At 40.8% G+C, this 144,179-nt stretch overlaps 1 protein-coding gene across 2 annotated transcripts; it reads right to left on the bottom strand.

Moving 5' to 3' along the window:
• Window positions 1-39,076: 39,076 nt before the first annotated feature.
• On the bottom strand, window positions 39,077-120,456 carry LOC122554209 (polypyrimidine tract-binding protein 2). Of its 2 annotated transcripts, none has more exons than XM_043698864.2 (15): window positions 120,375-120,456; window positions 119,502-119,532; window positions 104,226-104,298; window positions 98,023-98,195; window positions 84,924-85,067; window positions 82,875-83,039; window positions 82,679-82,789; window positions 68,816-69,011; window positions 52,561-52,641; window positions 51,081-51,187; window positions 46,566-46,599; window positions 46,060-46,152; window positions 45,759-45,975; window positions 45,584-45,661; window positions 39,077-40,395 (listed from the first exon to the last, which is right to left on the bottom strand). In XM_043698864.2, exons 1-15 carry the CDS (start codon window positions 120,380-120,382, stop codon window positions 40,263-40,265), a joined length of 1,644 nt encoding a protein of 547 aa, XP_043554799.1. In that variant the 5' UTR covers window positions 120,383-120,456; the 3' UTR covers window positions 39,077-40,262. The 2 variants fall into 2 exon arrangements, with proteins under 2 accessions (XP_043554799.1, XP_043554800.1); XM_043698865.2 differs by having other exon boundaries at window positions 39,077-40,392.
• Window positions 120,457-144,179: the final 23,723 nt, after the last annotated feature.

Below are 144,179 nucleotides of genomic sequence, written 5' to 3'. Positions count from 1 at the left end.
CTTTGGGGAATTATTCCAGCCCCATAAGATCATGTAATAGCAAAATACTGTGGATGCTGGAAGCCTCTTAATTCTGTTTCTGTCTCCTCAGTTGATGTCAGAACTGCCAAATTCCTCCAGCATATTCGGCTAATAAGAACGTACAAATGGAGAGATGACATTGGCCTGATCGCCTGTATTGGGGCAATGAAAGAGATGGTTACTACTACCATCCGTTGACATCTAGGCAGAAGTCAAAGCATCAAGACCTCTAATTATATTAAGGTTGCAACCTTCCCAAAAGTAAAGTTGAAGCAGGCAATGGGAGCATGACTGTCAGGTTTTTGGGTCCAGTGGCAATAAAGGGAAAAACCTTGTAAGGGAGGGTAAAACACTGAACAGGAAGAAGTGCACATCTCAAAAATTCATGTGGGAGAAATGGGGCACTGGCACTAGAGGAAGAGACATCTGTTCCATCAAGACAGGCTTCATTTGAATCATATTGGGACCGAACTATGGAGAATTATATAATTAGGTTTGTAACCTAGCTGAAGGGAAGGTTGAATTGCAAGCAAGTTTAAAACAAAATAAAGAAACAAGAGCAGACAAGCAAAACAATAGTGTAACAGAAAGGGGCAAAAAATAGGAGCAGAAATTAGAAACAATAATAATGGTTAAAAAAAAAAATCAAAGCTTAGGTCTCCATTTCTGAATGCCTTACAGCATTTGTAATAAGGTTGATGATTTAACAGCACAAACAGAAATAAATTAAATTTGACTTGATAGTTATTACACAGATATGGTTACAGGGTGACCAGGACTGGGAACTCAATATTCAAGCATATTTGACATTCCAGAAAAATAAGCAGGAAGGAAAAGGAGGTGGAGTAGCCTTATTAATAAAGGATAGTGTCAATGTGTGGGGAGTAGTGACATAGGTACAATAGATCATGATGTGGGATCAGTTTAGACAGAAATAAGGAATAGGAAGGGAAAGAGGTCATGGGCGGTCTATATACCTCTGAAATATTCCCTGTAGTATAAAGTATGAACCAGGAAATAATGGAAGCATGTAAGAAGAGCACAACAATTGTCATGGATGATTTTAATTTGCATAGTGAATGCAAAGGTCACATGGGCATAGATAACAAGTTAGATAAATCTGTACAGGGATTCTCACAGTGCAATAAATTGCAGAACCTATCTGGAAATATTTATTTCAGATCTGACAATCTGTAATGAAATAGGATTAAGAGGAAATCTTGTATTAAAGGATCCACAAGGTCTAATGATCACAATGTAGTAGTGTTATGGACCAGGCCAAAATATTTCAAGAAATTAGCCTGGACCTTATCTTTGCTAGTTGTTTTAAGCAGGTGTAAAGAGGATACTGCCTTTGTTCAAGAAGGACAGTAGAGATGACCCAGGTAATTATAGACCAGTGAGCTTTACATCTGTTGTAGGAAAAGTTTTGGAAAGGATTATAAAGGATAGGATTTATAATCATCTAGCAAGCAACAATTTCATTGTAGATAATCAACATAGTTTCCTCAAGGACAGGTCATGTCTCACAAACCTCAGTTTTTTGAGAAGGTGACCAAGCAGGTGGGTGAGGGTAGGGCGGTTGGCATGGTGTACATGGACTTCAGTATAGCCTTTGATAAGGTTCCACATGGTAGGCTGTTAGAGAAAATGCAGAGGCATGGGATTGAAGGTGATTTAGCAGTTTGGATTAGAAACTGGCTTTTTGTAAGAAGGCTGCGAGTGGTGGTTAATGGAAAATATTCAGCCTGGAGTCTGGTTACTAGTGGTGTGCCACGAGGATCTGTTTTGGGACCGCTACTGTTTGTCATTTTTATAAATGACTTGGATGCAGGCATAAGTAGATGGGTTAGTAAATTTGCAGATTACACTAATGTAGTGGACAGTGGAAGAATGTTGCAGGGGGACTTGGATAAATTGCAGAATTGAGCTGAGAAGTAGCAAATGGAGTTCAATGCAGATAAATGTGAGGTGATTCACTTTAGGAAGAATCACAGGAAGGCAGACTACTGGGGTCAATATAAAGATTCATGGTAGTGTTGATGTGCAGAGGGATCTTGGAGTCCATGTACATAGGTCCTTGAAAGTTGCCACCCAGGTTGATCGTGCTGTTAAAAAAGGCATACGGTGTGTTAGGTTTTATTGGTCGAGGGATTGATTTCCAGAGCCATAATGTCATGCTGCAATTGTACAAATCGCTAGTGCAACCGCACTTTGAATATTTTGTACGGTTCTAGTCACCCCATTATAGGAAGGATGTGGAAGCATTGGAAAAGGTGCAGACAAGATTTACCAGGATGGTGCCTGGTCTGGAGGGAAGGTCTTATGAGGAAAGGCTGAGAGACATGGGTCTGTTCTCATTGGAAAGATGAAGGCTAAGAGGGGATTTGATAGAGACAGGAGAGATGATCAGACGATTAGATAGGATGGACAGTGAAAGTCTTTTTCCTAGGATGATGTCAGCTTGTACATGGGGGCATAGATACAGATTGAGGGGGATAGATTTAAGATGTCAGAGGCAGGTTCTTTACTCAGCGGAGTGGTAAGGGCATGGAATGCCCTGCCTGCCAATGTAGGTAACTCAGCCACATTAGGGAGATTTAAACAATCCTTGGATAAGCACGTGGATGATAGGATAGTGTAGGGGGATGGGTTTAGATTAGTTCACAGGTCGGCGCAACATCGAGGGCTGAAGGGCCTGTTCTGCGCTGTATTGTTTTATGTTCTATATTCCAGGGGTGATGCAGCTGACCCAGCTACTTAGTTCTAAACAAAACAGAATTTATTTGCATGATTATGAAATGAACCACAAACAAAACAGAACAGAATATAGAATAACTTAACCAAAAACCAACTTAATGATGCTGTTCCAAATTCCTGCAAAAATCCTCAAACATCCCTTGGCACAAAAAAGGTAAAAATCAAACACAGAACCTTACAGGAGGGAGGGAGAGATTTAGCCTGGAGCACCTTCTCCCATGGAGCTGTTTCTTGGATCAGCAACCTCAAACCTGACTGACAAGCAGCTCTGAACCCAAACCAAGCCATAGAAACGCTGAGCTGGGCAAACTGGTCACTCCCCATTCATTGATTAGTCTCTGAAATGTGGCTGGTGCATTTTTCATTCCAAATGAAATGACATTAAACTGATACAGTCTATTTCATTTTTCTACTGTAACTCAGTTAATTTATCTGAACTAAAGATATCTGCTTTGTCATCTATCTGCTCCTGTTTTGTATCAACCATTTGATCAAATAGGGTCTCTGCTAATCCCACTTCAACATTTTTATTTATATTCTTTGATCTCTCCTGTTTCAACTGGTGACTTTGTGACCTTGTTACCACAGTCGTGAAAAATTCCAGAATGTGTGTCCTGTAATAGTTCAATTGCCTGAGTTTCCACTGGTTTTTCAATCACAATAAGCAGCACTCCTACCTGTGAACCAGCTATATGGTTAGCAAGGACAAACGGTATTCCTGGAGCTGAGAGTTTGTCCAGTATTCCTACCACGACTTCTCCACTCTTAACTGGACATTCTAACCTCACTTTGTCTCACTGTGAATTCCTGTTACTAGCACTTTTTTTGGCAATAGTCCTTCAGAGGTACATATCTATCAACAAAGATAGGGAGAATCCTGTATCTCAATATTGTAATCTCCTTACCTGCTGTTCCCGGCCTATGCAAATCAACTATAACTTTGAAGGTATGTGGTTTAAGATGATCTGGCACTTCCTTCTTAACTAACCTCTGACCAGGTTTACATTCTGGTGCAGCTTTCTAGCCTCCATTGTGCTTTTCATTACCTCTCCAACAAAATTCACTGGCTTCCCAGTGCTTTCCCTAACCAATTAACACAGATTTCGTCTGACCTACTTTATTGCAGTGAAAACACCGGAGCATTTTAACCCCTCTGTCCCCTTCAAGGGTGTTCTTTTTAACCCTGTGGTAAATTATCCTTATGGTCTTCACAAAGATCTATCTTTCCCTTTTCACTAGAAGATTTATGGACCAACTCATAATAATTAGCCATTTCAGCTGCTAATTTAGCAATTTTAACTCTCTGCTCTTCCACGAGTTGTCATTATTTCAGGAAGTGAATTTTTGAGCTCCTCCAAAATAATCGTCAAGTGTGTCATAGGATTGCTCTATTTTTAATGCCCTTATCCACCTATCAAAATTACTTTGTTTGATCCTTTCAAACTCAATATAGGTTTGACCAGGGTCCCTTCTTAGATTCCAGAAACATTGTCTGTTGTTTTCTGGCACAAGCTCCCTTAAGATAGCTTTCTTCACCTCCTTATAAGCACCAGATTACCTCCTCTGGTAATAGTGATGTGAATACCTCACTACCTCAACGTACAAGTTTCGTTTGGATCAACAAACCCCACGTGGTCACTGGTCCCTGCATTTGTTTAGCCACCTTCTCAATGAGACAAAATTCATCCACATCTTTATCATCAAATTTAGGCAATGCTTGAACATAAACAGCTTCTCACCATGTGTTTGCACATCCTCACTCTTTTTCACTAAGCTTACCTTCAGCTCCATCCTTTTAAGCTGACTTTCAGTGTAAATGCCAATTTCTGAAGTTCAAACTTCCTCTTTCGTCCTTTTCTCTCTTCTTTTTGTTCTGCTAATGTGATTTGTTGATTTTCTTTCCTCTGCTTTTAAACGGAATTCAAACTGTTTCATTTCTTTTACCTTTTCATTGTTTTTTGCCTCTCACTCAAGCTGCTTCATTTTCAATTGAATTGTAGCCATCTCTAAAGATTCTGATAGCATTTCCAGCAAACTTAAACACTGAGCTAGTGCTGCAATTCTCTCCCCTTTTCTTATAGAAGGAAGCATTCAAACCCCAGAAAACTGACTATACCAAGCATTGTTTAAACCAACCGAAGTCAACACCAAGAACAAAAGACATTGCTACATGTCACTCTCAGCCTTTTTGAGTCCAACAACCCTAATCCCAATTTGGAACTATAGAACAAATCCCATATGAGCCCCCGATCTGTTATGGATGAGGTTAGACCCTCAAAACATTTCAGGAAAGTAGCCGAGACCCTAACTTTGTTTTAAGCAGGTGTAGAGTGGATATTCCAGGAACGATGCAGCTGGCCCAACTACAGAGTCATAGAGATGGACAGCACAAAATGAGCCTTCAGTCCAACCCGTCCATGCTGACCGGATATCCCAATCCAATCCAGTCCCATCTACCAGCATCTGGCCCATGCCCATCCAAACCTTCTTATTCATATACTCATCCAGATGCCTTTTAAATTTTGCAATTGTACCAGCCTCCACCACCTTCTCTGGCAGCTCATTCCATACACGTACCACCCTCTGCATGAAAAGTTTGACCCTTAGGTCTCTTATATCTTGCCCCTCTCACCCTAAACCGATGGAATGGAATTTCTTAAATATGTACAAGACAATTTTCTGATTCAGTATGTGGATGTACCTAGATTAGATTACTTAGTGTGGAAACAGGCCCTTCGGCGCAATAAGTCCACACTGACCCTCCGAAGAGCAACCCAGCCAGACCATTTCCCTTCACCTAACACTACGGGCAATTTAGCATGGCCAATTTACCTAACCTGCACATCTTTGGACTGTGGGAGGAAACCGGATCAGCTGGAGGAAACCCACACAGACACGGGGAGAATGTACAAACTCCACACAGACTGTTGCCTGAGGCAGGAACAGAACCCAGGTCTCTGGCACTGAGGCAGCAGTGCTAACCACTGTGCCACCGTACCTACTACAGAAGGTGCAAAACTTGACCTACTCTTGGGAAATAAGGCAGGGCAGGTGACTGAGGTGTCAGTGGGGGAGCACTTTGTGGCCAGCGACCATAATTCTATTAGATTTAAAATAGTGATGGAAAAGGATAGACCAGATCTAAAAGTTGAAGTTCTAAATTGGAGAAAGGCCAATTTTGACGGTATTAGGCAAGAACTTTCAAAAGCTGATTGGAGGCAGATGTTCACAGGTAAAGGGACAGCTGGAAAATGGGAAGCCTTCAGAAATGAGATAATGAGAATCCAGAGAAAGTATATTCCTGTCAGGGTGAAAGGGAAGGCTGGTAGGTATAGGGAAGGCTGGATGACTAAAGAAATTGAGGGTTTGGTTAAGAAAAAGAAGGAAGCATATGTCAGGTAAAGACAGGATAGATCGAGTGAATCCTTAGAAGAGTATAAAGGAAGTAGGAGTATACTGAAGAGGGAAATCAGGAGGGCAAAACGGGGACATGAGATAGCTTTGGCAAATAGAATTAAGGAGAATCCAAAAGGTTTTTACAAATATATTAAGGACAAAAAAGGGTAACTAGGGAGAAAATAGAGCCCCTCAAAGATCAGCAAGGCGGCCTTTGTGTGGAGCCACAGAAAATGGGGGAGATACTAAATGAATATTTTGCATCAGTATTTACTGTGGAAAAGGATATGGAAGATATAGACTGTAGGGAATTAGATGGTGACATCTTGCAAAATGTCCAGATTACAGAGGAGGAAGTGCTGGGTGTCTTGAAATGGTTAAAAATGGATAATTCCCCAGGACCTGATCGGGTGTACCTGAGAGCTCTGTGGGAAGCTAGAGAAGTGATTGCTGGGCCTCTTGCTGAGATATTTGTATCACTGATAGTCACAGGTGAGGTGCCAGAAGACTGGAGGTTGGCAAACGTGGTGCCACTGTTTAACAAGAGCGGTAAAGACAAGCCAGGGAACTATAGACCGGTGAGCCTGACCTCGGTGGTGGGCAAGTTGTTGGAGGGAATCCTGAGGGACAGGATGTACATGTATTTGGAAAGGCAAGGACTGACTAGGTATAGTCAACATGGCTTGTGCGTGGGAAGTCATGTCTAACAAACTTGATTGAGTTTTTTTGAAGAAGCAAAGAAGATTGAGGAGGGCAGAGCAGTAGATGTGATTGATATGGACTTCAGTAAGGCGTTTGACAAGGTTCCCCATGGGAGACTGATTAGCAAGGTTTCAGTGAGTAACACTCTCTGCTCATTCCTGAAGAAGGGCCTGTGCCCGAAACGTCGAATCTCCTGTTCCCTGGATGCTGCCTGACCTGCTGTGCTGTTCCAGCAATAAAGTTTCAACTTTGATCTCCAGCATCTGCAGACCTCACTTTCTTCTCGAAGATTTCAACCTACTGCGAATCCTCTTACAAGGATGCCTTCCTTGAAGAAGCTCTCTGCCTCTCTCTACAAAGATTTCAGTGAGTAACACTCTCTGCTCATTCCTGAAGAAGGGCCTGTGCCCGAAACGTCGAATCTCCTGTTCCCTGGATGCTGCCTGACCTGCTGTGCTGTTCCAGCAATAAAGTTTCAACTTAGATCTCATGGAATACAGGGAGAACTAGCCATTTGGACACAGAACTGGCTCAAAGATAGAAGTCAGAGGGTGGTGGTGGAGGGTTATTTTTCAGACTGGAGGCCTGTGACCAGTGGAGTGCCACAAGGATCGGTGCTGGGTCCTCTACATTTTGTCATTTACATAAATGATTTGGATGTGAGCATAAGAGGTACAGTGAGTAAGTTTGCAGATGACACCAAAATTGGAGGTGTAGTGGACAGCGAAGAGGGTTACCTCAGATTACAACAGGATCTGGACCACATGGGCCAATGGGTTGAGAAGTGACAGATTGAGTTTAATTCAGAAAAATGGGAGGTGCTGCATTTTGGGAAAGCAAATCTTAGCAGGACTTCTACACTTAATGGTAAGGTCCGAGGGAGTGTTGCTGAACAAAGACCTTGGAGTGCAGGTTCATAGCTCCTTGAAAGTGGAGTCGCAGAAGGCGTTTGGTATCTTTCCTTTATTGGTCAGAGTATTGAGTACAGGAGTTGGAATGTCATGTTGCAGTTGTACAGGACGTTGGTTAGGCCACTGTTGGAATATTGCATGCAATTCTGGTCTCCTTCCCATCGGAAAGATGTTGTGAAACTTGAAAGGGTTCAGAAAAGATTTACAAGGACGTTGCCAGGGTTGGAGGATCTGAGCTACAGGGAGAGGCTGAACAGGCTGGGGCTGTTTTCCCGGAGCATCGGAGCCTGAGGGGTGACCTTGTAGAGGTTTACAAAATTATGAGGGGTATGGATAAGATAAATAGACAAAGTCTTTTCCCTGGGGTCGGGGAGTCCAGAACTAGAAGGCATAGGTTTAGGGTGAGAGGGGAAAAGATATAAAAGAGACCTAAGGGGCAACTTTTTCACGCAGACGGTGGTACGTGTATGGAATGAGCAGCCAGAGGAAGTGATGGAGGCTGGTACAACTGCAACATTTAAGAGGCATTTGGATGGGTATGTGAATAGGAAGGGTTTGGAGGGATATGGGCCAGGTGCTGGCAGGTGGGACTAGATTGGGTTGGGATATCTGGTTGCATGGACGGGTTGGACCGAAGGGTCTGTTTCCATGCTGTACATCTCTAGGACTCTATGCCTTCTAGTTCGGGAGTCCCCCACCGCAGTGAAAAGACCTTGCCTATTTACCCTATCCATTTCCCTCAAATTTTGTAAACTTCTATAAAAGGTCACCCCTCAGCTTTTGACACTCCAGGGAAAATAGCCCCAGCCTATTTAGCCTCTCCTTATAGCTCAAATCCTCCAACCCTGGCAACATCCTTTTAAATCTGTTTTGAACCCTCTTCTGATGGAAGGCGACCAAACTGCACACAATATCCCAACAGTGTCCGAACCAATATCCTGAACAGCCGCAACATGGCCTCCCAACCCCTGTACTGAATACTCTGACCAATAAAGGAAAGCATTCTTTCTTCACTATCCTACCTACCTGCAACTCTACTTTTAAAAACACTTTGTTTCAAACAAAACAGGACTTGTTTGCAAGATTACCGCATGAACTGGTGGCCGGGGGGAGGTGGCAGGAGGGCAGAAAAATTCAGCATGGAACACCTTCTCCTATAGAGCTATTTCTTGGACCAGCTGACTCAAAACTGATTGACTAGCAGCTCTGAACCCAAACCAAACAGAAGAGCTGAGCTGGGAGAACTGGCCACTCCCCTTTCATTGGACAATTTTAAGATCTTCCTCAATTAGATCAACCTAGATATTTTGTAGTCTGTGTCTTTACGATCTCCTAGCAAAAAAAAAAAGACTCTAAGGAGACTCTAACCTTGTTAAAGGTGCAGCATCACAATAGAACTTCAAATTCAGTCAGATGGAGACCAACTTGCGTCTCAAACCAGTATCCTCAACTTAAATAATGGCAATTACGTTGATATGATACAAGAGTTGGTAGAACGTGAGAACTGCAGTTGCTGGAGATCAGTCAAAAAAGTGTAGTGATGGAAAAGCACAGATCAGGCAGCATCTGAAGAGCAGGAGAATTGACATTTCAGGCATGAGCACTTCATCCCAAAAAATGCAATTCTCCTGCTCCTCGGATGATATAAGTGTTGTCTAAAACAGGCTGGGAAACAAACTAAGGGAAACATCAGGCACATGAAAGCAGTGAAAACTAGTGGGAGGCCAGATGATTGGGAAATTTAGGATTTCGCAGATGACTAAAAAGCCAATAGAAAGGGAGAAAATTGGTTATGAAAGTAAATTGGCAAATGTGAAAACAAGCAAGTGCTTCTAGCATAGATCTCAGCATTTGGACTTTTGCACTTGACAATCACAGCAATGGTAGAGCATGGAAACAGGCCAGTGTCTCTGCGCACACCAGCCAAGAGGCCCTTCACCAACTGTTGGACTCACCTATCCTATATTTAATACCAGCCAGAGGCCTTGCAAATTGCACCCAAGAGAGTTCTCATGATGACACCTCCTGAGGCAGCTTGAGGTGCATGGTAGGAAGGGAATATGAAATAGCTACACTGACACTTACATGGAATTTACATCATGGAATACACCAACGAATGAAGCACAATTGACCAGAGGCTTTGCCCTTATCATGGCAGGGCCAATAACCTCCATCACCTCATATCGCTTTTCCTAAAACAAGAAACTGCAGACATGTGGCTTAGCGTGTCAATAACTGCACAGTGCATTCACAGATATAGTAAAAGAAATTCCAGTGAACCACTCAATGTCTGACACATCCTGGTGACCTTATCCCTCCAAATTTGGGGAAGGAGACCTCCTTCATGCCTTCCATCAATAGACCTAGGTCGACTGATGAAGCAAAAGCCTGTCTTGCCTTGTTTCTTCCTGGCGCTCTGGAAGACTTTAATACAATAAGCAGATCTTTCCTCTCTGGGACCAGCAACCTCGGTCATGACTGCCCTGGGAAGTCTAAATCAGCCTTGACATAGTCTGAAGTACCACAATTCCACCTTGCTGGCTCTAAATGAACAGGGACCCTATCTCCTAAGCAATTAAAGGTTTATGCGCATGTAAATGGTACAGTGGAAGTTTCCCATCTTCATGGTGAAATTCAACCTTGCAGCACTGAACACAAAGTCAAGGGTTCAATAATGATTTTATGTAAAATACTGGTTGGAGCATTGTTGAAGAATTACGTACATATTTACACACCACATTCTAACAACTTGGAGTCATGGAGGAAATGCTATATAGATTCACAAAGATGGTATCATAGTTAAGTGTTTAAAGAATAAGCAATATTGTAGTCACTGCAGCAGTACACACAAATTTTGAAGTGTCCAAAAAGATATGCCAACTGATAAAATTTGGTTTTAAGGCTGTTGAAGAACAGCAAAACAATATGTAATCAAGCAAAAAACTCATTCGGCTTTCTGTATTTATGGACAAATTATCAGCGTTGAGAACCAAGGTGTTTCACATCCTTAATATTGACCTCAACAGTTGTTAGTTGAATGAGTGCGTTCAGCAAGAAAATCATTCTGGCGCATTTCCTCAATGTAATAATCCCTGTGAATTATTAGTTGATTCAATAAATTTCAACCTTCAATTGCACCATGTTAACTAATTGAGCTGGGTCGATAATAGAATTCCCAGCCATACACTCTTCAGCCTATTCCTATAATCTATACTATGAACCTTTTATTTCTTTATTTTTTTCCACCCTAAGAATTTGTACTTAACCTAAAATGGCACCATAAATGGCGACTCGCTGTACTTGAGTATGTGTGACAATAAAGTTAATTCTAAGATCTGAAATAATTCTATTGGCACCTGTATAAAAATGCAGAGGAGTTTTCAACTTGAGAACAGAAACGTTATAGCTTTCAATCTCATTCTTTCCTTGATCTGATCCACCAGGCAACAGTAAGATTACATATACGTAGACAGTTTGTAAACTGAATTCCTTATGTGGCCTTTACTTCTGATCTGAAATTAGCATAGATACATCTGTGCAATGATCATAAGCAGAGTTTATTTTTAATATTGTTGACAGATCTCAACAAAATTTAGGCTAATACTGAGCTATTTTCCATGTTTGGCAAATGCCATGGCATTACAACACAGTAGCCAATTTAATCGCCTACACTTCCTTGCCTTACAAAATAATGGGAGTTTTAATTAAATAGAGTCATAGAGATGTACAGCACAGAAACAGGCCCTTCTGTCCAACTCATCAATGCTGACCAGATATCCTAAATTAATCTAGTCCCATTTGCCAATATTTGGCCCTCTATACCCTTCCTGTTCATACACCCATCCAGATGCCTTTTAAATGTTGTAATTGTACCAGCTCCACCACTTCCTCTGGCAGCTCATTCCACACACGCACCACACTCTGCATGAAAAAGTTGCCCCTTAGGTCTCTTTTATATCTTTTCCCCTCTCACCCTAAGCCTACACCCTCTAGGTCTGGACTCCACCACCCCAGGGAAAAGACTGTACCTATTTATCCTATCCATGCCCCTCATGATTTTATAAACCTCTATATGGTCACCCCTCAGCCTCTGACGCACCAGGGAAAACAGCCCCAGCCTGTTCAGCCTCTCCCTATAGCTCAAATCCCCCAACCCTGGAAACATCCTCGTAACCATTTTCTGAACCCTTTCAAGTTTCACAACATCCGCCTGATAGGAAGGAGACCAGAATCGCACGTGACAATTCTTGGGACGTGAGCATTACTGGCCAGACCAACATTTACTGCTCTTCACTAATTGCCCTGGAGGTGGTGGTAGTAGTGAGCTGCTTTCTTCAACTATTGCAGTCCTTGAGATGGAAAGAAATCCACAGTGCAGTTAGCAAGAAAGTTCCAGAATCTTGATGTAACAACATTCAAGGTGTAGTGATATGGTTTCAACTCAGGATGGTGCACGACTTGGGGGGGGGGGGGAATTTGCAGTTGGTGGTGTTCCATTCATTCTTATTGATGGCGAAGGTCACAGGTTGGAAGGTGCTGTTGAAGGAGCTTTGGTGACTAACTGCAGTGCATCCTTTAGTTAGTATACATTGCTATCAGTAGTGAAGGGAGCAAAAGGTTGGATGTGATGCCAGTCAAATGGGTTACTTTGCTTTGGATAGTGTCAACCTTCTAGAATGTTGTCAGAGCCACACTTATCCTTACACTTCTGACATGCAATTCATAATGGACAGGTTTTGGAGACAGGAGGAATGTTACTCACTACAGAATTCCTAGCCTGTGGCATACTCTTCTTGCCACTGTATTTATGACTGGTCCAGCTTGGTTACTGGTCAACAGTAATCCTCAGGCTGTTAATATTATGGGATTCAGGAATAGTAATACCATTGAACATTAAGTGACAATGGTTAGATTTACTCCTGTTGTAAACAATTATTGCCTGGCAGCCTAAGCCTGAATATTGTCCCGTTCTGTTCAGTTATGGATAGGGACTGCTTCAGCACATGCAGAGTCATAAATGGGGTAAACATCGCAGAATCATACATCCCCATTTTAGTACCTTACTTTTAAGGGCATTCACCTTTAAAGAAATCAATAGCACCTCCAGCAAAGTCACCGTGAGACCAAGGCATACCAGCAAGTTACCTATATGCTATTGAGACTCGTAGGCTCATTTGTTATTGTGAAGAGTTAAACTTTTATTTTGAAGAGAGATATGCTGTTCGTGCACCTTCCCTTTCAGATATCTCATTTTTAAAGGACTCCACATGTGTATTCATAGTGCTGAAACTCAGCCTGACAGATGGTATGCTCTGCAATTGTAAGCCACAGACAAATCTGTCAGTTTGCTGGAATGTCTGCTTCATAACTTTATAATGTATCAAACAGCCCACGGAGTTAATCAATCTCTGATGATTGATGGTTAGTGCAGTAGGTGGATAGGTCTTATAGAGGTCGGAGAAACATAGGCTAAGGTGAGATGTGCAGCAGAATCAGGCACCAAGTCCAGTAAGGCCCATCTCAACAGACCTTCACACTTGGAAATTTTTTCTTAAAACAAGGAGCATGGTGGGATTCTCATGAGGCAGCATCAAGATGCCAACTGACTAGAATTAACACTGGTTAATGTGACAACTCACTTCACTAATACTCAGCCTTCCATCTTTTCACCAAACTCCCCAAACAAGCTCAATGTCAGGAAAACTCGATGAGGAAACCAGAGCAGGTACCACATGGATTCAGTTCACCCCTTGCTCCAAACAACCTCCATGTTGGCAACATTTCAGGCCATGCTCCATGGGCACCAGCCACACATCTCACATCAATTGACTTTGGCAGATGACATGCACCTGTCTTTAAAAACACTCATGGTAGTTCAATCCACTTACACTTATGCAGTTCATATTGCACCGACAACTATCATTGCAATGCTGCACCAAGGGCAGTGCATGCTGAGAGACATGTACCAAGCTCATTGATCATCTCTGGGATCTTCACTTCCTGTCATATCACTCACTTATTCTGTGCGCACTTGGATGCTTGCAGCATCGTTGCCTTTCTGCACTTTGCCTCAACAAAAACAGGTTTATATTACTGCTGTCTTGCCTTGCCTTGCTGTTTAATGCAGACACAAAGCCAGCATTGGCATCAGCTGACCTAGGCCTTTGTACAGAGGTTCCTGGCACAGTAAGTCAAGAGCAGCTTCCGATAAAATTCAGGGTCTGACCGACGCAGTCAGAATCAGGACACATCTATCAGAAAGGAGCTGAACAACAAACAGCGCAGCTCCCTACCTTCAGCCCTTCTGTAAAGAGAAATGTTGGGGGGCCATTAATCGGAGAGGTGGAAGTGGTTGGCACAGCCGGTACTTTCCCGGTTGGTGGAGAGGTCTCCTGAGTAGGAAGCACAGAGGATATGCAGGATTAATGGTACTGGAGTGTTGCAGTAGGCAAGAGTGAGTGAAGGAAGATGTTGCAGAGAAGTGAGTGGTCAAGCATGAGCCTTGGTGGAAGGCAGGTACAGTAGCAGAGATTAAGTGAGAGATATGGGGATCCAAGATGGCGGCAACCCAGCAAGTCTGAGTCTACAGTGCTCCTCCCAAGACTTGGGCAAAGTGGGTCACCCACCCTCACCACATCATTTAAAATAGCTGTTTAATTTAATTAGTTGCTTAGTATTAAATTTAAACAATCTAATCTTCAGTAAAAATGACTAAAGGGAAGGGAGCCCGCAGCTCTCAGCAAGCAGGAACCCCTCCCCCACCCTCTCCAGCTGCAGCAGAGGCGTCTGCAGCCACCCCGGGGGACTTACCTATGGTGGTGAGCCTCGTGGAAAGCATCTCTAAACTGGATGCGAAGATCGACGCTTTTATTGAAGAATCCCGAAGTCGATGGGACTCACTCTTGGCCGTGCTGCAAAAGTATGACTGAGACATTAAGGAAACCGAGCGCCGAGGCGGATGGGAGGAGCTAAAGGCTGCGACCTCCAAAACTACAGCACAATCGGCCGTGGATCGGGTCCGGACTTTCGAACAGCGAGTCCGGACCGGAGAGAATCATATTAATGACCTCGATAATCGAGGTCGAAAAAATATTAGTTTGCTGGGCCTTCCCAAACAGGAAGAGGCAGGCTAGCTCACAGCGTTTCTCGAACAGTGGCTGCCACAGCTGTTAAATCTGGAGGCTGGATCAGGCCAGGTAAGGGTGGAACGGGCCTACCGGGTCGCAATATGTGGGCCCGGCTCGAACCAGCGTCTCCGCCGGGTCCTGTTCTGGCTGCAGAGCTAGAAGGAGAGGCAGATACTCCTAGAAGCCTCTAGAAATCTTGGAAAAGATTCCCAAGCCATGATCTATAAAGGATCCAAGATCATGCTACTCCAGGACTTTTCCCCAGCTCTGGTCTGAAAGAGGAAGGCATTCGATGAGGCGAAGAAGTGTTTAAGGGACTTAAATATTCAGTACTCCTTACGCTACCCAGCGACGCTACACTTTAACCATGAAGGATCCGTGTATAACTTCAGATCGCCGGAAAAGGCTAAGGAATTTTTGGACTCTCTTAGATAAATTGTAAAAGATAATGGATGTTGGTTTGCCTTGCCCCCACTCCGGTTTATAGCCCCCCCTTTTTTTTTTAACCTTACTGTTTAATATTATCTTGGGGGTGGGGAGAGGGATTTATTTATTTGTTCTCTGTTTAACGATTTTCTTCCCTCACCACCCCCTTGGGTTTTTTTTATTCTATATATAAGCCGAGGGGGGGGGGGGAATTAATTTTGGTGGGGGAGGTGGTTACCTTATTCTACTTTACCTCTGTCTCTAGGAGCGGGGTTGCTTTCCCTTATTTTGTATTATTATATTTAATTATTATTTGTTGAGGCTGTAATTTTATAGTTATATATGTTTATACATGGCATTGACATTACCAAATATATCCAGGTGTTGGTGTGGGGGGGTGGGGGAAGTGCTCACTGTTAACTCTAGCTCTGTAGTATATTTGAATTCTCCTCATCCTATTGAACAGCGCCTGGGTCAAGGGTGTGGCACCGGTTGGGAGAGGATACGATGGACCTTTGGAAAGGAAGTGACACCCCCCGGGAACAAGGGGGAAAATCTCCATTTAAATACTTTTTTTGTTATTTATAAATAGTTTTTTATTATACTGTTGTGAGTGTATTAGAGAGCCTTTATTTTTGTGAATTTTATATGCTCTATGCTCGGTATGTTCTGGATAGGGTTTCCCCTCCCGAGGGGGTCTTGGATTTGCCCGGACGATTATGGTTGATCAGTCGGTTAAATGGTGCACCTGGAATGTCAAGGGGAGTAATTCGCCAGTCCAAAAGGAAGAAAATATTATCAAATCTCAAGAAAGAAAGAGTTGATATAGATCTCCTACAGGAGACACACCTGTTGGATAAAGAACACAAAATTACGACAGGGTGGATTTGATCAGGCCTTTTTTTCTTCTTTTAGCTCAAAAAGTAGGGGAGTTGTTATTCTTATTCGGAAGAATTTCCCTTTCAAAATCCTAAATCAGATAAAAGACGAATCTGGACGATATATTCTGATTAAAGCCCTTATAACTGGAGAGGAATATGGGATTTTAAATTTGTACTGCCCCCGGCACACCCCTTTAAAAATATTGATGGCTCTTGGTGCCCGTCATACAATTATAGGGGGAGACTTTAATTGTATTATGGATCCGGAAATAGATAGGATTCCCAAGAGTACTGCAGGAGTATCTCCCAGATCGAGACAACTGGTGGATCTGAACAAAGAATTAGGATTAGTAGATGTACGGAGATGTCTTCATCCACAGGGCAGAGATTTTTCTTTTTACTCCAATCCACATAAATTTCATACCAGAATTGATATGTTTTTTGCCCCCTCGATTTTTAAAAATTCCATATCACCCTGTAAAATAGGTAGCATAGCAATTTCCGAAAGCGCTGCTGTATATATGGAAATCAAGGCGAGGAACAACGGGACATCCCCTCTGCATTGGCGTATGGACCTCTTCTTGATGAAAGATAGTAAATTTGTAAAGTACTTCTCTCAAGAATTTAAAACTTTTTTAGAAATTAATTTAGGTACGGCTAGCAACCCATCAATGATGTGGGAGACCATCAAAGCTTACACGCGAGGTTTGATCATCTCCTACTCAGCGATCCAGAAAAAATTAAAAGGAGAACAACAGCGTCTGCTCGAAGCTCGCTTAAAAGCAGCTGAAGCAGCATACGCTGATAGACCTTCTATTATCAAATTGCAAAGGATTACGGCCCTTAGGACAGCTCTAAACACCACGCTTACCCAAACGGCTAAGAGGGAAATATTTGCAAAACAAAGGTTATATGAATTTGGCGACAAACCGGGTAGATACTTCGCATTTCTTGCAAAGAAAAAAGGCTCCTCAAACTATCACGTCTATCAAGGAAAGTGCAGGTACTCTGACTCATGATCATAAAAGGATTAATGCAATCTTTAGAAAATTGTATTCTGATTTATATAAATCGCAGGATTGTGAAGACAGGCCTAGGAGGATGCAATCATTTTTTAAAAATTTGACCTTTCTGGACCTAACTCCAGAACAGGTATCCGTCTTAAATGCTCCCCTAACAGTCCAAGAAATACTTGACGCAATCAGGCAACTTCAGAGCGGTAAGGCACTTGGCCCAGATGGTTTTCAAGCTGAATTCTATAAAGAATTTACAGGAATATTGGCTGGTCCACTTATGGACATGTATAACTACGCATACAGTTAGGGCTGTCTCCCGCCTTCACTGAAAGAGGCAAATATCTCTTATCCTTAAAGGAAAAGATCCAGAAGATTGTGCGTCATACAGACCAATATCCTTGCTAAATGTAGATTTTAAAATCCTTTCTAAAATGTTAGCATTGAGACTAGAAAGGGTATTGCCACATATCATAAAGGAGGATCAGACACGGTTTATTAAAGGGCCGTAGATCATCCAATGTTAGAAGGGCTTTGAATATGATTCAAGCCTGCGAGGAGGGAAAGATACCAGGAGTAGTAGTCTTATTAGACGCGGAAAAGGCATTCGATAGGGTTGAATGGTCATATTTGTTTTACACATTGGAAAGGTTTGGCGTTGGAAAGGTGTTTATCAAATGGGTCTCAACATTGTATAGTGATCTCAAAGCAGTTGTGGTTACCAATGGATTAGGTTTGGATAGCTTCAGTGTGGGTAGGGGCTGCCGTCAGGGATGTCCGCTCTCGCCATTGTTATTTACGTGAATAATTGAACCACTAGCAGAAGCTATACGGGGGCTGATCCTAATATAACGGCCCCGAGGATTGGTAAACATAAAATTACCCTCTATGCAGATGATGTTCTTCTATTCCTCAGTAATCCTCTGATGTCCATACCTCGCTTAATCCAAGTTATTAATACATTTAGTGCATTCTCAGGCTATAAAATTAATTTCTCAAAATCGGAGGCAATGCCAGTGGGTGTCCTTGCTATGATACCCCACTTAGTGGACGGATCCCACTTTCCCTTTCGGTGGTGCCTGGAGGGTTTCTTATATTTAGGCATTTTTATTACCCCAGTATTTGGTCAGTTATACAAGGCTAACTTTGTGCATTTACTGGAAAGGATAAGGCAGGACCTCCAGCGATGGGGAGACCTTCCAATTTCCTGGCTGGGTAGAATAGCACTAATTAAAATGAATGTCCTGCCCAGTCTCCTATACCCTATGAGAATGCTTCCAGTGACGCTGCCAAGGTTGGCACTACGTAAATTATATGGCTGGTTGGGTTCCTTTATCTGGAATCATAGACGGCCCCTCATTAAGCTGAAGAAGCTACAGCTTCCACAGGCAAGGGGAGGATTGGACTTAACTGATATTTCCTAAAATCTGGGAAGTTCCCTATTAAGTTACATAGCTGATTGATTGCGGATCAGACAAGACCCAATCTGGCTGGACATTGAGGCTTCTCAAGTAAAATGCCCACTTATTAACCTTTTATTTTCAGACGAGAGGAAAATCATTACAGATCACTTTAAAAACCCTATAATACTAAACACAATTAAAGCTTGGAATATAATGTGGCAAAATGAGGGCAACTCACATAAAACATCCCCCTATGCGCCGATAGTGGGAGCATGGGGATTCCAACCGGGGTTTACAGATGCCACTTTTAAACTCTGGTGATCCAGGGGTATCTCATGACTAGGGGACCTATTTAAAGATGGGGTCCTGATGTCTTTTGAACAGCTGCGTTAGAAATTCAGATCTTTCGATACTTCCAAATTCGATATTATATACAGAAGGCGACTACGTTATTAGATAGTCTTTATAAATCAGATAGAGAATGTCGAGTACTATAACCAATGGGGGTATCTTCGTCAGTACTATTTATCATTTACAACATGATGAAGTATCGGGAGATATGGACAATCTGCTTAAAACATGGGATCAGGATTTGGGACTAGAAATCTCTATAGAAACGTGGAATGACATTTGGGAAAAACACCAGAAGAATCACCATCTGTAACAGAACTCAGGCTATCCAGCTGAAGATATTTCATAGGGCCCATATAGCACCGGATCGATTGGGAAAATTTAAGGCAGGAGCATCTCCAATGTGTCCCAAATGTAAAATACAGGTGGGCACTCTTGTACATTGCCTATGAACCTGTCATGAACCTGTCATAAGATCCTTTCTTGAAGAGGATTACAACAGCGATTTTTCAATTACCTGGGACTTTCCCTAACTCGTGATTTTTGAGAGATCACAACCAACGCCACAGCTATTTCCTCAGTCACCTTCCTCAGAACTCTAGGACGTAGTCCATCGGGGCCGGGAGATTTATCTTTTTTTTTAAAACACACCTTTTAGCTTTTCTAGTACTCTCGCTTTAGTAATGGTTACCATACTCAACTCTGCCCCCTGATGCTCCTTAATTGTTGGGATATTACTCCTGTCTTCCACATAACTCCCATCCTAACCTTGAACTTTTGCTGTCTTTTCATAGTTTTTCCAACTCTTCCTGTACCATTTCAGGCTTTCCTCTTGCTTGAAATCTGAGATCTACCACCTGCTCCCTCAGTGCTAATGTTTAAATTAAATGATCTGTTATTATCTGTGCAATATTTATCCTCAGTCTGCACTTCAATATGGACTCCCATATGACTCATCAAGCCATTCTCCACAAGTCACGGAATCCCTGCAGTGTGGATGCGGGGCATTTGGCCCATCAAATACACAATGACCTTCCAAAACAGCAGACCACCCAGATCTCTTCTTCCCTCCCACCCCCATCATCCCTGTAACACTATTTCCCATGGCTATTCCACCTAACCTGCACACCACTGGACACTGGTTAATACAGCATGGCCAATCTACCTAACCTGCACTTCTCTGGACTGAAAAGAAACCAGAGCGCCCTCAGGAGGAAACTTTTACAAACAAGAGGACAATATGAAAACTCCACAGTTGCCTAGGGTGGAATTGAACCTTGTGGTGTAAGGCAGCAGTGCTAATCACTTAACCACCCATAAGTGCTCTAGCAGCATTCAAGTTCAAACCACTCAGGATAAATCAACCTACTTGACTGTCACCAAATCCCCTACCTCTAACCTTTATGCCCACCAGCACCAATGCACAGTGGCAAGTGTGCACACCATCTACGAGATACACTGCAGTAACTCATCAACATTCCTTCAGCATCATCTTCCAAACTCACTCTACTACTGTATGTAGAAGGACAAGGGGAACAGGTGCATTGGAATACCACAAACTGCAAGCTCACCACCAAACCACACACCACCTAGGACTTAGAACTGTGTAACCATTCCCTCACTGTCACTGGGTCAAAACCTTGCAACACCCATCCTAACACCACATATAACGGCAGTTCATCATCACCTGCTCAAGGGCGATTAAGTATGGATTACAAATGCTGGCCTTGCCAGTAATGTACAAAGTCCTGTGAAAGAATGCGAGAAAGATCTTTAAACAGACGTGTGAAATTGCCCAGTATCTATGACCCATTCCATGACATGATTCCTATCTTATTTGGCTACAGTCAACACATCTCAGCAGGTATAGCAATAACTGCTCTAGCTCCGCTCTCTAACTGCTCAGCAACTCCCTCTGGCTCAACATAAAAAATAAAGCCAACATTTTCAACGTGTGACCCACTTGTCACGGACAAGTCATTTTCACTATGTTGCTATCCTGTTCAACTTTGACCCTCATATTCTATTCATTACTAACAACGTTTTTCACTCTGACGATATTGCCTGCCTTCAATTCCAGCTGACTGCCTTCTCTACTAAATCCTGCATGCATGCCTTCACCACATCTGCTGCATAATTGTTTTGAAACAGCTGATCTGAGCCCAACCTATTCCTTTATGTGTTAGAGAATATCGGGGCAGTATTAAGCAGAGTCTTGGCGAGCTCTGAAGCTGGAGATAGGATGTTCTTCTACTTCTCACAATTTCATCGGCATAATATAAAGTTACTAAAACATAATAAATCTTAAGTTGTTAACCAAAATAAGAACCTCTCCTGCTAAGACATATTTACGGTTCATTCTTCACCACAAACTACTAGAAAGTTCCTGGATTAGCGTTAGAAAAATGATTGCTCGTAGTATTCTACTAATATACATAAGCCTAAATCATCACTATATAACTTCATCTTCTGCAAAACCCCAACACATTGTTCACATCGTTTTCAAGACCTACTTATATTAACCACAAGTGAAGCACAGCAAAAACAATCCTTATCAGTTAAAGAATTCAAAAGACAGTAGGCATACTCTTCACTGCTTCTTGACTGTACTATCCAAAGATTATATCACCCAAATTTCACCATGTGGAAACATAGCCTTTTGATCATTTAAAACTCTTTCTACACAAAACCAATTCAATGGCAACAACTCAAATATAATCAATAATAAAGCAAAAATAGAATTGAACAGCAAATAGTGCACTAAGTTTATATTAAGAATATTTAACAATAATTTGATGAAAGACCTACTTAGCTTTTGAAACTTAATAGCATATTAATTAGGCCAATTTGATTTAAAGATCGTCAGCATGAAAATCTATGGAAAACAATAGATATTGCTGTTTGGACATATGCATATGTTGCCCACAGCTTTTTGGAATGAGAAGTATTGCAATTATATTGAAAAATACTGAGTGTACTCAGATGATCTAATATACGGAACCACAAACAAAACTTCAGGTCAATCACATTTCATCATCTTGAAACACTAAGTTAATTTTTTCTCCAATGTCTGTAGAACATAGAACAATACAGCACACAACAGGCCCTTCGGCCCACGATGTTGTGCCAAACATTTGTCCTAGCTTAAGCACCCATCCATATACCTATCCAATTGCCGCTTAAAAGGTCACCAAAGATTCTGACTCTACCACTCCCACAGGCAGCGCATTCCATGCCCCCACCACTCTCTGGGTAAAGAACCCACCCCTGACATCTCCCCTATACCTTCCACCCTTCACCTTAAATTTATGTCCCCTTGTAACACTGTTGTACCCGGGGAAAAAGTTTCTGACTGTCTACTCTATCTATTCCTCTGATCATTTTATAAACCTCTATCAAGTCACCCCTCATCCTTCACCGTTCCAATGAGAAAAGGCCTAGCACTCTCAACCTATCCTCGTACGACCTATTCTCCATTCCAGGCAACATCCTGGTAAAATCTTCTCTGCACCCTCTCCAAAGCTTCCACATCTTTCCTAAAGTGAGGCGACCAGAACTGCACTCAGTACTCCAAATGTGGCCTAACCAAAGTCCTGTACAGTTGCAACATCTCTTCACGACCCTTGAATTCAATCCCTCTGCTAATGAACGCTAATACACGATAGGCCTTCTTACAAGCTCTATCCACCTGAGTGGCAACTTTCAAAGACCTATGAACATAGACCCCAAGATCCCTCTGTTCCTCCACCTCACTAAGAACCCTACCGTTAACCCTGTATTCCGCATTCTTATTTGTCTTTCCAAAATGGACAACCTCACACTTGGAAGGGTTGAACTCCATCTGCCACTCCTCAGCCCAGCTCTGCATCATATCCAAGTCCCTTTGCAGCCGACAAGAGCCCTCCTCACTATCCACAACTCCACCAATCTTAGTTTCATCTGCAAATTTACTGACCCACCCTTCGACTCCCTCATCCAAGTCATTAATAAAAATTACGAACATTAGAGGACCCAGAACTGATCCCTGCGGAACTCCACTTGTAACTGGGCTCCAGGCTGAATATTTACCATCTACCACCACTCTCTGACTTCGACCGGTTAGCCAGTTTTCTATCCAATTGGCCAAATTTCCCTCTATCCCATGCCTCCTGACTTTCCGCATAAGCCTACCATGGGGAACCTTATCAAATGCCTTACTAAAATCCATGTATACTACATCCACTGCTCTACCCTCATCCACATGCTTGGTCACCTCCTCAAAGAATTCAATAAGACTTGTAAGACAAGACCTACCCTTCACAAATCCGTGCTGGCTGTCCCTAATCAAGCAGTGCCTTTCCAGATACTCATAAATCCGATCACTCAGTACCCTTTCCATTACTTTACCTACCACTGAAGTAAGACTAACTGCCCTGTAATTCCCGGGGTTATCCCTATTCCCTTTTTTGAACAGGGGCACAACATTCGCCACTCTCCAGCCCCGTGGTACCACCCCCATTGACAGTGAAGATGAAAAGATCATTGCCAACGGTACTGCAATTTCCTCTCTTGCTTCCCACATAATCCTAGGATATATTCCATCAGGCCCGGGGGACTTGTCTATCCTCAAGTTGTTCAAAATGTCCAACACATCTTCCTTCCTAACATGTATCTCCTCTAGCTTACCAGTCCGTTTCACACTCTCCTCTTCAACAATATGGTTCCTCTCATTCGTAAATACTGAAGAAAAGTACTCATTCAAGACCTCTCCTATCTCTTCCGACTCAATACACAGTCTCCCACTACTATCCTTGATTGGACCTACCCGCTTTCTCGTCATTCTCATGTTTCTCACATACGCATAAAATGCCTTTGGGTTATCCTTGATCCTATCCGCCAGAGATTTTCCATGCCCTCTCTTGGCTCTCCTAATCCCTTTCTTCAGGTCCCTTCTGGCTATCCTGTATCCCTCCACTGCTCTGTCTGAACCTTGTTTCCTCAACCTTATGTAAGCCTCCTTCTTCCTCTTTACAAGACATTCAACCTCCCTCATCAACCAAGGTTCCCTCACACGACCATTTCTTTCCTGCCTGACCGATACATACATATCAAGGACACGTCGTATCTGTTCCTTGAAAACGTTCCACATTTCCACGACATCCTTCGACAGCCTATGCTCCCAACTTATGCTCCTCAGATCCTGTCTTACAGCATCGTAATTACTCTTCCCCCAATTGTAAAACCTACCCTGTTGCACGCACCTATCTCTCTCCATAACCAAGGTGAAAGGTCACAGAATTGTGGTTACCATCACCAAAATGTTCACCCACTAACAAGCCCATCACTTGTCCCGGTTCATTACCGAGTACCAAATCCAAAATGGCCTCCCCTCTGGTCGAACAATCTACATACTGAGTTAGAAAAGCTTCCTGGACACACTGCACAAACACCGCCCCATCCAATCTACTTGATCTAAAGAGCTTCCAATCAATATTTGGGAAGTTGAAATCACCCATGACTACTACCCTGTGGCTTCTGCACCTTTCCAAAATCTGTTTCCCAATCTGTTTCTCCACATCTCTGCTGCTATTGGGGGGCCTATAGTAAACACCCAACAAGGTGACTGCACCTTTCCTATTTCTGACTTCAGCCCATACTACCTCTAAAGTCAGATCCCCCTCGAACTGCCTTTCTGCAGCCGTTATACCATTTCTAATCAGCAACGCCACCCCACCCCCCTCCTTTTTTACCACCCTCCCTAATCCTACTGAAACATCTGTAACCAGGAACCTCCAACAACCATTCCTGGCCCCCTTCTATCCACGTTTCCGTGATGGCCACAACATCGTAGCCCCAGGTACCGATCCACGCCTTAAGTTCACCCACCTTAGAATATTTCTAAAATTCAGTTTTTATTTCAAATTTCCAACACACAGTAATTCAGCTTTTCAATAAAGTTGCATAATTCAGAAACAAGGGAAGTTATTCACTATTAGTAATCGGCATTGTATGTTGACCCAAGCACTAACATTCCAGGAATGCCACAAGTGAGAGAAACTCTATTCAAATTGGTAATGATATATATGTTGCATTTAAGTCCTACATTCATTCTGAATGTGTGTCAACAATACAGTTAAGTCTACAGACATCAAGCAGTAAATCAAAGTTAAGTGCAAGAAACAGTGGATGAAATAAATTCTGAAAAAAAGAGTTAATGGAAGAGCTTGAAATATTTTTCACTTTTAACAAACCTTCAAGAATAATTACATTAACTACACTTTTCACTTTCTCATAATTTCTCTGACATTGCCTTAGATAATGCTGGCAATCTTAACATAGGGAGTACCAAGTGCAGCTTTACTGAATTTTTTTAAATATAAGATCCGTTGACAATGTCAGAAGCAGAAGAAGGAAATATTTTTGGTGGTTATGTAATAAATATAGAAGTTTCTAGAACAGTAATCGGAGGTGTTGGAAAGGTTTCTCTCAAAGTGTGACAAACTCCAAATAATAATTGTGCAAGCCACTGCTTGTATTTATAGCCTTAATAATAGACAAAATCTTTGTCTTAGAACTGTCCACACAGCTAAAAACAAGTACTTAAATTGAGAAACCTTGAAGAAATAACCTCTTAACAATTAACTTCTTGACATTATGCCAGATTTTATTTGAGAAGAAATTAATGTTTAAAGGCTAGGTGGTATAACTTTGACATGTACTGTACAGAGGAAGAATTTATACAATGTTATTTCCACCTAATTTAGCAAAACGTGAAATTGCTTTTAAAAGATGTGCCAGGTGATCACTTTTAAACGAATAGCTGAGTTTTATCGGATAAAATTAGTCTTCAAATGAAGGAGGCAAGAGTATAAAAACTGATCTTATTTTGATTATAGGAACCAGAATCACATTTAATGCAAAAAAAGGATGTCTGAATATGAAAATCAGCCATGATCACACTGAATGATAAAACAAGTTTAAAGGAACTAAACAACCAGAACCTGTATCTTTGTTTTGTCATTTTAATCCAAAAAAATCTTTCTTTCTTCCCCCCCCACCCACACACACAAACTACAGCCACCCCTCATGTCTCTGTAAAATGACACTTTATCATCACTTTTCCAGATTTTTTAAGCCATCTAACAAGCTTCAGTTTTGATACCTAACCTTTACACTGCTCCGGCTGTCCTGTGAAGCAACATATACAAAAGAATCCAATTTTAGAGTGGATACAGGAATAATTATGTCCGGACACAATTATGTCTCTCTCACACACATTGCAAAGCTATAACAATAGGTTCAGAAGGCAGTTGAAAAATGAAAGATTGCTGGCTTTGTATCAAACCACACTGCAAAAAAGGTGAAAAATTTATGATATATCTTTAGGTCAGCATTCTCTTCTCCAAGACAAAACAGCCCCCTTGATTGACACTGATCCACCACATTACCCATCCACTCCCTCCACCATTAATGCATATTGCCAGCAGTGTATACCATCCACAAAATGCACTTTATCACCAAGGCTTCATCAATACCTTCTTCAAAACACACAACCTCTACCCATCTAGAAGGGCAAGGGCAGAGGAACAGGAAGCCATCATCTGCAAGCTCTCCCCCAAGCCATATATTAATCTGACTCAAAACTATATTGCTGTTTCTTCAAAGCTGCAAGAGCACAATCCTACAACTTTTCCAAACAGCACTTTTGATGCATCAATTCCTCAAGGTCTATGGAGATTCAAGGTAACTAAAGACAAATGTTGGCCAAGCCAGCAGCATCCATATGATGTCAAAGAATTTAAAAAAAAAAAAATCATTGGTGTGTCAATCTGAGCACCACAACGATGAGGCTTCAGACAAGGTACAGAAGAGATTGGCTACAATGGTGATAGGGGTGTAGAAAGATGAGGAGTTTGGATTGATCTCCTTGAAACAAAAGATTGTTAAAGGGTGATTTAATCGGTGCTCTAAGTGATGATTTGCACAGACATGATGATTAATAACAAGAGATTGCATAGAATTGCACACCACAGTAGGAAATCATTTGGTCGAGAGTCAAAAGGCCTAAATTTAAGCCTGGAAGAATAAATTGGTAGTTTTGGTTAACTATGGTATAAAAAGAAATCTTAGCTACCATTTCGGGTTGGGAGCTGTTGATGCAGAAAGAGCTTTCTAACTTCAAAACTTATTACTTGCCTTCCGCAGTTGCACTCTCTCACCCTCCTTACATGTTTAAATGCCCCTAAAGTATGCATGAAATACATTAGTTTACAGCATAATTTCAAGCGCACACTCAGAAACGACTCTACAATGCATGCTCACATTCAATCTCTGTAGGATATCCACACCAAACATTTTCACAGGTTAATGGGTCACATTGCCAGCAACTAACAACAAGCAGAATTACCCTGAGAGTCCATACATTTTCCAGTTTCAAAGGTTGTAGTACATTTTAATGGTTTTTGCTGATCAAAGGAAGTTGCACAAAACCTAGGGAAACTAGACTGAAGTAACTGTGCTAATTATATATCCATTTTTCTTCATTTTATAATATAGATAATTACTTGGTTACGAAAGTTACAAAAACCACACATTGACCTACTAATATCAACCCCAACCCCACAGAAGACACGAGAAGTGAAAGCAGCTGGGTATTAATTTTTCATTTTGTCTTGTTGGATTAGCCTGAACTCTTCTGCCTGACCTAAGATTTTTTTTAAAAGATCGTATCCTCTGAGGAGCAGAGTCAGATGACTAAACTTTAACCATCCTAAGGAGTAAACCTTCTCTTTGGAATTTGTAATCTTTTAGAGAGATAGTTCATCACACTAGTTTTGATTGGGAACTAAGATACTGACCAAGTGGCAATGATCGTAAGTTCATTTCAAGATGGCAGGTAAACTGGCAGTGATACCGACATGCAGATATATTCCATTCCACTCCCAAATTAAGTCATGCAGAAGGTAGAGAGGCTGTGAGGCATAAAAAAAAGTGACATATCACTTAATGTTAAGTTCTTCCCTGCTCATGTAGACATATTGAAAGAACCAATCTAGTTATGCTTTGCGCAGCAGTGACTCAGTGAAGTTGATTTATAAAACATAGTACCATTGAACATGATCGATGGTGGAACACTCGTTGCAGATAAATAAGCGGATACTTATATGGCATGAAAAACACATACTTGCCAGTCCAAACCTGCTTACTAACCAGATTCTGCTGGAGCTAGAACGGATTTCCTAAATATCTGAGATTGACACTTGAATTGAACACTACAAAACAAATTTGGAACAGTTCAAGCTTGATCTTACAATGGAAGAGTCATTGATGAAGCAACCGATGATGTTTAGGCCAGATGGAATGTTAGTATTGGAGGATGAGAGGACAGTAGATGCTGGAGATCAGGGTTGAGATTGTGGTGCTGGAAAAGCACAGCAGCTCAGGTAGCATCCGAGCAGGAGAATCGGCGTATTGGGCAAGAGACCTGCATCAGGAATCAGGTTTCCTGAAGAAGTATTCTTGCTCGAAACATTGATTCTCCTGCTCCTAGGAATGTCAGGGATGCTCTAGGCTGCAATGACGGGCAACTAACAACCATAACCTCTCGTCAGCATGACTACAGCCACAAACTAAATTCTGACTTCCACTGACCTATATTCTACTGCAGTTTTTAGCACAACAGTGTAATGTTGTGAGCATGCTCCACTCATCTCTTTTTGTAGTATTCAACTCTTACATTGATGACTTCAGCAAAGTTGCCATGTCTAAAGTCAAGTTTGTTATATGTCATAATAATTCATCCTTTCAAAATGCCCCATCACGTCCATAGCCCTTTCAGTGAACCTGTCTTTGGTCCTGACGTAACTTTAAAATGCTATATTTTGTTATCGGTAACTTACAGTTACACGGTGTCCTTAATGTGGCAAAATATCACAAAACAGAGGAAATAGAAAGGACAGAAGGCTAAAAGCTGATTCAAAGTGGAGATACAAATTACTTGAAGCTTGAAGGAATTTACTATTAATTTTATATTTCTGTCAAAGAAAAAAGTAAAAAGCATTATTATGGAGGGCAAATAAGCAGTTGCATTCTCTAGCAAAGGTCACAGGAAGTATGCAGATGTCTAGAACTCTGGAGGTAACTTGCAATACCTACACTGAAAAATACAACCCAAAAGATTCTGATCCTTTGAGAGATATCTATAGATCCTTCAAGATTTTTCAAAGAGTTAAATCTTCTAAAGTAAGGTTTAGTGTCTAGTTGCCAACATCGCAGGTCTGCAGCAATTCTGCAGACATTCTCTTAAAATAATCTCCATGACAATTAATACTGGATGGTCAAATACTTTACAAAAATCTGTCATTTTACTAATTACAACACAAAATGAATCCAACCACCATTTTATGGAGGAAGGTACTTATTGTTCTTTGGAAAATCTTGAAGAATCAGTCTTCTAAAATGGAGTTTAAATTCTAATCGCCAAAATCAAAGATGAAAAGTTTTACTGTGAAACTGAAAGGAAGCACATGATATTTGCACTTCATATTTTAAACCCATAATGTGAGGAATTTACTGTGATGTAGATCTGGAGCCACATAGACATTTCTTGTCATTTATCTAATTTATAAACAGCTTTGTATCAGACAACCATTATTTCTTAACTAGATTACATGGTTCCTGTTTTCTGAGACTCAAAATGCTGATCGTATCTCCAATCACGGTTCAGTTGCTTACGAACTTGCATTAAAGACCTTGCATATATATTACTCATTACCATGCTCCCAATGCACTTCACAACCAAGGAAACACAGTCATTTATAGTGCAGTGAAGTTTTACTAGTTTAGAAAGGTCATGGTAACAACAGATCAATTTAAATAGCACACAAAAGGCATGCTTAATAATTAAGACTACTGATTTTAAGGTTGTTAAATCTGATAATTACCTTCACAATTAATTCCACTCAAGCAGTCCCTCTTCCTGTCTGAATGCAGTTAATTTTCTCAGGCAGCATCAACATAGAAATTTTTAGTGTAGGATCTAGTCTGCTAAATTCCATGGAGAACCAGGATTAGAATTCAATTGCACCTCTCCCATACAGTAAAAGTTTATTTGTGTCCTTACAAAGTTTAAGGTGCTCACTTTGTCAAATCCAAATCTTTATACTAAATTCTGTTCAGATTCCAGAACACTACTTTCCAAAAACATTCTGAAATCTGATATCACCCAATTATTTTTTATTTACATTTCTGTAAAAACAAATAAAACTATTGTGCTTAATTTTTAAGAGGCCCTCCTTTGCAGAACAGGTGAAAACATTCTGTGCATCACACCGGCTGCACAGATAACGTGTGTCACAATTGCCAAGTGGTCCCAGTCGTTGTGGTTTGATACATCAACGACATCAACTCAAAATGTGCACACTGATGGTGCCACAAGTTGATGCCGCTTCTAGAAAAGGTGCTCTAAACTGTCTCACTTTCTCCTGGCTGGAGGAAATCACAACCAGTGGGATCACATTGCACCACTTAAGGTTTCCTTCCTTTGACAGCAATGTGGTATGTTACAAGTCATAGACACTCTCTTTTTGAAAATCAAATGTAAGTTGAAGACTTTGGATTGACTGTTGCCTCTGAGGCTTGCCCTGCGAAGAAACAAGCAATGGAATACATCTACTGAAAAGAGAAAAGTTAACCATTGGCCCAGTTATCCAAAACATTGCTCTGGAGGACACCTGAAATGATTAAAGACTCATAACACTTCCCCAACAGTTCATGGCATCAATATGCCACAATCAATGCTTCTGCCCCACCCATTGACTCCAGTGAAGGTGTTAAAAGTTCTGCCCAGGCTTCATTAACATCAGAAGTGATGAAGGAAGAAAGAATCATTGAATTGAATTTATTGTCATGTGTACCGAGGTACAGTGAAAAGCTTTGTTACCATTAATACCAGGATTGACGGTGACTCCAAAGTCAGGAATGGATGCATTCGAGAAAATCGGTAGGAAAGTGTGGGGGTGGAAATGGTATCCTCCTGCTGAGGAAGTGTACTTGTCACTGCCCCTTTGCAAACAACTTTTCTGTAAGACGACAGTTACTGGGACTTTGAGAAAAACAACCAGAAAGTGTTGAAATGTTTGGACACTTGCTGGACTATAAAAGGATTTATTGTTAATTGCGAGGACAGCTGTCCTGGAGAAAAACTGCAGTGCTTCTGTACTGCTGGTTACGTAGCAACTTTGGCTGAGTTTACTATCTGAGCAGTCCAAGTTAAAAAGCAAAACATTAAGGCTTCAAAATCTGTGGTTGAAATTTGATAACCTGATAAAGTCAACATGACAGTATTTTGGCTACTTTGCTGAATTCTGGGAAAATAGAGCCCTCGCGGTTTGCAGTGTTAATTTTGAGTAGTTTCATGGAGGGACTCTCTCTCAATGAAGTCCAGTGAGACAGCTCATACAATTAATTCTCTGCTGCTCATCTCATTACATTTGCACCACACCCCTATGGTACCACTCTCTTGCAATCATCACTGGCAATGGTGCTCTGTGCTAGGACTTTCCAGATACCTAACCACAGACTCCAAATTTAAAGACCACACTTGCATCCAATTCAACCACGGCCAGCCAGAATATCTTCTCAGCACAAATTGTGGATGAGAAGCAAAAACACAGTCCTTAGAACACACAGGCAGTACACGTGACACTTCATTGTAAACAAAATTTCACATTTGTAAACGATTGGGTTTGTTGCTCAGCACTGCTGCCTCACAGCACCAGGGATTGGGTTTCCATTCCAACCTTGGGCACCTGTGCAAACTCCATATATTCTCCCCATTTCTGCATGGGTTTCAACCCACAGTGCAAAGATGCACAGGTTAGGTGGATTGGTCATACTAAATTTTGCGTAGTGTCCAAGGATGTGCAGGCTCAACATGGGAAATGCAGAGTTAGAAGGATTTGAAAGGTCAGGTTCTGGCTAAGATGCTCCTAAAAGGGTCAGTGTGGGCTTGATGGGCCAAATGGCCTGCTTCCACACTGTAGGAATTCCACAAAAAAAAAAGCCATGTTAACTCATGGCAATAGTTTCAGTTGGCATGATGCTACACAGACTACTCCTCCTTAATGCCAATCTAATGCCCACTGTAGCATAAAAGCTTTACATGTTTAACAAGGATAAGATGTTGTCAAATGATTAATGATTATCAAACAGAAAAAGAGAACAAAAAGCTGCATTTGCTTCTGTGACTAATCCAGGGCTGCTCACCTTTTCAGTAACAACATATTTACAGTCAAATGTAAAGATTGCCTTGAATCGTGTGATTTGAAGATATTTAGAACCCAGTCAGGTCCCCAGTGGATTCTTGGAAGACGACGAAGATTTAGCACTGCTGTCACCATGAGTGTCATTGGGCTAAGGAGGCCACACCTCACTTCAGTTCGCAAGCCTTGCTCCAACAATAACATTTCTGTGGCAGCTGGGAACATCTTCATTCAGTCGCAGCACTACATCTCACATCTGGAGGAAGTGACATCATGGACAACAGATTCTGGTGTTCATGAACCACCTTGTTGGGAGGGGACCTTCTGTTGCAACGTCATTATTTGGAGACTGTTAAGCAGTCACTAGAGGTTGCTGATGACACTACTTTTACTGATGCATTGTTGCTGTGGCCACTGCATAATAAAATCCCAAAAATTCAGGCAAAACCAATGACCCCTACTGTAGCTGAATCAATTGGTCATACTTCCAATGATCTTGTGGTGAGGAATCTCAGAGACAGGTCATTATTAATGTGAATGCTGATTCATCATATTATTCACAAAAGACAGATTAGTGCTGGCCTCCATACAGTGGGAGGACTCCGACAAGGAGGGGCATGGAATGCTTCAACATGTATCTTTGGACATAACTTTAGGCAATGCTTCAAGATCCACTATGCCACACAAATACAGTAGAAGATTGTAAGTGTAGGATCACAAACATTGATCTGCCATCGACCACCCTGAATCTGCTTCTCTACTCTTACCACCCGGAGGAAATTAAATGAGCATATTGGCAAATATGGGCCAACCCCAAGTTGCAAACTGGTTCTATTCTGGAGTCTGTTAGCATATCAGATTATCCGCAAGTTAGAACACAATGCACTACAATGTAAAGCCATCACTCATAAGTTCAGGAAATATTCATGTCAGGTCTTTAAAATTACAAAAACGATCCCATATAGAGTGTAAGTTGTTTCAAATCAGGGACTCCCTGTACTAACATTTGATGGCATTACAAATCAGTGAATCCCCCACTAACAACAACCTGGGTTAACATTGACCAGAGACAGAACTTACCACAAATTCTGTGGCTACGAGAGCAGAGGCTAGGGATCCTGCAAAAACTCACTTCCTGACTCCCTTAGGTCTGACCACTTAAAGCACAAGTATAATGGAATACTCCTCACTTTCCTGGGCGAGTGCCACGCTAACAAAACTCAAAGCTTGACCCCATAGAAGACAAAGCAGCTTGGAGATTGTCACTGGTGAAAGGAGCGGTCATGGCTCTCAGTAGCAGCAGCAGCATGTACTATCTATGTGCATTGGAGAAATCACACAGCATCCTTAGCACTTGCCAAACCCATACCCAATTCCGTCTTGAAGCACAAGGATGGCAGAAACAGGAGAACACCATCACCTACAAGTTCCCTTCCAAGTCACTCACCATCTTGACATGGAAATATATCGTCATGGCTTTACTGCTACTAGGTCAGAATCCTGGAATTCCCTTCCTAACAGCAGTGTGGGTCTAACTTCAAGAATTATGGACTGCAGTAGCTCACCACCACCTTCAAGGGCAACTAGGGATGGATATTACATGGAGGCCAGCCAAATCCAATGAGTGAATACAAAAAAAATCAAAATGCCAACGCTTTGGTATTACGTCTACAGCATAGCAAATATTAATTTTACTCAACACAACTCAATGCTGAGCCAGTAAATTGGATGGCATTTGGCTGAATATAGTAACTTTTCATTTTCCACATTTAATTACATTGTTCATCTGAGGGTGGTGTATTATTTTCATATAACCGCATTGTTAAAATTTTGGGAGCAATAGCAGTGGCACTGCTTTTAGCACGGTCTCACAGCACCTGGGTCCCTGGGTTGATTCTAACAGTGTGCAAACTCCACATACAGTTGCCCAATCTCCCCATGTCATATGGGTGCTCCAGGGCCCCCACCATATCCTTCCACAGCCCAAAGAATTAGGTTGCTTGCTTTCAAAATTGTCCTATTGTGTCCAGGAATATGCAAACCAGGTGGATTAGCCATGGTAAATGTGGGGTTATGGGGATTGGTGGGGAGGAGGAAAATGAGTTTGGGTTGGAAGCTCTTTCGAGCATCAGTGCAGACGCAATAGACCAAATGTCTTACTAATGTTTTGATGAAAAGGTGAAGCTTTTCCTAAACAAATTTTGAAAATTAAACATTTTCAGCAAAATCTGTCAGCATACTTCAGGGGTAAATAATGTTTAAGAACTACATTAGAGTACAATGGGACTTTCAGAGAAAAAGAGAGGGCGGCACTGTGGCTGTGATTAGCAGTGCTGCCTCACAGCACCAGGGTCCCAGGTTTGTTTCCAACCTCGGGCAACTGTGTGTGTGGAGTTTGCACATTTGCCCCATGTCTGCATGGGTTTCCTCCAGGTGCTCCGGTTTCCTCCACAGTCCAAAGATGTGCAGGTGAGGTAAACTGACCATGCTAAATTGCCCATAGTGTTAGGTGCATTAGTCAGAGGGAAATGGGTCTGGGTGGGTTACTCTTTGGAGAATCAGCGTGGACGTGTTGGGTCGAAGGGCCTGTTTTCACACTAAGGAATCTAACCTAATCTACTCTACTTTCATCAACTGATCTTTCCTAATGCAGATAAAGCTTTCCGCTTAAAGAAAAAAAAAATCAGCATCTTGGTATGCAAATGTTCAAAAAGGTTTTGCTGCAAATAAAAAAAAAAAAAAAATTTTACTCAAAACCATTTTGGATCGAATATAAATAGAAATTTGCCCATTACAAATATTCAAAATGCCTGAATTGCCATGCAGCATTCAGCGCTCACCTTCTCTGTCCGCTTTTACGGATATTTCACCCCCTTCACAGCGTTTTTTTCTTAGCTTAATCTTGTGTGGTGACAGTATCTCCCCTACGCTGCATAAACTAAGAGAACGTGAGGACCGCAGATGCTGGAGAGTCAGTCAAAAGGTGTGGCACTGGAAAAGCACACCAGGTCAGGCAGCATCCAAGGAACAGCAGCATCGATGTTTTGGGCATAAGCCCTTCATCAAGAACTCCTGAAGGGCTCATGTCCGAAGCACATTCTCTCCTGTTCCTTGGGTGCTGCCTGACCTGCTGTGCGATTCCAGCACCACACTGATGCAGAAGAAATACAGTCCCCCTCATCAATGGCAGTCATTTCAGATGGCAATGAAGGCAAGAGCAGGTAACCCAGGGCAGCCAGCAGCAAGGGGTCTAATTAATAAGCTAGTGGATGATACAAAGATTCGTGGAGTTGTGGACAGTGAGGAAGATTCTCAGAAGATATAGCAGAATATAGGTCAGTTGAAGGCATGGGCAGAAAAATGGCAGATAAAAAGAGTTTAATCTGGACAAACATGAAGTGATACATTTTGGACAAGTGGGTGGCTTTAAACAGATGTGTAAAGCAAGCCTTTCAAACAAGAAACAGAACATAACAGCGAAGTACAGGCCTTTTGAACCTCAAATGTTGCGCCGACCCGTGGAACCAATCTGAAGAGCAAAAGGGCAATGATTGCCTGGAACGTGCTGCCAGAGGTGGTGGTGGAAGCAGACAATAGCAACACTCAAGAAATACTTGGACGAATATATGAACAGGAAGGGATACAAATCCTATAAGTGATGAACGTTTTAGTATGGAATGGCAAAATGTATCAGCACAGGCTTATGGGGCCAAAAAGGGCCTGTTCCCGCGATGTATTGTTTTTAGCACAGGGTGGCCGGTGGCAGGGGTGAGGGGAGGTAGCCGGTACTGCCAGCAGCAAGAATAGGAGCAGGAACAGACTGCGAAACACTGAGAACAGGCAGTCCAGGGCAGCAAGAGGTGAAGTCGAGCCCATATGGCTAGGATGTCATGAACTGTGGTGTTGAACTGTTAACTGTGTTTCTTTGCTTTGTTTTTTTAAAAAAATAAAATGAGAACTGTAATGTTTAACTTTTTAAACTCATTTTACTGCCTTATACAGAGACTCTGAACCCAGTTACCTTTATACCTAAAATGGCACAAGATATGGTGACTTGTATAACTTTTCACTGTACTTGTGAATACATGTGACAATAAGCCTAATTCAATTCAAATATCTACTCCTACCTCCAACAGTTTAAGCATATAGGGTTTTAGAACTAAGATATGGACAAACGTCTTCAGCTAGTAAGTGATGAGACTTTGGAATTCTTTGCCACAGAAAGCAGTTGAGGTCCAAAACATTGAACACATTCAAGGAGATAGCTCTTAGGGCAAAAGGAATCAAAGGGTATGGGTCCAAAGTAGGAACAGGGTAGAGTAGGATGATCAGCCATGATCATATTGAATGGCAGAGCAGGCCAAAAGGGCAGTGGCCTACTCCTGTTCCTATTTTTTAATGCCTCAAAGCTTGCCATTGGTCACTATTCATCTACCAAGCTAGGTTCCTTAAATATTAAACTGACATGCAGTATAAATCAGAATAAAAAAAAAGGTGCCCATCAAAAACAACAACATTTTTGTGCGTTGTATTTGCCTACTTTAAGTGTTTCTAACTTACCATGAATGCTTTTTCTTTGGTAACTTCAGCACAATAGAATAGAACCTTGCTCACAATTGCATGTGCCAAGATGTAACACAATAAGGGAATTAGTAAGTAGCAAAATGCAGAATTGGAAATTAAAAATAGGTAGATCCTGAAGGCTGCATTTACATGAAATGGAAACAGCGAGAGTAAATGAGATTAGATGATTACTTACAAATGAGCCATTAAATATGATAAACTGAATTTCACAATGATTTGTACCATGTCAATTTAAAGTTCTATTTCCGAAAACAAGATTGACATGTTAACTTATGTTTGAGTTCAGCTTTTAAAAGCTGACAGAACAAACCTTTTAGAACTTCAAGCTATCAGGAGATTAATTTCATCTTGTAGAAGTTTGTTTGCATTGCATGCAAAATAACAAATTTATTAATATGGATTATTTGGTGTATATAGTAAATATAGCTGAATGGTCACTCAGTGCTATAAGTTTTGAATTTTCAGCTGATGTGATAGTCTGTGGAGAATTAGGGAAAGCACAGCATTAGTTTCTAATGGACATTAACTCACATCCAGTTCCTTTTAATTGGTCATTGTCACAAAACATCGCTTGGTAATTTACTATAACTGACACTTTCAAGGGAAAGCATTTAAAATGGTACAGTATGTTTTTGGGGACAAAGTTCATTCTTTCTTAACTGTAGCACAGCATGTTTAAAAAGTCCAAAATAAAAAAAGTGCCCCATTTCACAAGCTCTAATAAACCTCACTGTTACCTGCATAAACTATGAAAGGACAGATGAAAACATTTTAATAGATCTTTAGGCATCAGCATATAAAATTATCACTGCAAGTGGAAGTTACATTTAAACAATAAAGAAGAAAACCTAGATTATCTTCAGGCCAAATATATATTGCTCTTTCTGAAATTCTGTTGCCTAAATTCGATATGTCCCTGTAACGTACTTTGCTGAAACCATGACAGAATTTGATCATAGTATAAAATGTGTGGTGCATTTAAATATTACACAAATGTATCTACTGAAGCAGATTTAATGCAATTATACATTTCTGATTAATCTATATTTATGAATTCTCAAATTTACTTTGAGGTATCAAATTTGCAGAGATAACTGATTGAATTACATACAAAAATCAGGTATTTTTCCATAAACATACTTGGATTTAATTTCCAATATACAAAAAGAAAACTACCACCACTGTCAGCAGTAAATCCAGTTAACACGATAATACATTTTTGGCACAGGAACCTTGAGAATGGCTGACAGCAAAATGTTCTTCAAAAATAAATGCTGTGCAAAAATTTAAATTTAAAAGCAACTTTTCATGGGTAGCGAATAAAAATCAAGTTTCTTTCTCCATCGTAGATTTCCACATTTGACTTAAAGCATGCTATTTCTGTCACTACTGACAAAACCATTTCTAAATTGATTATTTGGAGCAAATATACAGTTCCAGAATCCAAAAAGGCTTTCTGGAATGTAAAATTTGTGCAAGGAAGCTCTGGGCATCACTTTTTAAAGATTAAACTATTAATTGTTAGAATGTTGAAATGGAAAAACTTTTTAAAAAATGACTTACCTGCAAATATTTTATTTCCTATTTCCAACTTTGAGAATTACAGAACTTAGCACAGATCACTAAAGTTATCAGAATGCATCTGGTTAATGCAAAATGTCAGATTTAAAATGTTCCAGATTTCCAAGTTTGTTTCTTTAAGAAACTGTTCATGGCTCTTTAAAAAGAAATAGAATCAACACCTAAATCAAAATCAGGCTTTGACCCCAAAGAAAATATTTTAAATCTTAATTTAGAGCTTGGTGTTATTTCCAAGTTAATTTAGTACATACATTATAAACATTCTATGTTGTATCATAAATCTATTTGGTCTATTTTCAAAACTATTAAAAGAAAAATTATGCATTAATCACTAAAATGAACTATTATATTAAGATTGTGACAAATTATTTACCTAGTTTCCAAAAAGGCCCATTAGATAGCATTTCCTCTTAAAAAGAAAAAAGTTCTGATAGATTCGCATTAGGTTCCTTATCAAAGTTGCAAGCTCCAAGATTTAAATGCCTCATACACAAATTGGATGCAAAGTAAATTGCTTCACTTGCAGCTCAAGTTGAGCAAAAGACAAGTCAGAGGAATAAAGATGTACATCAATTTTTATCACCCTGAAGAGTTTTAACCATGAAGTCAGAAGCTTAAATGAGGTGAAGACAAACAAGGGAAGTGAGGAAAAGCAGTACAGAAAGACAGAAGAGGTGGATAGAGCTACAGAAGTATTTATTAGGCATGCTACAGCAAGCGAACAGAGTACACAGAAAAGAAAATCAAAGCCAACACAACCATCAAACATCCCAATTTTGTTAGAAAATTAATTTTAATTGTGCCTCTTTCAAACTATACTGAGATTTACATTGCTAGAGATCAAGATGTAAAAACGTAACTAATATAGAAAATATATATGACCTTTTTTGCTACATAGTTCAGATACGCTATGTATGTGATTTATGCTAATACATAGATCTGAAAAGTTCTTGGCCAAACTACTTAAATTTAACACTTATAATTGTTGGACTTTCTTCAAGTGATGAACTTTACTCATACAATTCCTCTTATTTGAAGATACAGAACTGTTTATATTAAAGTCTGCTTCTGTTCAAATACAAAATGTTTTGAAGAGGTTTATTAAAACTGAATATTACAATGCAAGGTAAATTAAGACTAAAGGCACATAAACTTTGGTCCCACCTGGTTGTCCATTCTAGAAAACTGCCACAAAACTATTCTTTATGCTCCTTATTTTGAAGCATTCCTCTTTTGCCTTTCTATGACACATGCACCAATTTCATTAACTAACTAGACTGGACTGCACATGCTCAAAAAATCCACAGCCATTTCAGTCCTTAATTACAAACTAAAGATGGTAATAGAAATGCACATAAGCAATTTGCAATGTCAACTCCAAACATCTACAAAATGTATATTCAGCAACAAGCAAGACTGTAACTTAGTGCTAACACTTACACAATACTCCCAACTATTACTTAAATTCTCCAACCATGTGCCCAAAAGAAGGCCCCAGCTTCACTTTCATAGTATATTCACTTGTATTAATAGTTTATCAACTTTTAAGGCACATTTCTCTTCATTTTTCTACTAAATAAAAAGACATTATTCAAATTTTCAAAAACTAAAAATGAATGAATTATCTGAAAAAAACTTCAACGTAAGAATGTTTTGAATTTTTATCCCAAGCAGTTGCTGAATGAATTTCCTCTGCCTGTTCTAGTGATTGCTCATCCTCCAAACTTCAGTGTAACAAATGTATATGTGAAGGAATGACAATAGCTGGAATTGCTAAACTGTGGTCCCACCTTCCTGAAACAAGTCTACAACAAACCACAAAATCAAAATCAAATAATTGAACTGTAAGCTTTCTCTGGGTATTTTCAGATAGTCGATTTGGAGAAGGAGACTCTCAGGTGATGGTTCTCTCCAAGATCATAGTTGTGAAGGTCAATGAGTGCCTGAATGGCTTCCTCCACAGAACACATTTGCAGTAACGCCATTTTGTGATCTCTTCTGAAACAAAAGTAAGAATTAGTGAAGTGTACAAAACTTTTTCAATATAAAACTGTAGCTATGTTCCCTTGATTTGCCAACAATATTTAGTGCTTTCAATTCAGGAAACCACAACCTTAAACACTCAATAATCGGATTGAATTTTACACACAATTAAATGAGATTTTGAAATCTGATGGTTAATACTAATTTTAATGTACATTCTCAATTGAATGAATTTTTCCCAACTAAGAACAGCAGAGCATTTAATTACATAGACCACAGAACAGTACCACACAGGGCCAGGGTCTTCAGCATTCTGGGTTGACACCATCCACAATGCCAAAAATAATCTAACCTGCCTGCACATGGCCCGTAAGATACTGATGCAGAATTGGGCCATTCGATTCAATCTACTCCACCATTTGATCATGGCTGACTTATTTCTCAGCCTCATTCGCCTGCCTTATCCCCATAACCCTTAATCCCCCTTACCAATCAAGAATGTCTTAAAACACCCTCCAATGTGGTCTCCACAACCTTCAGTGGAAGGGAGTTCCAAAATGATTAACCAGTGGCTGAGAAAATACCACGCTATTTCAGCTTTATAGGGTTGTCCTTTCACTCTGGAGGCTTCCTTCTCCACGTCAACTCTATCCAAGCCTCTCTGCATTCTCCAAGTTTCAATCAGGTACCTCATCTATCTGAACTCCATAGAATATACCCAGTGTCTTCAACAGTTCCTCTTATGACAAGCTCTTCAGTCCCAGGATTCTTCTAAACCTCTTCAGGACCCACACCAAGACTGGCACATACTTCCTCAGATACCGGGCCCAAAACTGCTCAATATTCTAAACGTGTTTTTTGACCAGAGCTTTGTACAGCCTCAATAGTACACTTTTTTTTCCTAGCCTTTTTGAAATGAATGATAACATTGCCTAACTGCCTACTGAACTTGCATGTCAACCTCAAGAGAATCTGAACTAGGACTCCCAAGTCCCTGTGTACTTGAGATTTCTGCAACCAGTCAGCCAACCCTCTTTCCATGCCAGTATCTTGCCCCGAACACTTACCTTATTTAATAGCCTCTTGAGCGGTACCTTGTCAAAGGCCTTGTGGAAATCCAAAAAGATCAGTGCACTGGCTCTCCTCTAACTTGCTTGTTACATTAAAAGAACCATAACAGATTTGTGATGCATGATCTTCCCTTGATGAAGCAGTGCTCACTCAGCCCTGTTTTATTATGCACTTCCATCAAGTACTCTGCAATCTCAGCCTTAATAACAAATTCTAAAAAGTCTTACCAATGAAAGAGGTCAGACTAACGTTTCCATTGTTACCAGTATTCTGCCTTCCTCCCTTCTTAACCAGAGTCGTTACATTAGTTGTTTTCCAGTCCTCCAGCACCCTCCCTGACAATTGGTCCAGATGATTTATCCTCCTTTGAATCTTTCAACCATGCCCCCCCACATCCTGCCACCCCACCGAGACCAGACAGACCCTTCAAAGAGCATCTCACTCAGACCCAGTGCATGCCACGCTTTCACTAACCATGCATTTCCCATGTCTAATCCCCCTAGCCTACACATCCCTGAATATTATGGGTAATTTAGTATGACAAACACACCTGATCTGCACATTAGACTACGCGAGCACCTGGAAGAAACCCATGCAGTCATGGAGAGAACATGTAAACTCCACACAGTTGGCAGAGTTTGAAATTAAACCTGGGTGCCTGACACAGACAGCAGTGCTAACCACTGAGCTACACTACCACCTCATAGCTCCAGATCAAGAGGAAAAAGTACCTAAGGAGATAGTGTACTCTGTTGCTACTTAATGTCAGTGGGGTAGGGAATGGATGAGTGCCAGTCAAACAAGCTGCTTTGCCCTGGATAGTCAAGTTTCTCAAAAAAGTTGTTGGAACTTATCCAGGCAAGAAGGAAGTATTCCAACAGACTCAATTTGTGCATTGGTGGATGGGCTTTGAGAAGTTAGGTGGCGAGTTACTTGCTGTAGGGCTCTTTGGTTTAGTTCAGTTTCTGGTTAATGGTAATCTGGAAGATATTGATAGTGGGGGACAAAAAAAAAAACAAAAAAACAGGCGATTATGACAAGTGAATGTCAGTACAGGCATTCCCCGACGATAATGGCGAGGTTACTGATTGAAAAGGAGCAATTGTAACATTCTCTTTTGATGGAGATTGTCATTGCTTTAGAACAAGGATGTATATACATATATTTTAAAGTGACAACTAGTCAACTTTTTAGCACTTAAAGAAACATGACAAAATCATTGCTATTTGTCACAGGAAGTGGACGTTGCTGGCTAGGCCAGCATTTACTGCACATCCTTAATTGTTGAGATGGATTGCTGTGATCTGGAGGCCACATGTAGGCCAGACAAGAATAACTGACTTCCTTCCCTAGTGGTTACAAGGTCCTGGCTTTTTATTCCAGACAATACTGAATACAGGTTTCACCAGTTATTACTGTGGGATTTGAACCCAGGTCCCAGAACATTAACCTGAGGTTCTGGATTACTCATCCAATGACATCACACCTGTGGCACCACTTCTTATTCAATACACATCATGAAGTTTTAAATACAAGTAGGACAAAAGGGTAACTAGGAAGAGAATAGGGCCCCTCAAAGATCAGTAAGGCGCCCTTTGTGGAGCCACAAGAGATGGGGGTAGATACTAAACAAATACTGTGCATTGGTGGTTACTGTGGAAGAGGACATGAAAGATATAGAAGGCAGGGAAATAGATGGTGACATCTTGAAAAATGTCCATACTACAAAAGGAGGAAGTGCTGGATGTCTTGAAACGCAGAATAATGGATAAATTCCCAGGACCTGATCAGGTGTACCCTAGAACTGTAAGAAGCTAGAGAAGTGATTGCTGGGCCTCTTGCTGACATATTTGCATCATCCATGGTCACAAGTGAGGTGCCGGAAGATTGGAGGTTGGCTAACGTGGTGCCACTATTTAAGAAAGGTGGTAAGGACAAGTCAGGGACGCGCAAGCCTGACGTCTGTGGTGGGCAAGTTGTTGGAGGGAATCCGGAGGGACAGGATATACATGTATTTGGAAAGGCAAAGACTGATTAGGGATAGTCAACATGGCTTTAAGCGTGGGAAATCATGTCTCACAAACTTGATTGAGTTTTTTGAAGTAGTAACAAAGAAGATTGATGAGGGTAGAGGGGTAGATGTGATGGATATGGACTTCAGTAAGGCGTTTGACAAGGTTCCCCACGGGAGACTGGTCAGCAAGGTTAGATCTCACGGAATACAGGGAGAACTAGCCATTTGGATACAGAACTGGCTCAAAAGGCAGAACACAGAGGGTGGTGGTGGGAGAGTTGTTTTTCAGACTGGAGGCCTGTGATCAGTGGAGTGCCACAAGGATCGGTGCTGGGTCCACTACTTATCATTTATATAAAATGGTTTGGATTTAAGCATAAGAGGTATAGTTAGTAAGTTTGTAGATGACACCAAAATTGGAGGTGTAGTAGACAGTGAAGGTGGTTACCTCTGATTACAACAGGATCTTGGTCAGATGGGTCAATGGCAGATGGAGTTTAATTCAGATAAATGTGAGGTGCTGCATTTTGGGAAAGCAAATCTTAGAATTTATACACAATGTTAACGTCCTAGGGGAGTGTTGCTGAACAAAGACTGGAGTGCAGGTTCATAGCTTCTTTAGTAATCAGAGTACTGAGTACAGGAGTTTGGAGGTCAAGTTGCAGCTGTACAGGACATTAGTTAGGCTACTGTTGAAACATAGGAAGGAGACCAGAATTGCACACTATCGGAAAGATGTTGTGAAACTTGAAAGGGTTCAGAAAAGATTTACAAAGTTGTTGCCAGAATTGGAGGATTTGAGCTATAGGGAGAGGTTGAATAGGCTAGAGTTGTTTTCCCTGGAGTGAGAGGCGCGGAGGGGTGACCTTAAAGGTTTATAAAATCATGAGGGCATGAATAGGGTACATAGACAAGGTCTCTTCCCTGGGGTGGGGGGAGTCCAGAACTAGAGGGCATAGGTTAAGGGTGAGAAGGGAAAGATATTACAATAAAAAAAAGACCTAAGGGGCCACGTTCATGTAGAGGGTGGTGTGTTTGTGGAATGGGCTGCCAGAGGAAGTGATGGAGGCTGGTACAATTGCAACATTTAAGAGGCATTTGGATGGGTATATGAATAGGAAGAGTTTAGAGGGACATGGGCCGGGACTAGATTGCTGGCAGGTGGGACTAGATTGGGTTGGGATATTGGTCGACATGGACGAGTTGGACTGAAGGGCCCGGTTTCCATGCTGTACATCTTCATGCCTCTAAATAAATGGAAATGGGGTTTTACCATAAAGTACCCAAAATTCTCAGTTATCATTCGTGATTTTGAAAACAAACCTCGCTCCTGAGATTTGTGCACAGACATGCTGCCTAGACTAGGTAGCAACTTCACTATGTTGGTTGCAAGAAATGTTAATTTGTTTCCTGGTACAACAACAAAAGATGTTTGAAAAATTTGTACAATTTCAAATTCTGAATCTATTCCCACAATCATTAAATGCAAATTGAGAATCTGAAAAACAGAAAGCAATGGCCATAATCAGCACCTGCAGAGAGGGAGAGTTGGAGTTTCAGGTTAATGACCTTGCATCAGAGCTGGAAAATGTTGGGATGTAAAAGATATTATGTAGGGGATGTGTGGGACAAGGATAAAGGTAAGTCTGTGATTGGTTGCAAGATAGGAGGAATGGCAGCAGATTTACTAATACTACAGAGCTAAAGGTGTTGGACGATAGGGCAGGAAAAGAAACAAATACGAAAATGCACCTACACATATGCTAATGGCTGAAAACGGGTTTTGAAAAAGCAAAAGGATACGAAACAGGCGGGTGGGGGGGCAATTGGAGGAAGTGAAATGAATGAAAGGAGAAACTGTCCAATGAGGGAGCAAGTTCAGCCACCCAGAGAAGGGTGGTGGTTGATGGAAACAATCCAGCTTCCAGAAAAATGTCGTGTCTCTTCAGACCATCCTATTTTTTTTGGGGGGGGGGGGGGGGTGGGTGTTTAGAGCACCTGGACAAGATCGGTGAAGAGGAGACAGTTAATATGCTGCTCAGCACAGATGTAAGTAAAGCCAATGAGACATTCGGAAAGTATGCTAGTTTCAAATGACATTCACAGAAAGAGACTTACTGGAAAAATTTAAAGCCCTTGACTTTGCCACCAGTATTTGTAAAAAGTATCTTGAGATTATCTTCAGTAATTGAAGGTCTGTGAAAACATTAATCAGAGGATGAAAAATTTTGTTCCACAATCACCATCAAGTTAATTTCTTGATAAGACAGACGATTACACTTTGATTACTTACGGAATATTTGAAAGATGAAGTGTAGCAGAGGGAGGGAATATATTCTGAAAATTCTTTGATCCAGGTTTTTTGAAACGATGAAGTGGAGAATTGGTAAAATCTTTTGTCAATCCCTGATCATCCAGACCTTCTCGAGGTAGCTGCACTGTCTGGTGTTTGGACAGTGTGACACGGATAATCTTTCCATACATTTTCTGCCCATTTAAATGGCTCATGGCTAAAAGGAAAGACTTAATTTTATAAAGTGCATTTTCTAAACAAAGGCAAGGAAAATAGTGTTCAAATGCATACAGAATCTTACCCAATTGTGCCTGGTTCACATCAGTCATTTGTACAAGAGCGCTATCTTTTTTATTGTATAAAATCTTCACACGCTGCACATCACCATAAACACCTTTTGCAAAGTGAAAGAGTTAAGAAAAATAAAAAGTTATGCACATAACCAAATTGACAACTCAAAACAAATTGACAGAGCAATGGAACATTCAGATCAGACATCAATGTGAACAAAGTTTTGACATCCAAAATGAGTACATCAAATCAAAATTTAGCATAGTGATTATCTGAAGAGAAAAGTCCTGGTAAAATCCCTCAAAGCTAATGTGAAGTGATTCTAAAGAACATGCAAAATAATTTTTAAACATGCATTACCATAAATAAAATAGCATCTATGGAGAGAATTACAGCAAAAGAAAGAGTAGCAGAAGATTATCTACTTATCTATAAGCCGAACTGCTAGCTATAAGAATTAAAAAGGTGAAAATTTTTAAATCAATAATAAAAAGTATAGTGCTAACGATAACATACCGAAGAGGGTAAACAGACTTTGGGGCGTAACCATCTTTAGAAGGAGAGAAGAGCAAGCAGCGTAAGACAGGAAGAGAGAAGAATCGAGGAAGAGCGGAGATGAACAGATCATCCATAACGAAGGGTGGTTCCCGCAGAATGGTGAGGTGGTCATGGATCATGGTTCAAGGCAGTTAATTGGGGCAAGTTGGTCCGAGGAACATTTTGTTCAAGCACATAAGCATGAACACAAGGAAAAAAGGTAGGGATAGGGCAGAAAAGAGGATTGGTATTGGGAGGGTTGGGAAATGTGAAATAAACACACAAGGTCAGAAAGAGGGATGGGATGGGTTGGGGTGGAGCAATGCAGAAGAAAACAAGGAGAGGGAAACAAAACAAAAATAAATATATAGGTCAGTACACAGGAAATGCAAGGAATTTGGTCAGAAAATGGCTGGTTCATGTACTTTACAAGAAAATAGAGTTGAATGCAGTCACCCAAGACAAAAAAAACATGGGCAAAATACATTTATAATCAAAGAATTACAATACTTCATATTACATGAAAACAAAAAAAAAATCAAATCATGCACAAAAAAAGCCTTGAACTTGGAAGTTAACTGCAGTGTCATGGCGAGGTATGAAATGCAGGCAAATAAATATCATAGAGGTTGTTTAGTTCAAACATTACACTTAGCATGCAGAAGTACAGCATGAAGGAAGTTATTAAAATGTTACCAAAAAGCTTTCTACCGTTTAAAACTGAACAGAAGTTAATTTGAATTTTATAAAGTGTGAACAGAACCTTGGGCAACTTCTCCTGTGAAGTGTTCAGAAAAAAAGCCACATTTCATACCAGCTTTTGCTAAAGCCAAAATGAAAATAGAGGTACAAAGAGATCATTTGAGGACAAAAGCCCAAGAACCAGCGTATTACACAATACAGAGATTTGCACAGTGAAAGAACATGTTTCGATAATAACAAAATGAAGGTTATCAAGGAAGACAAAAAGAGGGGGGGGGGGGGGGGGGGAAATGTCTCAAATTCTTTGGAAAGGACCTTTAAGAAAGGCAACAAAGCAAAGTTTATAGAAAGCAAGATTTCACAGCAAACAACATATGCAAGCATGACAACTAAGCAGTAAGACTACACAATTGCACAGACTTTTGCAGTGAAGAATGAGGTTATTTGGCAAAACTTACATACACAACACAAACCTCCTCTCAAACTTCCATCTTACACCAACAACACATTCTATTCCATTCACCATCTTCTACTCACACACATTTAAATAGGTTTTACAAATAGCAATACTTCAAATGGTAGGGAGTTCCACATTTTCTCCAAGTAAAGAAATTCCTTGATTTTCTTCATAGGATGGTTTAGGAATTTTATATACCCCTCATGATACATGTTTAGGCATTTCTTCATTGCAACCATCATGAACCAATTTATAAAAGACCAATAAAGTCACCTCTCCCATAACAAAGAGGTCCCGATTGTTCAGTCCTGTTTGCTCGTGGCGTCCTCTTAAATCAAATACCGTCCTTGCAAACTTGAGTGCTCTTAAGTACTGATATATTTGCAATATGGGCAGAGCTATATTCCAAATACAGCAATATTTACAGTATATTACCACTCAAACCTCAGTGGTTGATCAACCAACATCTTCAAACCTGCATCTGCCCCCACCATTGAGATACCAAATGCTCTCTTCAGTAACCAGAAGACTTTACAATGCTAACAGGCACCCAAGCGCTGTCGGATAACATCAAAGACATTCTGATAAAAAAGCAGATAGCCAAGTGCTGTTGGGTAACCTGAAAACATGATTTAGTGGAAGTGAGAGAGGGAGTGTCACTGTTTGTCCTTCATGGTCCATCTGTTTTGATAGGACCTACCCTCTCAGGGGGTGGTAATTGGGATCCAAGTCAAACGTGTTTGTTGATAGAGTTTGTTGAAAAAGAAGAAATGACATCACCATAAGAAGTGATGCCACCACAGGAAATAACATCACCAAACCAAGGAAATCAAAGCATATAAATAGAAAGCACGCTACAGCACCAGTGCTTTGTTCAGAGGCTCACTGAAGATGTTACCTAGTATGGTGACGAAACCTTCCAAATCAGTGATCAAACCTACATCCAGAACCTCAAGCTGATCTACAAATCTTCTCAAAAACTCGCTAGCATATATTTATGCAATTTAAGTCTCTTCACCACTTAGCATTTTCAGTTTACTGACAACCTAGCTCTGGTGCATATCAGATAACTGAGTGGTCCAATGTCTCTTCTATTGACTTTTGCTCGCCTAAACCAATCCAAGCAGTTTGCTTGCAGTTCTTCTGGCTTTTTTCAACAAAATTACAAACCTATACCCCCAGGAAGCCTTTGTACCACTTAGATTCTCGATTTTCCTAGCCGGAGGTACCTCCTTATTAAAACTAAAATTCACATCTTATGTTTAAATGAAATGTCACCTTTGCTTTTGGGTTGTGCACAACACTGGCTAGACCAGCATTAATTAACTTCCCTTGAGCAGGTGAAGCCATCTTTTTCAACCTCTGCAGTCCACCTGATGTAGGTGCAATAAATGCTGCTTGAACCCAGAGCAATGCAATTAAGAAAGCACACAGTTCCAAGTTGAAATGGGAGGATAACTGACATCTGCATGGCAGTATTCCCATGCATCTACTGCCCTCATACTTGAAAAAAAAGGTGGGGAATGCAGATTTGATAAAGGAAGCTTGGCAAATTGCTATTAGGCATTTTGTAAATGGAATACATTTCTACATTGCATGGAGTGAATATTTAAGTCAATAGGATGTAAATCAAGTGGGCCGCTTTGTCTTTGACAGTTATGTGTCGGACCGAGTGTCGAGGTGCATTCATCCAGGCAAGGCGAAGCGAGTTATCACTTTCCTGACTGGTGGCTTGTTGGAGGAAGGCAATCCTTGGGAAGTCAGATAACTTGCATGCTACAGAACTTTTACTTCAGTATTTATATGGCAGATCCATATCAGTTCCTGGTCAATGGTAACTTGGGGATTCAACGGTGGGGACTCAGCAATGGTCATACTGTTGAATGTCAAAGGTCAGATGACTAGACTTTTTTTTTCGCTTGTTCATAGTCATTGCCTAGGATGAGTATTGCATGAAAGTCACATGTCAGTTTTGAGCCTACACTTCAATTGTGTCCAGGTTTTAATGCATACAAGCACAAATTATATCAGTATTTGAGGATTTAGAAGTGGTACTGAACACTGCAAATGCAAACATCTCCACTCCTGAATTTAAGTTGGAGGGAAACTCACTGACTGAGCAGCTGATGATGGTTGAGCCTAAGACACCTTCCTGAGAAACATTTTAGAGATAATCCTCAGGTTGAGATGATTGGCCTCCATCAACTACAGCCATCTTCCTGTACTAGGTTAGATTCCAACCTGTGGAGAATTTTACTTTCCACTGACTTCAATTCAGCTTTTGTTCCATTTCATCTCACTTGGTCAATAAGCTGGCTTGATTTCAATGAGATTCCTGATGAAGGGCTTATGCTCTTAAAGCTGATTCTCCTGCTCCTCAGATACTGCCTGACCTGCTCTGCTTTGCCAGCACCACATGCTCAACTTCATGGTCAGTCGCCTCATCCCTGGAATTTAGCTTTGTCTACATTTGGATCAAGGCCATAAATTAGATGGCAGCCAAGCTAGAACCTGGTGTGTGTCAGTGTGCAGACTACTGTTAAGTACATTTGACATTACAGACAGTCAAAGATAACTGTCACTTTGGTGATGGAGAAGAGTGATGGGATGGCAGCTGAGCAAATTAGATTGATCCTTCTTTTTGCAGACAAGACATAATTGGGCAATTTTCCAGAGTCCTGATAGATGCTTTTATCGTAGCTGTTGTTTCAGGCCAGCTTGAAATATAGCTGGTTCTTGGATATGCTTGCAGTATAAAGCTGGGATTTTTTTAAGCCCGTGACTTTTCTTATAGTCAATGCCCTCAGCTTTTTCAAGATCATTAACATTGAAACTAGCACTAAAAAGACAAATGAATCAGAAAACAATTCACTCTCCACTTAATGACAGTGAGCTACTTAATAACTCATCAATTGCATGAATTTTGAAAAGTACTCTACCAATCATCTAGGCACAAAATTATAGGTTAAGAAAGAAAAGTCAGGTATGAAAATTGAGACATTTGAGGCATTTCTTTCATAATTGCTAAGATTATTTCCAAAATAGCAATCTGAACTGATAGACTTTATTAATATCATGTAGACAACCGGACCTAAAGCCCTCACCTTATTGCCATTATTTTCCACCTGCACTTGTTATTGTTAACAACATTCATGAATGCCAGTAATTTATTTGATCATAAATTTTCTTAGCCGGTAGAACATGAAATATACACATATACAGTATAACAAGACACTGGATAAGGAAGACAACAAATGTTAGAACAATTTAATGAAATCAACATACTCTGAATATAAGTATGAAGCAAAAGATTGTTGAAAGAAATAAATTATTACCTCGTCATTCAGATTGCTAACCAGAAGAACACTGTGGTTGGCAGAAGCAACTCCAGACATTGCTACACGCCCAGGCATAGCCAATGGGCTCAGGGATCCTGGAACAGCTACAAGAGAAGATCAAATACATCATCAAAATAAAATTAATACTAGTTACCTGGAAGTAAACGTCCCATACAACATAGGGGTTCTGTCTTGACTAGAGACTGAAGACGAGTTTACTGAGCTAACAGCAGAATTGTAGGGCAATTTTCTGATTCACATGAAATGGCTACTGGATTGCTGGAGTTGGCATCAGTGGCTCCAAAGGTAGGTTACTGAAACTTGGTAGAATTTCTACTGCAAGCAGCAATTTGTATAATGAAGAGTGTGGACTGGGCTGGGTGAGGCTGGTCACTAAAGTTCTCAGAAGCAAATAAGACCATCCATGTTTACTCATTCATGATTTTCAGTACTTAAGACCACACAGAAGAGATTAAGTGGTAATTGTGAAACTTCAGTTCATAAATGAGCTTCTGCTCCCAGTCATGGTGGGTTAAGAGAAACTGATGGCAACAAAAGTGAACAATTAACAAAAAAGTTAAATTGAGTGGTGACAATAGGACTACTCACAAATTTCCTCAAAATCACAAAATAATCCCTGCAAAGACAGTATGATCATCCAGCATCCTCTCTCCACTACTCAACACCTCATACAAGTTTAGTTCCTAACAATTAATGAGATTAAAATGTCAGTAATACAAATTTCCTTCAATAAGTGACCTGTATAAACAACTGGAATTTAAAAATATGTATGCAGAATTTTAGCAGTGCTGTGCTTAGAAAGTTATCAATAGATTTCAGCAACTTGAAAATTGTTGTTTCAGCATGATTAACCCATTCAGGAAGCTGGATGCCATCTTATCCACAGATTTATACTATGATGTTTTGCAATCCTAAATACTGTTCAGTACAAACATCTGAAATTCCAATCCCACGAATCCAAAATTACATGATGAAATACCCAAGTAAACTGGAAAAGGGTTAATTTTCTATGGACTAAACAGTGTTACATCAACCTTACCTATAGGCTATACTGCAAAAACAAATTTTTAAATTTTGTTTTATTCATTCATGGAAGGAGAGGGTGTCACTGATTGGGCCAGCATTTATTACCCACCATACTTGCCGTTGAGGTGGTGGTACTGAGCTGCTTTCTTGAACTACTACAGTCAATGCGCTGAAGGAAGAACCATAGGTGTTAGGGAGTGTGCGTCAGGATCTTCACCCAGCAATACTGAAGGAACAGAATTATATTTCCAAGTCAGGATGGTGAGTGGCTTGGAGAGAATTTGCAGGTAGTACTGCTCCCATTTATCTGCTACCTACATCTAGTAGTATTTTGGATGGATTTCAAAGGTGCTGTCCAAGAATTTGGTTTAATACCTTGGGTGAAATGCAGGTCCAATTTACTTAGCAAAATTATTAACGCAATTCTAACCTGCAGACTGTGCAAAGCTTAATGAGGTTGGGAACCCAGAGCCTCCACTGTATGGACTGGACATCATTCCTGCTGGAGTACCTGAAAAACGGAAGGCAAAAAAAGTCACCTCAATTTGCTTATACAGTCCAGATGCTTGCAATCTTTACTCAATTAAAGTAATTTAAAAATTAGCACATTCATGTCATTATAGTAGTAACTGTAGGTCAATACAACATGTAACGCACAGATCCGTTTCAAACGGAAACGGAGTTACAGATGACCAAAACAGAAACAGACCCTTCGTTCAATTCATCGATACTGATCAGGTATCCTAAACTAATCTAGTCCCAATTGCCAGCATTTGGCCACTATCCCCCTAAATTTTTCCTATTCATATACATTTAACACTTAAAAGGCATCTGGATGTGTATCAGCCTCCTGCACCTCTTCTGGCAGCTTGTTCCATACATGCACCACCCTCTGCGTGAAAAAGTTGTCCCTCAGCTTAAACCTATAACTTCTAGGTTGTGGATTACTCTACCCTGGGGGAAAGAGAGACCTGGCTATTCACCCTATTCAGACCCTTCATGATTTTATAAACCTTCCAAAACGTCACCCCTCAAACTCTGACGCACTAGGGAAAATAGCCCAGCGTATTCAGCCTCTGCCTATAGCAGAAACCCTCCAATCCTGCCAACACCCTCGTAAATCTTTTCTGAACACTTTCAAGATTCACAACATCGCCCTTATAGTAGGGACACCAAAATTGCACAGTACTCCAAAAGTGGCCGAACTGATGTCCTGTACAGCTACATGACCTCCCAACTCCTATACTCAATACACTGACCAGTGAAGGCAAGCATTCCATATGGCCTCTTTACAATCCTGTCTGCCGCCACTTTCAAGGAAGTATGAACCTGCACCCCAAGGTTTCTTTGTTCAACACCACTCCCCAGGATCTTACCATTAAGTGTACAAGTCCTGCCCTGAATTGCCCTACCAAAATGTAACACCTCATAATTATCTCAATTAAACTGCATCTGCCAATCCTTGGCCTATTTGATCAAGGTCCCATTGTACTCAGGGGTAACCTTGTTTGTCGTTGACCCTTAAGTTTTATTCTTGAATATATATACTTTTCACTATCAGCCTCAATTTGACTTTCCCTTAGAAATGCATCTGGTTCTCTCTTGTACTCAACTGTATTGCTGGCCTCAAATGATTTTCTTGAGAAAATGTTATACAACCTAATGCCCTTGTCCAAGATTTTTTTAAAAAAAACAAGTCAAACTTCAAAGACATAGCTCATGTGGTTGATTACTCAATCTCACTATCCAAAAGTTTATCACAAATATGAAATCTCTAAATCTATATACAATTAACGGAATAAGTAAATTATAATGGGAATCATCACGACCCTTCAGAAAATCAATGCAAATCCAAAGCTGATGCTTAAAATCGGGAATAAAGATAATTCTAGAAACTAATATGTAGTTGATTGAATTTTTAAAATGAGATTGAGAGCTTTTTATTAGATAAGGGTGTATTTTATCCCCTTTATTAGATTAAGGAATATGGATCAAAGTTAGGTAAATGGAGTAGAGGTATAGATCACGATCTAATGGAGGGGGAGAAATCTCAGCTGTGCAGTCTATTTTCGTTCATATGCAGTTGCTTAAAACTGATCAATTCTTGAAGAGTAATTTTATGCGAAGTTCTCTTCTACTAAATAAAATAACATGGGGTCATTTAATTAATATTCTCTTAAAATTGAGATCTTAAAATATATTCAAAACTGGCATCCATGAAGCACTGAATCAGAATTTTATTCAATTACCATCTATTACTTCATTTTCACTTGTCAACTCTCGAGTGAATTCACTAAACAAAACATAACATAACTGAATCCTTCAGTCACCACCCGCTTCTGGATTCTCTACTCAAAACAATACTTCTCTACATATTTGTTAGGTAACAAAAATCCACAAATTGAATGAAACCAGTCATGCCATATGTCACTCATCATTCCAATACAATGAAAATCATGTCTCTCAAACTTGATTTGAGTTATTTGAAGTAACAAAGAGGATTGATGATGGCAGAACAGTAGACATGATCTATATGAACTTCAGTAAGGTGTTCCCCATGGGAGACTGATTAGCAAGGTTAGATTACATGGAATACAGGGAGAACGAGCCATTTAGAAAAAGAACTGGCTCAAAAAGGTAGAAGACAGTGGTGGAGGGTTATTTTTCAGACTGGAGGCCTGTGACCAGTGGAACGCCACAAGGATTTCATCATTTATATAAATAATTGGATGTAAGCATAAAAGAGGTATAGTTACTAAGTTTGCAGATGACACCAAAATTGGAGGTATACTGAAGGTTACCTCTGATTACAGCAGGATCTTGGTTAAATGGGCCAATGGGCTGAGTGGCAGACGGAGTTTAATTTAGATAAATGGGAGGTGTTACATTTTGGGAAATCTTAGCAGGACCTATATATTCAATGGTAAGATCCTGAGGAGCGTTGCTGAACAAAGAGACCTTGGAGTGCAGGTTCACAACTCCTTGAAAGTGGAGTCACAGGTAGATAAGATAGTGAAGGTGGCATTTGGTATGTTTTCCTTTATTGGTCAGAGTATTGAGTATAGGAGTTGGAAGGTCATGTTGCGGCTGTACAGGACATTGGTTAGGCCACTGTTGGAATTTTGCGTGCAATTCTGGTCTCCTTCCTATTGGAAGGATGTTGTGAAACTTGAAAGGGTTCAGAAAAGATTTACAAAGACGTTGCCAGGGTTGGAGGATTTGAGCTATAGGGAGGGTTTGAATAGGCCAGGGCTCTTTTCCCTGGAGTGTCAGAGGCTGAGGGGTGACCTTATAGGAGGTTTACAAAATCATGAGTGGCATGGTTAGGATAAATAGACAAGGGGTGGGGGAGTCCAGAACTAGAGGGCATAGGTTTAACGTGAGAGGGGAAAGAAATAAAAGAGATCTAAGGAGCAACATTTTAGCACAGGAGGGTAGTGAGTGTGTGGAATGGGCTGGCAGAGGAAGTGGTGGAGGCTCATACAATTGCAACATTTAAAAGGCATCTGGATTTGTACATGAATAGGAAGGGATTGGAGGGATATGGACCAGGTGCTAGCAAGAAAGACTAGATTGGGTTGGGCTATCTGGTCGGCATGGACAAGTTGAACCGAAGAGTTGGTTTCTGTGCTGTATATTTCTACGACGCTGACTATTGCAGCACTACCTATCATCCTGCTCAGTAGTCCATGTGGAGCAACCTTCCTGAGCAACATTTGCTAGCACACAACCTCTAAACTTAAAATGGTTTTAAAAAAATGAATTAAGTTGCATTATTCCCTTCAGAGACTGGAGCTAACAACTCCTTGATAACTCTCCGCTATGCCATTTCATCACTAGCTTCCAGGTAGTCTGTGGCACCATTATTTCTACCACATTTACTTTTAGTGGTTAATTTATCAATTACACACCCAGCAAGCAAATTATAGGGTCATAGAGTCAGATGTACAGCACAGAATCAGACCCTTTGGTCCAACTCATCTATGCTGACCAGATATCCCAAACCTATCTCGTCCCACTTTCCAGAACCCAGCCCATATGCCTCCAATCCCTTCCGATTCATATACCCATTCAGGTGTCTTTTAAAATGTAGCAATTGTACCAGCCTCCACCATGTCCTCTGGCAACCCATTCCACACACGCACCACCCTCCGCATAAAAAGGCTGCCCCCCCCTTCGGTCTCTTCTATCTTTCCCCTCACCCTAAACCTATGCCCCTAATTCTGGACTACTCCACCCCCAGGGGATAAAACCCTGTCTATTTACCCTATCCATGCCCCTCATGATTTTATAAACCTCTGTAAAGGTCACCCCTCATCCTCTGATGCTCCGGGAAAACAGCCCAGCTCATTCAAACTCCTCCTATAGCTCAAATCCTCCAAGCCTGGCAACATCCTCGTAAAATCTTTTCTGAACCCTTTCAAGTTTCACAACATCCTTCCAATAGGAAGGACACCAGAATTGCATGCAATATCCCAAAAGTGGCCTAACCAATGTCCTGTACAGTCACAACATGACCTCCTAACTCCTGTACTCAATACTGACCGATGAAGCAAACCTTCACTGTCCTATCTACCTGCGACTCTACTTTCAAAGGAGCTATGAACCTGCACTCCAACACTCCGTAGGACCTTACCACTAAGTGTACAGGTCCTGCTAAGATTTGCTTTACCAAAATACATCACCTCGCATTTATCTAAATTAAACTCCATCTACTACTCCCCAGTCCAACGGCTCATCTGATCAAGATCCCGTTGTAATTAGAGATAACTTTCCTTGCGTAATGTCTTTCTATATTTTATTGTAGAAATCTTTTTTCATCAAAACAATTTGATGTTGTCCAAATTTTGAAATTATGCCCAATCCCAAGCCAGATCATTTAAACAATGAATACTGATCCCAACATGATTCTGGGCAGACCATCACTCCGTTTCTGTCAGCTGTAACTAACTTTAAACCACCATTTTCCTGGTGAGCTCATAATCCACTTTTTCGTGCCCTATTTCAATATGCTCATTCTTTAGTCAGGATCCCTTTTAAACGATTTTTAAAAATAAAACTTGTCCAAATGTCTTAACATAAATCTTGAGATGGGACTTGAACCACAGCTTCCAGACTCACTGCGCTACAAAGGTTTTAGAAATTTACTTGATGCTAATTTAAAAGGGCTGTACCTGATATCAGTTAGAAACTAACAGACTATAATTGCACTCTTCCCTCATTCATTGTTGTTCCTTTAGTTTGAGGAATTAATTCAGAGAAAGCACCTTTGTAAATGAAGAGCTCTCCGGTCAAGCCAGTGTTGTGCAACTTTAAGCAATTTCCTCACATCCCCTAAAAACGTCCTGCTTTCTGGTTACTGATCCCACCATCAAGGGGAAAATTTAATCAACCTGGTCTACACCGCTGAATTGTATATTTGCATTCAATGTCAACCATGCCTAATTCAGCAACCATACTGTCAGCATATACAAGTCAATATGCCTTGATGTACTATCAATCTCTTTTTAAAAAAAAGAGTCAAAGGATGGAACAGAACAGAATAGAAAGGATGCAAAAATTCAACAAGTGTTAATCCAAGAATCTCAATAATTCAGTCTATCGTCGAGTATTACTTTACACTCAAGTGCAACAGAAAATAATACACGTTACAGATATGATGGAAGGTTGGGTGGGATGTTCTTCAGAGGGTCAAATGGCTTCCTCCCAAACTGCTGTGGTTTGATGATTCTATGAACCTTTCCAGTCAGAAAAACACTTTATTAAATGATGATTTCTAAAATATATTCACCCAAATCTTTAAATAAATGAAGCAGGTTAGCCAGACATGGTAGACTGCAGTAAAAAAATAAAATGCATCTACATTTTTTTCTTGAATATATTCAGTGATTTGGTCTCCATTATGTTAAAATTTCCACTGGGTCACCAGTAAAGAAACCTCTCCCTTCAGTCCAAAATTCTGTAATTAGAGAATGTTATTCTAGCCACAACCCTGCACCCAGTCTGTCCAGTAGTATCAGAATTATACACTTTTCAAACCAAACCCTTCATTCTTCCAAATTCTCAAATACAGATCTGAATGACCCAATCTCTCCGTATACAACATACTTGCTTTCACAGAGATCAGGCTGGCGAAACTTCATTGAACTTCTGTATGGCAAGTGCATTTTGTTTTGAAAGATAAAACAACTAAAACTCTGCAAAATACTTCAAGAGTATTAAGATTCTGTTTCAAAACATTCTTGCTCCTCTACTCAAATCCCCTTTCAATGAAGGCCAAGATACAATTTGCCTTAACTGCTTGCTGCAGCTACCTACTTTCAGTGATCGGTGCACATGGACACCCAAGTCTGTTGGTGCATCAATATTTTCCAACCTACCATTTAAATAATGCTCTGCCTTCCTATTGTTTATAAAACCAAAAAAGGAGGACTTCACACAACCACATCGTACTGCACTTTTCATATCTGTCAACTCATGCAACCTGCCTAAATCACCTTGAAGGTCCTTTTCTCTCTTCATCACTCAATTCTGCCTAGCCTGCCCTCATCCAAGTTGTTCACTTTAGCAGGAAGATTAAAAAAAAGCGAGTGCTAAAGCAGAGAACCAAAGCAGAATTGTGAACTGTAGCTGTAGAAGAATTTAAAGTTTCAAGTGAGTGAGTCACAAAATTAGTTTGGCTAACAGGTTGCTATCCCTTATTATGGGATAACTCAACAAAGATTTAGATTATATTAGATTAGCAACAGTGTGGAAAGAACAAGTCCACACCGACCTTCCGAAGAGTAACCCACTCAGCCCCATTTCCCTCTGACTAATGCACTAACACAATGGGCAATTTAACATGGTCAATTCACCTCACCTGCATATCTTTAGATTGTGGAAAGGAAACCTACAGACACAGCGGTAATGTGCAAACTCCACAGTCACCCGAGGCAGGAATCGAACACAGGTCCCCGAAGCTGTGAGGCAGCAGTGCTAGCCGCAGTGCTAGCCACCGTGCTGCCCCAATGGGTATTATATTTCATTTAGAGTATAGGTGAGATCACATCCCCAATGTGTGCAGTTTTGGTCTAAAGAATGGATGCAAATGGATTGGAGGTCTTTCAGAGGTTTACCAGACTGATAACTGGAATGAATGGAGTGTGTTACGAGGATAGGCTGTGCAGCCCAGGCTTGTTTCCACCGAAGTTTAAGAGCAAGGGGGAATTTCATTATGCAAGATCCTCAACGGTCTTGACAAGGTAGATGCACAAGGGATAGTTCTTCTTGTTGGCAAGTCCATTACTTGGGGACTGTAGATATCAGGATTAAATAGGAATTTGGAATTTGAAACAGATCAGCCATGATCTTATCAAATAGCAGAGGAGATGAGAAGAATTATATAACAGGGGAGGCCAAAAGGGACTGAACAACATGTTCTGCACTTGTTTTGCATGTTCATTCAATTATTAAGAATTGTATAGCAGGACAAGAAAGAAGTGTCAATACAGTCAAATGGCTGTATGAAAGGAAAATTGTGCTTTGACCGATTGAGTCATCCAGCATGAAAACACATCTTTTGGCCCAACTTGTCCATGCCAACCAGGCTTCCTAAACAAAACTAGTGTCATTTGCATGTGTTCACCCTATATCCCTCTTAAACCTTTCCTATTGACATATCTGTCCAAGTGTCTCAGACGTTGTAAGTGTACTTGCCTCTACTAATTCTTCTGGCAGATTGTTCCATGTACGCACCACCCAGAGAGAAAAAGTTGCCCGTCACGTCCATTTTAAAAATCTTTCCCCGCTCACCTTAAACCTATGCCCTCTAATTTTGGAATCCCCTACACGGAGGATGAGACCTTGGCCATTCATCTTATCTATGTTGCTTGTGATTCTATAAAGGTCACCCCTCAACCACCTACACTCCAGAGAAAAAACAAATACCTACGCAGCTTCTCCTTACACTCTCCAGCCTTGGTAATATCCCTGTAAATCTTTTGACACCCTTTTCAGTTTAATAACATCCCTTCTATAGCAAAGCATCTAAAACTGTATGCTGCACTCAAATGTGGCCTTACTAATGTGCTGTACAAGCTATAACATAACATCCAAACTTCTGTACTCTATGCTCTGACCAATGAAGGCAAGCATGACAAACACCACCTTCACCACCCTCTGTACCTGTGACACTACTTTCAAGGAACTATGTACCTGCACCCCCAAGTCTCATTGTTCCATACTGCCCAGGGCTCTACCATTAACTGTGCAAGCACTGCTCTGGTTTGTCTTAGCAAAATGTAACACTTTGCATTTACCTCAATGAAACTCCATTTGCCATTCCTCAGCCCAGTTGATTAAGATTGTATTCAGAGGTAACCTTCTTCACTGTCCACTATTCCACCAATATTGTTGCCATCCACAAACTTACTGATCATGCCTCATTCTCATCCAAATAGTTTTATATAAATGGTGAACAGTGGATCCAGAACACCGCTGATCACAGGCCTCCAGGCTGAACAACCTAAGCTATCCTGTCTCATACCTTCAAGCCAATTTTGTATCCAATTGGCTCGCTCTTCCTGAATTTCATGTGATCAAATGTTACTAACCAGTCTAACATGCAGAATCTTGTTAAAGGGCTTAATAAGGTTAGTGGACAGTAAGGAGGTAGTAACTAAGGTAAAAACAATGACTGCAGATGCTGGAAACCAGATTCTGGATCAGTGGTGCTGGAAGAGCACAGCAATTCAGGCAGCATCCGACAAGCAGCAAAATCGACATTTCGGGCAAAAGCCCTTCATCAGGAATAAAGGCAGAAAGCCTGAAGCGTGGAGAGATAAACTAGAGGAGGGTGGGGGTGGGGAGAAAGTAGCATAGAGTACAATAGGTGTGTGGGGGAGGGGATGAAGGTGATAGGTCAGGGAGGAGAGGGTGGAGTGGATAGGTGGAAAAGGAGATAGGCAGGTCGGACAAGTCCGGACAGGTCAAGGGGACAGTGCGGGCTGGAAGTTTGAAACTAGGATGAGGTGGGGGAAGGGGAAATGAGGAAGCTGTTGAAGTCCACATTGATGCCCTGGGGTTGAAGTGTTCCGAGGCGGAAGATGAGGCGTTCTTCCTCCAGGCGTCTGGTGGTGAGGGAGGGGTGGTGAAGGAGGCCCAGGACCTCCATGTCCTCGGCAGAGTGGGAGAGGAAGTTGAAATGTTGGGCCACGGGGCGGTGTGGTTGATTGGTGTGGGTGTCTCGGAGGTGTTCCCTAAAGCGCTCTGCTAGGAGGCGCCCAGTCTCCCCAATGTAGAGGAGACCGCATCGGGAGCAACGGATACAATAAATGATATTAGTGGATGTGCAAGTAAAACTTTGATGGATGTGGAAGGCTCCTTTAGGGCCTTGGATAGAGGTGAGGGAGGTGGTGTGGTAGTAACTAAAGCCTGTAAGGAACTAAAGCTTCCCCATAGTCACGCTAGGGGTCTGAGTAGGCAGGGAGCAGACGAAGAGCACAAACGGACTGGTAGTCTGAGGTGCAATTGTTTAAACACAAGTAGTATAGTAGGTAAGGCAGATGAACTTGGGGCTTGGATTAGTACCTGGCAGTATGACGCTATTACTGAGACTTGGTTGAGGGAAGGGAGTGATTGGCAAATAAATATCCCAGGATATCAATATTTTAGGTGGGATAGAGGGAGGTGGTGGTTTGGGGGGGGTGGGGGGTTGCGTTACTGGTCAGAGGATATCACAGCTGTGCTAAAGGAGGGCACTATGGAGGACTCTAGCTGTGAGGCAATATGGGCGCAGTAACAACATTGGGGCTGTACTTCAGGCTTAGCAACAGCGAGCGTGAGGTAGAAGTACAAACATGTAAACAGATTATAGAAAGATGTAGGACCAACAGGGTGGTGGTGATAGGAGATTTTAATTTTCAACATTGACCATGATTCATTTAGTGTTTGAGGTCAAGATGGAGCAGAATTTGTAGGAGCATCCAGGAGTGTTTTATAGAGCAATACGTAAATAATCCAAATCGGGAAGGGGCCAGCCAGGTGGTTGAAATTTCAGTAGGGAATGGTTTTGGGAACAATGATCACAATTCTGTAAGTCTTAGAATACTCATGGACAAAGATGAGACTGGTCCTAAAGGAAAAGTGCTAAATTTGGCGGGGGGGGGGGGGGGGGGGGAGAGAAAGAAGAGAAGAAAAGCAGCCAACTTTGCCAAAATTTGGCAAGAGCTGGGAAACGTGGATTGGGAGCAGCTATCTGAAGGTAAATCCACATTTCATGTTCGGAAGGCTTTTAAAGAGAGGTTGATTACAATGCTGGACAGATGTGTCCCTGTGAAAACGATGGATAGGTATGGCAAGATTAGGGAACCATGAATGACAGGTGAAATTGAGAGACCAGTTAAGATGAAAATGGAAACATACGCAAGGTCTCGGCGACCAAAGACAGACAAAGCTTTGTAAGAATATCAGGAATATAGGACCAATCTGAAACGAGGAATTAAGAGGGCTAAAAAGAGGCCATGAAATATCTTTAGCAAACAGGGTTAAGAGAAATCCCAAAGCCTTTTATTCATGTATAAGGAGCAAGAGAGTAACTAAAGGGTTGGCCCACTCAAGGACAAAGAAGGGAAGTTATGGAGTCAGAAAATGGGTGAGATTCTTAATGAGTATTTTGCATCAGTATTCACCAAGGAGGGGACATGGATGTTGAGGTTAGGGATAAATGTTTGATTACTCTAGGTCAAGTCAGCATAATGAGGGAGGAAGCATTAGGTATGCTAAAAGGCATTAAGGTGGACAAGTCCCCTGGTCCGGATGGGATCTATGCCAGGTTATTGAGGGAAGCAAGAGAAGAAATAGCTGGGACCTTAACGGATATCTGTGCAGCATCCTTGAACACAGCAGAGGTGCAAGAGAACTGGAGAATTGCTAACATTGCCCCCTTGTTTAAGGAGGGTAGCAGGGATAATCCAGGTAATTACACAAGTGAGCCTGAAGTCAGCAGCAGTGAAACTGCTGGAGAAGATATTGAGGGATAGGATCTATTGCCATTTGGAAGAAAATGGGCTTATCAGTTAAAAGCATCATGGTTTTGTGCAGGGAAGGTCACGCCTGAACAACTTAATAGAATTCTTTGAGGAAGTGACAAAGTTGATTGATGAGGGAAGGGCTGTAGATGTCATATACATGGACTTCAGTAAAGCGTTTGATAAGATTCCCCATGATAGGCTGATTGAGAAAGTGAAGTCGCAGGGGGGTCCAGGGTGTACTAGCTAGATGGACAGAACTAACTGGGCAGCAGAAGACAGTAGTAGTGGAAAGGAGTTTTTCCAAAATGGAGAATTGTGACCAGTGGTGTTCCACAGGGATCAGTGCTTAGACCACTGTTGTTTGTGATATACATAAATTATCTGAAGGTCCAGGTGGTCTAATTAGCAAGTTTGCAGATGACACAATCTGCAACTTCACCAATCTTAGTGAAGGGGACTGTCAGAGAATAAAGAAGAATATAAATTGATTGGAGTGTCGAATGGGAAATGGTAGATGGAGTTCAATCTGGGCAGATGCAAGGTGATGCATTTTGAAAGATTCAATTCAAGAGCAAGCTTTACAGTAAATGGAAAAGCCCTGGGGAAAATTGATGTACAAAGAGATCTGGGTGTTCAGGTCCACTGTACCCTGAAAGTGGCAATGCAGGTTAATAGTAGTCAAGGCATATGGCATGTTTTCCTTCATTGGACAGTGTATTGAGTTCAAGAGTTGGCAGGTCTACAATTGTACAGGGCTTTGGTTTGACCACGTTTGGAATATTGCATATAGTTCTGGTTGCCACATTACCAAAAGGATGTGGATGCTTTGGAGAGGACACAGAAGGTTCACCAGGACATTGCCTGGTATGGAGGGCACTAGTTATGAAGAGAGGTTGAATAGATCAGGATTACTCTCATTAGAAAGATAGAGGTTGAAGGGTGACCTGATTGAGGCCTACAAAATCATGATAGGTATAGGCAGGATGAATAGCAAGCATCTTTTCCCCCGCTCCAGAATGGGGACTCAATGACAAGTGGTCATGAGTTCAAGGAGAGAGGGGAAAGTTAAGTGAGATGTGTGTGGAAAACTCTTTATGCAGACGGTTGTGGGTGCCTGTACCTGTGTGGAAAATGGTTTTTTTTGTTCTTAAGTCCATGTAGATGTCTACCATTCTGCCTTTATCTCCTTGGTTACCTCTTTAAAAAAACCCTCAATTTTCAGAAACAATTTACCACAACAAAGTCATGCTGATCTTCCCTAATCAGTCCTTGCTTTTCCAAATGCTAGAATCTCTTCCAACAACTTACCCACCACTGACACTGTAGTCACCAGTGTGTCATTCCCTGGCTTTTCCTTGCAGCCTTTCTTAAAAACAATGGCATAAATTAGCCACATTTCAGTCTTCTGATACCCCACGATGGCTTTCAATGATACAAATATCTCTGCCAGGGGTCCGGTAATTTCTCCCCTAGCTTCTCAATGTGCTGCGATACACTTGATCTTGTCCCAGGCATTTAATCAGTGTTTAAAAAGCGCCAGCACCTTCAGTTGTGTAATGGTTGCCTAGTTGATCATTAAGGCACTCTATTCTCTCCCTAGTTATGCTTTTGCCCTTTAAAAAAAAAAAACATTTTTAGAATATCTCTGGATTCTGGGTCCCCTTTTAGACCATCTGATCTCCCTCTTCAAAATGTACTCCTACACCTCCAAAATTCCGAGAGATTCACTTGGTCTCAGCGGTCTATACCCGACATCTCTCTTTTTTGACCAGTGCCTCAATATCTCTAGACATCTAAAATGTTCCCTACTCCTTTCAGCCTTGTCCTTCACACCAACAGGAACATGTTATCCTTGAACTCTTATCTGTCTTTTGAAAGACAGATGTCCCTTTACTTGTGAACAACCTGCCACAAATCAACTTTTAAAAAAGTTTGACTAATAACATAAATATTGGCTTTGCCCCAATTTAGAATTCAAGTTGTGGACCTGGCCTATCCTTTCTCAATTACTGTAAAACTAATAGAATTATGGTCACTGGTCCCAAAGCAGTCCCTCACTAACACCTCAGTCACTTGCCCTCCCTTATATATTAGAACTCTGAGGAAGTAACAGCAAAATAAAAGAGGGATCTTGTAGATGTGGTGTAATTAGATTTTCAGAGGGACTTGACAAGGAGGCACATCAAATGTTACACAAAAAAAATTAGCTTTAGTTTAAGGGGGTGAAGAGAGTTGGAAGGTGGGGGGTGCAGGGGAGAAACAAAAGAACAGTTACCGAACTGGTTGCCTACAAATGGGTTATTTTTCCACTGACAATGTTGACTGGCACAGGGATCAATGCTGGGGCTATTTACAATGATATCAACGAATGAAAGGGTTTTTTGTAAACTTTGATGTAACCACATAAAAGACAGGCAGGTGATTATTACATGAAAAGGACAAAAGCAAGTCTGCAACAGGATACAAACAGGTTAAGGGCATGGATAAAATAATTGCCAGACTGAATATAAAAGACAGACAATATGAATTGTTCACTTCGACTGGGAGACTAGAAAAGCAACATATTTGAATGGATACTGCAAAACACTTTAGTACAGAAGGATATTGGATCTGATATTTTTTAAAATTTAACCATGGGAAGTGGAATCGCATTTCTTCCCCATCCTTAGTAGACCTGCAGTTATTAAGAACATCCCCTCAGTTCCTAGCTTCTCCCACGAGAAGAAATAGGTTTTCCATGTCAAATCCCCCACACAGTCTTATGATTTAAAAGGTCATTCTCATTCTTCTAAATTTCAAACACAGGCCCAACCTATTCAACCTCTCCTCATATGAGGTCCTTCCATCCCAAGGATCAACCCATTGAACAGAGACAGGATCGCAACCAATACCACACATCTTTCCTTAAAAAGATGCCAAATAGCATAAGTAGTAAGTGATAGACAGAGCTAAGCAATTCCATAACCAATGGACTAGATCTAAGCTCTGTGCTCCTGCTAGTCATGAATGATGGTGGATAATTAAACTGACTATAGGAGGCTGCTTTACAAGTATCCCCATCCTCTGAGAGAGCCCAGCACAACAGGGAAAAAAAAGGCATGATAAATTTGCAATCTCCAGTCAGAAGTGTGAGTGGATGATCTCTCTCAATCTCCTCTTATGCTGGGGACCACTGAAGATACCAGTCTTCAGCCAATTGAATTCACAATAATCAAGAAATGGTCGGTGGCATTGGATATTGCAAAGGCTTTGGACCCTGATAACAGTCCAGTGATAATACTCAAGATATGTGCTCCAGAATTTGTTGCTCCCTTAGTGAAGTTCTTAAACAGAGTTACAATACTAGCATCTAATAATATGGAAGATTTTCCAGTTATGTCCTGTACACAAAACGGACTAAGACAATCCAGCCAATTATTAATGTCAGTCTATCAATCAATAGAGACAGAATGTGTCAATGTTAGAGACAATCCAGCCAATTATTAATGTCAGTCTATCAATCAATAGAGACAGAATGTGTCAATGTTATCAAGCAGCGCCCGCTGAGCAATAACCTGCTCACTGATACCCAGTCTGGGATCGACCAGGGCATCCTGCTTGACCTCATGACAGTCTTGGTTTCAACATGGACAAAAGCACAGGATTTCAGAGGTTGAGTCAGAATGACAGCCCTCAACATCAAGGCACACCCAACGGAGTGTAGCATCAAAAGGAGCCCCAGCAAAACTGGGTACTGGTGGCAAACACTCCAATGGTTGAATCATGCCGACCACAAAAGGAAGATGGTTGAGATTATTGGAGATCAGTCTTCTCAGGAGTTCCTTAGGGTAGTGCACTAGACCCAACCATCTTCAGACACTTTAACAACGATGTTCCCTCCATCATAAGGTCAGAAATCGCACAATGTTCAGCTCAATTTGTGAATCCTCAAATACTGAAGCAGTCCCCATTCAAATGTAACCAGATCTGAACAATTTCCACACTGGAGTTGACAAATGGCAAGTAACATTCACCCCACACAAATGCCAGGCAATGATCATTGCCAATAAGAGACAGTCTAACCACCACTCATGACATTCAATGGGATCCTAGGAATAACACTGACCAGAAACTCAACTGGATTGGTCATATAAATAAAGGCAACAATAGCATGTCAGTGACATGAAGTACTTCAGCAAATAACTCACTTTCATGCTTCCCAGAATCTATCCTCGATCCACGATGAGAAGATAGGAGTGTGATGGAATACTCCCCACTTGCCTAGATGCGTTCAGCTCCAACAAACAAGTTTGACATCATCCAGGACAAGCAAATCTGCTTGATTGGCACCACAATCACAAGCATCCACTTAGTCCACCACTGATGCTCAGTGGTAGTGTGTACTTTCTACAAGATGCGCTTCAAAAATTCAAAAGATCCTGAGAGAGCACCTTCCAAACACACAACTACTTCCATCTAAGGACAAGATCAGTAGATACATGGGAACACCACCAATTCCAAGTTGCCCTTCAAGCCATTTACTATCCTGAAATGGAAATATATAACATTCCTTTATTGCCACTGGATCAAAATCCTAGAACTCCCTCCCTTAAAGGCATTGTGGGCTTACTGACTGCAAATAGACTGAAATGGTTCACTACCACCCTCAAGGACACTTGGGACAGGCAATAAATACTGACCAGGCCACCGTGGCCACCTCCCATGAATGAATGGGGAAAAAACAAGGATCAGAACTGCTCAGTATTCCAGCTATATAATTTTTGAAGGATCTCACTATTTCCATACTCCATTCCCTTTGAAATAAAAACCGACATTTTGTTTATATTACCTGAACTTTGATGCAAGTATGGTGTTTCATGCATAAGGACTCACAAATCCTTCTGTGCCATAGCTTTCTGCAGTCTTTCTCCATTTGAGTAATATTCAGCTCCTCTATTCTTCCCGCTAAAGTACATAATCTCACATTTACCATTATATTCCATTGGTCAGGTTTTTGCCCACTTGCTTAATCTATAACCCTCTACACACAGCATCACAAATCAACATTTGCCTTCGCATTTACTTTTGGATCATCCAAACTTGGCTAGAGTGCTTTTACATTCCTCCAAGTCATAAATATATATTATCTTAGAGTTTAAGAGAGGAAGAAGTGATCTTATAGAAATATAAAAGATCCTTAGGAGACTTAGCAGAACTAACGCTTGCAAGGCTAGGTTAACAACTTAAAAATATGGGGTCATCCATTTAGGAAGGGGATGACAACAATTTTCTCTTAGGTGTTTATTAGCTGTAACATTTCCATCAAAAAGCAATGGTATCATTTAATGCTATCAGCAAGGTAAAATGGATAGACTGTATTACCCAAGTCTAATATTGCTATAGGAAATACAACTTGATTTTAGTTGTGAAAACGTTTCTAGATAAGCCAACCAATTATAATCTCACTGTGAGCAACTTGTGTTTGCTATCAAAGCAACCATCCTGGACAGATGTTTCATTAATACAAATACTAGTGATAGTGAATTGGAGATTAACTTGAAATAAAAAGTTAAAATTACGGAGCTCTAGCTTTAAAATGGGATTCAAAGGGTGTTATTTGTACTTAAATGCATCTTGGACAAGTTATACACTGAAGGAAATCCAAGTGAACATTATTATTAGGTTGCATCCTACCAAGAAGGGAGCTCTCCTTTGCAAATGCTGCAGCAATGGCAGGATCCATTGATGACTGGCCATCTCCTGAAGGAAGATCTGGACGGGTGTAATCACGACTTTTATCATTGTTGTATTTTACATTCAAATTCACCAATTTTGAAAAATCAATCCTGAGGGTACAGCAAGCATTATAAATATTCTGACCATCCAGAGCCTGTAAAGATCAAAAAGGTTATTCATTAGATGAAAAACTAGAAGTACGCACATACTTAAACACAAAGGCCAGATGGACACAAAAATCTACTGTATCTTTAACAATTATTTTGTAACTTTAATTATGATTACGCAATAAAAATAAAAAAACTTCATTTTGACAAGTTATATGTGAAAAAATCAAAATGAAGTATCCCCATTGAAATGTCATAGGATATTGCTTCAATGTTCCACAATTAATTACTTTCAGCATAGACTGCGATTGCTTAAGTAAATGATCACGAGTAAATGGTGCTTTGCTATGACACACCATGGATAATTGCCATTGTGGAACGTTTTAACACAGCCTGTCAGGATCATCAATATGCTGGTAAGGGGAGACCACATCATTAATATGCAAATCAATTGCACATTCCACCCTCCAACTTCTCTTCCTAAGCTTTATTAAACACCATACTACGTAGATGCAAAATCAGAGAACACAGATTATGGGGGTGGGGACGAGGTAAGCAGAGGGGCCTGATAACAGAGACAAACTAAACAGAATCTGGAAGTATAGGAGACATAAGTCTATAAGATCCCTAACTGCATGATAGTAACATTCAAGTTACCAACTGGCCATTTGCATGGATAGCTACAGACATGTACTCCACTATTGATTTGGAGCAAAATGGCAAGGCACCACCCATGGGCTGCTTGTCTCCTGGGTAGGTTTGGGTGGAAGAGAGAGGGAATGAGGAAACTGGTGAAATCTAAATTAATCCCACATGGTTGCAGGGTCCTAGGGCGGAAGATGAGGAGTTCTTCCTCCAGGCGTCAGTAGTAAGGGTTTGTCGATGCAGGATGCCCAGGATCTGCATGCCCTTGGCAGAGTGGAAGAGGGAGTTGAAGTGTTCAGCCACAGGGCGGTGGGTTGGTTGGAGTGAGTGTCTAGACGTGTTCTGTGAAACGATCAACAAGTTGGTATCTAGTCTCTCCAAAGTAGAGGAGAACACATCAGGTGAAACGGATAGTGACATTGGAGGTGCTCTCAGCCCCCCGGCCCACAAGGCTCATTCCTGACGAAGGGCTTATGCCTTAAACGTCAATATTCCTGCTCCTTGGATGCTTTTACAACGTGACACACAACCCCAATCTTCAGCACCTGCAGGGCTCACCATCTCCTAACTCCTTGAAAATAAAATATCTAACTGGCAGCTTAGGTTGGAATAAATTAAGAAATATTTGAAAAAATGTAGTTTTATAATAATGAACATTGTTAATAGTTAAATTTAAATGAGACAGACAGGGAAAATGCAGCAACTAAATATAACTGCCTTTTTAAAATGTTCTAGCTTTAAGCATTGCAAGTGAAACAACTCTGCTGTATTCTAACCATTCTATGGAATTTGATTGTGATGATTTGCCCAATGTAGAAGTATACCAGTTACTGGTAAAAGACTTAACTTTCATCCATTATATTGTACCAACTTAAGTGATGCCCAGGAGACAAAATCTTTCCTTTGTGTTGTGGCTTTAAATTCAAATGGAGAGTGGACAATTCAGCATACTAACCACTTATCTTATGCTTTAGCGAAAATTCAAAAAGAAATTTTGACAGTGGTACCAACACCAGACTAATAATCCAGTACAAAAGGCCAAAACTCCACACATGGGTTCAAATCCCACCATGGTAGATTGTGAAATTTAAATTCATTTTAAAAACTAGAGACTTTGTTATTTTAATTCAAATGTTGACTGTTGATTACCAAACACGCATGTGGTTCAGGTGATGGCTTTTTAGTAAGGAAAGCTGCTACCTCCGTTTGGTCTGGCCTACATACGACGCCAAACCGACAGCAACATCGTTGGCTTAACTGCTTTCTGGGCAAGTGATGGGGAAAATGCTTAGCACACATCCCATAAGTGAATAAAACAAAACATGCACATTAATACAGAAGACACTGCTACATGACATCATCACCTCATTAGTGGCTCAGTGAGAATGAATAGGTCGTCTTTGAAACTGAAAAGTAGCCCTAAAAAAGAATTGACCCCTGGTTGACAACGAAACAGAAGTAACATTGGAGGAGTATTCAGCAGGCATCCAGTCATAAAATTGCTACAAAATCAGAACCGAGAATGCTACAACTCAAAGCCATTTGGATCATCCTGTCTGTGCCAGCTGTTTGACAGTGCTACCCGACTGCTCAACCCCCCATAACACTGCAATTCTTTTACTTCAAAGTCTTTATTCTATTCACTTTTAGATAGTACTCGATCTATTTCTGACACCAATTTAGTAAGATCACAACTCAAATAAAAAAATTCCATACACTTCTAGTTCTTTTAACAATCATCTTGATTCTGCACCAAAAGTCAATGGAATTCATTTAATCAGAACCACTGATTATTTTGAACATCTCTATTAAATCTCAACCTTCCCCATTTTGAGGAACTCAACTCCACCTTTGCCAGACCGTGAACACATGTCCTTCAACGCTTTGTTCTATTCTGAACAAGCATTTCTATATCCTCTTGAAGACCTTTAGATCTTCCTTAAAATATGGTGTCCAGAATGTAACAATACTCCAACTGAGACCAAGCAGCATGTACTGAAGATTTAGTACAACTTTTAGTCTATTTTATTCTATTTGTTTAATTAAAGTAAACTGGCCATTCATTTCAACGGCTCTTTTCATTGTTTCCTCCCAACTCAAAGATTTGCATTCATATACCCTACGCCCCTTCGAGAATTTTAATCAGCTAGTTCATAGTGTCTCATTTGTCCTACCAAACTTCATACTGTTCGGAATCCACCACATGCCCCTTTCATAAATCTATGTCCCACTGAAACACTTTAGTATCCCTGCTTTTTTTTCTACTTCACTTGTGCACTTTTCGTCATCTGTAAGCTTTGAAATTATGCTAGGAATACCTCAAAGCAGATTATTAACTTCTGAGACGAGTTTGGTCCAAGCACCATCTCAATATATGCTTCCCTGTCTGAAAAACAAATGACATCATCCTCTATTGGTTGGTTGAATTTCTTAAAGTAAAAGAACTTCTTGACTCCATACATTTACTCAGAATAAAAGGAGCTGCCATTGGTACTAACATGGTTCAGTGATGTCTGTCTTTTGTAGACAACATTCTTTGGCCTAGTTATATTCAAAGGCCCACGTCCATCACCACATTTTTTGAAAAAAATAGTACGTTGATGACTTTATGGATTCCATTTCTTATTCTAACCCTAAAAACTTTTATTGACCTTATTTCCCTTTAGAACCTCTATTACATGAAGAATGTCCATCATTCCTCAACTGACGTTTCCATTTCTGGTTAACAATATTCCCAATGAAAGCCTAGAGTGTCCCACAGCTACCTTGACCATACGTCTTCACACTCTACTTCCTGCAAAGAACCCATTCCATTCTCTCAGTTTCTCCATCTCTTTTGCAGCTGTTTTGTTGATGCAACCTTTCATACCAAATCATTCTGGAGGGCATCATTTTTCCTCAACTTTGATCTCCCTTGGATGGTAGGGCACTCAATATCTACTGCACTGCAGTTTTCACCCCAACCCCTCGAATTTATGGAAGGATTTCCCTGGTTTTCACTTCCATGCCCAGTCATCAACCTGTGCCTTTCATACACCTCCAACGCAATATCACCAAACCTTCCCTTGCTTTAAACATTGTGACAGGGCTGTTCCCTCCAAAGCACCCTTATTCAATCTCAAGTCCCTTTCAATAACCTGTTCTTTCCTTCAACACTAATTCACGCAAGTGCAAATCTGACCACATTACCCATGCTTCAAAAGGAATAAATGCGAAGTAGTCTTTGAATTCTATTTTAAGGCAAATATCTTTTAATCTATTTAAATGACATTGTACGTCACTAAAATACTTCAGTGCTTTTCAGTAAACTGCAATGAAATATGGATTTTTGTTTTGATGATGCAATATCCACAAAATCAGAGCTAAACCTGTGAAAGAATGCCAAACTCCATAATGACAATCATACATCGTTATCATTTTCTGTATTACCCTACTTTCTTTTTAAATGCTTTCCACCAAAGTCTCCAGGGAGTAAAAATTATTTATTAAGTGAAGATTTTTCACCCAAGTCTAATGTAATAGCATAATTGAGACAAGCACTTCAGGAATATTGCAATGTCAGAAGTTGCCTCTTTTAGATAAGCAACACTACCTAATCATGGGCCCCCCAAAAAAAATCACAAGACAACATTTGAAAAGTAGAGGAATTTGCAGATAATCCCAGCCAAAATTTATTCTCTAACAAATATTACAAGCAAGCTTATGGAAGCTTACAGTACATAAGCTATTTGGTATTATAAGAGCTAGACATCATGCTCCGGAGATGTTTGAAAGGAATTAAATGTTATATGTTTTTCATGTGTCCTATAAGGAAATAAGCAGCGAGTTTAGAAGAGATCAAAAATGTCAGAAATCATTCCTGAAACTATCCTCATCTTAGACTAAAGCAGAAATTGAGATTGGAGAAACTCAGCACATTTGGCAGCACCTGTGGAGGGAAAGCAAAATCATAGAGACCAGTGACCCTTCTTCAGAGGGCTGTATTTAATGAGGGTACATTAAGTGATATAGTGTGAAAAATGGTTTTAACTTGAGCAAAAGCAAGAGAAAATGATGCAATGGACATTTTCCCAGAGCCTTGAGAGTTGTAAGCAACATATGTACCAATTACAAGCTATTTTATGTGGTTCCTAAAAATAATTTTCCAAGCTCAATTAAATTAGCTTTAAATGTTTGAAGGATATAAATTTTATTAATTTTGCTTAAAAACTTTGCAGACACGACTCACATATGGATATCTTCTTAAAATACCACGGGCTCAAAAAACTAAATGAGTTTCTATCCTCCTTTGAATTTAAGGCAGAAGCAGTAGCTAGGGTGAAGACAGATTCAAAAACATGGCTTTTTACACAATGTCAATACTAAGCCATGCTTACTCTTTGAGGAAAGCAACATGCATCTTGATCACAAATTTTAAATATACCTAATTAACTCAGCGGTCTGATTCAATTCTCAAACCAATATCCTTTTCTCCATTATTCCATTTCGACACAGATATCCCAAGGAGTATAAAAGCTTCGTTTTCCAGCTAAAAATGAAATTAACATCATTTCATCAGTCTTCATGAAAGGTTTATACTTCAATTTGGTGTGAGCCTCCAATTTTGAAATTCTGTTCCTATTTTCGTTTCCTAAATACAGGCACATATCACTTACTACAATTGTGACAATACAACAGTGCACAGAAAGAAAGATTGATCAAGTGACTACATGGTTGTCTGATCATGGGATAGCATGTGCAAAGGCAGCATGGAAGTCCAAAAATAATCCCCATACTTGGGTAGCTTTTCACTTAACCCCAAAGCCTTAACACTTTTACTTACTGCATCAACTGTTATGACAAACCAGAATGGATTTCTGGAAGTCACGTATGAAAGGTACACACAAACCCAAACTAAAAAAGATATCATTTTTAACCAATGCATTCACAAAAGATAGCATCCCTTGTACCAAATCAAGAACGTTTTCGTCCCAAGAGGAGTGAAAAGTCCAGAAAGGTTGTTGATAGCAATAGGGAATAGATAGGGACAGGTATTCACCTCAAAATTTCTTTCACCCACACCAGGAACTAAAACCATACCTGACATGAATTGTTGGTGACAGATCACTCCTTGTGGCTTACAGAAGTCGTGTACCTAACCAGAAAGCTTGTAGCCGACAAAAATGACTACAGGTTATTGCCAGGTGTTTTGAAAACAGCACTTGGAAACATTTTTTGCCACAATCTATGCTAACAGAACATTATCACAAACAAGAAAAATGAAGACTATTAAGTTGAAAGGTCACAAGATAAATCACTTAGTCACACGATTGACATTAGCCAAAGGCATTTGGATAATCAAATAGTTGCAAGTAGCACAACTAAAACTCTGCAGCCAGTCATTCCTTTTTTGTCACAGTAACAAGAATTATGGAAATCTTAAAATATATAAACTACAATTTGATACAGAACGTCATAAAATTGTTAACGTACAGATATACAGCCATTACAAACAGCAAATAAACCACATTTTAAAAAGCAAAGAGACAGAATGCAAAAAACTGCAAATTGAAGAGGTATATACAAGAATGAAAATTGAATTTGCGCAGCATGTTTGACAAATCTCAAGTCATAGATACCTGTCTACTATTTATAAATTGCAAAGACCACCTTTTCTTAAAGCCCACCCATTTATTTCTAATCGTCCATATGAAATATTGCATTTCATTAAGGTCCTCAAAACAGAGCTGTCTCAAATACGCTTTCTTAAATCAAGATCTTCTGCTGATTAAAACAATTACTACATACCTTAGTAGCCATTGCTAAGCTTGTACTTCTCTCACCTCATTTTTCAATAATTCCAACAACTCCAGATACAGAGGAACTTTGATTACCAAGCAGTTATCGGAATATCGGATTATCCGGCAAGATCAAGAGGTCCTGATGCTTGGCTAAACTATGCTATCAGTCATTCGATTAACCGATTGAAATACTGCCCACGTACGACCTTCAGATAATCGAGGTTCCTCTGTATTACATATTAAATGAACTACTTCCTCCAACTCTTTATTGTTCCTCCGCATCTCTAGTACTAAATCCACTAGGTTCAGTTTCAATCTTGAATTTGAGTCAGCATGAGACACAGTTCTTGATAAACTGAAGGTTTCTACCTCAAATCGCTGTATCCCAACTGTGCATGCTTCCTCTAGAAGAAATTTCTTTTTTTTTTACTACTTTGCTGTTTCTTGGCTCCAGCTACCTATTATTCCTCAGCTCCTCCCTTCCCAGCAAGGAAAGCTAACAAAAAAGGCTATTCCAAAAATAGAAGACAAAAAAAATTTGCTTGCAAGAATGCTAAGAGCACCAACTCGAGAGCTGGAAGGAAAAATGTCACTGATTAGTGAGGCATGTTGTCATTCATTTCCTAGTTAAGTTCCTGCAGAAGGCATCATCTGGTAATCAGTGAAGTTATGTGAACTTTTTACTTTGTAGTATTACTTCAAAAATGCTGAAGAACTTGCCACTTATTAATAAAGATACAGCCAGCTTTGATAACTAGTTTTTTTTTTGCAGTGAACAAATTCAAATTTAGAGTGGTGGACAAGACAGTGAAATAGTATTTTAGAGGCCAAGATTCAGGATTTGGAGAGAAGAGGTCAAATCTGACACTAACCATTGGAAATTTAAATTCATCAGAAGAATGAGACTTGGGGAATATTTCCAAGATGTCAGCAGTGGTCCCAAGGAGCCAAGTGACAAACCAGAACAGTCACCACAGATCCGTAGAGGTGTGACCAAAGGAGCAGTCGATTTGGACCCCTCTGGAGGGCCGGTGCCCTGGGCTTGATATGTATGCTCTAACCGTTACCATGTGATGCCTGGAGGAGGAACACATCATATCCCATCTTGGGACCCTGCAACCACACAGGATACATGTGGATTTAAAGTGCTTCCTCATTTCCCCTCCCACCACTTTATCCCAGTCCCAAGCGTCCAACTCTGCCCCACCCTCCAGACCCGTCCATCACTGCCCCCTCTGACCAATCACTTTCTCCCTCACCTTAATCCACTTATCACTTTCCCAGCTACGTCCTTGCAACCCCAGCCCCCTCCCATTTCTCTCTCAGCCCCAACGCACTAGCCTCATTCCTGTTTTTGGGCATAAGCCCTTCATCGATTCTCTTGCACCTCAGATGCTGCCTGACTGGCAGTGCTTTTCCAGCACCACACTAAGACCAGAAGACATAGGAGTGGATGTATGGTCATTCAGCCCATAGAGTCCACTCTGCCATTCAATCATGGTTGATGGGCATTTCAGCACCACTTACCCGCACCACTCTCTCGCTGGAGAAATGTCTCCTCATTTCAGTTTTAGATTGATCCCCTCTAATTCTAAGGCTGTGCCCATGGGTCAGAATATCACCACCCAACAGAAACAAATTCCCAGCGTCCACCCCTTTTAAACCATGCATTATCTTGTAAGTTTCTATTAGGTCGCCCCTCAACCGTCTAAACTCTAATGAATTCAATCCCAGGATCCTCAGCCGTTCATCACATGTTAGACCTGCCACTTCAAGGATCGTCCAAGAGAATCTCCACTGGAGACGCTCCAGTGCCAGTATGCCCTGAGGTGTGGGGCCCAAAACTGGACACCGTATTCTAAATGAAGCCTAATCAGAGCTATATAAAGTATCAGTAGCACATTGCCGCTTTTACATTCCAACCCTTTTGAGACGTAATGTTGTCATTTATTTGCTTCCTCAACCATGGACTCAACCTGCAAGTCAACTTTTAGAGAAGCCTGGACAAGCACTCCCAGATCCCTTTGTACTTTGGCTTTATGAATTTTCTCTCAGTTTATAAAATAGTCCATATTCTTTTTTCCAAAGTGCAAGACTTCACATTTGGTAACACAAACTCAGCCATTTCCTGGACCACTCTCCTAAATCTTTCTGCAGCCTCCCCACCTCCTCAGAACTACCTGCCTATCCATCTAACTTCGTATCATCAGTGAACTTTGCCAGAATGCCCCCAGTTCCTTTATCCAGATCATTAATATACAAAATGAACTGTGGCCCCAACATTGAACCCTGCTGGACACCATTTGTCGCCAGCTGCCGTTCCAAAAAAGAAACTTTTATCCTAACGGTCTTCTGTCAGACAGCCGATCCTCAATCCATACCAGTAGCTCACTTCAAACACCATGTGCCCTCACCTTACTCAACCGCCTCCTGTGAAGCACTTTAAAAGGCCTTTTGGAAGTCTAGGTAGATAATATCCACTGGGTTTCCTTGGTCTAATCTACTTGTTACCTCTTCAAATGAATTCAAAACAGGTTTGTCAGGCACGACCTCCCCTTACTAAATCCATGCTGACCTGTTCTAATCCGACCCTGCACTTCCAAGAATTTAGAAATCTTATCCTTAATGATGGATTCTAGAATTTTACCGACAACCGAGGTTAGGCTAATCGGCCTATAGTTTCCCATCTTTTGTCGTGATCCTTTCTTGAACAAGGGGGTTACAACAGCGATTTTCCAATCATCTGGGACTTTCCCTGACTCCAGTGATTTTTGAAAGATCAAAACCAATGCCTCCACTATTTCTTCAGCCACCTCCCTCAAATCACTAGGATATAGCCCATTGATGCCAGGAGATTTATCAATGTTTAGACCTTTTAGCTTTCCTAGCACACTCTTTTGTTACGAATACCATACTCAACTCTGCCCCTTGACTCTACTTAATTGTTGAGATATTACCCATGTCTACCACTGTGAAGACTAACAAGCATTGATTAAAGTTCTTCAGCTATTTCCTTATCTCTCAGCACTAGCCTTCCAGCATCAATTTGGAACAGCCCAATTTCTACTTTTGCCTCTCATTTGTTTCTTATGCATCGAAAGTGACTTTTACTAATCATTTCTAATATTACTGGCTAGCTTACCTTCATATTTGATCCTCCCATTCCTTATTTGTCTTTGTTATCCTCCGTTTTTGCAGTCTTCCCAATCTTCTGATTTCCCAGTGCTCTTGGTCAGTTTATAAGCGCGCTATGATACATTTCCTGACTCCCTTTGTCAGCCATGCTGTCTAATCCACCCTGGATAATCGCTTTTCTTTGGGATGACCTCTGTACTGTGTCCTCCATTACACACAGAAACTCCTGCCTTGTTGCTCTGTTGTCTTCCACACTAGGCTCTGCTTCCAGTCGATTTTGGTCAGTTCCTCTCATGCCCTTGTAATTACCTTTAACTGTAACACCATTACGTCAGATTTTGCCACACTCTCTACTCTGATCTCCAACATCTGCAGTCCTCACTTTCTCCAAGTATGCTCAGGAAGTGTGTAAATGCCAGATTCATCAGCTGCACCCACAAGATCGAGCAAAACATCACCCAATCACAACCGAACGCCATCCATTCTCTCAAAACCAAATCTCAACTTCGTCATCAAACCAGCAGATAAAAACCGATGAGTCATTATCATTCAGACTAGAATGGACTACTTGCAAGTAAGTGTACAGACAACTGAACAACCAGAAACACTACAGGCAATCCAACCAAAAGAGCACACCCATGAACTCAACACGTTGATCAAAAAACTTTTGATCCAGTCCTTCAAAGTTCCCTAGCTGATCTCATCTAACATACTTCTCACATTGGGAACTTCTATTGCCTTCTGAAGATACACAAAGCCAACACACCAGGATGTCCCATTGCATCGGGCAATAGGACCCTATGTGAGAACCTCCCTGGCTATGAGGAAGGCATCTTAAAACCCATTTTTGGTGGATCCCCAGCTTCTGTCACTACACTACAGATTTCTTACAGAAACCCAGCACCCACAGACCAGTCAAACCGGGAACATTCCTCACCACGATGAACGTTTCTGCACTCTACACTAGTATCCCCCACAATGACGGCATCGCAGTAACAACCTTTGTACTGAATACCAAATCTCCAAGCACCATCCTACAACTCATAGGCTTCATCCTCAACCACAACATTTTCACCTCTGACACCCAGTTCCTGATCTTGCACCCCAATATGCCAACATTTTCATGCACAGGCTCAAACAAGACTTCTTTGCTGCACAGGACCTCCAACCAATACTATACACCAGATATATTGATGACATTTTCTTCCTCCGGATGCAAGACAAGGAGTCACTGAAACAGCTACACAGTGACAACAACACGGTTTATTCCGCTACTTACTATGGACTACTCTTTAGTATCGGTCTCATTCTTGGACACATGCATCTCCAACGATGGGCACCTCACTCTACCCACAAACCCACGGATATCATCATTATGTGCAATTCTCTAGCTTTCATCCTAAACAGATAAAAACAATCACCCCCTATGCATACACAGGACCTGTTCAGATGAGGAGGAATGTGGTGGACATCTGAAGGTGCTCAAGGAAGCCTTCATAAGAACTGGCTATAATGGTCAACTCATCGATTGCCAGTTCTGATATGCCACAGCGAGAAACCGTAATGACCTGGTCTGGAGAAGGACACTGGTTGTAACTGATCAGATACCCTTCGTTGTCCAGTAGTTCCTGGGAGCAGAAAAACTATGCTATGTTCTTCACAGCCTGCAACACATTAATCGATGAGGAGAGCACCTTGCCAAGACCTTCCCTACAGCTCCACTTCACACCATTAAACAACTGCCAAACCTCAAACTGTCCAGCCTTCAGGACAACATCGACCACAACACCGTACAAACCCTGTCATGGCAACCACTGCAAGATGCCTCAGGAGGAGGGAAGAGAGAGGTTCTTATTGCAACCGAGAGAGACAGCACGAGAGCGAAATCAGTCATTTACAGACGGTGCCTATGCTCCCATCAGTCCAGGACTGTTCTCGGCAGCACTTTTAAGTCACTGGAAACAAAAGATGCGTTTCTGTCGGGACCTCAAGATCTCCTTCGGACAATCGAGGTTCCTCTGTACTCTGATATCTTGGTATTTGAGATATACAATTCCCCGTTTGTCAAGAGTGCCAGTTAAAACTAAAAGTTTGCTATTTGACAAATATTCCACTATGTGAAGGTGAGAGAGTCAAGAGTTGGAAAGGTTAGGTCCTGGGAGCGTTGCTGAAGACTTTGGAGTTTAGGTTCATAGTTCCTTGAAAATGGGGTTACAGGTAGATAAGATAGTGAAAGTGGCATTAGTATGCTTTCCTTGACAGGTCAGAGCAATTGAGTATACAAGTTGGGAGCTCATATTGCAGCTGTGCAGGACATTACTCAGGTCACTTTTGAAATATTGTGTGCATTTCTGGTCTCCGTTATACGGTGTTGTGAAACTTGAGAGTGCTGAAAAGATTTACAAGGGTGTTGCCACTTTTGGAGAGTTTGAGCTAAAGGGAGAGACTGAACAGGCTGGAGCTATTTTCCTTGGAGCGGAGGCTGAGGGATGACCTTTTAGGAGTCTATAAAATCATGAGGGGCATGGATAGGGTAAATAGACAAGATTGTTTTGCTTGGGGGGGGGGGGGGGGGGGGGGAAAAGGAGAGAGAAGAGAAGAGTCATCCAAAACTAGAGAGGGTGGTGCGTGCATGGAATGAGCTGCCAGAGCAAGTGAAGGAGGTTGGTACAATTACATTTAAAAAGGCAACTGAATGGGTACACAAATAAGGGCTTAGTGGGGATAAAAGGCCAAACACTGGCAAATGGGACCAGATTAAAATTTAGGATATCTGGTCGGCATGGACAAGTTGGACTGAAGGATCTGTCTTTATGACCATAAAAAAGTGTGCTGCAGAGAGACAAATTCTGAGTGATAGCTTTGGGTTTCAGGAACGAAGGAGTGAGTTCGGACGTTAAGGCTGCCTGCTAATTTTAGCTCTCATCTGTTAATCCCGGTGTCTGAGGAATCTATTGGTTCTTCACTTATAGATAATGATAGCGAACCACATTTAACCATCAGAATCTGTACAAGTGAAGTGCAGAGCATCTGATGGGATTGTCATAAATCTACATGTATGAAATTTAGAGGCAATAGAGCTCTAAACCCACTTTTCATTAGCTCATTTTGTCTTGCCCCACCATCACACTTGTCATTGACTGTCTTCTGCTGCCCACCCTATCGGAGACCTTCCCTATTTCTTTCTGCCTTAGGAAAGCTACAGGTTTAAAACAAGTTCAAACTATTTACTCTAACAAAGGCCACTGACCTGAAAATTTTACTTTGTTTCTCATCACAGATACTGTCTGACTGATTTCATATTTCAACAAAGCTTAGAGGTTTATAAAATCATGAGGAGCATGGATAGGATAAATATACAAGATCTTTTCCGTGGTAGGGTGAAAGCCCAGAACTAGGGGGCATAGGTTTAGGGTGAGTGGGGCAAAATATAAAAAAAACCTAAAGGGCAACTTTTTCACGCAGAGGTTGTACATGTATGGAATGAGCTGCCAGAGGAAATGGTGGAGGCTAGTACAATTGCAACATTTAAAAAGGCATCTAGATGGGTATATGAATGGAAAGGGTTTGGCGGGATATGGGCCAGATGCTGGCAGGTGGGACTAGATTGGGTTGGGATATATCTGGTCGGCATTGACGAGTTGGACCAAAGAGTCCGTTTCCGTGCTGTACATCTCTATGACTCATACCACTTCATAGCTGTGTGGCCAGAAAAATATTCGAGCTTCAAACAATTTGAAATATGCAGTTGATATACAGGCAAGATTTGGCAAATCAACATTGAGCTTGAAGAAATTAAAATATTGAATCTCAATATTAATTTTTTTATTCCAATGAGTGATTTCACACATTCCATGTTTAACTTAAAATTAATGGCCAAATAAGATAATGAACAAAACTAATAAGAACGTTAAAAGTTCTTTCATTCCACAGATGTTAAACAGCATTGTGTTGGTTAACTTCAAAAAATAAGCAGGTATATAAATACTCATTCTAGGACTGGCACAGCTAATCAGCCAGACAATACATAAAAGCTATCTTAATAAGGCCATAACCACTAAAATCTTGTTCCAGTGAAACACTTCTGCCTGTTCTCACAGGGATAAGCAGAAATGCAGGTACCGTATAAAAATTATCAACTGTGTCCCACTTACCAGTTTTGCTTGCTGTGCATTTATAGGATCAGAATATTGCAGCAGAGCTTGAAACTGATTATTCTTTGTAAAAGTAATGATTTTCAATACTGGCCCAAATTTGGAAAAAATCTATAACAAAATAAACAAACAACGCAGTTAATACCCATCAAAAGCTTAATTGAAACCACAACAACAATTTGAAGCATAAACGCACCTGATAAAGTACATCCAAAGTTACTGGATAGTACATGTTGTCAATAATTACTCGGAGTACTGGGCTCTGAGCTGGTGTCACTGCACTCTCACTGACTGTAGTTCCAGCAAGTGGGGTACTTGCTGTCTGCACAGCAGTTACAGCCTGAAGAACAGCTTGGGCACGCTGAAAGCAGTAAGAGACAAATAAGCTTCTCTGTTATATCTCAATTTTAAAATATTTGAAATATCATCCTTAAACTGTCAAATTGCTCTTATGCGGCCAAACTTAGGGGAAAAACTTATTTTTCATTGGGTGAGGAGAAACAAAACTAAAAGCCATCTGTTTTTGTCAGTTTCTAAAATACGTTTAACTAGAATTCAACAAACAATTTGCTATATATTCTTATTAAATAAATTCAAATTAGAGTTACTTACATTGATTTACTTTACTAGATAATTCAATTTTAAACTCAACATAAATGGTTAGCAATGTGCTTCACAAAAAGGTAAGGGCTCATGGATTTGGGACTCAGAAGGTATTTTCAACTTGACACTGATTGCAGTGGAGTGTTGCAATAATCAGTACTAGGGCCAAATTATTTTCAACCTTTTCTCTTACTGTCTTTTAACTTCAGGAGGTAGAGAACAAGAAGTCTAAGTTTACAGTTGATGCAAAGCTCGATGGAACTGTAAGCTGTGAGGAAGATACAAAAATGTTGAGAAATAGAGGGGTTATGAGTCAGGCAACAAATTGCCACCACAACCTAATGAGAGGAATTGAAAGAAATATCAATCAAAATAAAAAAAAAAATCAGTATTTTTTTTACAAAGTATGAAACGCCTAAATATTGCTGAAAGAAAGAGACAGGGCTAAATTTTACCATACTTTGGAAAAGTGTCACTTGGGTTGTGTATCATGGAGGGTTTCTCTCCTTGGAGACCTAGCAAGTTTTCATGCAATTGTCCCAAAACTTGCCTCATTAACTACATACCATGCCCCTATAAAGCAATGCTAGCCGGATTCTCCCAATTGCCAGAATAACTATAGGTATGCCAACATTCTGGTGCTGGTGTCATATTTAAAACACCACTGCACACCTGATGAAGTAGGGTAGTCTGGAACTGTCCTCAACATTTGCAGATACACTTAATGACAAGGTCCTAGGGAGTATTGGTGAACACAGAGACCCTGGAGTGCAGACACAAAGGCAGACACAAAGGCAGACACAAACATTGCTCCTTTTTCCAATTAAAGCCAACTGTTGCTTTGAAAGCATGTCTTTTATTTAGCAATACTCTATTTCTGTATTATCAAGCTACATTCTGTCTAAATTTTCCTGCTGCTGTGCACAGCAACAACTCGCAGAACTGGAACGAAATGCATTTGCACACCCATTCCTAATGGTGACCTTCTGAACAGCTATGCAGCCAAGCAGCTTTGAGGAAATAATTTTACCGAGTGATCATTGGCAAACTCAGAACAGTAAAGCTCAAAGAGCTGGGTGCACTCTTACTAGTGTAAATTTAGCATACATTACTACAGCGAATACTAAAAAAAAGAGAAGTGGCATGTAGGCTTTTATTACAAGATGACTGGAGTAAAAGAATGGGAATGCTTATTGGCGTTTTGGGCTTTGGTGAGACCTGGACTATTGCGCAGATGATTTAGTCTCTATATCAAAATATGGACAAACTTACCATGAGTGGGGGGGGGTTCAGCAAAATTTCCCTAGATTGGTTTTATAGGATGGAAGACATCCTATGCTGTGGCTGCATTAATTGGGCCTATGCTGTCTGGAGTTTAGAAGAACCTGGTGTGATCTGTGATTTATACATTAACTTGGACTGAACGTTTGAAGAAAGGCACACTATAAACAGGAAAACAACATTAATTTCTTGTGCATTATATGCAATCAAACCTAAAGTAACTTACATGCAAATTTGGGAATAGAAGCATGAGATAAAACAATCACACCCGACCCAAGCCTCAAATTCATAATTTCAAATAAAGAAACAAAGAGTCCTGAGTACGAACATGTAACACTCCCAAAATGAACCAAAGAATAACCTGGTTTAAAGCATCATCTGTCTTCAACTCTTTATGGTTGGAGTACTGAATATAGATAGGCTGATTCCGAAGGTGAGGTGTTACTGCAGTGTAGTAATTCACCATGGTGATGGCTGCCTCTTCTGAAGCCATTTCCAAGAAAGCCTGGAAAAAAAGTGTAAAGGAATCAAAAACAGCAAGTACGATTTTTTTTTAAAATGGCATTTCAAACATTTAGATAGTGTGATAAGATCAAGTCATTAAGTAACATCTGATGCATAGCGGAGTATTTTTGTTTTTAATTACAAACTGCCAATGCTGTAAAATGTATGTGCATCTCAAATGAATGAGTGTTTCTTTAGTGCATGCTTCAATTTCTTCAGGTGGTTAACTCAATCTTCCATAAAACAACTAACATTTTTCACTCGTTATCCTGGCATTTAACCAGGCCTTATTTTTTCTTTACTACTGATCAAAGCTAGACAAAGAAGAAACGCCTAAAATAACTGAAGTGAATAACAGAAGCAAAGTCATTTTACAATATATATCAAGTCAGTGGTGGAAACAGGATGTTGTAGGGAACCCACACACTAGCTAATTACATCAGCAAGCTAAAGATTGCTATCCCCAATCCTGCCAGGATTCAGTGGTGCTTAGTGATCGTTCTGAGCTGGCATGGACTTCCTATGTCTTCCAAAGGCTTCACAGCAAACACGGTCAGAGTTGCCAGTGGCCTCGCAGAGATTCCTTTCCAAAGATGATTAGTGCCCCAAAAAATAAAATGATGTAGCACTGGGAAGGGAAAATGCAAACAGCTATCCCATTGTCCTTATATTTGACCCTTGCTGGTGATTCCCAATGAATCCTATTTACCCTCTGCTGGAATACCACAAATGATCATTGACAAAGGCTCCACTTTAAAACTGGCAGCACCCCCTGCACCCAGCAGCATTGACTGTACTGGACAGCTGTTAATTTGACTGACATGGGTTGGGTGGCCGTAGCAGAGTCCCTAAATCCCAGAGAATGCCCAGTGCTAGCCATAACATTATTCCAGCCCCAGGTGTGGTAAAATATTATACAGGTAATCGGGTAAAAATAAACCTTTAACCACATATCGTCAACTAAATCACCAATAAGGTAAACTTGGCTAGAACATGATAATCGTATTCTCTCCTGCTCATTTTTTTGATTAGGCACTTCACAATCTTCCAGGCTCAACATCAAACCTTTACCTTGCATGTTTTCGTTGTTCTTGGTTTCACCCAGACAGCAATACATTAACTCTTTACAAAACCATGTTTCTTTTCTAACACCAGCACCATGCTGTTTGGTTCTGAAAGAACCAATCAGTCTCCGATCTTCCGGCCTTTCAGATCTTCCTGTCTGCTTGGCAACCCACTTGTTAAAAATCTGTTACAGGTCATTCTGCTATAACACGCTAATGCAAATTCATGATAACATAATTGATAAATTGGGAACATTGTTTCTAAAACGTTAACTTTTAAAACATGTTGGCTGTAATACTTTTATTGCCAACCCTAAACACTTCTAAAGTGCAATTTTTCTATAACACGGAGTTGCACAAGAACACAATCAATCATTCTGTTATAGAAGAACCACCTGTACATCTCTAACATTTCCAAGTTGTGATAATAGGTCATCAAGCTGAAACACTGACTTGGTTTCTCTTTCTGCTCCTGAATATTACGAACATTTTCTGCTTTTACTTCAGATTCCTGAAAATATTCACTTCTGAACTAATCCAGATTATTCCTCAAACTAGTCTCGGCTCTTCTTGGGATGAAACAGTTACCTATGCCTGTTGCCTCCAGGGTTTACCATTCTCACACATACACTCAAGAGGTCCACAGCACAAAATGGGCTTTCAACCCATCAAGTCGGCACCAGGCAAAAACCACTTAACTATTTTAATCTCATTTTCCAGCACTTGGCCCATAGCCTTGCATGTCTTGGCATGACAAGTATATATCTAAATATTTAAATGTTTTTACAAGCAGTGAGTTCTAGATTCCCACTACCTAGATTAGAGTGCTGCTGGAAAAGCACAGCAGGTCAGGCAGCATCTGAGGAGCAGGAAAATTGATGCTTTGGGCAAAAGTCCTTCATCAGGAATGGATAAGATGTTCTGGGGGTTGCAGGGGGAGAGGGGGAGAGGGGGAGAGGGGGAGAGGGGGAGAGGGGGAGAGGGGGAGAGGGGGAGAGGGGGGGAGAGGGGGAGAGGGGGAGAGAGGGGGAGAGGGGGAGAGGGGGAGAGGGGGGGAGGGGGGGAGAGGGGGAGAGGGGGGGAGAGGGGGAGAGGGGGAGAGGGGGGGAGAGGGGGAGAGGGGGAGAGGGGGGGAGAGGGGGAGAGGGGGAGAGGGGGAGAGGGGGAGAGGGGGAGAGGGAGAGAGGGAGAGAGGGAGAGAGGGAGAGAGGGAGAGAGGGAGGGAGAGAGAGGGATTTTTGTGAAGAGGAGAACTTCAAGGTCGGCATCCTTGCAAGAGGATTCGCAGTAAGGTTAAAATCAACTAGGCAAAAGTGAGGACTGCAGGTGCTGGAAACCAGTCTAGCTTAGAGTGGTGCTGGAAACGGACAGGTCAGGCAGCAGAGGAGCAGGAAAATCGATGTTTTGGGCAAAAGCCCTTCTCTGGTTTCCAGCCTCTAGATTCCCACCACCAATTGGGAGAGAAAATGTTTGCTCACATCCTCTAAACCTGCTGACTCTCACCTTATGACCCAGTCACCAATCCCTCCAAATGGAAAGCATTTATTCCTGTCTACCCTGTTATGCCTCAAATTTCATACATCTCAATGCAACCCCCTCAGTCTCTTGTGCTACAAGGGAAATAATCTCTCCAGCCCAAGCAACATCCTAATAAATTCTTTTAGATCCTCCTCAATGCAATCACATCTCTCTTATAAAGTAGATTCCAGAACTATAGACACTATTTTAGTTGCAGCCTAAACATTTTATACAGTCTGGCATAATCTCTCAGCTCTTAATTTTATTATCTGAGGCATAGAATTGGAGTTTCCCTGTGCCTTCCCCACTATCTTAAGGTACCGGTGGACATATACACCAAGTTCCCCCAAACCTGTGCGCTTCTCGGGCTTTCATCAGACATTTGCTTGAACTTGGGCAGGACAAACAAGGCATCACCCCAGATTTATCCAAATGAAATTCCATTTACCACAGATCAGCTAGTCTATATCCTCCTGTAAATCAAAGGCTACCCTCATCAGGAGTTAACACCTCACTAATTCTTGTATCATCCATGAACTTATTGATCAACCTTCCTACATTAAAGTTTAAATAGGTTATACATAAAAGACAGCAAAGTCCACAACATGGATCCTTGTAGAACCCCACTGTGCACAAGGTTCCAGTTACTAAAAGCCCTGGACTGTCACCCTCTGCTTCCTGCCACTCAGCCAATTTTGGATCCAATTAGCCAATTTCCTTGCAGCCCATGGGTTCTTACCTTCACTAAGAGACTCCCATATGCTACCTTAACAAAAGCCTTGCTGGGGGATCCAAGATGGCGGCGACCCAGTAAGACTGAGTCTATAGTGCTCCTCCCAAGACTTGGGCACAGTGGGTCACCTACCCCCTACCAAGCTTACCAAATCATTTATAAATCATTTATAATAGTTTAGTAACTGAATTAGTGGTGTAATATTATATTTAAGCAACTTTATCCTAAGTTAAAATGACTAAAGGGAAGGGAGCCCGCAGCTCTCAGCAAGCAGGAACCCCTCCCCCGCACTCTCCAGCTGCAGCAGAGGCGTCCACAGCCGCCCCGGGGGACTTACCAACAGTAACAAGCCTTGCAGAAATGCTTTCCAAGCTTGACTCGAAGATTGATGCCTTTATCGTCGAATCCAGGAATCGTTGGGAGTCGCTCTCGGCCGCGCTGAAGAAGCACGACCGTGAAATTGATGAAATTCAACGCCGAGTCGGAGGGGCGGAGCTAAAGGCCGCGACCTCGGAGACAACCGCTCAATCGGCCGTGGATCAGGTCCGGACTCTCGAGCAGCGAGTCCGGACCTTGGAAAATCATATTGACGACCTCGATAATCGAGGTCGTCGAAAAAATATTCGTTTGCTGGGCCTTCCCGAGCAGGAAGAGGAAGGCCAGCTTACAGCATTCCTGGAGCAGTGGCTGCCACAACTTTTAAATCTGCAAGCTGGATCAGGCCAGGTAAGGGTGGAATGGGCCTACCGGGTAGCAATACGCGGGCCCGGCTCAAACCAGCGCCCACGCCCGGTCCTATTCCGGCTGCAGAGCTACAGGGAGAGGCAGATACTCCTAGAAGCCTCTAGAAATCTCGGAAAAGACCCCCAAGCTATGATCTACAAAGGATCCAAGATCATGCTATTTCAGGACTTTTCCCCGGCTCTGGTTCGAAAGAGGAAGGCATTCGACGAGGCGAAGAAGCGTTTAAGGGACTTAAATGTACAGTACTCCTTACGCTACCCAGCGATGTTACGCTTTAACCATGAAGGATCTGTATATAACTTTGGATCACCAGAAAAGGCTAAGGAATTCTTGGACTCTCTTAGATAAACTGTAGGACATAATGGATGTTGGTCTGCCTTCCCCCCCCGTTTTGGTTTATATCCCCTCCCTTTTTTTTTTCTTTTCTTACCTTATTGCTTAATATTATTATGGGGGGTGGGGAGAGGGATTTGATTTTCTCCCCCCCCCCCTTGGAGTTGTTTTCTGTTATTATTTTATGTATATATGAGGGGTGTATGTATATGTGTGTGTGTGTATGTATGTATATGTATATATAAGCTGGGGGATTTGGTTAATGTGGGTGGGGGGAGGTGGTTACCTTATTCGATTTTACCTCTGTCTTTAGGAGCGGGGTTGTTTTTCCCTTCGTTATTTTGTATTATCATATTTAATTATTATTTGTTGAACTGGTAATTTTATAGTTATATGTTTATATGTGGTATTAACATTACCAAATATACCCAGGTGTTGGTAGGGGTGGGGGTGGGGTGCTCACTGTTAACTCTAGCTTTGTATTATATTTGAATTTTCCTCACTTTATTGAGGAGTGCCTGGGTCAAGGGTGGGGCATTGGTTGGGAGAGGATATGAGGGATTTTTGGAGAGGAAGTGATGCCCCCTGGGAACAAGGGGGAAAGTCTCCACTTAGATACGTTTTATATTTTTTTTATTTAGAAATAGTTTTTTACTGTATTGTTGTGGGTGTATTAAAGAGGGTTTATTTTTGTAAATTTTACATGTTCCATGCCCGGGATGTTCTGGATGGGGTTCCCCCTCCCGAGGGGTCTCGGATTGGCCCAGAGGATTATGGTTGATCAATCGGTTAAGTGGTGCACCTGGAATGTCAAAGGGAGTAATTCGCCACTTAAAAGGAAGAAAATATTATCAAATCTTAAGAAGGAAAGAGTTGATATAGCTCTCCTACAGGAGACGCATCTGTCAGATAAAGAACACTTGAAATTACGACAGGGCGGATTTGATCAGGCCTTTTTTTCTTCTTTTAGCTCAAAAAGCAGGGGAGTTGTTATTCTTGTTCGGAAGAATTTCCCTTTCAAAATCCTAAAGCAGATAAAAGACGAATCTGGACGATATATCTTGATTAAAGCTCTCATAAATGGAGAGGAATATGGGATTTTAAATTTGTACTGCCCCCCGGCACACCCCTTTAAATTTATAACGGAAGCCTTCTCAAAATTGATGGCTTTTGATGCCCGTCATATAATTATAGGGGGAGACTTTAATTGTATTATGGATCCGGAAATAGACAGGATTCCCAAGAGTACTGCAGGAGTATCTCCCAGATCTAGACAATTGATGGATCTGAACAAAGAATTAGGATTAGTAGATGTATGGAGATGTCTTCATCCACAGGGTAGAGATTTTTCTTTCTACTCTAATCCACATAAATGTCATACCAGAATTGATATGTTTTTTGCCCCCTCAATTTTTTTAAATTCCATATCATCCTGTAAAATAGGTAATATAGTAATTTCTGACCACGCTGCTGTATACATGGAAACTAAGGCGAAGAACAGTAGGACATCCCCTCGGCATTGGCGTATGGACCCCTTCTTAATGAAAGATAGTAAATTTGTAAAGTACTTCTCTCAAGAATTTAAAACTTTTTTAGAAATTAATTCAGGTACAGCTAGCAACCCGTCAATGATGTGGGAGACCATCAAAGCTTACACGCGAGGCTTGATCATCTCCTACTCAGCGACCCAGAAGAAATTAAAAGGAGAACAACAGCGTTTGCTTGAAACCCGCTTAAAAGCGGCTGAAACAGCATACATTGATAGACCCTCTATTATTAAATTGCAAAGGATTACAGCTCTTAGGACAGCTCTAAATACTACACTTACTCAAACGGCTAAGAGGGAAATATTATTTGCAAAGCAAAGATTATATGAATATGGCGACAAACCGGGTAGATACTTAGCATTTCTTGCAAAGAAAAAAAAGGCCCCTCAGACTATTATGTCTATCAAGGAAAGTACGGGTATTTTGACTCATGATCATAAAAAGATTAATGCGACCTTTAGAAAATTCTATTCTGAGTTATATAAATCACAGGATTGTGAAGATAGGGCGAAGAGGATGCAGTCATTTTTTAAAAATTTGACTTTTCCAGACCTAACTCCGGAACAAGTATCGGTCCTAAATGCTCCTCTTACACCCCAAGAAATAGTTGATGCAATTAGGCACCTTCAAAATGGTAAGACGCCGGGCCCAGATGGCTTTCAAGCTGAATTCTATAAAGAATTTACAGAAATACTGGTTGGTCCACTTATGGACATGTATAACTATGCATATAGTCAGGGCTGTCTCCCGCCTTCGCTGAAAGAGGCAAATATCTCTCTTATCCTCAAAAAAGGAAAGGACCCAGAAGATTGTACATCATACAGACCAATATCCTTGCTAAATGTAGATTTTAAAATCCTCTCTAAAACATTAGCACTGAGATTAGAAAGGATACTGCCACATATTATAAAGGAGGATCAGACGGGGTTTATTAAGGGCCGTAGATCATCCAATAATGTTAGAAGGGCTCTGAATATGATTCAAGCTTGTCATCAGGGAAAGATACCAGGAGTAGTGGTTTCATTAGACGCGGAAAAGGCATTTGATAGGGTCGAATGGTCATATTTGTTTTACACATTGGAGAGGTTTGGTGTTGGACAGGTGTTTACCAAATGGATCTCAACATTGTATAGTGATCCCAAAGCAGTTGTGGTTACCAATGGATTAGGCTCGGATAGCTTCAGTGTGGGTAGGGGCTGCCGTCAGGGATGTCCCCTCTCACCATTGTTATTCACGCTAATAATTGAACCACTAGCAGAAGCTATACGAGCTGATCCTAATATAGTGGCCCCAAGGATTGGTACAGGTAAACATAAAATAACCCTTTATGCAGATGATGTTCTTCTATTCCTCAGTAACCCTTTGATGTCCATACCCCGCTTAATCCAAGTTATTAATACATTTAGTGCATTCTCAGGCTATAAAATTAATTTTTCAAAATCGGAGGCTATGCCAATGGGTGGCCTTGCTGTGATACCCCGCTTAGCGGACGGTTCCCTTTTTCCCTTTCGCTGGTCCCTGGAGGGTTTCTTATATTTAGGCATTTTTATTACTCCAGTATTTGGTCAGTTGTATAAGGCTAATTTTGTGAATTTATTGGAAAGGATAAGGCAGGACCTCCAGCGATGGGGAGACCTGCCAATTTCCTGGCTGGGTAGAATAGCATTAATCAAAATGAATATCCTGCCCCGTCTCCTATATCCTATGAGAATGCTTCCGGTGATGCTGCCGAGGACAGCTTTATGTAAATTATACGGCTGGCTGAGTTCCTTTATCTGGAACCATAGACGGCCCCTCATTAAGCTAAAGAAGCTACAGCTTCCACAGGCAAGGGGTGGATTGGACTTCCCAGATTTTAGGAAATATCAATTAAGTTCCCTATTAAGTTATATAGCTGATTGGGTCTTGTCTGATCCACAATCAATCTGGTTGGACATCGAGGCTTCTCAAGTAAAATACCCACTTATTAACCTTTTATTCTCAGACAAGAGGAAAATCATTACAGATCACTGTAAAAACCCTATAATACTGAATACAATCAAGGCTTGGAATATAATGCGGCAAAATGAGGGTAATTCACATAAAACATCCCCCTATGCACCGATAGTGGGAGCATGGGGATTCCAACCGGGGTTAACAGATGCCACTTTTAAACTCTGGAGAACCAGGGGTATCTCATGTCTCGGGGATTTATTTAAAGATGGGGTCCTGATGTCTTTCGGACAGCTGCGTCAGAAATTCGGATTACCCAATGGAGACCTCTTTCGATACTTCCAAATTCGAGATTTTATACAGAAGAAGACTACGTTATTAGATAGTCTTTATAAATCCGATAGAGAATGTCGTGTCCTACGACCAGTGGGGGTATCTTCCGTCAGTAATATTTATCATTTGCTACATGATGAAGTATCGGGAGATATGGATAATCTGCTTAAAACATGGGATCAGGATCTGGGACTAGAAATCTCCACAGAAACGTGGAATGATATCTGGGAAAATGCTAGAAGAATTACTATTTGTAACAGAACCCAGGCTATCCAGCTGAAGATACTTCATAGGGCCCATATAGCACCGGTTCGATTGGCAAAATTTAAGGCAGGAGCATCTCCAATGTGTCCTAAATGCAAAATAGAGGTGGGCACTCTTGTACATTGCTTATGGACCTGTCATAAGATCCGTGGATATTGGACTAAAGTAGCAAGTACCCTGACAGAAATTTTAGGAACGGAAATAAAAGTGGACCCCGTATCTCTCCTATTGGGCTTTTCGAACTTTCCCTCCCTGGACACGTACGGGAAGAGACTATTTTCTATTCTTTCTTTCTGTGCAAGGAAAAATATTTTGATGAATTGGGTGGCGGAGGGCCCCCCTGGACTTTCAAATTGGCACAGACTAATTATGGAATGTATTCCCCTTGACTTCCTTACAAACATGGTGCACCGAAAGACCGAATTATTTTATAAAATATGGCAGCCCTTTTTGAATTACATAAATACAGATATTTCGGCTATCCTAACAAGGGCTTTTATTTAATTGAGACTACGAACCTGGCTGGTCCGCGGCCCCTCGGGGGAGGAATCCCGCACGAATACGGGTTTATCATATCTGATGTTAACACATCCCGAGCATGTAAGAGACTTAAATATACACCCTGGTTAGTTGTAGGTTAGATTAGTAGATAGTTGAGTTTTGTCTGTTTGTTCTTTTTTGTTGTTTTTTTTTTCGGTTTTTTTTGTTGTTTTGTTTTTTTTTGTCAAATTTTGGCTATTGTATATTTGAGCTAATTGTATATCAATGTTTATATCTGAGAGTTTTGTTTATTTTTGTAAACTTGTAAAAATGTTAAATTTCTAATAAAAATATCTATAAAAAAAAACAAAAGCCTTGCTGAAACCCAAGTATTACGCTCATCTATACACCTGGTTATCGCTTCAAAAAAATTCAAGTCAGACACTACTTCGCCTTAAAAACCTATGCTCACTGTTCTTATTAATTTCTGCCTCTCCAAGCGCAAATTAATTCTGTTCCTCAGCAGTGCTCCCAATAGTTTCCATACCACGGAGGTTCGTCCGAGTGGCCTGTAGTTTCCTGGTTTATCACTTGCGCGTTTTTGAATAACTGTACAACATTGGCACTTAAAGGGGATCAAAAGTTACAGGGAGAAGGCGGGGGAAAGCAGTTGAGAATCACATCGGCCATGACTGAATGGTGGAGCAGATTCGAATGAGTAGAATTAGGCTCTTTGACTCATATCTTACTGTCTTACAGTCATGTGCACATACGCATGTATTTGAGGACTGAAAATTACTGCTCATTCTTCTGCCTCCCTGAACAGCTTGGGCACATTTTACCCAACCCTGGAAATTTATCAACAATTAAGACTACCATGAGCCAGAACTTACTCCCTGCCCATGCTAATTCTTTAAGTATATCATAGCCCTTTTGCCTATTCCTAAACACACACAGTCCCTCTCACTAGTCTCACAAAGTTGGTGTGTAAAAGAAAAAGGTTTAAATTGTAAAATGGGGGAAAGCATTGCCATGTCCCTTTTAAAAGGTGGTGTTCCTTTCCGTGTTTTGAGATTTAAAAATGAAATGTCTGTAGGTGAGCGACATTATCAAAAGCCAGTTAGCAGGCCCAAGCAGCATTTTTTTTAACCCAGACAACAGTTTAAATTCAGCCCATTAATTTGAAAAGGTATTTGGAGACTAAGGACCAATTGAATTTAAATCTGTTGGTTTTGACAACCTCAAACCAAAATCAGATTTAAACGAAGTAATATGTATAAAAAGATGTGGATATTTGAAAATTGGGAGGAGAGCCACCTGCCATCGGAGAAAGAAATATTGGACTCAAGAAATCTCTGCACTCGAAAAAAAGCACCACTTATCCATAAAAGGTACAAGGCACGTTTAGATAATATTCTAACACCAGAAACTGACTGAAGACGTTCAGAACAGAAGAATTATACAGAAAGCATCCCTGACAGCAGAATCAGCAGACAGGAAGAGAAGCATTCCAGAGGATCCATTCCTGTGAACTTGAGATTAAGTTTTAACTTATTGTTCTTATTAATTGGATCCCATATTATTGAAACAGCATACCAATAGAATTTAATTCACTAAGGGAGTAATTGTTCAGTTTTTTAGGAATTGTTAATTTGTTCACTGTTGGAGTTAGAATAAATAATTTGTTACTTGTTAACTGCAGAGCAAGTGAAAGAATTTCATTTCAGTTAACCACTCCTTTATAACCGTTTGTGGGGATAAGAGGTCGGTCATACCATTTGTCACACTATCAGATTAAGAGACAAATGTGTTCTTTTCTGCGTGTTTCAGTTTTAATTCTCAGGAAGGTGTTGACCTCCGCTTCGTAACACTAATGAACACCAACAGAATAATTCATTTGGAAAGTTACCTATATCCCCAGGTTCCAAACACAAATTAAGACTGACTCGTAATTGGCCGTACTTTTTGCCTAGTTACCCTTAAATGTACTTGTACAATAAATTAGGATTTTCCTTAATTTTACCTGCCATTGTTATTTCATGTCACCTTATCTTCACTCAGATTTTCTTTTTAAGTTTCCCCTTGCACATTCTATGATCCTGAGGCTTTTGTTGTTTTAAGCTTTCAGTATCTGCTATAAGCCTATCTAATTTTGGATGTATCTTGATATCCAGAGTTCACAGGATTTGTTGGTCCCACTATCTTTATTGAAAGATATTAGACTTGGATTCTCCCTATTTCTTCGAGTGTGTCCCGCTGCTCTGAGAGATTTACCTAATTAGATGTATCTGCTCCTAGTCCACTCTGGCCAAATTATAACTGACCATAAGATTTGGCCTTTTCCCAGTTTAAAAAACTTCTACCCATTAAAAACCTGTTGAAGTACTACAGAATTATTGGCAAGTGATATGATGCCCAGCATAAATTATTGTTCAGCAATTGACAAGATTTCTGAAGATTAATCTGATCAGTTAGAAGGGAGGAAATTAGGCCTCACTGAACCGTTGAAGGCATTCACAACAATGATAGTAAACATGCTCAGACAGTCAAAGTATTGCTGTGGTTCTGTTCGCCGAGCTGGAAGTTTTTGTTGCAAACGTTTCGTCCCCTGTCTAGGTGACATACTCAGTGCTTGGGAGCCTCCTGTGAAGCGCTTCTGTGGTGTTTCCTCCGGCATTTACAGTGGCCTGTCCCTGCCGCTTCCGGTTGTCAGTTTCAGCTGTCCGCTGTAGTGGCCGGTTACGAAACGACACAACCAGCTATCCCTAGTAGCCACACACGCAGACGACAGGCAACATGAATTTGACTGGGACAGCACTACCATTATAGGGCAAGCGAAACAAAGAACAGCCAGGGAATTCCTAGAAGCTTGGCACTCATCCACAAACTCCATCAACAAACACATAGACCTGGACCCAATATACCGGCCACTACAGCGGACAGCTGAAACTGACAACCGGAAGCGGCAGGGACAGGCCACTGTAAATGCCGGAGGAAACACCACAGAAGCGCTTCACAGGAGGCTCCCAAGCACTGAGGATGTCACCTAGACAGGGGACGAAACGTTTGCAACAAAAACTTCCAGCTCGGCGAACAGAACCACAGCAACAAGCACCCGAGCTACAAATCTTCTCTCAAACTTTGAAAGTCAAAGTATTATTGTATGGAATGGAAAGAGACAAAAAAATTAGTTGCTTCACACTGCTTTTATGCAACCAGATGAACATATTTTTAACAGTAGTGTTAAAAACACCACATGCTGAATTTTTTTTAAATTAATAATTATATTGAAATGCAATCAAAACAATTCAATATGGGTTCCCACTTAACTTTCTGTCAGGTCTTTCAAGTCCTACCTGACTATATTCCTCAAGATTAATGAAAATGTACAGCTCAGGTTTCCAAGCACGGTCAACCACGTTGTACTGCCACTCTTGTCAAGTAGTACTTTCCACCCAGGATATATTTCCCATCTTTTACTCATGCTCCAGATCAGAACATTAACTATCAGAAACGAGTCACAGACAGTGACCGTGACCCTTCAGACGATCTGCATCATGTGACACCAAGTCAGAGACTTGGAAATAAACAGCAGTTACACTGCTGATGTTGCAATTAATGTTCTCCTTTATTTCATAAACCTCTAAGATTATGAAGCTCTTTTCACAAATGAAAAAGTGCAAATAATGTTACACTCAAAGTGTACGGTAGGAGGGAGAAAGAGAGGAGGGAGGAGGGGAAGAACTGAAATATTTGAACATGTAAATGATGTTAGGTGACGTTAGCACGCATACAGCAAGTTCTCTATCAAGGCCACCCCCATTTAACATTTGTTTTACTTTTACATAAGTTAATGGGCCAAATATGTTGCGTGTCACAAGATTTATTTTAACACCATTACCCGTGCCATCCAACTAGTGGCTATACATTAAAAATAGCTCAACACAGTTAACAGCACTCACATCTGCTTTAAATAAGAGTACACTTGATATTCTAGGTTGTGCATACCTGGTTTTTCCCTTTCAACATCAAAATGTTGGTAACCTTGCCAAATGGTAAACCCAAAGCTATGACTTCAGTTTCCGTAACTTCACTAGACAGCTTCCTGATGTGGAGGACACGAGATGGTGCACCAATCATCTTATCGTCACCTTTAAATTTCTTGCTGTCACTGCCATTAGCTGCAGAACATAAATTCATAATTTGCTAAAATAAAAAAAGTGAAAAATCTATGACCACTGAAGAAGTTAATTTAGCTTTTCTACAAGTGATTTTGAAATGAGTAAGTAGAAACTACTAAAATGTAAACTAAATGGAATGAGACTACTTCACGGCAGCTAATTAGCTGCTTGTACTTGGATCAGATAATACACACAAAAAAAACCCATTTAGTTACCGATATCTCAGTACTGAACAAAATACTTCCGCAATTCCATGCGTGGGGGATGAGGATAACCCTTCCAAGCAGTAATTTTAGTTAATTAACATTTATATACCACTGATGAGAAAAAACAAAGATGTGTTTTTTCTCAAAAAATGTTTGTGCCATTTGTTGACGAGGCCTGCACCAGTTGATTTCCTGATGTTTTTGCTGCAATCTGTTGTGCTGACTCCTTCCATTATAATTGTCATTTTTATACTGGAACTATATACCACCATGTAGTCTGATCAAAGATTTCTTTTTCTAGAAAGCATGGTAAAATATTGATCAGACTACATGGTGGTGTATAATTCTATATAAAAATGACAATTATAAATGGAAGGAGTTAGCACAACAGATTGCAGCAAAAACATATCAGGAAATCAACTGGTGCAGGCCTAGGTCAACAAATGGCACAATATTTTTTTTTTAAAATTAACTTCTTTATTGAACAAATTTGTTTCAAAAGAAAGCCATGGTAATCAATATCCAACACTAACATGGTCACTTGCGTCCATGCATACCTGGACTTTCACAAGAGTAAATTTTAATTCAAAACAACAACAACATGGTTAACTTTCTCCCAGTCACTTTAAAGGTATGTATGCAGATTTGTTTTTAGTGTATGATGATCAGATTTTTGTATAGATGTTGGGATGACCACGAGAATTAATTTCGCTCATGGGTAGAGGAGAATCACGAAAAGGCTTTTAGCTGCGTAGCAACTTCAATTGTGAAAAATGTTATTCCCTCTGATCAGACTCCCAACAAGGGAACATAATCCTAATATCAGAGCTTGATTATTCAGAAGTTTCAGGAAGCATCTTTCACACAAAAATATGGAACTCCATCCTTCTACAAAATATCTGACCTAAGTGCATTTTGAAATTTTTAAATGGAGTACCAAAAATTGTTAGACGGGGTGTTGAAGGGGACAGAAGCAAAATGAACATTTGAAATTGATCTACAAATTAGCCATAATGTAACTTAAAAGGCAAATCCAGCTCAAATGGATGAACAGTCTTTTTCTGTTTTCTTCTCTCTTTTGGCAAAAAGAAAGTCAACACCAATGGTGCAATTTTCAGGCAAAGTAACACGAGACCAGGTGATATTTGTACTTAACATGGAGATGCAATTCAGAACCCACTGAAGTCTAGATCATGTTTTTTAAAGCAGGTGATTTTAATTTTCATTGCAAATCATCCTTGAAGATGGTGATGAATTGATTTCTTAAACCGCTGCAGTCGGCTTAGTTAAAAAGGAAAGTCAACATTGTCCCAGAGGACCTCTTTGGGTAGGCCCACAAAGCTGGTGGATACTAAGGGACAGCAATATATTTCAATGTCAGGATGACAACTAACCGGGAAGAAACTTGCAGATAGTGGAGGTCCCTATCCTTATAAATACTAACAGTGGTGGGTTTTAGAAAGTGCTGTCTCAGTAGCCTTGGTGAATTTCTGCAATGCATCTTGTAATAATATCAGCAATGCGACCATGCATCGGTGGTGGGGGAAAAAGTGAATGTTTGTGGAAGCGTTGCCAAAGCAGACTGCTTTATCTTGATGACACAAGCTCAAGTGTTGTTTGAACTCCACTCATCCAGTCAAGTGGAGAGTATTCCATCACATTCCTGACCCGTCCTGAGGATGGTTGACATACTTTAAAAGAATAAGGAGGAGAGTTGCTCACTGCAGGATTTCTAGCTTTTGTTCTGCTCTCATCAGCACAGTATTTATATGGCCAACCTAGTTGGGTTTCTGGTCAAAAAGGTAGGCCCCAGAATGTTGATTTGGGAGTTCAGTGATGGTAATGCCATTGAATGTTGAGGGATCATTAGATTTTCCCTGATTGAGGATGGTCAGCACCTGTCACTTCTGTGGGATGAATATTAGACCACAACATACTGCAGCAGAATTAAGCCATTTGGCCCAGTGGGTCTGCTCCACCATATGATCATGGCTGATGTTTCTCAACCCCATTCTCCTATCTCCTTCCGTAAACCTTGATCCCTTTACTAATCAAGATCCGATCTTGGTCTTAAATACACTCAGTGACTCAGCCTCAATAGCCTTCTGTATCAATAAGCTCCACAGACTAAAAAAGTATCAACCCATCCATCACTTTAAGTATCAAGAGTAGGTGGCAATGGCCAGGTTGAATTTGACTTGCTTTTAGGAGGACACCTACGTAATCTTCCACATTGCCGAGCAGATGCCAATATTTTTGTTGCATAATACAGCTGAGCAAGAGGCACAGCTAATTCTGTAACAGCTTACTTTGCAGCAGTTGGCACGCTTTCCAGTAATTTTCACTGAAACAGGGTCAATCCCTTAGTCTGATAGTAATGGTGGATTGAGGGATAAACCAACAGATTGAATTGCAGTACAATTCTAGTGCTAACAGTACCTCACACTTGCAGTCAAGTGGTTAGATTTGTTTGAAGTCTACCCCATTGAATATGATGCTAGTGCCACACAGTATGCTGGCAGTCATCCTCAAATTATGAAGATATGACTTCACCTCCCCAAGGGCTGTAAATGGGTGACTCTTACTTTCATGGACAGATGCATCTGCATTGGTGAGGATGAGGTCAAGGGTGGGTGGGTAGGCAGGTAGACATGGAGGCATGGCAGGCAATATAATAGGTACGTCCTTTAGGCTTCAATCAGCTCAGTCAGTGGCAATGCTGAACCAGTGACGAACAATGAAGCTCCCAGGGAGAGCAGTCTGCACATGGTGTCACCTTCAAATGGTACTCAGCACCATTGGGGGTGCTGGCATGTGATAATGAAGACAATGTTTGACCTGATAACTCTGGAACCCATGAAATGTATAAAGTTCAAAGGCCCAACTGCGATGCCAGCTGATGTTTTCTGGGAAATATTCTTAAGGTATAACTCCATGTCAGCAGTTATATCTGGCTACTGTGGGACAACTCAGACAGTGGAATTTTGATCCCAGATGTTAGGATTGAATTTCCAGTTGTTTCCAGCAAAGTTGGTGTCAGGTAACCCATCAGGTTTCATTCCAGGGACGGGAAGGGACAGAGACGGGAAGGGACAGGGACACATCCAGCCCATAGAGTCCATATCTCTAAAGAGCATCCCAACCAGACCTACCCTCTTACCCTATCCCTATAATTCTGTATTTCCCATGTCCAATCCAATACCCTATACATCCCTGAACACTATATATAGCCAAATTAGCATGTCCAATTTACTTAACCTGCACACCTTTGATTAGATTAGATTACTTATATTGTGGAAACAGGCCTTTCGGCCCAACAAGCCCACACCGACCCTCCGAAGAGCAACCCACCCAGACCAATTCTCCTACATCAAACACTACAGGCAATTGAGCATGGCCAATTCACCTAACCTGCACATTTTTGGACTGTGGGAGGAAACCCACGCAGACATGGGGAGAATGCGCCCGAGGTGGGAATTGAACCTGGGTCTCTGGCGCTGTGAGGCAGCAGTGTTAACCACTGTGCCACCCACTATTAGATTAGATTCCCCAGTGTGGAAACAGGCCCTTCGGCCCAACAAGTCCACACCGACCCTCCGAAGAGTAACCCACCCAGTCCCTCTGACTGATGAACCCGAGAGGAAAACCATGCAGACAAAAGGGAGAGAATCTGCAAACTCCATACCGACAGTTGCCGGAGGCTGAAATTAAATCCAGGTCCCTAGCACTGAGAAAGCAGTGCTAATCACTGTGCCATGCCACCAAAGAACAAACAATGGTTTTGTGCTCATCATTAGAATCTTTATTCCAGATTGATTGCAATTCAAATTCCACTATCTACTTTGGTGGAATTCAAACCTGGGTCTGGATTACTAATTCAGTGATAATCTAATACCTCATCCCCTCCCTGGGATATAGTTAAAGACTCAGCAATGTGGGAAGGAGAAAATTAGATCTAACTAGATTACAAAAATTTTTTTGCAGTAGTGTTTGTTTCAATCAAGTATTTTAAAGCTATTTTTCCAATCGAACTGTTCAGAGATATTATTAACAGACCTCTGGAGCAGGTGGGACTTGAACCCAAGCCTCGCAGTTCAGGGGTAGGGATTTTACTTCTGTAGTACGACAACAGAGGCCCCATTTTTAAAAAAACTTGTATTATATCATCCAACGTAGGCTATCAACTTGACAGATTCCCACACAATAGTCTTTATTTTGCACTGCAAAGCAACTAGCCAAACCTCAAGAACAGACCAATGCTGTAACCATTAATAACCAGAGAATCCTGTTCTGACAGTTGGCGCCTTCCAATAATCAAGATATAAATCAGAAGCAGCTTTCCATGCTCAGATAAACCCACTCAGGAAATTAAATGTTTTGAAAAGCCAAATGTAATAAGGCAGTCACAAAGTTTGTTACAACAAAATGGCTGGGAAGTTATGAGTAAATGCAGTTCAGGCACAAACCAGCCATAATCTGACTGAATGGAATACACCTGATAGTTGAGAGTTCGTTGAATCGTAAGTATATTTTCATTTTTTTTAAAAAAGTCACCTTGCAGCTTACAATGTTCTGCTGCATGCTGTTTTATTTCCTACACCCATTAAGTAGTGGGTAAAAATATGAAATTCAGGCATCCTCTTGGCCAACCAAATCACACCTGGACTTGCACACTGTTCCTGTCAATTCCACATTACATGAACCATTTTTGTCCATTTAATGCAATCTTGAGACTATTACATGGGATTATATATTACACTTGGACATCAGGGAAGGAGAAGTGTAGGCCTCTACATAGATGTCAGCTAGATTATAAAAATTACTTCAAAATCAATAGCAGATATTATTATGAATAAAATCTTAAGTTATTGTGTGGGCAGTCAGTCTCTAGAATGCTGCAGCAATCATGTGAGGTACTACACTGCAGCATTCTAGAGACAGACTGCCCACACAACGAATTTGGAATAATTCATCCTTTTCTATTGCACAAACATCACAAATTTGTTCATCCCTATGCACAATGCCAGCATAGCATAGATACAGAAATGATCGGAATTACCTCAAGACTTCATGGTTAAAAATAAGGAGCAAAAAAAAATTCCAAAGGCTTAATCCTAAATCCAACTGGTCTCTGCAGCTAATACACAAAATCTATTTCTTTTCCCAAATACCAATTGTCGAGACTGAACCGGTCACTACTGAATAGCAGTGGTTTACCAGGATTTTAACTGAACTAAAATATAAATAAAAACCAGTTCTTTTTACAGAGTATATTAAATTCTCAAATGTGAAGGCCTACTGCACTGGAGTATTTCAGAAGATTCTCAATGTGACTTGAAGATCTAGGAGATTGCCACAGGAGAAGATATTTACCTTTCCTACACCAAGTGTTGCTAACCTCAGATATGCTCTGGAGAACCAAGGTCAAAAAGGACAGTAATTCATAACTTTTGTTAAACATCATTAAGGGCTCAAAATGCAAGATGGCCCATCTCAGCAACTGAGCTAGCTTGTGAATGTTCTTCCTGGATTTTAATGTTCCAATAAAGATTACTCATACAATATCACTCCTCAAATTTATGTTGATTAGATACCAGTTTTTCTTCCTATTCTCATTTGTCAACTGTGCTGGCAATGCACAGACCAAAAAAGCATGGGGTTGGTAATTCTAATAGCACCAAAAATAAAATCACCTGTGAATAACCATCCTTCCATGTACAGAAGCAGATAATCATTCAGTACCGTGCATTTAACATACTTATCCAATAAGACAAGAGTTAAAGTAAACAACTTTTGCTCTAAAAAAATGGACTAGCTCACCTACCAGTAACAACCACACTGCTCATGGCAGAGTTTGAGCTGCTAAGAATGGTGCCAGAAAGTTCGTCAGATCCCCGCTGCAAAGAGAAAACACAAAATCCATCATTTCAATACAGTGATGCAGAACACTTTCGTGCACTGATGTTTGTTTTTCAAATGTTTGTTTGTTTCTGGAAATCACAATGATTAAAAGTGCTTTCTCATATTGCTGTCAAATATAATTAAGTAAAAGCTTTCATCAAAACTTTATAGAATGTTGCCAAAAAAACAAACCAAATACAATTGAGGGACAAAAATAAATTCAACTGTACCAGCTCTTTACATTATTCAAGAGTTATGATTCAACAAGTTCTGATTTACTTTCTTTTCCCAGCATAATTTTAATGAGCCTACCTGTCCCTTGCTCACAAATCACTAACTGTTCTCACTATATAAAAAAAAAGTTTTTGCTTACAGAAAAATTGCAATTTGTTACTAACTGGAAATACATGGCATGATTAAGTTTAAATAAAAAAAGTGTTACCAGCCACTTTAATCCATAAAAACGGCCCTCTGAACATGTTTGCTGATTTAATTGCAATATTTCCTCCAAGTTTATACAATTCTGGTGATTATATTTATTAAGTTTGTGCTTTCATCAGTATTAATAATCTAGCCTAGCAAATTAGACAAAAGTCACTTAATATTCAAACAGCTTTATCCTGGAATGACTTAAGCACACTTGTTAAAAAGATATGAAGCCAAGCTCAGATGAGTAAGTGATCCATAATACATAACTCAAGCCTTAATGCTACACAAATTGGTTAAATTTGTAGTTATTTTTCTTACATGGTAGTCACCTATTTAGATTTTGTGGGTTGTGTTTCGGAAAAGGTCACTTTCATCAATTTTGTCTCATTGGTGGATAAACCCCAATGCAGAAAACTCAAAATCCATCAACATCACAGTAATATGAATTATCATGTAGACCCATCATTTGCAACAGTTACATCCTTGGAAACCCTGACAAACAGCAAACATTTTTATAATTGGAGTCACTTGGATAAGTTGCAACCATCCGAAATTTGATAAGTATAGTACTCCAAAGATAAATCTCAAAAATAAAAAAATGTTTTACTGGAGAAAAAGTGTAATATCAAATTTCTCAAACTGACCTTGAGGTTTACAGCATTAACAATCAGTACAATGATACAGGCCCATGTGTAACCTGGTATCCACAACAGAAACATGTACTTTCCAGGCCAGGAAATACTGAATCAAAGTTATCTTCTGTTTTTCTTTTTTTAAAAAAGGATTTTTAAGAGTTATTCCTCAAGTTTTCTTCCATTACTTATTCTTAAAATCAACGCACATAAGCAATCACTGGACCCACGTTAGATAAAATGGTGCATAATGTTTTGAGTGGAGAAGTAAATTAGTGAATGGCAAAGACACAAACAGGATTTACTGTAATAAAATACTGTTGAGCTCTACGCATGATCTCTGCCATAACAGAGTCTAGAGATTTATAGCACGGAAACAGATGTTTTTGTCCAATTCGCCCATGCCATCCAGGTATCCTAATCTAGTTCCATTTGCCAGCACTTGGTCCATATCCCTCTAAACCCTTCCTATTCATAAACCCATCCATATGTCTTTTACATGTTTAATTGTACCAGCCTCCACCACTTCCTCTGGCAGCTCATTCCATGCTTGCACCATCCTTTGAATGAAAATGTTGCTCCCGAGATCCCTTTTATATTTTTCTCCTTATCCTAAACCTATACCCTCTAGCTCTGGATTCCCCCACTCCAGGAAAAATACTTGTCTATTTACCCTATTCATGCCCCTCTTGATTTTATAAACCTCTAAATTCCAGACCGAAAGTGTGTTTGGATAAAACCCTGAAGGGGTTTACATGAAGGTGAGAAAAATCCAGATTAATATGACCAAGAATTGAAGTCAGAAAGTCAAACCCTACATAGGAACAAATTACTGCAGATGCTGGAATCTGTACTGAAAAACAAATGCTGGAGATCACCATGGGTCAGACTGCATCCATGGAGAGCGCAAGCTAACATTTCAAGTCTATGATTCATCAGAGCTCTGATGAAAAGTCAAATTCAAAACATTAGCTTGCTCTCTATGGATGCTGTCTGACCCACAGTGATCTCCCGAATTTATTGTTTTCACTAAGTCAAACCCTACACAGGAGAGGACTTCTCTTCTTATGCAAGGTAACACTGTTGGTAAAAATACAAGAGTTATCAAAGCCATGTTTCAAAATCTTTAAGCATGAATAATTTTGTTTATTCTAGCTTTATATCTTTTGCGCAACTGGTTTAAATTTAAAATCCCAAACCTGCAGCATTGCATGTTTGTGCTTCAGTGAAAAACCGCATGTTAAACCTAACCTAAAAAACCCAGAATTCTAATCTGGGATCTGACTCATCTAGTAATAGGTCAACTGGGATATCACACTTCAGACTTTGAAAAAAAAAACTACAAAAAAGTACTTACATCCACTTTCCCAACTAGGTTTAAAAATCAACAAGTCAATATTTTGCTAAGTACTAATGCCAAAAACTTCTAGCCCACAAATCTTACGAACTTCCATCTTCCTAAATGCACTTACAAGTTCACTGATGACCCCACTATAGTTGATTTGAATCTCAGATGGCAACGAAAGACTACAGACGGGAGGTGGAAGACCTGGAAAAATGGTGCACTGAGGACAACCTAGCTCTCAATGCCAGCAAAACCAAGGAACTCACTAATGACGTTCGGTGGGATGTTACTCATGCTCCCCTACACATTAACAACACAGAAGTGGAATGAGTGGAGTGTGTCAAGCTCCTGGGAATGGTCATCCAACACAAGCGTTCTTGGACTCTTCACGTGGACGCACTGGTTACAAAGGCCCAACAATGTCTCTTCTTCCTCAGGCAGTTGACAGTGAATACCTTTGCCAACCTTTATAGGTATGCCAGAGAGCATTCTGTCTGGATATATCACTACCTGGTTTGATAGTGATATATCAGAGACAGTTAGAGAGTGGTGAACACAGCCTGGACAATCACAAAGGCCAACCTCCCATCCATGGAATCCATCTTCCAGGCCCGCTGTCAAGGAAAGGCTGCCAGCATTCTCAAAGGTCCATCCCACCCTGGCAATGCTTTTCTACAACTACCATCGGGAAGGTGGTACAGAACACTGAACACAAGCACCAGCCAGTTCGAAACAGTTTCCACTCTACTGTTATTAGAATACTAAGTAGACTCAAATTCTTAGCATGTGTCTGTACCTGTGTTTTTTGTTTTTGCCACTGTTTACCTATTATTTACTTAGCTATGCAATTTAACCATGTGATCTGCCTGTATTGCTCGCCAGACAAAACTTTTCACGTGCCTTGGCATACAGGACAATAAATTCAATTTCACCTGCTAGGTGAATGCAATATTGCCAGAACAAAAATTTTTTTAAAAAAGTTATAAAAACAAAAATAGGCACCTCAAGAATAAATTCTATTCATGAAAAAAAAATTTATAAACACTAATCCATCTCCTGAAGATTCAAGGCCAAATGCAGACTATAGGTGAAGTAGGAATGGATGACAAGGATACTAATCCAGTTTACAAGAAATGCACACAAAGTATGTAAAAGTTACTCTACGCTCAATACATTAGATCATAATATTTATATAGCACTTAAAATAATGAAATAAGTTAGCACAGAGCTCAAAAGATTGTTTTCAGATGTTTTGTCACCTTATTAGATAACATCAGTGAGTTTCTGTTGAATTACTGGTATGACTCTTCTCTCTATTTCTAGGTCTTTGTTTCTTTAGGTGGGTGATGTCATTTCCGTTTTCTTTCCCCCAAGAGAAGGTAGATAGGGTCTAAACCAATGTGTTTATTGGTGGAGCTCTGGTTAGAATGCCATGTCTCTAAGAATTCTCGTGCGTGTCTTTGTTTTGCCTGTCCTCGGATGGGTGTGTTGTCCTTCTTTGTGTACATGTAGTGAGTTGTCTTTTGGTGGTTAGTTGGTGTTCATGTATCCTGGTGGCAAGTTTCCTGGTAGTTTGCTCAATGTACTTTTTCTTAAAAACACAGCTCTTGCATGGCATTTTGTAAATGATGTTTGTTCTGCTGGTGTTATCTATTGGATCCTTTAGGTTCAGCTGTCATTCTTTCAGTGTGTTGGTAGGTTTGTGGGCTGCCATGATGCCAAGGGGTCTGAGTAGTCTGGAAGTCATTTCTGATGTCTTTGATGCAAGGAACGGGAGTCTGTTGTCATTGTGATGTCATCACAAAACGGAACAAATTACAAGAGACATACAAGACCATCAACAATATATCTTGACAGGCATAAAATTCACAAGAGGTGATGAACGACAACAGACTTCCATTCCTAGACGGGACAAGTGAACTTATAGTTAACCGACAGCTTCGGAAAAACACATGGACCAAATACTTAACTTCAGAAGCCATCATCTCACCACCCACAAACTGAGCTGCATCAAGACATTTAAAGGAGCTACATCACACTGCAGCACCCAAGAACTAAAATATCTATACAAAGTTTTCAAAAATAAAACCGGTACCCAATAAACAAATCTGCCAATTCCTCAAACAAACCTAAACAAGCAGACAATGCAACCAAAAGCCATAGCCACATTATCTTACATCAAAGACATATCAGAAATGACTTCCAGTCTACTCAGACCCCTTGGCATCATGATAGCCCACAAGCCTACCAACACACAAAGTGACTAAATGAACCTAAAGGATCCAATAGATACCACCAGCAAAACTATTTACACGATACCATTCAAGAATCGTAAAAAGAAAAACACTACATCGGAAACTTGTCATCAGGATACATGAACACCAACTAACCATCAAAAGTCACGATCCACTCTCACTAGTTTCCATACATACAGACAAAAGAAGGACGCCTTTTTGACTGGCACAACACATCCTAGGTCAGGCGAAACAAGGACACGTACAAGAATTCTTAGAGGCATGGCATTCTAACCAGAGTTCCATCAATAAACACATAGGATCTAAGCCAATGTGCTTGGAAAAAAAAACAGAACTGGAAATGACACCACCCACCTTAAGCAACCAAGACCTATCGAGAGGCGGGTCATACCACCAGCACTTCAGAGACTCTCTCTGATGTTACCTAGTATGGTGACAAAACATCTGAAACAAACCTTCAAGCTCAGCAAGATAACTTATCAACCTGAATTACAAATCTTGCCAAAAATTAATAATGAAACATTGCAAGGTGTTTAACAGAAACATTATGAAACAAAATAAAACTGAGCCACGCAAGGAGTTAAATGACCAGACAATTGGGAGAAAGGGTAGGTTTTAAAGATGTGACTCAACAGGAAGCAAATGAGTAGATAAGCAGCATCAGAATGGAAGTACGGCTGTTGGGCCTGGCAACAGATGGTGGGGACACTGATAATAGAGCAATTAAAACTAGGAACCCAAGGAGACCAAAACTAGAAGAGCACAGCTAACTCTTCTAAAACAAAAGTCTGCGACTTGATTGGAAATCTGCATTTAAAATGTTCCTATTTAGTCTAAAATGTTTCCAACTGCACTATGACTTTCATAACTGACACTTACTCCAATATATTCAACTAAAACAAGTTTGATGGGAAGATAAATGCTCTAAAAAAAAATCACAAGGATACATAATAAAATAAACTTTGACCATATTCATGAACATATGACGGGAGATGGTCTGTGTCAGCTAAAGGTTTGTGTCAATTCTCACCAATTAGACTACTGCCAAACTTTATATGTATCCATGACAGCCCCATGAATGGCCGACACTTCATTTTACGTTATGCCACTGTAAAGTAACAGTACCAAGAACAGACTTATCTTGTCAAACTGCAATTGAAAATGCAGTCTTGTGGTTTGGTATTGAGGAATAAACAGAAATCATAAAATCTATTTAAAACAGTTACTCAGCTTTAATTACAGATAGTGCTGCATCATAACTTTAACTATATAATTACTATGAAGTATTTTGCTTTGCAACTGGGTTGCAATTCAAAATATTGAAATTGGAAAACTGAAGCTGTTGGCATATCATTTGATGGGTCTACCAACAAGTTAATTCAAAAGGTTGTGCTGTACAATCTGAGGACAAATAAGCATGCATAGCTTGAACCAGGAAAAGGAAACAGGGAGTAAAGAAAAATTACTATTTTCATGAAGATAATACAGGAGCCAAAATGGAAATGCTGCAGAAACAAATTAACATTGTGACAAGTAGTAGTAAAATCCAAATAAAATGTGAATTGGTCAATTTAGGTGCCCACAAATGGAATACACATTTCAAAGTTTAAAAAGGTTTATTTGAAGATTCTGTCCTGAAAATGTCCAAAGATATACTATTCCATAATTTAACATTTAAACTAGGAGGGAAATTCAACTTTTAAAACTACAAAATAGTCTTAATAAAATACACCTTACAAATTGAGCATGAGAAACCCTCAGTGCTGGCTTTGCAATTTTCAGAAAATCAACATTCAAATGTAACATTAGGCAAATTAGATGCATACACAGGAAAGATTAATCAAGAGATCGATCAACTGCTTTGGGTGATAATACATATTATTGATGTCAAAGAGACGTACAGCATGGAAACAGACCTATCAATTCAACTTGCCCATGCCGACCAGATATTCCAACCTAATCTAGTCCCACATGACAGTACCTGGCCCATATCCCTCCTGATGTCTTTTAAATGGCACAATTGTACCAACCTCCACCACTTCCTCCGGCAGCTCATTCCATACACATACTACCCTCTGCATGAAAAGGTAGCTCCTCGGGTCTCTTTTATATCTTCCCCCTTCACCCTAAACCTATGCCTTCTAGTTTTGGACTCACCCACCCCTGGGAAAAGACTGTATTTATCCTATCCATGCCACTCATGATTTTATAAACTTCTATCTAAAATGATCAGAGTAACTAAAAATGTATTCACTTCAAACAAATATGTGATAACTGTTAGTGCCTATGTAAAACTATCTAGATACTTTAAGCTTTCAGCTAAAAACAATGTATTTATGTAGCTGTAAATATCCATGATTTGCACTCTTCTATAAAAATCGATCAGAGCTCTTGTATGGGCACTACCATTACATCAGAGCTAGGAGGCCTGGGTTCAAGTCTCACCTGTTCCAGAGGTGGGCAATTAACATCTGAACAAGTTGATTTAAATATGTAACTAGGTCCCTGCTACATTTATTCCCTTGCTGAATCATAAAAGTTCTTAAAAAGGAAAAGTAGAGGGGAAAACAGAAAAGTTTTAAAATGCAGAGTATATAATGGAATTTCATTAGTTATTGAACTTGTGAAACTATTTCAACCAGACTTCGATAAGCTGTAGCTAACACGTGGCCTGCAAGTCAAATTAAAATTTTCTTTTTCCAATGAATTACCCTAAAGCATGAAAACCAAGGCGAAAAAGATGTGTAATAAAAAAAGTATCAAGATGCAGTGCATTAATTTTTTTTTAGATAAATTCAATACTGACACTTTTAAACTGGCTGTCGTCACAGAAATATTGAAGTCTTACAGTATCAAATTAATTTCTAAAATTTATCAAGAACAGAAATGGTTTTATTTTCCTCTTGCACTTCACAGGCTGTTCACTTCCCATTCTGCCAATTTTCTAGTGTCTGAAGTTCTGGCAAATTTCTTATACAAATTTAACAGTACTAGCAAAGCTCAAGACTATGGTAAACATAGGTAAACAAAAAGTGATAAAATTATTTTGACAAACTTAGTAAGGTTTGAAGTACACAATGTCTCCAAAGTTAGATTTTAAACAGCAACTTTTGTAATTATTAGGATGGAATATGGGCCTCAAGCATTCAACACCTCTATCACATAGTTTGATAATAAAACATGAAAGCAGCATTGCACAACTTCTAGTTCTTAAATGTCTTTATTTTAGGCCAATTTTCTCTTCCATTCTTTCAGTTATATTGCCCATGATCAGTAACAAAAACTGGAGAAACTCAGGAGGTCTGGCAGCAACAGTGCAGATGTGAAACAGAGTTAAATGTTTCAAGTTCAATATGGCTTTTTCCAGGGGCGGCATGGTGGCTCAGTGGTTAGCATTGTTGCCTCACAGCACCAGGACTTGGATTCAATTCCAGCCTCGGACAACTGTGTGGAGTTTGCACTTTCTCCCAGTGTCTTGCGTGGGTTTCCTCCCACAATCCAAAGATGCACAGGTCAGGTGAATTGACTGTGCTAAATTGCTCATAGTATTAGGTGCATCAGTCACAGTAACCCACTCAGATCAACTTCCCTCTTTGGAGGGTCAGTGTAGACTTGTTGGACCAAATGGCCTGTTTCTACACTATAAGGAATCTAATCTAAACAAAATGCTGAAAAGAAATTCTGAAAGACACAGTCATGATACACTTGAAGCATGAATTCTGTTTGCCTCTCCACAGATGCTGATAGACTTGCTGAGCTTCTTCAAAATTGTTTTGTTTCAGATAACCAGCATCTACAACGTTTGCTTTTGCCTGCTGGTGCACATTACCTTGCTGAAGGATACAACTGCAAGGCTAAGGCTAAAATAGTTAGAATGCCACTTGATCATAGGAATTACTGAAAATGAGGCAATAAGTCCATTGCACCATGAAATTAAATGCCAAAAAAAAAAAGCATACTGGACATTGCCAGAATTCTTGCCTGATCCTTGACAAGTCAACAGAAGCACTCCAGTCAACATTGAAATTCAGGGGACAAGTAAGAGTTGTTAATTCTCAAGTTCAACATATCAATACAATCTATAGAGATGTACAACACAAACAGACCCTTCGGTCCAACACATGTACAGCAACCAGATAGCCCATATATAAACAATAAGCTCTTTGCAGTTTTACTATCACACCATACCAGTTCTATTAATAACTGCAAACAAACATTCAATTAAAAACAACATGTTTTTATTTTAAAATCCCAATTGGGAGTATAAATACAGATGATTTTGTAACAATACCATCACTGCACAGGTGAGCAGAATTCTACTACAGGATTAATAAACTGGTCCACATGCTTTCAATTTATTTGCAATGCATCACTCCAACAACCTTAATACCGCTTTAAGTCCATAAATCAAGAAAAAATTATTGAACAGATTACATTTGTAAATTCTAACAGAACGGTCACATTTCTGCAGTTGAACTACCTCAAAAATGGAAACAAAAACTTAAATACTGTACCACTATCATGGAGCACTAGATATCTGAAATAAAGAGCTCTGGAAAAAAAAGAAGAGTTTGTCAGAGTGGGAATACTCTGCAGCCTAAGTAAACAAGAATGTCTCTTGTCAGTCTAAACAGAAAAAAGGAAATCAAAAGTATAAAAACTGAAAAACATGCGAACTGGGAAAGAAAAAAAGATGACTGGGAGAAAGTGAGGACTGCAGATGCTGGAGATCAGAGTCAAAACTGTGATGGTGGGAAAGCACAGCAGTCCAGGCAGCAGAGAAGGTACCCTTTGCTACCTTCCCCCATTACCCTCTCTGACCTATCACCTCCATCCCCACCCCCATTCACCTATTGTACTCTAAGGTACTTTCTCCCCACTACCCTCTCATTTATCTCTCCACTCTGCAAGCACCCTGCCTCTATTCCTGATGAAGGGCTTTTGCCCAAAACGTTGATTTTCCTGCTCCTTGGATGCTGCCTGACCTGCTGTGCTTTTCCAGCACCACTCTAATCTAGACTCTGGTTTCCAGCATCTGCAGTCCTTGTTTTTACCTAGCATCAGAATCGACGTTTCAGGCAAAAGCGGGCATATCCTGGTGAAGGACTTACGCCCAAAATGTCAATTCTCCTGCTTTCTTGGGTGCTGCCTGACCGGCTGTACTTTTCCAGAACCATGCTCTTGAAGTCAAAGAGAGGACTAAACTTGCAAAATACCAATACAAATTACTAAGATTAGGAAAGTTGAAAAGTCATATGTAATTATACAAACGAAGATTTCTAATGACAAAATGCTGAATTTAAGAGGCATTTGGATGGGTATATGAATAGGAAGGGTTTGGAGGGATATGGGCCGTGCGCTGGCAGGTGGGACTAGATTGGGTTGGGATGACTAATACATATTAGAGATTAATAATCAGGATTAATAGTCTCATAGTACCACTGAGGTGTCAGATGAGCATCCTTCAACATCTCATCCAAAAGGGACCTCCACCACTGAACCAATGAGAAAGGTTAGACCACATTGTCTGCAACTCGTAATACATGAAGCATTTAAGCAAAGGATATTTGACTAAAAAGTGCTGTAAATGAGACAAAAAATTTTAAACTATATACATACACACACAAAACATCTTACACCAAAATTTAATTTTTCATTGTGAAAACTAGTAAAGAAAGTGAATTCATGTTTTACATATGTACTAAAGAGGTACTGAAGCTCTAAAAGTAGTCAAATAGACAGTATAACATGTTGAGTATTGCATATTAAATTCATCCATTTGGTAAATCACTAAAGCTAGCAACTTAATTTTGGTACAGTTTAATTCAAGTCTAGAACTGTCCACTCAGTGCACCGAATGTCCAAAGCCAACTGTGCAGACCACTGAAGTAAACAGGCAGCCTCTCCTGAATTCATTTGCACATAGGCATCTTCTTCCAGATCCCATAGTTTAGAAATATGGGAGAGGCAACCAATATACAATATTTCACAATGCAAGTAGCAGTTTTCAGCTGCAATTTGACCTACAAATGATGGACCGGCTAGCAAATGATGTAGCTGCCATCAAGAGAAAATTCATACAAAAACAGATTTTCGTAACTAACTTTATTCACTCAAGTGATGTGGTAACACTGGATAGGCCAACACTTATTGCCCACCTTAAAATGACCTTAAGATTTTGGCAAGTAACCTTCGTAAACTTGCTGCCTAACACAGTGCAGGTGCACCACAGTGCTGTTAACAAGCTATTGCCAGTATTTTGATCCAGAAAGTTAATATCACTTGTACATCTGCATGGTGTTGCTCATGATATTGCCGCCCTGGACTCATTATTCGAAGAGTGTTCATCTACTACCTGACTTGGTAGTCACAAAAGGTGGGGATATGCCAGGTCATGAAGTCACAGGAGGTTAGATCAGAGTGGTGCTGGAAAAGCACAGCAGGTCAGGCAGCACCCAAGGAGCAGGAAAATCGATGTTTCATCAGGAATAGAGGCAGGAAGCCTCCAGGGTGGAGGGATAAATTGGGGGGGGGGGGGGGGGGGGGAGGAAGCTGGGGAGAAGGTAGCAAAGAGTACAATAGATGAGTGGGGGCGAGTGTGGAGGTGATGGGGCAGAAAGGAGGGGGAAGCGGATAGGTGGGAAGGAAGGGAGATTGGCAGATAGGACAGGTCATGAGGACAGTGCTGAGCTGGAACTGAGGTAAGGTGGGTCCCCTCCCCGCACCTTACCTCCGTTCCAACCTTCCAGCTCAGCACTGTCCTCATCTCCCTTCCCACCTATCCGCTTCACCCTCCCCTCCATCCTCACCCCCATTCACCTATTGTACTCTTTGCTACCTTCTCCCCAGCCGCAACCCCCCCCCCCCCATTTCTCTCTCCACCCTCTAGGCTTCCTGCCTCTATTCCTGATTAGAGGTTTTTGCCTGAAACGTCGATTTTCCTGCTCCTAGGATGCTGCCTGATCTGCTGAGCTTTTCCACTACCACTCTGAGCTAAACTCTGGTTTCCAGCATCTGCAGTCCTCACTTTTACCAAGTCACAGAAGGTGTTTGAATACAACATCTCATGGCTCACCAGTTGAGTTGCTAGATCTGTTTGAAAGCTACCAGCACACTGGTGGTGCTACTCAACATGCTAGTTTATCTTTGAGGTGAAGGCAGGACTTTATCTCTACAAGAATGGTGTGGCAGTCATTCCTACCAATACATCTTCTACAGGTAAAATCAGTAAGGGTGACGTCAATAACTTTCTGCCATCACTGGTTCCCTCGATGCAAGCCACAGACCCAGTTCAGCAGCCAAGTTCTTAATGTATTTTTCCCACACCACATATGCCTCTTACCAGCATTCTTGGCTTTCAAGATGCCAATTCCAAACAAGCAAGCATAGAATCTGATAAAGACGGCAAAACGCTAAACTATTTAGAAGCTTGCTGACGACACCACTGTTGTAGGTCCGATCTCAAACAATGACGCGACAATAAAAAACAAGAGAGGCAGGAGGGTAAATTGTAATAAGGAAATAAAGAACCTTACAAATAGTTAGGAGAGTGGGCCTAAATGTGATAGATGGGTGTTTAACATGGATAAATGAGTGTCACATATTTTGGTCAGAAAAAATGGGAAGGCATCCTATTATCTAAACAGGGACACACTTCGGGGTGCTATGGTACAGAGGGATCTGGGTGTCCTAGCTTATGAGTCATAGAAAACTAGCATGCAGGTACAGCAGATAATAAAGAAAGCAAATGGAATTTTGGCTTTTAAAACTACAGGAATAGAATATAAAGATAAGGAAGTATTGTTGCAACAATACAAGGCATTAGCAAGACTACATCTGGAGTGCTGTGCACAACTTTGGTCCCCTTGAGGAAAGATGTAGTAGCATTGGTGACGGTTCAGAGGATGTTCACTAGATTGATCCTAAAGATGAGAAGTGTGCCATATGAAGAGAGATTGAACAGTTCAGGCCTATACTCAGAAATGTAGAAGATGGAGGGGAGATCAAATTGAGATATTCAAGATGATTAAAAAGTATGGATAAAATAGATGTGGAGCAGATGCTTCCTCTTGTGGGGCATTGTAGGACAAGAGGTAATAGTCTTAGGATAAGGGGTAGCAAATTTTTAAAAGAGAGTTGAGGAGAAACTATTTCTCCCAAAGGTTTGCAAATCTGAGGAATTCACTACCCCCTGATGTTGGAACACTCAGCAAATTTGAGTAGAAGACAGATCTTTAATTGGTAATGAGTTGAAGAGTTACAGGGAAAAAGGCAGGAAAATGGGGATGAGAAGCATATCAGCCATGACTGAATAGCGGAGCAGACTCCTCCTATATGAAGGTTCCAACCAGAAGAATGGACTCCCCTCCTCCTCCTCAAATGCTGCTTTTTCCAGCTCCACTCTCTCTACTTAGATTCACAATAGAAAGCATCCTATCTGGATGCATCACAACATTGCGGGCTTGAGAAGAGCAGTTGCCATACAAGGAACTAGAGAGTCATGAACACGGCCCAGTCCATCACACAAACCAGCCTTCCATCCATTGGCTCCATCTATACTTTCTACTGCCTCAGGAAAGTAACCAACATAAATCACAGACCCCTCCCACCCCAGTTAGACTCTCTTCCATGAGCAGAAGTTTGAATATACAAACAGATTCAAGAACAGCTTCTTCCCTACATACTTTCAAACTGACCTCAAATATTAAATGTTGATCTCTCCCTCTCCACTTTGTTGTGCTACCCTAATGCATTTTTGTATGGAATGATCTGCCTATACAGCAGGCAAAACACCACCTTTCACTGTATGTTGCTAAATGTGACAATAAATCAAGTCAATTATTTTGCAGTGGCTCATATAATAAAACTAATATCTTCCCATTTCCAGCAATTACTTTTCAAGTGCTGATAATAACAAAAATAAGATTTCTACACAAATGCATAGGCTCAAAATCATGAATAAATACTGGTCGGTAATAGTTGTTATTTTTGCATTACTCCAGGCTAAGTTGTTCATTTGTTTTCCAATGTAATTTCTTGAAGAAATAACAAGCAAATCTAATTTGAGAACAAGAATGGAGCACAAAGTATTGAATTTTTAAATACAGTACCAATTGCATAGGAGCAGAAGCCAATCGTACTTTAAATGGACAGAATTTTTGTTTTGCAACATTGGATTGATTTTAATACAAATAAATGTGCTACAAATGGTGAAGGAACAGAGACCAGGGATGCTTTTACTTTTTTTTGAGTTGGTATTGCATTTTGAGAAACAATTAAAATAACACAAGTAAAACTGGATTTATGAGAGAGTGAGGTCTCCGAAATGGCTAGAAAGAACTGTTTGTTCAGTCTATGGATTCTTCTGTAAATGAAGAACAGTAGAAGTCCTTTACAGGTCTGTGAGAGAGTTGTCCTGAGCTGGGGTAGGTCGAGCTGCAGGGAGTGTAGGTACCGGCGCATGGCTGCAAGCGTGGAGCGGAGGATTTATGAGAGAAGCAAACTTCAAAAGAACTAAATCTTCATAAAACACTAGTTAGGATATTGGATATTGTATCTAATTCTGGGCATCCTGAAAGATGCCCAGACTATTTTCTGGAACTGTAAGCAGGGGGCGGACTTTAGCTTTCCCAGTTTCCCTACATAGCTGGAGCGGTTTATCTTGGAGGACACAAAGTAGCATTCAAATTCAAAAGTGTTTTAGATAGAGTAAATAAGGAGAAAGACTGCAGCAAAAGGGTCACCTACCAGAGAAGAGATTCAAGATGGTGAAAGAACCAAAACCACAGAATTTTTTTAAAAACATAGCTGTGATCCAGAATCTAATGGCTGAAAGAGGGTCATAAATACAAATTTAGTACCAATATTAAAAAAGTAAAATTTGAGAGGTCAGGAGATTCACAATATCTCTTTCAAGCATAATGGAAAGTAATAGCCTTTCATACATGGTTTCATTTTATAGTTAAAAACAAAAGCACCAGAACAGTTCTGAGGAAGGGTCACTAGACCTGAAACAGTAACTTTGACTTCATAGATGCTGCCAGACGTAGTGAACGTTTTCCAGCACCTTTTGTTTAGAACACAGTGCTGGAGTTAGATTAAGACAACTAAAGGCATCAAGTTGGACTATTAAACTTGTAGATTGTGGCAATTCAGTTAAATTTGGCATGTTATTGCACAATTTCAACATTCACATTCCCTCCGTTCAAGTTCCAATTCTGGCTAGTCTTACCCATGAGTAAACTAATTTTTACAATAGGCAGGATTGTACCCTAACCATTAATAACTTTCCAATGCAAATAATCCAAATCTTAGCAGTTTGAACATACCTAAAATTCTCTCAAATATTATGACCTGTCAAATTAAGGGCCTTCAACTACAGAGCAATAATCAGTCAGCAAGCTCTAATGGGCAGCTGTATTTGCATTGAGATATACTGAATCACAGGCCACAATTAACAGATATACCTGAAATGATTAATTTTGATTCCTTTGCAGATTCACACGTAGAAACATACAAGGAGAAAAGCTGACACCTACCTTTATGCCAACTGTAACATCAGTGAGAATGCTGTGAGAGCAAGACAAAACATTGCAAAGTCAGAATTTCATTCACCTCACAATCGAAACGTCCGGTTACTATTTATTTAATAGTAAAAGATGCTGAGTGAACTACCAGGCTTCAAAGTGTTATTTTGTGAGTGTGCGCGCGTTGTTTATAATGGCTTTTATAAAACAGAACTGCTGACTGCACAATCTGGCTGGGAGCCATTGCTGAAAGACCCGTCTCCATATGCCTGGCGCCCTTTCAATATCACATCCCTCTCTTTACTATTAACTCTTCCGTCCGAGTGTTTTTCACGTTGATGAGAATGTTTTTTATTTAAAAAAAAGGAGGGTGGACGCCCAGCAGTACACGAAACAGTTTAATTAACAGAATACCACTTGACGGCTTTTTCATTGGAAACAGACAGAGCAGTTGGGAGAGACCCGACGGTTATGAAGGGTCTCCAATGTCTGGTCTTTGATGGCGACTCTCTGTCCTGTGAGGGAGGAGATGGCGGTTAGGGAGCCGGCCCCGGGCATGAACAATGCTCACGACACACAATAGCCGGCTTTATTACTCTGGTTTCAGTTTCCCTCTTGATTGGGGGGGGCAATACGCCTCACCCAGCACGAAGTGAGGAGGGCTGGAAGCACGGAGGAGAATCCACCTTCAGTTCCCGCCAGACGCCACGACATTCACATTCACATTACGGACTTAAGAGTCACGGTGCTCGGCCCAAATATTTATATTCGAGGACCTCGCACCCCGCATAGCAAGCCAACTATCATTAATCTACATCCCAGAGAAGTGTATGAGCTTTTACATACATGTGTGCACACTTTCCCCCAATGTCTAACGGTACTTACCCGTCCATTGCCGGATTACCAGAGGTTTAAGTACCAACTGCCGCCGACAGTGAACACACAAAATGGCGCCGCTTATCGCTTGTCTCCCTTCCCCTACCCACCCCCCACCTTTGCGGAAATTTCCGAGTGCCGCCCCCCTCGTGGCTCCCGGAGCGTTCCGGAAATGGCCGAGTGCCTGCCCCTCGCACTTCGGAGGGAGCGGAATGCCCACCCTATGGTTTCCGAGAATTACCGAGTGCAGCCGAGCAGCTGACCGCTAATGAGCGCGTGAGAGCCAGGGACTGTGTCGAACCTTCCAGAGTAGGGGGAGGGAAATGTATCTGCAGGGGAGTCATTTAAGGCGATGCAATGCGCAGTTTCCATGTGTTTTTTTTTGCACTGAAAAATATTCATGTCCAAATGTCCAACCTTCAACAAGTACTGTTGAACAAAATAAGTTTTATCAGTACAGTAACTTCCTCTGCCAGGTTTTCTTGATTTAGTTTTAAGAAAGTAACTTTAGTTTCTCAGCAGTACTTATGCAAACATTCTTGGAGTTAGAGAATCAGTTAATGTTAGCAATTAACAAACTGTGAGAAACAGAACTCACTCGCAAATCAGCCTGAGACAAAGCCTTGGAAACAAGAACAACTTATTACGGCCTTGCAAGTACCGGACACCTCTGCAATCAAGCAAAACTGCGTGCGAAAACAAAGCATTCTTATTCAGTTTGCAAGTTGCAGAATCATGCCTCCCTTTTCCCATCCTATCATAAGCCGATTACCTCACTTGTCTTTTTTTCTCTAGTTATTTTCTTATCTGGCCATCCTGCTGTCCTTGTATGTCTTCATTCTTTGTTCCTTGTTTATTACAGCTTGCTCTTTTATCCAGTTTCTCTTATCATACTATAAGCTTTATTGTGAAATGCCTCCGCTGCTTCGTTTTGTGGTCAGCTACAACCCTTCATAGTTATTTCCTAGCTTTAAAAGACCCTCTATATTCATTAAAGTCTTAGCCTTAAGTATGCTACATGCTACAAGAATTCCGCAATCGTTTGTATAATGTTCCCCTTCCCCTCCCCTTCCCCTCCCCTCCCCCCACAACACCCCCTTCCCCCACCTGCAGAAGCTACATTTCTAACCTCTCTCAATTCCCCCTTTCTCTTTTTCTCTAATTGTTGTTTCTGCACTTATTAAGTTCCATTAATTCATTTTCTCATGTTCTGCCCTCTTACACCTTTTGGCGATGAGGTTCACAATCTTATACACGGTATAAAAGCATCTGATGATGTATTTGGGTTCCTTCCCCAAGGGATGTCATCAGTCGGCTCATTACCCATTTTAGGACATTGAACCCTACCACCAGACCACTAATATCAATAATCCATAGATAGCCAGGTTGACTAACCACCTTCCCCAACCAGTCAATCTCCAATTACCCCATTCCCATCCTTTTCGTTCTGGTACCGATTACCAGCCTCCCTTATCTTGGCGATTTTGACTCGCACATGTTTGGAGATATGAGTAATGTTAGAGGAGACCTCAGGTATGTACGTACAACATTCCTCTCCAATTAGCGCACAGATACCACCTTTCTCTGCCAGAATATCATCTAGAGCCATCCTGTTCTGAAGAGTCGTTAGCCTAGTGGCAATCATTTCGGTCGTTATGGCTGCTACTTGGGATTGGGTTTCGGCCAACGCATCAACAGTATTGTTGGCCAACTCTTCCAGGGAGGCTGCCAACTTTTGTGTTTCTACTCCTGCTTGAGCGGTCCCATACATTGGTATCAAAGTTCAGAGGAGGTGATCTCCTTCGGTTACTTTCCGGGTTACTCACCTTCCTCCCTGTTTATTCAGAGGTATTTTTGGGGCTCTCTTTAACAGCCTCAAATGAGGAATTATATAGGCGAGGTAGCAGCAGCCACTCCAGCCTTTCTGGCTTTGAGGCAGTGTTTGATCAACATCATAACATGCATGCATTCCTATACATTCAGTCATGCAAATGTATTTTTTTTCCCGGGAATAAATGGATGGGCCTTCAGGCCGCATACCCAATATGTTCCATTTAATATTCGGGGAATGGTCGTGGCAGTGGCTTGGCTGGTGTAGACACAAGATGATTTTCCTAATCGGAAGGGTGTGGTATCATTCTGATTACAGAAATTACTGCTCCTTTCGGTGGGGAAACTCAGGCCATCGAAAGCACCCAGAGTTTCAGGGCTAGTCGAGGGAACCACCCCGCAAAGTTATAATTATCCCTGTTAGATCTCCAAGTTGTATCATTTGATCCCGAGTCAAATTGTTGTACATCTTACACTTCTGCTTTGGTAAGTGGTATTACCGTGAGAGGAATTCCGGATTCCCCATGGTGTGGGATCTCCGCACATACCCAACAGTCGGTATGCCCCTTTAGTTTAGCATAATTCTGACATAAAGTGGTAAAATGATTTTGCCCCCCCCCCGGCAGCTAGTGCCAATATTATCGTGACAACATAAAGCTGACCATTCATTTCAGCTCACAACCCTATCAGTCTATTCCCTAACCCTTTAAATACCAGGGAGGAGTGATTCCATGCAACACTTACAATTGTTTTGGGATACAGTTTTTTTTAACCAATACTTAATAGTCTCTTATCTCAGTCCATTCTTTTTGCTCAGCTTGACTTTCAGAGGGTTGTCTGTAGGATGAGCTTGCCACTCTGCCGAAGGGGAAGGAGCATCCACGGGGCCCTTAACGCGAGTGTGATGACTCCACCCTTTTCAGCAGTTCGGACGGCTGTTTCAGTAGTCAGGAGGGTTAGGAACGGTCCCTCCCAGCTTGGGTGCAGTTTGGTATCTTTCCAGGTTTTGATCAGACCCAATCACCCGGTTGTATTCTATGTACAGCGAACTCAAGTGGAAGTGTCTGGGTCAACAGACCCTTCTTCCTAAGGACAGACAAAGAAGAGCCGAGTGCCACAATATAGTTCTTTTAAAAACTTATCATTGAACTCTACAGTTGGTAATTCCCCTCTTCCACCCAAGAAAGGTAATCCAAACATCATCTCATAAGGAGAGAGGCCTATATCACGTCTAGGCGCAGTCCTAATGCGTAGAAACGCAATAGGTAAACATTTTGTCCATGGTAATCGAGTCTCTAGGACTAGCTTAGATAATTGCTTCTTTGGTCTGAATCTATACTTTCCACCATTCCACATCGAGGAATTATATGTTCTAAAAGAGTTTTCACTATTCCCTTTGAGGTAGCTGAGAACATTGGAAATGCCTCCACCCACCCAGTTAGGTGATCCATTCGGACTAATAAGTACTTTTGTTTCCCTGCTGGGGATAATTCTGTGTAATCTACCTGTATTCTTTGAAAAGGTCTTACCCCAGGGTTTCTTCCACCTCTTGCCCCCCCCCCCCCCCAATTACTTGCTTATTAATCTTTTGGCAAGTCGGGCATCCTGCGCATACCTGCTTGGCTAATGTGTATATCCCTTTACATCTGTACTTCCTTAACACTGTGTCACACATAGCTTGGGAGCCCCAATGACTGCCTTGGTGCAAGGTGGTTAGGATGTTTCTCATGACTGGTTTACTTAATAACTCCCTTCCATCCAGGAGGATCCATCTTCCTTGGGTTGGGAGGGGACTCCACTATGGGCGTAAGAACCCGTATTTTTGTTACTGTATGGCTCATAGCTGCCTCTTTGGCTGCCTTGTCTGCTAGCCTATTCCCACTTCCTTCTAGAGTGTTCCCTTTCTGATGCCCAGGTACGTGGACTATAGCTATTTCCCAGGGTAATTCCAAATTTTCCAACACTTGTCCTATCAACTCTTCGTGTATCAATTCCTTTCCCCGGCTATTGATTAGTCCAAGTTCTTGCCATATTTTTCCGAAGGTATGTACCACCCCATAGGCATACTTAGAGTCGGTGTAAATTGTCCCATCTCGGTTCTCTAATTGTTTTAAAGCCTGGTTTAATGCATACAACACACAAGTCTGGGCCGACCATTTGTTAGGCAACCAGTCAGCCTCAACCGTTCGATTCTCGTTACCGTCCACTACTGCATATCCATTGTGTCTTTTTCCTTGTGCTACTTTTGATGACCCATCTATAAACAGTCTGTCCCTGTCATGTAAGGGCATATCCTTTAGGTCCTGTCTAACTTTGGTTTGATACTCTATGATATCCAGACACTCATGTTCTAATTCTCGTTTGTCCAGAGGTTCTCCTTTCCATAGGAAGGTAGCTGGATTTAGACAGGTCTGTTGCTAACACAAGGTCATCTCTCTCCATCAGGATGGCTTCGTATTTTAAGATTCGTGAGTCTGTCAACCATCTCCCTGCCTTTTGGTTTAACACAGTTCTAGCTTGATGGGGGGGGTACTAACGACTAGCGCCCCTCCAAAAGTAAGTTTATAGCTTTCTGCTACCAGTATGGCAATGGCTGCTCCTGCCTGTATACATTCAGGCCATCCTCTCGAGGCAGGGTCCAAGATCTTGGACAGGAAGGCTATGGGCTGTCTCTTTCCCCCTCCTTTCTGGGTTAACACTCCTAAGGCTGCTCCATCATTTACTGTCACAAAAAGGTGGAATGGTTTATCTAGGGAGGGAAGGGCCAACACTGGAGCTCGTATTAGACTACGCTTCAACTCATGTAACCTTCATTTTCCTCTTCTGTCCAGTGCAGTCTTTCATGTTCAGATTCTGTCAATTTGTAATATAACCCCTTTGTTTTTTGGCTTATGCTTCTAGCCATAATCTACAATAGCCCACCAGCCCCAAGAACTTCCGTAATTCTCGTTTGGTGGTCGGAAGGGGCAGTTCTACTATCCCTTTAATTCTCTCAGGGTTAATGCATCTAATGCCCTCACTAATAAGGTGTCCTAAGTATTTCACCTCTTTCCCTACATATTGCAATTTATTCTTAGATACTCTTAAACCCTGTTGCCCTAGGAAATTTAACAGTCTATTGGTGGCTAAACTCATGTCATCTCTCTTTTGTCCTGATACAAGTAAATCGTCCACATATTGTAACAATGACGTTCTTCGAGGCATTTTGTTATTCCAGGACCTGTTCCAGTACTTGCCCGAATAGATTAGGTGATTCTGTGAATCCCTGGGGAAGTACTGTCCATTGTAACTTTTTTTCTACCAGTGTATGGGGTTTTCCCATTCAAAAGCAAACATGTCGCGGCTTTCTGGGGCCAGAGGACAAGCCCAGAATGCATCATTTAAATTTATTACACTAAACCAGCGGTGGTTACATGGTATTTTGCTTAGTAAAGTATATGGATTAGGTACCACCAAGTATCGTGTTCGAACCAATCGGTTCAATGCCCTAAGATCCTGCACCAATCGATAGGTTCCATCTGGTTTGCGGGCGGGCAGTATTGGGGTATTAAAGGGCGACATACATAGTTCTAACAGTCCAGTTTTTACCAAAGAATCTATAACTAGTTGTAGACCTCTACGGCCTTCCAACGATATAGGGTATCGTCTAACACGAACTGTCTTGTCTTCTCAAGTCAAAATAATCACCAATGGAGTAATATTAAGATGCCCTGTGTTATCCGCTTTCGCCCACACGTCAGGGCTGATTTGTTTTTTTTCTTCACTAGGTATTAACATAGCCATCGTTATAGTTACTGCACTATCCTCCACCCCAATTTTTAAGCCCAGCAATATAATCAAATCCCTACCTAATAGATTACTTCCAATGTCAGGAATATATAGTAATTGTCCTATCACTTCCTCATCATTTCTTCTAATTAGGGTTGGTTCAAAAATAGGCACCAAGAATTCTTCGCCTTTTACTTCGGAAACCTTAAGATACTCCTTAGTCAATTTAACACTGGTAGGTCTAAAACTTAGGGATGACCGTACTGCTCCTGTGTCCACCAAAAATGCTGCCTCCTCCCATTCAGGTCTCACCTTTAAATTTATCAAGGGTTCCCGGTGGGTCTCAGGAGGAAGGAACCCCTGACTCCCCCAATCTTCATCTAAGATCATTCGGGAAACGGGTTCCCTTTCTCGAGCTAATTCCAGGCATTCCCGTTTAAAATGCCCCACTTTCCCGCAATGGTAACACCCTGCCTGTTGCCTCCTTTCCCAGGTATCTGACCCTTGTCTTTTGTGTCCTCCCCTACCCTTCCTGTTATCCTCTGATCCCATTCTCCTTTTTGTTATTTCTTCTACTGCCGCCACCATCATTTTGGCTTTCTGTTTCTGCTTCTTATCTTCCCTTTTCACATACACTTTCTGTGCCTCACGTAACAGTTTTTCCATCTGTCTTTCACTCCATCCATCTAATTTCTGTAATTTCTTTTGTATGTCCGGCCATGATATAGTTACAAACTGGACCTTTAAGAGTCCCTGTGCTATCGGATTATCGGAATCCATTCCCGAATACTTCCTTGTGGCCTCCTTGAACCTTTTTAAGAAATGCAGAAGGGGTTTCATCCTTCTCTTATTGTACTTCAAAGGCCTTAACAAAGTTTTGTGATCTAGGTGCCACCTCTTTAATTCCTAATATTACCATTTCTCATAGATCCCGCATTGACTCCCTATCTTCTCTGTCATTATTTTCCCAATGAGGATCAACATTTGGGAATTTCTGTTCTGCTGGGGCCCCTTCTTCCCCAACTGGGTGCTTCTTTTCCCATTCCTGTAAAGCCGCTCTCCTAATCATACCTCGTTCTTCCCCTGAAAATAACGTTCCTAAAATTGCTGTGGGATATAAATGAATTAATGTTATTTCTGCAAGTATAAATTCTGATACAGAATAGGAATGAGAAAATACATATTCAGCAAAAAGAAAGGATATGTTAGCATGAGACGTGAATACAGAACAATGGTGGATATATGGGCAAACAGGAAAGCATCTGTTTCCCCCTTACACAGGGACACAGGAACAAACCCTAATCAAAGAGGTCAAAGTGGCCTCTGGATGGAAATAGATTCTGATAGAAGAAAAGATATGCCTAATCAATAACCTACAGTAGACTGACGTCAAACACCCTTATGGGAGTCAAAGATAAGAGTTTGTCACGGACAAGACAGGATAAACAGAAGTTGTGGGATCAGTCTTAAGGAAATCTGTGATGTAAGCAAAGCAGGGAACAAACAATGGAATAAGGAAAAATATGGGGATTCAAACTGTATAAATTTCGAGAGTTTGTTGGATTTGGTGTGCATTTTGTCATTGCCTTACCTGGTAATTAGACAAAGCACCCACCTATAGGTGTACAAATAAACGGCTGATTCAGATATTCGTCTCGGACTGAAATTATTAAAGTGAGTGAGCTTTTGTTTCTCACAATTGGGGGCTCGTGTCCGGGATTTTCTTCCATCACCGGGAGGGAGTGGCTGGCCTTGGACACTGGGAAGACGCGTCCCGTTCCCCATTGAGGAACGGTCTCGTGTTCCGGTTTGGTCTGCTCCCTTGGGTGACTGATGTGAATCCTATAAGAGAGACATCTGAATCAGACAGTGATAGGAGCTCGATAGAAGATACGGTGATAAAAGGGGCCAGGCAATTCTGTGCACAGACCAAGGTAAGAAAATTGACTTTTAAGTATTGCCTTGGTGGCCGGGATTGAGTTTTAGTAGTTAATAAGGGACTAACGAAGGAACTCACTATGGTTTGCGCTTTGGGTAAGGAAAAAGCCTCCGGGGAAACAAAGTAAGGAAACGGCAATGGAAATGGAGGCGAGGTCCCTTACAACATTCCTCCAGAAAGTCCTTTGGGCAGGATGTTGTGGAAATTGGCAAAATAATACTTGTACAAGGGAGAAAGATGATTAAATATTGTTGCTTTGTATGGACTAAGGACTCCATTCTTCGTCCCGCTGTCTTCTGGCCAAAGTACAGATCGGACGAAGACTGGGTTTGTGAATATCTGAGTTTATATGTCCATGTGCGAGAGAGAGAGAGAGAGAGAGAGAGAATGAAAAGAGCTGTACAGCTGGTAGGAAGTTTAACCCTTTGTGATTTGGTTTGAGTGAACATTTGTTTGTTGGTGATTGAATGTTTGTGTTTTATTCCCTGGAGCTTGTGTTCCAGGACTGTTTTGAATCTGATTTTGTTCTGGAAACTTAACATGATTTCTTTTAAGGTTAAGGATTCTATTGAGATTTAAAAAAAAAGGAATGATAACTCATGTTCTTTTTACAGATCATGACTGCCTTACTATCAGTTTCTAACTAATCTCTTTTATCTTTACATAACAGCGATTTATGGAGGACAGTTGAAGTTTCAGTTCAACATTAGATTGTGGTAAAAGCAAAATTCTATGGTTAATATCTGTGACCTTGGATTCAGCCATTGTTCATGCATTAGAAGTTTTTTTTAAAAAAACTTGAGTAGGCAAATTCTTTTAAGGCAAGCTCTGATTATTTTACGACTTATAGTATTGTAATTGAGCAATGATTGGTCAGGACTATTTAAGAAAACTAATTTTGGATCTAAATTAAAGGACTAAAACTGGGTAATTACAGTGAATTGCAAAATTGGGAACTGTATGCATTTTGCATTTTGACTATTAAATACTGAAGAAATGAACGTAAATATATATAAATATATTTATAAGTTAGGAACAGGCTTTGAAGGTTAGTCAAGCATGAATTGATGAATTGGTGTTTGAAGTTATGGGGAGCTAGAAATATTGCAATATTTCTTTAAAAAAAAAAGATAAAGGGGAAAAACGTAACGACTTATCCCCTTCGGGAGGTACCCATAGGGGACAAAGAGATTGGGTTTGTAAGTGCCCCCCTCACCAGTGGGGAGGTCAGAACATTTAAAAAGGAAATTAAGGTCCTGGTTGAGGATCCGGTGGGATTGTCTGAACAAATTGATCAATTTTTGGGGCCCAGTCTGTATACCTGGGCTGAATTAATGTCTATTTTGAATATACTATTTACTGGGGAGGAAAGGGGACTTATATGAGGAGCTGCCATTAAAATATGGGACAGGGAACACCCGATTGGAGATGGGGATGCTGGACAGGGAGAGGTGAAGTTTCCCCTCAGAGACCCCCAGTGGGAAAACCAAAACCCGGAGTATAGAGAAGAAATGAGGGAATTGAAAGACCTGATTCTAAAAGGAATAAGAGAGGCAGTTCCGAAGTCACAGAATTTGATTAAAGCCTTTGAAATTAGACAGGAGAAAGATGAGACTCCCTCAGCTTTCTTGCAAAGATTAAGGGACTCAATGCGGAACTACTCTGGAATGAACCCTGAGGACCCAGTGGCACAGGGTCTTTTGAAAGTACATTTTGTGACAAAAGCATGGCCAGACATACAGAGAAAGATACAGAAGATAGAAGGATGGAGCAAAAAACCATTAGATGAATTGTTGAGAGAGGCACAGAAAGTATTTGTAAAGAGGGAGGATGAGAGACAAAAACAGAAGGTGAAAATGATGGTAGCTACGGTTGATGAGGTAATTAAGGGGAGAATGGAACCAATAGTGGGCAACCGGAGCGGCGGGAGGCAGCATGTAGGACAGAGAGGAAGAGGAAGAGGGAGAGGACAAGGGGGAACATTTGATAGAGGGTTTGAGCGACAGGGGCAGAGATGGAAGTCGCTATAGGCAGGATGCTATTATTGTGGAAAGATAGGGCATTCTAAGCGGGAGTGTCCTGATCTACAAAGGGAAGAAAAGGCAATTCCGCTTATGAATTATGTTGAAGAATAGGGGTGTCAGAGGTTCCTGCCCTCGGGGGCCCACCAGGAACCCTTGATAAACTTGAAGGTGGGACCGTGTAGGGAGGAGGTAGTCTTCCTAGTAGATACGGGGGCAGCACGGTCATTGCTGAATTTTAAAACAAAGAAGGTAGAAATGTTAACACGGTCAATTATTGTTTCAGGGGTAAAAGGGGAAGGATTTACTGTTCCAGTATTTGAACCTATGATGATAGAAGGTCCTAAGGATAGGATCACAGGGGAACTGCTGTATATCCCTGGTATAGGAAGTACCTTACTGGGGAGAGATTTAATTATCCTTTTAGGACTGGAGATTGGAGTTCAGGAAAAAGAATTAGTTGTACAACTGGCGATGTTGACAGAGGATGCTGAGAGAAAGATAGACCCTATTGTATGGGCTAGAGAAGGGAATCGTGGAAAACTACAGATCCCTCCCCTTACAATAAATTTAAAATGAAAAGGAGACGTTATCTGTGAACGACAATATCCTATTTCCATAGAAGGTAAACGAGGACTGCAGCCAGTAATTGAGGGACTGATTAGAGATGGACTGTTGGAGCCATGTATGTCTCCTTATATTACCCCAATTCTACCAGTGCGGAAATCTGATGGAACTTATCGATTGGTGCAGGATTTGAGAACATTAAATCGGATAGTACAGGTCAGGCACCCAGCGGTGCCAAACCCCTACACATTATTAAGTAAGATCCCTCATGATCACAAATGGTTTAGTGTGATAGATTTAAAGGATGCCTTTTGGGCTTGTCCCTTGGCGGAGGAAAGATTTGGGACTATCCCCCTATGAAATCTTATTTGAATTACCTTATCTGGGAACACAGGGAGAATTGCCAATTCCCGAAACTAAAGATTTGTTTTTAAAGAAGTATATACTGGGCTTGTCCTCCTCTTTATCTTTCCTCAGAAAACAGGGTCTATTGGCACAGACTCCGCCCCTTGAATTTGCTGTTCATCCCATCCGGCCAGGAGATTGGGTCTTAATAAAATCATGGACAGAGACTAAATTGCAGCCGGACTGGGAAGGGCCGTATCAGGCTCTTTTGACTACCGAAACGGCAATAAGGACGGCGGAAAAAGGCGGGACTCATTATACTCGGATCAAAGGCCTGTGGACCCTCCAGTTGAGGAAGAAGTCTGGACAGCCGAATCAACGCAAGACCCGCTAAAACTCAGACTAAAGAGACTTTGAGTAATTGACTATACAGTGGCGACGCGAGCGCGGGATTATTTCTGTAAGATTGTATATTAAGCCTTTTTGTGTTTTAGCATAATGATCAGAATACTGGGAATGCTTAGAGTTATGATGCTAGCCCTCTTGGTATTGGGATTTTGTCACATATCATTTTCATATGTATTATTAATGGTTCCTGAGTCTGATAATCCACAAGTAATAGACACTGATGTATGTAGCTTAGTAAATTGTGGGAATGTAGCTAATCAGAGACAATACCACAACTCAGAGATACATCTTAAGTCCTATGGGGATGGCCTCGGGGATGGTACCTGGTATAATGGTCTTGTCACAATACACCGGGCCCCCTTCCGACCAGCACGCGATTGTCCCGATAAAAAGTGTAACCCCATATATTTAACGATAAGGAAAACCACATGGCACGAAGCAGTTTTGGGAGGTGGCACTTATGAGGTACAATTAAATGAAACATTTGGGATTGAAATGAAAGCAAATGGGAAGGAGTTTGTGGGCTGTTGTTTTCGAATTAGCGTAGGACAGGGAAAACGGATAGAATTACTGGGTAATGAGATACAACCTTTCACCCCTCCCGATGATCCTAAAGTAGTAAAAATTATAGAGGTAAAGGATTTGAAACAGACCATCGAGATAGAAACTGGGTACGGGGATGCAAATGCCTGGGTTGAATGGGTAAAGTATACTGTAAAAAGTCTGAACAAAAGCAATTGCTATGCATGTGCCTCCGGTAGGCCAGTGGCCCAGGTGGTTCCCTTTCCGCTCGGGTGGAAGTGAGACAGGATGGGCATGAAATGTATGATAGCCCTGTACCAGGATGAGACTGCATGGAATGATAGGAATTGTACCTCCCTATCTCTGATGTTCCCTCCCTTGGAGGAGAAAGATGCAAAAGTTCCCCCCACATTTTCCGCCGCAGTTGGAAATCACACGTCATGTGTGCACAGGCGAGGTACGAGTCGGTCGAGACATTTGGGGGAGCTGAAATTATGTACAGAGATTAAGAATGTTACCGAAGCGGAGAAGGGAGGGAACTACTCAGCACTAAAGGTTCCCCGAGCGGATCTGTGGTGGTACTGTGGAGGAAAAATATTGAGACCCACCCTACCTCCGGATTGGAAAGGGATATGCGCAATTGTACAATTGGCAATTCCATTTACCTTGGCATTTGAGAAGGAAAAGATAGTAGGGAAAAAGGGAAGAGGTAAGAGATTACTGTTAGATACTTCTTTTGATGACAGGATTTATCTTGATTCGGTAGGAGTTCCTAGGGGAGTACCTGATGAATTCAAGGCTCGTAACCAGATTGCAGCAGGCTTTGAGTCAGCTCTCTTTTGGTGGGTAACAATTAATAAAAATGTAGACTGGATAAATTACATTTTTTTATAATCAACAGCGATTTATAAAATTATACAAGAGAGGCGGTTAAAGGAATATCAGAACAGCTTGATGCGACAAGTAGGATGGCATGGGAAAACAGAATAGCCCTTGATATGATTTTAGCAGAGAAAGGGGGTGGTGGTTTCTATCCTTACTTCCCTGATAGTAGTAGTCGGGGTATTGGTGGCCATTGGCTGTTGTGTCATACGCTGTATACGAGGGCTCACCCAGAGGCTGATTGAAACAGCCTTGGTGAAACGAATGCCCCTGAGGGGAATCAGACAGAGGAACTTTATCAACTAAATAATAAGGAGATGAGTGAGACTAAGATGGATGAAATCTCTGAAATGATGCTTGCGAATTTTGGGAACAATGTTTAAAAAAAAAGACAAAAATGCAGAAGATAACAGATAGTAATGAAAAGAAAAAGGGTAAATTGTGGGATATAAATGAATTAATGTTATTTCTGCAAGTATAAATTCTGATACAGAATAGGAATGAGAAAATACATATTCAGCAAAAAGAAAGGATATGTTAGCATGAGACGTGAATACAGAACAATGGTGGATATATGGGCAAACAGGAAAGCATCTGTTTCCCCCTTACACGGGGACACAGGAACAAACCCTAATCAAAGAGGTCAAAGTGGCCTCTGGATGGAAATAGATTCTGATAGAAGAAAAGATATGCCTAATCAATAATCTACAATAGACTGACGTCAAACACCCTTATGGGAGTCAGAGATAAGAGTTTGTCACGGACAAGACAGGATAAACAGAAGTTGTGGGATCAGTCTTAAGGAAATCTATGACGTAAGCAAAGCAGGGAACAAACAATGGAATAAGGAAAAATATGGGGATTCAAACTGTATAAATTTCGAGAGTTTGTTGGATTTGGTGTGCATTTTGTCATTGCCTTACCTGGTAATTAGACAAAGCACCCACCTATAGGTGTACAAATAAACGGCTGATTCAGATATTCGTCTCGGACTGAAATTATTAAAGTGAGTGAGCTTTTGTTTCTCACAATTGCCATCGGTTCTCCCCAGGTATATAAATTAGGCCCTAGGAATTGATCTAATTGTTTGGCTAGTCCAACCGGATCCTCTATTAAATTTTTCATGTCCCTTTTAAAGACCCTAACTTCACTGCTAGTTAAGGGAGTGTTTACATATCCGATTGTACCTTCCCCAATCGGAACCTCTCGTAAGGGACATAATTTTACATTTTCTATTATCTCTGCCCCTCCTTTACGTGTGGTGGCTCGAGTGATTCTGAGCCCCCTAGGTTCTGCATCTTTTCGTTCAGAGTTCGTTCCCCTTTCTGTGTCTGGACTCGGTTCTACTTCAGGAGCTGTAGGCCCGTTCTGGGGAGCAGTATATGGGGGCAGCAAACACGTTAAGGGATCCCATTGTGGATTCCTATGTTCATTCTTTTTCTGTTCTATCCCTGATTCCTCCGTATTCATGGGACATAATTTTACTCTTGCGCTCCCTATCCAACAAGCCGCATAATTGGACTCTTTTTGACTGTACGGTTCTTTTCGATTGACATATATATTAGGATCTTGACACAGCCAATCCTCATCAGACCCATATTTGGGCCAAAAAAATACCAGGCGCCTTAATACTTTCTCTAGTCCAGACAAAACAACAATAGTTTATCATTATAGCCTTATCTTTCTCCCATGTCTGGGAGTTGTGTTCCCAATGACCCAACATTTTCCCCAAAGGACTGTCTGGTGGAATATATTCCCCTTTAAAGTTATTTACAGATCGATCGTTACATAGGCAACTCCCTGTGTCTCCCATTGTTGCTAATTTAATTAATCTTAACGAGGTCCGGTGTCGCCTTCTTCCACATCCCATTCAGGGTCCTGACTAGACACCTTACTCGTCCGATTAATTATATGCTTTTTTTTTGAGACTTCAACTGTTCTCCATAAATCACTATTATGTAAGGATAAAAGAGATTAGTTAGAAACTGATAGTAAGGCAGTCATGACCTGTAAAAAGAACAGGAGTTAACATTTTATTTCATAATTTGTAAAATCCTTAACCTTTTTAAGAAATCATGTTAAAATTTCCATAGTAGAAATCAGATTCAAAACAGTCCTGGATCTCAAGCTCCAGGAAACAAAACACAAACATTCAATCACCAACAAACAAATGTGCATTCAAACCAAATCTCACAGGGTTAAACTTTCTGTAAGCTTCTCTCACTCTGTCTCTCTCACTCACTCACACACTTTGAGCTTCCCACAACGACTCCTCTAGCTTTTGAATATTCTTCTGGACGTCTGGCCATAAGTTAGTTACGAAGTGCACCCTTAGTAGCCCTTCAGCTACTAGCCCTTCTGACACTGGCTGCTTTCCATTGACATATGCTTTATTTTATATATCGCCAATTCCCTGTACTTGTCGTACGTCCTGACCACCAAGACAATACTTAAAGGTCTCTTTTCTTACCTTGGTCTGTGCACAGAGTAACCTGTTCGTTTCAGTGCGCCCCGTCCCGCGGCAATTCCTGCAGCAAATACCGCTGCCCCCGGTCGCCCGGATATATCCTTTAAGACCTTTCCCTACCCGGATCTTGTATACAAGAGTTGCCCGACTGAACCCACCATGTCTGCCCGCCTTGTTTCCAGGGTCTCCCAGTCCGGATCGTACTCGCCCAAACCACGAACGACAAGCAAGGGAGTCGGAGATCAACGAAATCGGTGAGGTGCACCTCCCCCGTTGTCCCAAGAGTGTCGAGCAGTCGGAGTTTTGGATCCTGGACGAGCCCCCAGTTGTGAGAAACAGAACTCACTCACAAATCAGCCTGAGACAAAGCCTTGGAAAGAAGAACAATTTATTACGGCCTTGCAAGTACCGGACTCCTCTGCAATCAAGCAAAAATGCCCGCGAAAACAAAGCATGTAAGCATTCTTATTCAGTTTGCAAGTTGCGGAATCACGCCTCCCTTTTCCCATCCTATCATAAGCCGGTTACCTCACTTGTTTTTTTCTCTAGTTATTTTCTTATGTGGCCATCCTGCTGTCCTTGTATGTCTGCATTCTTTGTTCCTTGTTTGTTACAGCTTGCTCTTTTATCTAGTTTCTCTTATCATACTATAAGCTTTATTGTGAAATGCCCCTGCTGCTTCTTTTTGTGGTCAGCTACAACTCTTCATAGTTTTAAGTTAGGAAATAACTATTTTCTTTAAAAGACCCTCTATATTCATTAAAGTCTTAGCCTTAAGTATGCTACATGCTACAAGAATTCCGTGACCGTTTGTATAATGTTCCTCTTCCCCTCTTTTCCCCCCCCCCCCTCCCCCCACAACACCCCCTCCCCCACCTGCAGAAGCTACATTTCTAATCTCCCACACAAACCAAGATCTATAAACCAAGAGGTGGGACATACTACTAGTGCTTCACCAGAGACTCTGATGATGATACCCAGTATGCTGACGAAACGTCTGGAAACAAACCTTCCAGGTCAGCGAGCAAACTTACAGACTAATCAGTTAATGTTTCAAGCCAGGGACTCCCGTTCTGAGGAAGGCCTGAAATCTGAGCTCAGGTTTTCTTGCCATTGCTATTGCCAGACTTGCTGAACATTTATTTTAGATTTCGGCACAGTAGTTGTTCTTCCCTGTTGTCTAATTGGTTTTAACTGGGAGAAGGTGAAATATTCACAAGGATGTTGCCAGGGTTGGAGGATTTGAGCTATAGGGAGAGGCTGAATAGGCGGGGGCTTTTTTTCTTTGGAGCGTCAGAGGCTGAGGGGTGACCTTATGGAGGTTTATAAATTCATGAGGGGCAGGGATAGGGTAAATAGATAAAGTTTTTTTCCCTGGGGTGGAGGAGTCCAGAACTAGAGGACAAAGGTTCAGGGTGAGAGGGGAAAGATATAAAAGAGACCTAAGGGGCAACTTTTTCACACAGGGTGGTGCATGTATGGAAAGAGCTGCCAGACGAAGTGGTGGAGGCTGGTACAATTACAGCATTTAAAAGGCATCTGGTATATGAATAGGAAGGGTTTAGAGGGATATGGGCCAAGTGCTGGCAAATGGGACTCGATTAGGTTACAATATCAGGGCGGCATGGACGAGTTGGATCAAAGGGCCTGTTTCCATGCTGTATATTGTTTAGGTGAAAGTGAGGACTGCAGATTAGAGTCAACATTAGAGTGGTGCTGGAAATGCACAGCAGGTCAGGAAATGCACAGCAGATGAAGGGCTCCTGCCAGAAACGTCGATTTTCCTGCTCCTCAGATGCTGCCTGACCTGCTGTGCATTTTCAGTACCACTAATACTGAATAGCTTTAGGTCATCCCACAATCTCATGATATTTACTAGGCCCTTCCATCAATTATTCTTGCGCTTTTACAATACATCTTATTCAGTGAGTTTTGAGAAGATTTGTAGCTCAGGTTGAGGTTCTGGATGTAGGTTTGCTCACTGAGCTGGATGGTTCATTTTCAGACATTTTGTTACCATCCTAGGCAAATTCTTCAGTGAGCCTCCGGATGAAGCACTGGTGGTATAGCCCGCTTTCTATTTACATATTTGGGTTTCCTTGGGTTGGTAGCCCACAAACGCACCAACACTAAGAACAGCAGCTAATGAACTTGAAAGACCCTATACAGACAAATTGTACAAGGATGTTGCCAGGTTTGGAGAGGTTGAATAGGTTAGGGCTGTTTTCCCTGGAGCATCGGAGGCTGAGGGGTGACCTTATAGAGGTTTATAAAATCATGAAGGGCATGGATAGGATAAATAGACAAAGTCTTTTCCCTGGGATGGGGGAGACCAGAACTACAAGGCATAGGTTTAGGGTGAGAGGGGAAAGATATAAAAGAGACCTAAAGAGCAATTTTTTCAGTCAGATGGTGGTACGTGTATGGAAAGAGCTGCCAGAGTAAGTGGTGGAGACTGATACAATTGCAACATTTAAAAGGCATCTGGATGGGTATATGAATAGGAAGAGTTTGGAGGGATATGGGCCAGGTGCTGGCAGGTGGGAATAGATTGGTTTCCATGTTGTACACCTCTATGACGCTATGACTCTAACAAGCAAAGCTAATGTAATTTACAAAATACCTTGCAAGAACTGTGATGAACAGGCAGAAAACTAGCCTCCAGGATACATGAGTATCGACTAGCCACAAAAAAGCATGACACACTCTAACTAATATCCTTACATACAGATGAGGAAGGACACCATTTCGACTGGGACAAGCCAAAGAGAGACACGCATGAGAATTCCTAGAAGCATGGCATTCCAACCGGAACACTATCAACAAACACATTGACTTGGATCCCATTTACCACCCCTGAGAAAAAGAACATAACCATAGGAAATGACATTACCAATCCAAGGAAACCCAAACATATAAATAGAAAGCAGGCTACACCACCAGTGCTTCATCCGGAGGCTCACTGAAGATGTTACCTAGTATAGGGACGAAATGTCTGAAATGAACCTTCCAGCTCAGCAAGCAAACCTACATCCAGAACATCTTATTCAATCTCATTCTATTCATCTTAGACTGAACTTTCACAATAATATAAAATCATAGAATCCCTTCAGTGTGGAAGCAGGCCATTCAACCCATCGAGTTCAAACTTATCGGCTGAAGAGTATCCCACGCAGACCAATTTCCCCCTATTCTATCCCTGAAACCCTGCATTTCCCATGGCTAACCCCCGTAACCTGAACAATATGGGCAATTTAGCATGGCCAATCTATCTAACCTGCACTTCTTTGACTGTGGGAGGAAACCAGAGCACTCAAAGGAAACCCATACAGACATGGGGAGAATGTGCAAATTCCACACCAGCAGTCTCCCAAGGTTGAAATCCTTGTGAGGCAGTATTGCTAGCCACTGAGCCACTGCGCCGCCCTAGTTAAGCCCTGTAATGGCTGCATTTTTAAAAGTTAATTTTGATGCTTGATAGATGGCTATACTTTGTTATATTACTTTGCTATAGAGTACAATATATAACTATGGTTTGCTACATCACACAATATGTTAATCCACCTTGGTCTTTGGATAAGCATTTATGTCTATTTCTATGTAATGAGCCCATTGTATCCTTTCACAAGACCCTTTGTGTGTTACCTTTATCTAACAAGTTAGGATATACTCCCTTTATGAAGGCATTTAATTACTATAGTTTGACTTGAACCAGCAAACTGCAAGCTGCTGTTTCAGCTAAAAGTCTTCCCCAGCCATTTTGTATCAACTGAACCACTTTCTGCCATTTTAAGCCTCTTCAGTCATGGGCAGCCCTAAGAATACCTTTAATATAGGTGAAACATTGTTGGTGCTAAATCAGGAGTATGAGGGATTTTTGTCAGCTTTTTTCATTGTTGGGGTCAGTGCAGAGCTGGCTTTGGGTGATAATGTAGTCTGTTCAAAAGTTCACTACATTGTTCAAATGCAGATGTTTTGTCTACCTACCTCCATCTTCTGCAATGTGTTCTTATCTTGAGGCTGGATTTTCAAAACTCTCCTCTCCAGTTTTCTGTTGTTCCAACTTGTCTGAAACTTTTAAATTTTGAGTAATCACAAAATTGTTGTAGTGCATATAGAGGCCAGTATCTGCACAGGCTTTCCAAATGTGCAATTTACTGAATGCCATTTTCCTGTCTCTGCTGCTCATAATCCTTTTCAGATAACACTCTAATTCCCTTATGAATGCATAGATGATCCTGCCTCCAACACATTCTCTGGCACTGCTTCCAAACATAACTATTTGCTGCGTTAAAGTATTTTTTTCTCGTAATGCTTTTGCTTCTTTTGCTAATAACTTTAAAACTGTGCCCTCGCAGTCTCTATCCTTTCACCTAGGAATAGTTTGTCCCTATCACCTTTGTGGAGATTCTTCATGGAGTTTGAATATTTCAAACAAATCTCCTCTCAATCGTTTTCCAAGGAAAACAGCTCTAATATGTCTAATCTATCTTGATTACTGATGTTCTTCACCCTTGGAACCAGTCTCCTAATTCCTTTCTGCACTGGTTCTGATGTCTTCACATTCTTATTAAAAAATGTGCTTAGCTAGAAATGGACATAAAGCTTGAGCTGAAGGCAAACTAGCGTATAATACAAGTTTAAAGTAACCTCCTTGCCCTTGTACTCTTTTTCTATATTAACAAAAGCTTTAATATACTGTCTCCATATTAACTAGTCTCTTGACCTGTCCTGCTTTCAATGACTTAAACACATATCCCACTGCTCCTGCACCCACTTTGTAGATATTTTTAACCATCCAGCTCAGACATCGCTCTGCGGCAGGTGGGACTATACCTTCTGGCTTAGTGGTAGGGCCACCACTATTGCACCACAAAGTTGTACATCTTATATTGTCTCTCCATGTTCTTCTTACAGAAATGAATCAATTCACTTTGCTCTGCATTGAATTTCATCTGCATTGAATTTCATCTGCTCGTCCACCTTTCCATCACCTTGTATATGTCATTTAGAAGTACTTCACTATTCTTCTCACAGTGCAAATCATCCGTGAATTTGGAAATTGTGCCCTCTACACCAAATGTCTGAATCATTAATATAAATCTGGAAAAGTGCGGGTCCCAACACTGACCTCTCGGAAGCTTGAATATAAACCTTTCCCTCGTCTGAAAAACATCCATTAATGTCTGTTTCCTGTCACTTTGGCAATTTTACATCTATTTCGCTACTGTTCATTTCATTCCATCAGCTGTAACTTTGCTGATACGTCTATTGTATGCAATGTATCAAATGTCTTTTCAAAGTTCATGAGTGTCACATCAGCAGCAGTGACTTTATCAAACCCGTATCATACCACTTCAAAAGACTCCAACAAATTTGTTAACCACAATATTTCCTAAAGAAACCTGTACTGGTATTACTTAACCTGAATTTGTCATGTATTAATTAATCTTGTCACATGTTAATGTTTCCCACTGTTGAAGTTAAGCTGCAGTTGTTGAGGTGTTCTGAGAAAGGGTCACATAACCTGAAGCATTAGTTCTGATTTCTCTCCACAGATGCTGCCAGACCTGCTGAGTTTCTCCAGAAATTTCTATTTTTGTCTCTGTAGGTGTTGAGCTTATCCATATACTGTTTTTTGAAGAAAGAAATTGCATTTGTAATTCTCTAGTCCTCAGGAACTATTTTTTCATCTAAGGAAGATTGAAAAACTCTTTCAATGTCTCTGCAATGTCCATTATCTCTTCCTTCAGGATGCTTTGATGCATCTGATCCAATCCTGATCCCCAATCAATCTTATGCTGTAGAGGTGCTGGTGTTGGACTGAGGTGGATAAAATCAGAAGTCGCATTGACACCAGTTTAGAGTCCAACTGGTTCATTTGAAATCACCAGCTTTTAGAACTGTTTCTTCGTCAGGCAAAGGACTTCACCTGATGAAGAGCAGTGCTGCAAAAGCTTGTGACTTCAAATAAGTCTGTTGGACCATAACTTGATGTCATGTGACTTCTGACTTAATCAATTTTACCTACATACAGCTTACCCAGTGCCTCCTCTGAATCAATTTTAAACACTTGTTTTGTGTTTGAGTTATCATCTCTTTCACCATGATCTGGAAACCTCCTTCCTTGGGAAAGACCAGTGCAACATATTCATTTTAATATCTCAGCTATACCCTCTATGTCGAACTGCAAATCCCCTTTTTGGTCCCTAATTGATCCATTTGCCTTCAAACACCTTTTTATTATCTTAATGCCTGTAGAAGAGTTTAGAGTTTCCTCTATTTTGGCTGCCAATTTCTTTTCATACTTTACATTTGCTTTGTCACATCCCCGCTGAACCTACTATAGCCAGCTTGGGACTGAATTTTACTTTTTATCGACTGATAGAATCGTGGAAAAAGGATAATTCATCCACGATGTTTCCATTAGTGATTTTCTCCAAATGAGTTTCCTCATATAATTTTTACACAATGGCCCAAACATGCCATTATATCGCCAGATGTACATGTACCTCTTGTACAGTTGCTTGGTTATGGTGAAATGCAACTTCCTCCATAATGAAAACAAGAGGTGAGGGAATAAGTTTGTTTTGTGTTTTGAAGACCTGGCAGAGAAGGGGATAGGTTTGCCAGTATTTGAAAGTGTCAGTTTATCTAGTATTCAGCTATTCAAGGAGAGGTAATGGCCCAGTACTATTATCACTGGGCAGTTAATCCAGAGATTTGGTCATGTTCTGGGTTCCTGGGTTCAAATTACACCATGGCAGATGGTGGAATTTGAAGTCAATAAAATTCTGGATTAAGAGACCACCCAACTCTATTGTCAAGAAAAAACTATCTAGTTCACTAATGTCCTGTAGGGAAGGAAGATGCAATCCTTACCTGTTCTGACCTTCACAGCAATGTGGTTGATTCTCAACTGTGCCCTCTGGGCAATTACAGATGGACAATAAATACTGACATGGCCAGTGATATCCTCATCCTGTGAATGTATATTTAAAGAGTGTCCTCACAACTTATTACCTTTTGAAGCTACAGACAAAGTAATAAACCTTGCAGCTACTTCACACGCCTGCCAGTATTACAGCAGAACAACCTTTGAACTGAAACTGGAAACTGAAATGATTGTCAAGGTGAGTCAATAAAACAAGATTCCAAAAATACTTCGCTTAATGATGCATAGTCATTTAATCTCACAAATGCTGAGGTGCAAAATGAGTATTTATGTGACATTGGATGTAGTCTTCAGATTTCCACATCTCCCTTACTTCTCTGCCTGTAGGACAAGGCAGAATGTATTTCTGGTGATCTTTCAACTTTGAGCACTTAAATGATTTTGAAGCAGGTTAAATGTGTCCTTAGCCTGGGAACATAGGGACAACAAGAGCGGCATGGTAGCTCAGTGGTTAGTACTGCTCCCTCAGCGTTAGGGACCTAAATTTGATTCTACTCAAGTGACTGTGGGAAGTTTGCACATTCTTCCTGAGTCTGTGTAGGTTTCCTTCAGGCGCTCTGCTCTCCTCCCACAGTCCAAAGTTGTTTCATGGATTGGTCATGCTAACTTGGCCAAAGAGTCCAATTGAATTTTCTCAATGAATATTTACACATTTCTACCCCTATCTCTTTTAACCTTAGAACATACCTTTTTGAACACTTTTAATCACCCAGCCTAATGTGTCCTCTTTGGCTTAATGGGACTTCTTATTTGATTACTGCTGGGAAGGGGAGACAAAGACCGGTGGTATTATTGCTAGGTTAATAAACTGTGAGAAAACAGGAATGAAACTGATGCACACCTCGCATTGATTAGGGCACAAAAGCAATCGGTAAGTACAGCTCTGTCAATCCTGCAGCGTCCCCCTTTTTTTTTGTAAATATATTTATTAGCAAATTTTTTTTTAACTTAATGTATAAAATTATTGAAAAATACAATCAATATAATGAAAGAAAAAAAAACACAAATTACAATACAACTGCTGTCTACTAACTCCTAACCTACCCTATAATACAAAACAAACCCTAACACTGTGCAAAGCAATACCAATGAATAAGTAAATAACTAATAGATCAAAAAAATGAAAAGCAAAAGAAAACAAAAAAAACTCAGAATACAGAACAACTATGCTTGGCGCAAAGCTCCCAAACAAAGGAAATGGGAGCATTGTATATATATCGTATTAACTCAGGAGTTTCCCCCCTCCAGGGCCCAGAGCTCGACAAACCTAACCATCGTGGTTAAACAAACACCCTAGTTAAGATAGCTGACAAATCTATATCCAAATAACTCAAGTAGGGCTGCCCTGTCTTATAAACATGGTCTGTTGTGTGGTGCATAATTAAATTCATAATTAAATTCTGCCATCCCAGCATCCCCAGTGGGTTCTCAGATATCCAGTTCAACAGAATATTCTTCCACGCACAGTATGCAAGATTATTAAATAGTTTCTTCCCATGCCCGTCTAAAGATGGTAAATTCGGTAGACCTAAGAGGAGAGATGTCGGGTCTACTTTGACTTCAGTCCTCAATACCCTCCTTATATCTCCCGCCACAGCGCTCCAATAAATACGAAGCCTGTGGCATGTTCAGAAGCAATGGATAGGAGTACCTACACTTATTTTACATTTGGAGCACACTGAAGATGCCCTTTTTTTAAACTTCACCAGATGGTCCAGTGCCAGATGCACCTTTTGCAGAGCTTTTAACTGCGTAGCGAATGTCCTATTACAGATTGAGATCTTTTGAGCATTCTCCCATATGTTCTCCCATGTTTCAGAAGAGATCTCCACTCCTAGCTCTTGCTCCCAGACCTCACTAACCGGTTAATATCCCTCCAGGCTCTGCCACCCAGCAGGCGATAGAGAGCACTAACCGAAAGGGTGCTTGTGGAACATAGCAACAACCTCTCTGTATCGGGCTTATAGGACTTAGTGAGAACCGTAGTCTTCTTCTGGATGAAATCCTTAACCTGAAAAAAATGGAAAAGGTCTCTGCTGGGCAACCCATATTTGTGGCTCAGTTGCTCAAAAAACATTATAACCTCCCCTTCAAACAAGGGAACTCCTCT

This window comes from Chiloscyllium plagiosum, unplaced genomic scaffold (genome assembly GCF_037043375.1).
Source record: "Chiloscyllium plagiosum isolate Xiang-an unplaced genomic scaffold, Cpla_swu_hap1 HiC_scaffold_9, whole genome shotgun sequence".
NCBI lineage: Eukaryota > Metazoa > Chordata > Chondrichthyes > Orectolobiformes > Hemiscylliidae > Chiloscyllium > Chiloscyllium plagiosum.
Note: the sequence above shows the minus strand (reverse complement) of the source record. Positions and strands in the feature narration are given on the sequence as shown.

What these genes read in the sequence shown, in the direction of transcription:
- LOC122554209 (XM_043698864.2), bottom strand. An exon ending in GAGCAGTGTGGTTGTTACTG is followed by an intron (nt 98,196 to 104,225) that starts GTAGGTGAGCTA and finishes TATGTTCTGCAG; the next exon opens with CTAATGGCAGTGACAGCAAG. An exon ending in AAAGGAGAGCTCCCTTCTTG is followed by an intron (nt 52,642 to 68,815) that starts GTAGGATGCAAC and finishes TCCGTTTTTCAG; the next exon opens with GTACTCCAGCAGGAATGATG.